General features: G+C 34.2%; 11 protein-coding genes and 2 long non-coding RNA genes across 19 annotated transcripts in view; 8 read left to right on the top strand and 5 right to left on the bottom strand.

The window, feature by feature from the left end:
• Nucleotides 1–2,309, top strand: part of LOC142627815 (PWWP domain-containing protein 1) — a 6,081-nt gene extending 3,772 nt beyond the window's left edge. The window contains exon 2 of the mRNA XM_075801712.1: nt 1–2,309. This exon is cut by the window's left edge and continues 648 nt beyond it. Coding sequence (XP_075657827.1) covers nt 1–1,847 — 1,847 coding nt within the window. The 3' untranslated portion in view covers nt 1,848–2,309.
• A 2,348-nt stretch (nt 2,310–4,657) lies between these two features.
• On the top strand, nt 4,658–6,005 carry LOC142626654 (protein SRC2 homolog). The gene has a single exon (XM_075800364.1). It carries the CDS (start codon nt 4,885–4,887, stop codon nt 5,803–5,805), a length of 921 nt encoding a protein of 306 aa, XP_075656479.1. The 5' UTR covers nt 4,658–4,884; the 3' UTR covers nt 5,806–6,005.
• Nucleotides 6,006–16,513: 10,508 nt separating this feature from the next.
• LOC142628456 (disease resistance protein RGA2-like) lies at nt 16,514–20,072 on the top strand (the record flags this gene model as incomplete). The annotated part of the gene is made up of 1 exon (XM_075802558.1): nt 16,514–20,072. A coding segment is annotated over exon 1 (3,486 nt), but the record flags the coding sequence as incomplete, so codon positions are not given.
• An 11-nt stretch (nt 20,073–20,083) lies between these two features.
• LOC142627410 (uncharacterized) lies at nt 20,084–23,629 on the top strand. Its single transcript, XR_012842838.1, has 7 exons — nt 20,084–20,145; nt 20,231–20,322; nt 21,500–21,580; nt 21,911–22,003; nt 22,119–22,178; nt 22,298–22,478; nt 23,324–23,629. It is a non-coding gene; the product is annotated as an uncharacterized LOC142627410 (long non-coding RNA).
• Nucleotides 23,630–25,133: 1,504 nt separating this feature from the next.
• Nucleotides 25,134–48,883, top strand: LOC142627625 (uncharacterized). 2 transcript variants are annotated; one of them, XR_012842897.1, is made up of 12 exons: nt 25,134–25,429; nt 25,958–26,992; nt 27,115–27,173; nt 27,294–27,418; nt 27,545–27,608; nt 27,715–27,886; nt 28,841–28,919; nt 29,332–29,397; nt 29,473–29,840; nt 36,046–36,137; nt 36,225–36,387; nt 48,761–48,883. It is a non-coding gene; the product is annotated as an uncharacterized LOC142627625 (long non-coding RNA). The 2 variants fall into 2 exon arrangements; XR_012842898.1 differs by lacking the exon at nt 48,761–48,883 and having other exon boundaries at nt 25,958–26,049; nt 36,225–36,520.
• Nucleotides 48,884–52,256: 3,373 nt separating this feature from the next.
• Nucleotides 52,257–58,089, bottom strand: LOC142627128 (putative protease Do-like 14). Of its 4 annotated transcripts, none has more exons than XM_075800927.1 (11): nt 57,895–58,089; nt 57,675–57,791; nt 57,114–57,195; nt 56,846–57,025; nt 56,628–56,755; nt 56,036–56,247; nt 55,668–55,749; nt 55,285–55,427; nt 54,210–54,330; nt 53,032–53,124; nt 52,257–52,561 (listed from the first exon to the last, which is right to left on the bottom strand). In XM_075800927.1, the coding sequence occupies exons 2-11, from the start codon at nt 57,696–57,698 to the stop codon at nt 52,445–52,447; spliced, it is 1,182 nt and encodes a 393-aa protein (XP_075657042.1). In that variant the 5' UTR covers nt 57,699–57,791; nt 57,895–58,089; the 3' UTR covers nt 52,257–52,444. The 4 variants fall into 4 exon arrangements, with proteins under 4 accessions (XP_075657042.1, XP_075657041.1, XP_075657043.1 ...); XM_075800926.1 differs by having other exon boundaries at nt 57,114–57,233; nt 57,675–57,774; XM_075800928.1 differs by having other exon boundaries at nt 57,675–57,774.
• Nucleotides 58,090–58,857: 768 nt separating this feature from the next.
• LOC142629290 (histone H2A.1) lies at nt 58,858–60,144 on the bottom strand. Its single transcript, XM_075803248.1, has 2 exons — nt 59,829–60,144; nt 58,858–59,316 (listed from the first exon to the last, which is right to left on the bottom strand). Exons 1-2 carry the CDS (start codon nt 60,033–60,035, stop codon nt 59,080–59,082), a joined length of 444 nt encoding a protein of 147 aa, XP_075659363.1. The 5' UTR covers nt 60,036–60,144; the 3' UTR covers nt 58,858–59,079.
• A 9,556-nt stretch (nt 60,145–69,700) lies between these two features.
• LOC142628455 (cyclin-dependent protein kinase inhibitor SMR3-like) lies at nt 69,701–70,093 on the top strand. Its single transcript, XM_075802557.1, has one exon. The coding sequence runs from the start codon at nt 69,701–69,703 to the stop codon at nt 70,091–70,093; it is 393 nt and encodes a 130-aa protein (XP_075658672.1).
• Nucleotides 70,094–77,408: 7,315 nt separating this feature from the next.
• LOC142629332 (luminal-binding protein 5-like) lies at nt 77,409–81,301 on the top strand. Its single transcript, XM_075803295.1, has 7 exons — nt 77,409–77,577; nt 78,209–78,479; nt 78,841–79,052; nt 79,349–80,071; nt 80,179–80,333; nt 80,432–80,514; nt 80,659–81,301. The coding sequence occupies exons 1-7, from the start codon at nt 77,529–77,531 to the stop codon at nt 81,146–81,148; spliced, it is 1,983 nt and encodes a 660-aa protein (XP_075659410.1). The 5' UTR covers nt 77,409–77,528; the 3' UTR covers nt 81,149–81,301.
• A 6,202-nt stretch (nt 81,302–87,503) lies between these two features.
• LOC142626821 (formin-like protein 11) lies at nt 87,504–90,331 on the bottom strand. The gene is made up of 4 exons (XM_075800534.1): nt 89,616–90,331; nt 89,101–89,291; nt 88,254–88,489; nt 87,504–88,163 (listed from the first exon to the last, which is right to left on the bottom strand). The coding sequence occupies exons 1-4, from the start codon at nt 90,218–90,220 to the stop codon at nt 87,504–87,506; spliced, it is 1,692 nt and encodes a 563-aa protein (XP_075656649.1). The 5' UTR covers nt 90,221–90,331.
• Nucleotides 90,332–93,770: 3,439 nt separating this feature from the next.
• LOC142626856 (ATP-dependent DNA helicase Q-like SIM) lies at nt 93,771–106,406 on the top strand. 2 transcript variants are annotated; one of them, XM_075800562.1, is made up of 17 exons: nt 93,771–93,941; nt 93,978–94,037; nt 95,583–96,166; nt 96,283–96,502; nt 96,806–96,916; nt 97,317–97,506; nt 97,789–98,089; nt 98,228–98,454; nt 99,768–99,824; nt 102,404–102,484; nt 102,782–102,845; nt 103,299–103,401; nt 103,489–103,572; nt 103,950–104,037; nt 104,434–104,547; nt 104,689–104,781; nt 105,363–106,406. In XM_075800562.1, exons 3-17 carry the CDS (start codon nt 95,599–95,601, stop codon nt 105,711–105,713), a joined length of 2,652 nt encoding a protein of 883 aa, XP_075656677.1. In that variant the 5' UTR covers nt 93,771–93,941; nt 93,978–94,037; nt 95,583–95,598; the 3' UTR covers nt 105,714–106,406. The 2 variants fall into 2 exon arrangements, with proteins under 2 accessions (XP_075656677.1, XP_075656678.1); XM_075800563.1 differs by having other exon boundaries at nt 93,772–93,941; nt 103,302–103,401.
• A 6,102-nt stretch (nt 106,407–112,508) lies between these two features.
• LOC142627172 (formin-like protein 11) lies at nt 112,509–116,763 on the bottom strand. 2 transcript variants are annotated; one of them, XM_075800974.1, is made up of 4 exons: nt 114,458–116,763; nt 114,185–114,375; nt 113,478–113,713; nt 112,509–113,382 (listed from the first exon to the last, which is right to left on the bottom strand). In XM_075800974.1, exons 1-4 carry the CDS (start codon nt 116,185–116,187, stop codon nt 112,657–112,659), a joined length of 2,883 nt encoding a protein of 960 aa, XP_075657089.1. In that variant the 5' UTR covers nt 116,188–116,763; the 3' UTR covers nt 112,509–112,656. The 2 variants fall into 2 exon arrangements, with proteins under 2 accessions (XP_075657089.1, XP_075657088.1); XM_075800973.1 differs by having other exon boundaries at nt 112,509–113,385; nt 114,458–116,759.
• A 20,430-nt stretch (nt 116,764–137,193) lies between these two features.
• LOC142628454 (protein SRC2-like) lies at nt 137,194–137,832 on the bottom strand. The gene has a single exon (XM_075802556.1). It carries the CDS (start codon nt 137,830–137,832, stop codon nt 137,194–137,196), a length of 639 nt encoding a protein of 212 aa, XP_075658671.1.
• Nucleotides 137,833–144,179: the final 6,347 nt, after the last annotated feature.

The raw sequence follows: 144,179 nt of genomic DNA, 5'->3' as shown, positions 1-144,179 counted from the left end.
ACCATGGATTGGATCAAGTTAAGGATGGTCGTAGTGTTGTAGATTCTGTATCAATTGATGCAAAGCGTTCAAGTGGCATGAGTACTGATGGCGGAGTCAAGAAGAAGGCAAAAATTATTAAAAGAACTACTGGGGACTTAAACTCTGAGAACTCTGTTATGGGGGAGAAGAAGAAGAAAAAGAGGAAAGATGCTGGTACAGAAATGAGCTCTGAACATCAACCGAAACGTTTGGCTACTGGAAAAGTGGGGACCTCAGTGGGGAAATTAGCAGGAAAATCCACCCAGATTGGTTTGGCTCTGAGGGATGATTTTCGGGCAGAACAACAGAAGAAAAATGCTGGGGGAAGTAACTCCTCATTGGAATCTGTTGGGACTCTTCCAACAGTTGGTATGGGAAATGCTGAAATCGAACTTCCACAACTACTGAGTGATCTGCAGGCCCTTGCTCTTGATCCTTTTCATGGTGTGGAAAGAAACAGCCCTGCAATTGTACGACAGTTCTTTTTGAGATTCCGGTCCCTTGTTTACCAGAAAAGCTTGGCAATGTCACCACCAACAGAGACTGAATCTGTTGAAGTTCGTCCCACGAAATATTCATCTGGTGTTGGTGCCTCTGACAATTCTACTGGTGAGCATGTTAGGGATTTTCCATCCTCAAAGCCAGTAAAATCTATAGTCAGACCTGATGATCCAACAAGAGCTGGGCGGAAACGTGGCCCTTCTGATCGTCAAGAAGAAATTGCAGCAAAGAGGGTAAAGAAGATCAATGCTTTGAAATCATTGGCTGCTGAAAAGAAGGCGGGTCAAAAAATGCCTGAAAGTCAGCGGGGAGAGGGAAGAGAATCAGTGGCACCGGCCCCACCAAAGTCTTCCAGACCAGATCCTGTGAAGAAAGTGGAACCTTCAGCTAAGACAGTTGACCCCACCATGCTGGTGATGAAGTTCCCTCCCTTTACATCCCTTCCATCTGTTGCAGAGTTGAAGGCAAGGTTTGCTCGTTTTGGGCCGATAGACCAGTCAGGTCTCCGCGTCTTTTGGAAGTCCTCCACATGCCGTGTTGTGTTCCTGCACAAGCTTGATGCTGAAGCAGCCTACAAATATGCTGTTGCAAACAATTCCTTATTTGGCAACGTGAATGTGAGGTGCCACATTCGAGAATTGGGAGGTGGTGCACCTGAAGGTGCTGAATCCAGCAAGGTCCGGGGAGATGACAATTCCAATGAGACTCCACGGGTGAAGGATCCTGCAGCAGCTGTACAAAGACCAACATCAGCACTTGTAAACCAGTCTCCTCTAAAGCCGGCAGTCCAGCTCAAATCATGCTTGAAGAAGGTGTCTGGTGACGAGTCAGGGCAGGTAACTGGTGGTGTTGGTGGTGGTAGTAGTAAAGGTACCCCTCGTGTAAAATTCATGTTGGGTGGGGAAGAAAGTAGTAGGGCAGAGCAATTGATGGTTGGTAATAGAAACAACTTCAACAACAATGCTAGTAATGCAGATGGTGGTGCACCTTCTTCTGTTGCAATGGATTTTAATAGTAAGAACTTTCAAAAGGTCATTCCTCCATCTCCATCGCCTATTCTTCCTCTTCCTCTTCCTCTTCCTCTTCCTCCTCCTCCTCCTCCTCCTCAATATGCTAAAGTCCCACATAATAATATGCATCATTCAGAAACAGCAGCAGCAGCACCCAGAAATAGTCACAATCTTATTATTAACACTCCCACTGCACCACCCAATGCAAACACAGTTGACATCTCACAACAGTTCCTTAGCCTTTTGACAAGGTGCAATGACGTTGTCACCAATGTGACGGGCTTGTTAGGCTATGTGCCTTACCACCCTCTTTGATGAAACTGGTATAAAAATATCCCATCATCATCAAAAATTGGATAACATGGATTATAGCATGAAATATGCGGGCAAAAATTTCACGTTGAGAGGGCTGCATTATTACACTCCAAAAGCTACTTACATTATTGATCGTTCATGGCCATGGGAGGGTGCAGCAATTGGTACCAAAAGAGACGTGGGGTCTTATTGAAGAGGCCAAATTCAAGAGCGTGTCTTGGGCATATAGATGATGTAATTCGAATAGTGGATACTCCAAATGTACTGATATTGATAGTGGCATCTTTGTGTTGTCTTTTTTTTTTTTTCCTTTTTTTTCATATTTATTGTTGACATATGAGGTGTGGGCCATAGAATATCTGCTCACGGCATTTCAGTTTTTTTTTTTTTATTAGCTTTGTTTTAACCTCAAATAGTGATGGAAATTTGCTCATACATTTTGCATGGCCGGCATTGGCTTAACATGGTGCAACAAAGACTTGCATCTACCTTGCGTTGGGGTTCTGCGAGCAAAGCTTTTGAACCTTTTTCTTTGTCCTTACGAGATTTTAGTGTATTTATTGGAAAAGTTATTGAGGGCATTTCGGAATTTGTTCCCAATTGTGGCTCTCAAGATATTGGGTTTTGGAAATCAAATTTGTTTTTCTAAAGAATGAATATTTTTAAGACAAATAAATGCCTACCCACATGTTGGAACTAAGCTTTTAATATAGGCTTCACGAGCCCAGTTAAACAAGCCTACTTAGAAAATCACTGACAAAGCTTGGACCCGTAGTTGATCCGCAGTGGAATTCAAAGTATGTTCCCAATTTCTAAAGTATGCCACTGTGTCTCAATCTATCAATAGCTTTCGCATGTACTCGGGAGGAATATGTGCGTCAATTAGTCGTCATTCTATACGATAAAACTCAACCGCTGAATCAGAGTGCACATTCACTCTTCGACATTCCATTCCATGAAAGTCCCTTTCCAAAAGCCACTGAAAAATCTTAACCAAAAAAAAAAGCCACTGAAAAAAAAAATGTCATTAGCGTCATGTAAGTTGAAAACCTAAATGCCTTTTTCCTATACCAACTAGCCCCACGTAACTAACGTTAGATACCACGCTGAAAGAGACGTCACATGATTTTTACCTTGACAGCCATATAAAAGAGTTTATATGAAGCAATGACTTTTTAATAGTAAATAATAGTGGATTGGTGTCTAATTAAACTATTCCGTTCTTTATTTATGATACATTCTAAAATATATTCTTAAAACTTTTATGAATGAATAATGTGATTATGTGATAGATTTAACCTAAAATTTCTAGATTTATTTTGCGCAAACCAATGAGCCCACTATCCAAATATCACTACGGGAGTAAGAGCAATGTTAAGGATATATAATTCTTCATAACTTGGTGATAAATTGGTGATAAATTTTAATTCGAGTAATATCATTTTGCACGAGTTCATTATAAACACATTATGTCAATAATTTTTGAAAAAATATTATGAAATTTATGTTACATTTTTCAAGGATTTGCTAAATTTCTACACTATAAAAAAATAAATTGATTAAAATAAGTTCATCTAAACCCAAACAAAGAACTTAAAAAATGTTTTTTTTTACCTTTAATTACTTTAAAAAGAAAAAAAAAAGGGAAAAGGAGAAGAAGAAAGGGTTTCTATATACCCACATAACTTGCACAATGCATATTGTTTTCTTTTAATGATTTTATAAATAATTATTACACTTTTTTAAAATATATAATTCAATAATTAAGATTTTTTTTAATAAAAAATACTAAGTATTTTTAACATGCACACGGGAAGAGAAGAGAATGTTTTATAAAGAAACTTATAGTGACATATATCAAAAAGTGTCTAACTCTTAGATACATAACACATACAATTATTGAGAGATAGAAGTTGAATGATGCCAACCAATTAAATTACACACAAGGCTCTTGACATGTTAAGTGGTGAAAGAAAAAGAATTTTCTTTATACTGTACAAAAATGCTAAGATTCAAAAGTAAAAATTAACATTTTTTTTTTTTTTTGAGAAAAGTAAAAGTTAACATTTTACCCTGAGATAAGAAAGTTATAAACGGTAATGTATCAGGTTAATTTTATGGTTTTACTAAAGTATATAGCTTCCAAATAAAGAAAAGGGCCAGTAACACGCCAAAAACACGTCTTCTAATATACACGGCAATAAAGATACCTCACACCCTACGGAAAGGAAACATCCCAAAAAAAAAAAAAAAATCATCTTTTCTCACCCTCTAGAAATATCAAGATTTTTCATGAACAATTTTTAACAAAAAAAAAAAAAAAAAATCTTTTAAGCATTAATCAAAAACTCAAATATCTATCGTGACTTAACTCCTAATTCCTTAATAACTCTATCTATAAGTGTCAAAATTGATCCAAACCTCTCGTCTTCCAAATACTATTAAACAATTTAATTCAAAACGCATATATTAAAAAAAGAAGAAGCAAAAGTTACACTTTTTTTTTTGAAAAATACTAGAATCACAACTCTTTATATATATTTTTACCATAATTTATTAAGTGATCCATTATGAATGATTGAAAAAAATTAATAGATTCACATAAGTCTACAACAACATCAATCACAACTCGCCACTTAACAATAGAGGCAGCAAAAACTGCTTAAATTGTTGTGGTGTTAATATTATTTTTTTCACAATTTATTTTTATATATATATATTTTTTTAAAATTTGGATTCTTATCTAGAATAGAAACAGCTGTGTCGCCACCTCCATAAATACCTCTATTCGGTTCTCACACGGTCACGATACCTCCGGAAATTTCACCTCTCTTTCCTCCCACCATCTCTCTCTGACTCTCACTATATATAGCCAATTCTCATCCAAATTCCCATACCACCAATAACTACAACAACAATTTCTTGATTTTCTTTCGTCCCAACCAAAAAGAAAAAAAAATAACACCGCCTCTTATATTTTTTTTTCTCATATCCAAATATTCTTTGTTCTTCTTTGATCCGAGAAAAACTTCAAAGAATGGAGTGCAGGCCTTTGGATATCACAGTGAATTCGGCCAAGGACTTGAAGGACGTGAATCTTTTCTCCAAGATGGACCTGTACGCCGTCGTTTCGATCCACGGCGACTACTTCAACAACAACAACAACAACAACGCCAGTCAGCAGAGAACGCACATCGACAAGGACTGCGGCCCGAACCCCAAGTGGAATTTCCCAATGAAATTCACAATAGACGTCAATGCGGCGGAGCAGAACCGCCTGGCGCTCGTCGTGAAGATCAAGGCGGAGAAGAAACTCGCCGGCGATAAAGAAGTCGGCGAAGTCCACGTGCCCATCAAAGAACTCCTCGAGAGCTACGGCGAGGAATCGAAAGACGAGAGGCACGCGAGCTACAGCGTCAGAACCCCATCTGGAAAAGCCAAAGGCGTGTTGGATTTCACGTACAAGTTTGGCGAAAAGTTCACCGCGACTCAACAGAAGGCAAAGAACGTGGACACGGACACGCCCGTTACAGCGTATCCGGTTGGATACGGTGCGGCGGGGCCTAGCGGTGGACCTGCTCCCGCGTATCCTCCGCCGGGAATGCTGGCTGCCGGCACGGTGGCGGCTGCTTATCCGTACGCGCACCAGCCGCCGCCGCCGCACGGTGGGTATCCGCCACCGCCTATGTACGGAGGGTACCCGCCTCAACCGGCTTATAACGGTGGTTACCCGCAGTATCCTCACCAACCCGCCCCGTATCCGCAAGCCGGGTACGGCGGGTACGGTGCCAAGCCGCCTAAGAAGAGTGGTGGCAGCGGTGGGAAGATGGCGTTGGGACTAGGTGCTGGATTGCTTGGTGGGTTGCTGGTTGGAGATATGATCTCTGATGTGTCTGAGATGGGCGCTTATGATTCTGGATATGATGCTGGGTTTGATGATGCTGGTGGTGATTTCTAAAATTCTTACGGTGGTTTCTTGGGGTTTGATTTTTGATGTTTTTTGGGTTCAGTTTCGTTTTAGGTAGATATGCTGGCTGTGGAATGTAAATGGCAGTATGAGGATTTGATATCGCACTAAATAAATTGCCGGATTTAAATCTGTATTTTCTTTTGGATGATTTTTTGGTTATTCTACATAGATTTTTTTTTCTTAAATCATGTGTTGGCTATTGGATTCCTGATCTGATTTGTGAAGGGGAGCATTTTTATCTAGTTCTCACCCTAAATTGTTAACAAATTCATGGAAAAATATTTTAATTTTGTTGGGTTTATGATAGTTATTTGAATTTCTCTCAAGTTTTGATGGGAAATATTGAGAGTTTTTTTTTTTTTTTTCTTCTAAAATTTAGATTTTAGTTGGATTGGTTTTGCTTTTGCACACTATTCATTCATGTTGCAAATTTTAATGGTCTTTAATTTAGTGTTTGCTATTGAATCCTTGATCTGGGAAGCATGATTATCTTGTTTCTCACCCTATAAAACGGTAAAAACTTCATGGAGGGGATATTGGATTTTGTTGGTTTTATCATTAATGTTGGGTATTTGTTTCTCTTTTCTGGGTGTGATGTCAATTGGGGGTGAGGAGTTGGGCGTTGGGAAACGAAAGGCTTTATCTCAGCACTATTCTGTTCAAATTACGTCACCTTTGCCAATTCAATTCATGTAGGCATGGCTAATTCTGAATCTTCCTTGTGTTCTGTATTCATAGTCAAGTTTTGATGTGGGAATATCATGAGTTTTTTTTTTTTTTACCAAATTCCTTGAGTTTTTTTGTCTACTTGAATTCTTGATTGCTTGGGGGTGATCGTCAACTCATTGTGTTTGGAATGTTTACTGGCATGCAAGATGGGGAAAGGAGGGGTCCTTAAAATTGGTTTTAGAATATCACTCTGGTGTGAGTTGGTGCTAACAATTAGTATTACTATTAAAGGAGTGATTTATTAGATTTTCACTATTTTGACATGAATGATAGAGAGAGGTGATACTCCTAATATTTTTTTAGAAACAAAAAAATTAAAGGTATAAACTCCTAATCCTAATAGTACTACAGTTATTATCAATTTTTTTTTTTTTTTAAGATATGATAGGATTTGAAGGATATACATATGATGGATAGTTATGGTTGCAGAATAGTTGCGGATTGGATATAATGAAATAACAAGCAGTATTTGCGGATCAGGATTGCATTTTATATTTTCTTTTTCAAATATATTCAGTTTGTTATTTTCAATTTGTATTCAAATCTAGACAGGAGTTGGGTCCTATGTTTTAGGATTAGATTGTGATGAGAATATCTCATCTTAGAATTGGCTATTTATGTACTCAAGAAAAGATCAATGAGCTAAGCACAGATAATTCCAACTCTGAATTTGCCTCTCAATTCTAGGAGGAGAATGGCCTCCCTTCCACATTACTGCACATTCAGCCCCTCACTTGCTTTAACACCAAATCCACCCCACTCATCCTAGTTTATAACAAGCATATAGAGCCATTGAACCCAGAAAGGGTTGGACAAAGTGAAAGTCCTCACTACCAATAGTGGATCTTGTTGCCTATATTCCTCAACTGAAGAGTCACCAGTCACCACCATTAGTGGATGTCGCTGCCTATTCCTCTTTTGATCATTTAGGTGTAATGATGCTTAGACAGAACTTTAAGGCTGGTGTGGAGAGCATTTATTCGATTTGGGGTTGTATTTTTATGTGTTTGGTACCCCTTGATGATTGTGTAAACTTCCAATTCGGTTCCACTCTCCACTAAATCATGAAAGATAAAAAGAAAGAAAGAGGTAAAATTATTTAGGGCTTGGTGTTTGTATTTGTCAGTGTACTTCTATCTGTGAGTCAAGTATATGAGACACTTAATTTTTTTTTTTAGTATATGAGACACATTCATATGTGAGAGAGAAATGCAACACACTTGGGGTACGGAACCAATAGAAACTTTCAAATCTAAAAAGGAATGATGTTTTAAATCCATTTCCTTTTGATGTTTATCTTTGTGTAAATATTGAAATTTAGTATGGCTACTTGTAAATTCCTTCTATTTGAAGATGGATGAGTTGCAAACATGAAGTAATGGCATGTTTTCTTAACTTCTTGATTTTTGTCTTTTGATAAATTTGATAATTACTTCTTGAATTTTGAATTTAATAATAAAAAAATAAAGGTGCCAAGATCTTCATTCTACACTTCCTAAGTTTGAGCATAATTTGGAATTAAAAATTATGCAATAATAAATAGAATCAATTAAAAAGGATAGGAATTTTTAGGAAGAAAAAGTAACTAGTGATTGTCGTGCTGAGTGATTCATAGTCGACAATTGAAAAGTACTAATATTTTACTTTTACTTTGATGGTTCACAGATGATTCTTGCACAACGGCCATGATTATTTGAGATAGATTTGGTATCATTTGCAAATTGCAACTTTTTGCATTAGACTTGGTTGACTTTAGAAAATTTTGTCTTTGAATTGCTTTTCTCTAGAGCATGCTAGCAATGAGAATCCTCTTTGAAATCTTATTCTCTAGGTAAAATATCATAGTTTGAAAGAAAATGATTGAGAATCGTTTTTTAGAGATTATTCTATTGAAATTGAATTTCAATATCACATGGATATTTATATAAGATTTTACGCATCACAGAAGAAGGATGGAAAATAGATAACTATTCATATGACTATTTCAAAGGGATCAATATATTAGAATAAAATAACGATAACTATTCATATGTTTGGCGATAAGATGATAACATTTTGATAACATTATAAAACAATAGAATGTAATCATATTTTAGTCAAATTTTTCTAAAATGTCCTTATTTATAATTTATATTTATACTTTTTTGTGAGTCAAGCTTAGCATCGTATTATATACAAAATTTAAAAAATTTTATAATTAAAAAAAAATTGTCTATTCAAAATTAATATTTTATATAAAAAATTATACCATCTTCTATGAACATTTTCTTTATACGATTTTTATAAACATAAAGTCTAAATTTACCTACATGAATATCATGATGTCATACAAAACAAATTTGAAATTAAAAAAATATATGTTTTTTTTTTGGTAGACTAGGTAGAACTAAACTACATTATTTAAAAGGGTCTTTGAAATTAAAACAATCGTTGAAACCTATTTTAAGTAAGAAAATCATATGAAATTATTGAAAATAGGAAGAAAAAATATCTGTGGAATCCAAAAAAGCACTTCTAAGAAAAACACAATCAAACAATATAATAACTATTCATTAGGAATCAAACACAATCAAGTTTTCACTATATTAAGAATTATAGTAACTCTTTTAATATATAAATATATATTTTTTATTGGGTTTTACGAACCTAACCACTTTTAATAGTGTGAATAAGCATCTTTTTTACTTCACCTTAATTTCATTGATTTTGCGCAACTCAATATCATAAAAAGGGTGATTTATCTCCTATAAAAAAAAAAAAAAAAAGGTAATTTATCTAATCTACAAGCCCATTTCTTAGCCCAATGGGCAGCTCTTTTGCATTGGACTGGGCATCCAAACTTTTTAAAAGGGATGGACCCAGCAGGCTCCTTCCGTCACGTAACTCATCTTCAACAAAGTGATACGTGTGCATGTGTTCTTTTCTCTAGGAAGAAAAGAAAAATGCATTAACTCCAACGAATAGTAATACAATTACAACATACAAATATTATTTCCCAAAACTAAGTGAAATGAATTTACGAAAAATTAGGGACGGTTTGGTTTCAAAAAGTGTTGTATTCAGTTTTTATATTTTGTAGTGTGCGTTTGAATAAGAATGAAAAATTAAAATTACTTCACTATTTAATTTATTTTTGTTACTATTTATGGACACTACTGCACTTTTTGGCACTATTTATGGGTCTTACTGTACTATTTCAACTAACTTTTACCTTTATCTACAGTTCAGCAATAATTTTTTAGTTTCAGCATAATAAGCAGTATTCAAATACACCCTTATTTTATATTCAAATCCTAAACTTGAATATAAAAATAAAAAATAAAAAAACTTATTTTTATATTTGGTAGTATTTGGTAAGTTGTTTTGAATACATATTTTGGATATAGAATACGCATTATACTCTTGTTTGGTCATTGTTTTATATTAGCATTATACCCGTGCGAGGCACAGCTTAATTAAAATTTATATGTAAATAGTTTTTATTTAATAATTTACTTTGGAAGAAGTTTAATCTTTCTAAAGAGGAAAAAGGTGTTTTGTCAGTTAACTCTCAGGATGTAGCTCTATCAAAAGTACAAGCTTAGTTCAGCCTTTTACTTAGGTTGCAAAGCAACAGGGATTTTAACAAGGAGGCTTTCAAGTCCACCATGCAACAACTGTGGAGAGGTTCTCATCGGGTAACTATCAAAAAAGTGGGGAACAATTTATTATTGGCAATCTTTGTCACAGAGGAACATATGAATGATATTTTAGACAGGAGTCCGTGGTCATCTGATAAGAGATTGATTCTGTTGAAGTGGTTCACTGGTGATATTAGCTTAGAAAATGTCACTTTTCAACGGTCTCCCTTTTGAATTCGGGTTTTCAACATCCTAATCAAAAGTATGTAACTATACTAAATCATGAAAGATAAAAAGGAAAGAGGTAATGAAATTATTTAGTGCATAGTGTGTGTATTTGTCTTCCTTTATATAACTGTACTTTATCTGTGAGTCTATTATACGAGACATTCATATGTGAGAGAGAAATGCAACATGATGTTTTAAAAAGGAACCAATAGAAACTTTCAAATTTAAAAAGGAATGATGTTTAAAATCCTTTTCCTTTTGATGTTTATCTTGAGTAAATATTGAAATTTAGCATGGCTACTTGTACAGCCCTTCTATTGGAAGATGGATGAGTTGCAAACATTAAGTGTAGCTTGTTGGCACGTTTTCAAAACTTCTTGATTTTTTTTTTTAGGGGTAAATTTGATAGTTACTTCTTGAATATTGAATTTAGTAATAAACAAATGAAGATGACGAGATTTACATTCTACACTTCTCAAGTTTGAGCATAATTTGAAAGTGAAAATTATGCGATAATACATAAAATCAATTAAAAGCGACATGAAAATTTTAGGGATAATACCTGAAATTAATTAAAAAGCACACTAAAATTTTAGGGAAAAAAGTAACGAGTAATTATTGTGTTGACTCGTGAATGACTCAAAGTCGACAATTCAAAAGTACTAATATTTTACTTTGATGATCCACAAATGATTCTTGTACAAAGGCCATGATTATTTGAGATAGGTTTGGTATCATTTGCAAATTACAATTTTTTGCACTAGAACTAGTTGATTTTAGAAAATTTTTCCTTTGAATTCCTTTTTCTCTAAAATGTGCTAGCAATGAGAATCCCCTTTGAAATCTCATTCTCTAGGTAAAATATCATAGTTTGAAAAAAAATGATTGAGAATTGTCTTTTAGAGATTATTCTACTAAAATTGAATTTCACTATCGCATGTGATGGGAATGATTTTTTGCCAACTCCAATATCGTCCATGGAGGTTGTCCCGGAGAAAACCAGGAAGGCAAGATTAGAAATCTTGTCCATACAGGAAAGTGCTCGGATGAGATTAACATGGTCATGTTTGACAAAACCACTGTCTCGTCCAAGATCCATCCACCTCGATCTGAATGAGGTCGTCCATGGAGGGGACGACCTTCCATGGAAGTAATATTCTCGACTAAAGGATCTCTGGACGAGGATCCCTAGACGACCCTTGACACTTAGGAAAATCATTGAGTATGTACAACAACTCCATAGCACACGCATAATTTCTATGGACCGTTATGTGAGAAAAATGTAACTCCTAAATAGTTGTAGAAATTATCCCTGAACCCTCACACCTCCTCAAATTCAGGGGAGGTTACAAGTTTAATAACTGCTCTCAAGACACTATATAAACGCTCATTCAGACTGGATAAATGGACGTTTTTACCATTCCCAAAAAGTTGAAACTCCAAAAATATAGAGAGAAAACTAACTTTGCCATCGGAGGGTTCTTGGCCGGCGACCCCGGTCACCTTTGATTTATTTTCTTTCTTTTTCAGACCATCAAGAGAGCAAGTAGTTCTTTCAAGTTCGAAGCATCTAGCCTACTGATTTTCTTCGCATCATCAGCATGGATAACTATATAAAATTTTACGTGTCATAGAAGAAGAATAATTGAATTAGCTTAATGTGGAATTCTTCTACAGTGAATAATTTGTTAGATAGTAGAAAAAAGTTTTCTTCCGAATTCTTAGACATCATATTAGTAATAATTAAAGTTATCGCAATTCTTTGACATTATATAAAGCTAGTTCATTTCTAGCGATAAGTTATTGCAATGACATTGTTCGTTGTAATAAATTATCCCAACAAAATTTTTAATAATAAAATTTCAAAAATAATAAGCTAAATTAAAATTAAAATCTTTGACTTTGATATATATATATTTTTGCGTTTTTACTTTTAACTTTCTTTGTTTCTAATGTAGTCTCTCCATTCAATCCTTACCGTTAATTTCATCAGAACAACATTGTTTTGGAAAATAAAATTTATTAAAATTAGCATCCAGACTTAACAGAAGTAGATAAAGTTGCTAAATTGGATACATATTAAAATTCAAGGACTAAAATAAAATAACATAGAATAAAAATTTGAATAAGAAGTTGTGATTTATAATTTAGGCAAAACACCCATATTATATAGTATTTGGAAGTTGCCAGATAGGTTTTGTATTGATCATAACTAGCGTGATAGTGATAGAGGACACATTTTTCCATCTTATAATTTATGTATCATGTTGACACTCAAACTAAAGAAGCACTTCTAAGACAAGAATATAGAATCATAACCATTATTACTAGACATAAAATTATTAGACTTTTTTTTTTTTTTGAGAGAGTTTTAATATAGATCATAACCATTATTACTAGACATAATATTATTAGACACTTTTTTTTAAAGAGTTTTAGCCTATGACGTCTACTCCTGAAAATAGCTTTTTATTATTGGACTAAGACACCAATCATAGTTTTTTATTATCAGACTAAGACACTAATCGATTTTTGGTGTAGGCAGTGATTGAATCCTAGATCTCTTATTCAATCATCAGAGATTTTCTCAATTGAACTAACTAGAACTCACATTATTAGACACTGTAACTATAATTATATGAGTATTTCAAAGGAATACAATAACCTAGAATAAAATAACTATAACTATTCATCTGTTTTGTGATAAGATGACAGCATGATGAAACAGTAGAATGCAATCATATTTTAGTTAAATTTCCAAAAATGACTATTTTATCATTTATATTTATACGTTTTTGTGAGTTTAGCTTAGCATCCTATTTCTTTCTTAAAAAAAGAAAAAGAAAAAGCCTCGCATCTTATTATATACTAGCCTCATCACACATGCTTTGCGTGTGCAAGAAGTCTCTTTTTTATTTTTTATTTTGAGTTTATTGTTTTATTGTTGTTTAAAAATAAGATAGAGATAGTTCCATAATTCTTAGGATTTTTCTCTAAGTGATTTTTTTTTAATTAGTTATTTGTACATGAGTAAGGAAAAAAAACCTAAAATTTAGGAATTAAAAAAAAAAACTCTTTCACCCCGTTTGTATTTTTAAATTTAAAATTATTTAATTAAAGATAAGCCTATTTTAGAGAGTTTAAGAATTTTAGTAAGGATATTTTAGTACACAAAATGATGAAACCCAAACAAAAAATCATGTTATTAGTAGTATAGATATAATTTAAATAATTTTATAGCTAAAACAATCCTCTAATCAAAATTAATATTTACATTATTTTATATAAAAAACATTTATACATTATACCATCTATCATGAACATTTTCTTTATACCATCTTTATGAACATAAATTCTAAAACAATCATAATAAGGAATTATTTAAAATAGGGAGAAAGAGTATATATGGAGTCCGAAAATTTCTTATGGCTTACATAGATGGAAAAGACAATCAAACAATATAATAACTATTAATTAGGAATCAAACACAATCAAGCAACAATTTTTAGTCCTATCAAAAAAAAAAAAAAAAGCAACAATTTTTAGCGTTTTATCTTTGAAATTTCTAAGGAACCATTTTAATTCAAATTTTTTTAATTGGGTTTTACGATACTTAACTACTTTTAATCATGTCCATAAGCATCTTTTTTTAGTTTACCTTAAGTTCATTGATTTTGGTTTCCTCAATATCCTAAAAAAGGATAATTGAATGGGCAATTCTTTTGCATTGGACTGGGCCGGTGCCCAATTTTTGTCTGCCTTGTATCGTAATCCAAGCTTTTTGAAAGAGAGATAGACCCAGCAGGCTCCTTCTGTCACGAAACTCATCTTCAACGAACTGATATGTGCATGTGTTATTTTCTCTAGGAAGAAAAATGCATAAACTCCAAGTCCAAGGAATAGTAGTACAATTATCAGCTGCTAGAGCATCAAACAAGTTGAAGGGCATGGAAGAGAGAGCTCTATTCGATTCTATACATATGTAGTACATACTCAAACAAAATTTACAAGATACAAATATTATTTCCCAAAACTTAATGCATGCGTGTTTAGTTTTTTATTATTGCACTTTGTCTTTTGCCTTTTGCCTCAGCTTTTTGTCAAGTGGAATCATCCCTTATAATATTTGAGGCTTTGGCCGACCTGCTCTTCCTTCGGAGCAGCTTCAAACAGTTAGTCTTCACGCGGAGTGATTATTTTATTTGTTACGCGGAATCAATCCTTATTTTATTTAGACCAGTTGAACTACTTTCAACAATACATGAGAAATAAAAATAGGTTAAAAAAATATTTGTAAAAAGATGACAGGGCATATGTAGTCCTATTGGATAGTGTAAAAAAATATTTTATAGCAAGTCCCAATTGAATTTAAACTCCGCGTGAAAGATAAAAGAATTTTTTTTTTAGAGAAAAGAAAGACTAATAAAGAACATGGTAGGTTAACTAACCATTTTTTTCTTATTATTAAATAAATAATGCTAGGAACATATAAATTGTCACAATATTGTGCCACAACTCGTCACGTAATGAGTTGTGATTGGTAAGAATGTGACGGTGAGTAATGTGGAGACACACTTTTAAAAAAAATTAAGTATGGTTAGTGTAAAAGGTGTCTAATTTCATTGACTTTTTTTAATTTTTTTTTAATTCTATAAATACAAATAAGAATAAAGACATTCTTGGCATAAGAATAAACAGTTTAATCTTGAGAAGAGAATTGGGAATCAGGGGAATTAGATGGAACATTAAAATTTAAGGGACTATTTTGCCGATGAATCAAACGGTGAGTTTATGTGTTCATCAAAAAAAGTTCATAAAAAAATGGTGAGTTTATGTTTTAGAGGCTGTTTAGTAAGAGTATTTAAATATCATTTTTTGTTTTGCAATTCATAAAATAGTGGGTTCCACACTTAAATTTATCGTTTGACTAATATTTTATAAATATAGTTTTCAAAAAACTGTATCCTATTTTCCTAATTTAAAATACGATTTTGAAAGCGGTTTAGAGGGTTTTTTCAGGTACAGAAAATGTTTTTTATGACATAATTGTAAATATATTGAAAATAGTGACCTTGCATATTTGTCCAAACTTTTTTAACTCTTAAATTTATAAGTTTATCTTTATCAAAAAAAGAATTCTCACACTTCAAATTTGAAACTTATTATTAAAAAAAATATATATATGATGAGCTCTATTCCCTTATCATTATTTACAATTTTTTTTTTTTACAGATTCTACACGTTACTTTTTGTAAATATATTTTTTCTAAATCTCAAAAATAAAAATAGTCTCCCAAACAATTATTTTTATTTTTAGTATTTTGAAAATTATTCTTAAAAATAGGAGTTAAACACATAAAAAGTAAAAATTATTATCTAAAAATTAGTTTCAAGTTAATTTTTTTTAAAATTATTTTTATACTGTTTTAAAAACAAAAACCTCCGAGCAAGCCCTAATTGTACAGAAAACTGATGTGGCATAGTACTATTAGGGGTGTAAAAAAATATTTCATACCTACTCATGATTGAATTTAAAAATAAGAAAAAAGGTTAGTTAGTCTTTTCCTCTCGAAACAAAAAATGTTCTTTATGGCCTGTTTGGATGTTTAAAAAAGGAGGGGGAGTAGAGTAGAGGGAAGGGAAGTAATTCAATTACCTTGTTTGGGAGTTTTTTAAGGAAGGAGGGGGAGGGATTTGGAGGGGTTTCAATTACTTCCAACCCCCTCATTTTTAATTCCCCCAAATTGGAGAGATTTGGAGGGAGAGTAGAACACATAAAATTATTGATAAAGTAAATTACCTAATTTACCCTTATTATATTTATAAAATTACAATATTAAAAACAAGGGGAAGGGCTAATTACTCCATTCCCCCTTACTAATTATAAAAACATCCAAACAAGGTGGAGGGTTATCATTCTCCTCTACTCTCCTCCCCACTACTCCCCTTTTCTCTACTCCCCTCTACTCTCCTCCTTCTCTAAACTCCCAAACAGACCATTAATCTTTGGGTGGAGTTAAATGGTGAAGCTTTTCTCAGCCCTAATGCATTATTGGGCAGTGGGGTCCCCTTTGATGAAAACTTTTAAACCTGTGCAACTTCAAACCTTATTCCTTCTCTCAAATTTGGCATTTCAACAACTTCAACTTGCTCTCTCTAGCTTTTTAGTTTTTACAAAGAAGACAATTAGAGATGGCTGAAGCAGTGGCTGTAGCAGTGACCGGACAAATCCTGACTGGCATTGCAAAGAAGATCGGCGAAATGTTGGGTTCTAATGCTTTCAAAGAGATTGGATCCATCTGGGCAGTCAAAGATGAGTTCCAAAAATTGAAGGGTACTCTTTCCACTATTGACGCTGTGCTTAAAGACGCAGAGAAGAAGCAGGAGCAGGACATGAACCATCAACTCAGGGACTGGCTCACAAAGCTCAGAGACGCAGTTTATGATGCGGATGACTTGCTGGCCGATTTCGTAACTGAAGATCTGCGGCGAAGGGCGATGGGGAAAATGGCAAAGAAGGTACGTACTTTCAAACTTGCTTTTAGTCTTAGACGTAAGATGGCTAAAAAAATAAAAGCGATGAGGGAGAGATTTGATGCAATAGCAAAAGATAGGAACAATTTCCAGTTGGTAGAACAACGTCCTTCAGAGACTGTGACTAGGGATAGGGACCAAACTTCCTCACTTATACATGAAGAAGAAATTTTTGGGAGAGAAAAAGATAAGGAGATCCTCGTTGATCTACTATTGTACTCTGAAGTGAAAGAGAATGTCTCGTTTCTATCCATAGTGGGAATTGGAGGGATGGGGAAGACCACACTTGCTCGGTATGTATACAATGACAGGAGAGTATTGGATTATTTTAACTTGAAGATGTGGGTGTGTGTCTCTGATAACTTTGATGTGAAAAAAATAACTAACAAGATATTTGAATCTGCCACTGGTAAGAAACCCGAAAACCTTGAAATGGATAATTTGCAAATTAAACTTTGCGAAGAACTCAACCAAAAGAAATACTTACTTGTGTTGGATGATGTGTGGAATGAGGATGAGGAAAAGTGGTCTATATTGAAAGGAATTTTGATGAGTGGCTCAAAGGGAAGTAAAGTTGTGATAACTACACGGACTAAATTGATTGCAAATATTACTAGCACAATCTCACCATACGATCTACTGGGCTTGTCAGAAAAGCAGTCTTGGTCTTTATTTAAGCAAATGGCATTTAGAAATGGCGAAGAGACGATTAAACCTAACATTGAAGAAATTGGAATGGACATTGTACGAAAATGTTGCGGAGTGCCTCTTGCTATAAAGGCGATAGGAAGAATATTATACTTTAAAGAGACAGAGAAAGAATGGTTAAATATCAAGAATAGAGTATTTACAAATGTAACTCAAGAAGAAAATAATAGTGGTATTTTACCGATTCTAAAATTGAGCTACGATTATCTCCCATCACATTTAAAGTGTTGTTTTGCTTATTGTTCATTGTTTCCTAAAGATCATGAGATTTCAAAGTCGAAATTGATAAATCTATGGATTGCACAAGGATTTATCCAGTCATCAAACGAAAAGTTACATATGGAGGATGTGGAGGATGTTGCTACTGAGTATTGTAAGGCCCTACTTTGGAGGTCCTTCTTCCAAGAAGCTAGAGAAGATAGTTTTGGGGATATAATTAGTTTTAAAATGCATGATTTAATCCATGATCTTGCACAATCAATTTCAAGAGTTGAGTGCACAAATATTGATTCAAATATAGAAGATGTCAATGAGAATGTTCGTCACCTATCAATTATATCTTACGAGATGTTTAAGAAGTATTTAAGCTCATTATTCAAAGCAAAGAAGATACGTACGCTCATATTAACAACTAAGACATTTTCAAGTTGTCAAAAATCAACTCTTGAAATACTTTTTTGTAGTTTAAGATGTTTGCGTGCATTAGACCTACATAGCTTACACATTAGGACGGTGCCAAATTCTATAGAAAAGTTAACATATTTAAAATACCTTGATCTTTCTTGGAATGACATTGAAGTTTTCCCTAGTTCTATTACTAGGTTGTTGAATTTGCAAACATTAAACCTCAGTTATTGTACAATGCTTAAAGAACTACCGGGAAACATTCAAAATTTGTTCAACCTCCGGAATCTTGAGTTAGAAGGTTGTAACAGTTTGACTCACATGCCACCTGGATTAGGGCAGTTGACTTCTCTTCAAGTGTTAAACAAGAAACTTACTTGCACTGGTTTTCCGATATTGAACAAGCTAAATAACTTGAGAGGAGAACTAAGAATTAGAATTGAGGTAGGGGTGAAAGATGCCGCCTCTAAAGCCAAGGCTGCGAATTTGAAGGACAAGCAGCATCTTAGAAAATTGGAATTAATATGGGATTCTGTGTGGGGTAACGACGTCGCAGGTGTTTGTGAAGATGAAAATTTAATGGAAGGCCTCCAGCCACACCGGAATTTAGAAATGTTGAAGGTGGAAAGCTACCAAGGTGGGAGATTTCCGAGTTGGCTTCCTTCGCTGACTGGTCTTGTGATATTAAAAATATCAGAATCGAAGTGCCAACATCTATCACCAATGTATCAACTCCCAAATCTCCGAAATCTATCATTAGAAGAAATGGATGGTCTGGAATACATATCAGACCGAGAAATCACTGAAGAGATCTCTGCTTCATCAACATTTTTCCCATCCCTAGAGTCACTCAATTTGCTGGAATGCCCTAATCTAAAGGGATGGTGGATGAGGAATACAGTGGGTGTGGCAACAACAAGTCATCAATACCAGCCGCATGTATCATTGCCTTCTTTTCCTCGTCTTTTACAGTTGCAAATTACTGATTGCAAAAACCTGACTTGCATGCCGTTGTTTCCAAATCTTGAAGAACTGCTACAACTGAGAAAATCCAGTTGCAATCCATTGCAACAAACAATGAATATGAAAGCAATCTCTTCGGTTCCCTCTGCTTCGAACTCCTCCCTTCCTCTCTCCAAATTGAAGTATCTATCTTTGTTTGGGATTGAGGATTTAGAGTTTCTGCCAGAGCAGGGGTTGCACAACCTGGCTTCTCTCGAGAAGCTACATATAGAAGGATGCAATAGACTAAAATCTCTATCTCTATCTCTATGCATGCAACATCTCACCTCCCTCAAGGAGGTTGATCTGTTCAGCGATGAAGACGTACAATCTGCTGGTGTCAGCCTTCTGCAACGCCTCAGAATTTCAAATGTTCACCTCTCACTTCCCGAAGGGATCGGTATCCTTACAGCACTTCAAAACTTTAAAATTAGGAATTGCCCCAATCTCAAATCACTTTCCGAAGGTATTGGTAACCTTACAGCACTTCAAAACCTTGAAATTGAGAATTGCCCCAATCTCATATCACTTCCCGAAGGGATCGGTAACCTTACTGCACTTCAGAAACTTGAAATTTCGTCTTTGCCCAATCTGATATCACTCCCTGAAGGGATTGGAAGTCTCACATCACTCAAAGGATTTGAAGTCAGTTTTTGCCCCAATCTGACATCACTTCCATCAGGAATGCATCGGCTCTCCTCTTTACAAGCCCTGATAATCATTGACTGTCCCCACTTGAAAGAAAGATACCATGAGGGAATTGGCGAGATGGCTCATGTCCCATATTTTCAATATGATAATTATGTTGATTATTATTTCAATCATCGTCAGTTTAAAGAATGAAATTCTTATTCAGGCAACTAATATCCTTCGGCTTCTTCGGGTAAGAACTACAACTTGTACTATTTCTTTTCTTTTTGTGCCGACTTCTTTATCTTCTTCCAATTTATTTGCAATTTAATATGCAGATTTATTCAAAGCACTGTACAAACAACTGAAAGGATGCCAAGGAAACATGGGACGGTTGCCTAAAATTGCTCACTGATGAACCCAATTCTTGGTATGTCCAAAAGCATTTGCATTTATTTCATATGTCAATTTTATTATTTTATTTTTTTGGCTATGTGAACTATGAAGTATAAGGAGTAATTAAACCCACCAGGAAGGGTGTGGATGCCACGGGTACCACTGCTCTCATATGCAAAAGCAATTGAATCATAGACATTGCTCGTACTTTTTTTTGTTTAAAAACTTTTGGGCACAGCAATTGTGCGAAAAGTCAACAACTAGGAGGTGAGTACCTTCTTTTTCTTTTGTTTTCTTCTCTCACAAAATTTGTCATTTGAGATAATGACCTCTTGCCATACCAGTAGGGGAAAAGAAGAAATTAAGGCAAATATATAGACCCAAGTAATTTCTATTGTATCTCAAAATATATGTGTGGGGGGCAAAAAGATCCTGATGGGAACGTGGGCCTTGTGGGCCGTGTTAAGGAAGACCGACTTGATCCTGGGTTTAGAAATTGTTAGTACTATGGGTCGGCCCATACGCCGAGGATCCGAAGATCCAGCCGAGGGTGACCTTATCCTCGGATAAATGTTGAAGAACTCGGGATTTCATAGTAAAGATTAGGGGATGACATGGTTAAGGCCAATGGTTAAAAGGGGTGAACCCTAGAACGTCCCAGAAGCACCGGTGTTGAAGAAATGTCAAAGATAAAGGCTGCTACCTCCACATTAAAGACCCTGCACCTACCACCCTGGCCGCATTTATGGGGAAGTGACGCCTGAACAGTGGAAGAGAAACTTCTGGTTACTATTCAAAGGCACTGAGAAAAAAAATATCTAGGCTAAGGGGGAGGTGAGGCAACACGTGTACAAAGCATTCAAAAGAGTAGTATATAAAGAGCAATTTAAGGCAGAAAGAAGGGGGGACTTTTAGAACCGAAAAAGAAAGAAAAGACTAAGAAAGGGATATAATATAAGAACAGCTCTCGGCTTATGTCCGAGGAGGCCAATTTGCAATATTCCTTATTGTTTCCAAGTATTCGAAATCCTTAGTTTGTCATTTAATCCCCACGTACTTCTAACCTGGGTTTCAAGCCCACACTCTACAAATTCATATTGTTTAAGGCTCATTGGGCCTGGGCCCGTAACTGTTCTTGGGGCCAGGTGCAATTGTGCACTTACAATATGTTTTTAAGGTGATATACCTGATTTTTTTTTTTATTGATTTAGGTGCATAAAAAGATTGGAAAGTCCCACTTGCTGATATTGGATTGATATTGTTCGGGAAGATCAACTTGTATAGCTAAACAGGTATTTAGATGCTGAAATTCATTTTTATGTATAAGCTTCTACCATGCTATTTTTTGCTCAAATTTTAAGATATTTTAACACATAAATCTCTATGCTTTCTTGAATTATAGTTGTGTAGCATGATTGGATTAAAAGCACACCTTGAAATTTTGAGCTTAGAAATGCACTAGATTTCTGATGGATTCCACTTTAACTGAAATATTAAATTTTGAATAAATTATTCTTGAATTATAAAGCAAAAAAATCAATGTTTTTCTATAAACCAGCATAAAACATAGTGTTGGAAACTTTCTAGTATTTTATTCTCCTTACTTGACACCTTCATGCCAGGTGTAAATAGGTGTGGACTACTCCAATACTACTCAATTATCCATGAGATTTGAATTAATTTTTGAAGGATCATACACTCCACTATTTCTAAAGGTTCATACATCTCCTTTAAGATTCAATCCTTTGTGTTAATCAAATACCCAACTTTCTTTTGTTTTCTTTTGTTTAAATTCAGTTAAGGTTGTCAATAATTTGATTCTATATCCAGATATGAGACAAGGTCAGAATTCTATATCAGCTAGAGTCAGTGTTTCTTCGAAAAAGGCTGGTACTACTTTTGCATCTACAAGCAAAACATTGAGTCTTAATTATCTCAATGCTTATCTTGTAATAGCTTTCGTAAAAGTCAAATTAAGAATCATTCTCTTGTTTTCTTTCTGTTGGCAGATTTAGTTAATGAAAATACAAATCCTCAATTTGCACGCAAAATGCTATGGATATTAGTTTCATCTTCTACCAATATCTTTTTGAGGATTCAGTTTTAGGCAATTGCTAGTTGCTATTTGGGATGTTCTACGCCTACCCTATGGAGCATCAGTTTTTTTGTTCATATCAGAATATTACAAGGGTAATCACTTCACTTTTTACTTCCTGTATTTTTTTTTGCTAGTGAAAACTGTAATGTGTTGCCTATGAGAGTCAATATGATGCATTACTTCTATTACTCTCTTCTACCTACACAAATAACAATATTCATAAAGCCTATGTTTGAATTTCTTAGTTACAACAGCTATTGAGAAAAAATCTTTTATCCTGGTTAAACAGGTGACTTATACTATTAGCAGGTTGTGGAGTTGATTTATGTTTTCTGTACCTTTGGATTTTTGTATATTCTATAAAAATATGGGTGCATATTAGTTTGTAAACAAAGCCATCAAAAGCATAGTTACCAATCTTGTACCTTTGATTTAAAAGTATAATTCGTTAATTCAACAACCTAGGAAGATTAAAGGGATTTTACAAATCTTATTTTTCATAGACTAAGTAGCTGTTGTCCTGCACAAATATTCCGTTAAGATGGATATCAAAAGTTGAGACATCATAAGAGCTTTGTTTAGAAAGTGGTTTTGCACTTACATTTCATGAATTTCCTTTCATCTTTGATGTAGTCTTGAATCCCTAAGGCTGCTTAACTTACCATAAAGGCACAAAGTTATAATCCAACCTTTGTTTGACATCTATAAAAAAGCATATAAATTGGAATCTTGTATGTCCTAAGTCCAGGAATTCATTTTTAGCCAAAAAAAAAAATTTAAGTTGAATGCTTAATGGTAACAAATAAAATAACAAATAGATAGCAATCAAGGAAAAAAGATATGGTTAGAAAGAAATGTGAGCCCCTAGTGCAATTCTATAGTAACCAAGTTCCTTTTTTACACTGAATTTCTTATTTTTGATATCCATTATTTATAGGAAATTTGGAGTGCCCTAGAAGAAAATATTGAAATTTATGAAGGCCCCAATCTGATAACACTTCCTAAAGAAATGAGTCGCCTCTCCTCTTTGCAAACCTGACAATCATTGACTATCCCCTCTTGAAAGAAAGATACCAGGAGAGAATGGCAAGGATTGGATTGCTCATGTCCCACATGTTCACATATTTTTGAATTAAGGATTAAATTCTTGTTCAGCAACCAATATGCTTCTGCTTCTTTGGGTAGGTACTACAATTCTACTTGTACTTTCTATGCAATAAAAATTACAACATTTTTTTCTCTTTTATGCTGACTTCTTCGTCTTCGATATTGATGTTTGTGGCCAATTTAATTTGCAGATATTTTCAAAGTACAAACAACTGAAAGGGTGCTAAGGAATCATGGGAGGATTGCCTAAAATTGCTCACATGGATGAACCCAATTCTTCAAATTTTCTGATATGAGTAATCTCAATTCTTTCTTTTCTTTGGGTCTTTCTACTGAAAGGCATTTGCATTCATATATAAGGAACTAAACCCAACAGGAAAGGGGGCATGCCACTGGTACCATTGCTCTCATATGCAAAAGCAATTGAATCATAGAAAAAGTCTCATTGTTGTACTTTATCTTGTTTAAAAACTTTTGGGCTCTGCTATTGTGCGAATGTCAACAACTAGGTGGGTTGGTACCTTCTATTTCCTTTATTTTCTTCTCTCATAAAATTTTTCCTGAAAGTGTTGTACATAAACCTATCTTTTGCTTCTTCATCCAAATAATTTCTATTGTATCTCATAAAGAAGTTGTTAAGGTAATATACTTGGCTTATTGATTTAGGTGCATAAACAAATTGAAAAGTGCTGATATTGGAGTGATATTGTTGTCAAAGATCAACTTAGATAACTGATCCAGTACCAGTATTTAGTTGCTGAAATTTATTTTTATGTATCAGCTTGTAACATGCCATGTTTTGCTCAAATTTTAAGATATTTTAACACATAAATTTCTATGCTTTCTTGAATTACTGTTGTGTTATTTGTGTAGTGTGATTGGATTAAAAGCACAGCTTGAAATTTAGAGAGTAGAAATGCCCTAGATTTCAGATAGATTCCAAATTATGCATTTAATTGCCACAAAAAGATTGGAAAGTCCCACTTGCTGATATTGGATTGATATTGTGATCAACTTGTATAGCTAAACAGGTATTTAGATGCTGAAATTCATTTTTATGTATAAGTTTCTACCATGCTATATTCTACTCAAATTTTAAGATATTTTAAACATAAAACCCTATGCTTTCTTGATTTATAGTTGTGTATCATGATTGGATTAAAAGCACAGCTTGAAATTTTGAGCTTAGAAATGCACTAGATTTCTGATGGATTCCACTTTAACTGAAATATTAAATTTTGAATAAATTATTCTTTGGAATTGGGGAAACCGAAACTGAAGTGAATTCAAGCAAAAAAATCAAAGTGTTTTTCTGTAAACCAGCATAAAATATAGTGTTGGAAACTTTCTAGTATTTTATTCTCCTTACTTGACAGCTTCATGCCAGGTGGAAATAGATGTGGACTACTCCAATACTATTCAATTATCCATGAGATTTGATTTGATTTTTGAAGTATCATACACTCCACTACTTCTAAAGGTTCATACATCTCCTTTAAGATTCAATCCTTTTGTGTTAATCAAATACCCAACTTTCTCTTGTTTTCTTTTGTTTAAATTCAATTAAGGTTCTTAATAATTTTATTCTGTATCCAGATATGAGTTGGTGTTTCTTCGAAAAAGGCTGGTACTACTTTTGCATCTACAAGCAAAACACTAAGTCTTAATTATCTCAATCCTTATCTTGTAATAGCTTTCGTAAAAGTCCGATTAAGAATCCTTATCTTGTTTTCTTTCCATTGGCAGATTTAGTTAATCAAAATACAAATCCTCAATTTGCACGCAAAATGCTACGGATGTTAGTTTCATCTTCTACCAATACCTTTTTGAGGATAGCTTCAGTTTTAGGCAATTGCTAGTTGCTACTTGGGATGTTCTACGCCTACGCCATGGGGCATCATTTTTTTTTTTTTTGTTCATTCAGAATTTTACAAGGGTAATCACTTCACTTTTTCCTTCCTATATTTTTTTTGCTAGTGAAAACTGTAAAATATGTTGCCTATGAGAGTCAATATGATGGATTACTTCTATAACTCCCTTCTACCTACGCAAATAACAATATTCATAAAGCCTATGTTTGAATTTCTTAGTTACAACAACTATTGAGAAAACAAAATTTTATCTAGGTTAAACAGGTGACTTTATAATATTAACAAGTTGTGAAGTTGATTTATATTTTCTGTACGTTTGGTTTTTTGTATATTCTATAAAAATATGTGTGCATATTAGTTTGTAAACAAAGCCATCAGGTTGATGGATTAAAAGTATAATTCGTTGATTCAACAAACTAGGAAGAATAAATGGATTATTACCAATCTTATGTTTCATAGACTGAGTAGCTATTGTCCTGCACAAATATTCCGATAAGATGGATATCAAAAGTTGAGACATCATAAGAGCTTTGTATAGAAAGTGGTTTTGCACTTACATAACATGAATTTCCTTTCATCTTTGATTTTCAAAGCACTATACAAACAACTGAAAGGGAGCAAAGGAATCATGGGAGGCTTGCCTAAAATTGCACACGTGGATGAACCCAATTCTTCAAATTTTCAGGTATGAGTTGTCCCAATTCTTTATTTTCTTTGGGTCTTTCTACTAAAAGACATTTGCATTAATATATAAGGAATTAAACCCAACAGGAAAGGGGGCATGCTACTGGTACCACTGCCCTCATATGCAAAAGCAATTGAATCATCAAAAAAGTCCCAATGTTGTACTTTTGCTTGTTTAAAAACTTTTGGGCTCTGCAATTGTGCGAATAGTCAACAACTAGGTGGGTTGGTACCTTCTTTTTCCTTTATTTTCTTCTCTCTTAAAATTTGTCCTGAAAGTGTTGTACATAAACCTATCTTTTGCTTCTTCATCCAAATAATTTCTATTGTATCTCATAAATAAGTTGTTAAGGTGATATACTTGGCTTATTGATTTAGGTGCATAAACAGATTGAAAAGTTCTGATATTGGAGTGATATGTTGTCGAAGATCAACTTAGATAACTAATCCGGTACCAGTATTTAGTTGCCGAAATTCATTTTTATGTATAAGTTTCTACCATGCCATGTTTTGCTCAAATTTTAAGATATTTTAACATAGAGATCTATATGCTTTCTTGAATTATTGTTGTGTTACTTGTGTAGTGAGATTGGATTGAAAGCACAACTTGAAATTTAGAGCTTAGAAATGCACTAGATTTCAGATAGATTCAACTTTATGCATTTTGTTACCCAAAAAAAAAATGAATGAAGTGAAATACTAAATTTTGAATGATTTATTTTTGAAATTGGAGGCCAAAACGCAAGTGATTCAGACAAATAAATATGAGTGTTTTTTCTGTAAGCCAGCATAAAACATAGCGTCAAAAACTTTCTAGTATTTTCTTCTCCTTACTTGTCAGCTTGATGCTAGTTGGAAAAGGTGGGAACTGCTCCAACAATGCTTAGTTATCCTTGAGATTGGAATTGAGTTTTGAAGGATCTTACCATCTCTTATTTTTAAAGGTTCATAATCATACATCTCCTTCAAGATTCATTCCTTTTGTGTAAATGAAATACCCAACTTTCTCTTGTTTTCTTTTGTTTAATTTCAGTTAAGGTCCGCAATTATTTGATTCTGTATGCAGATGTGAAACAAGGTTGGAATTCTAAACCAGCTAGAGTTGGTTTTCCTCAGAAAAGGCTGGTACTACTTATGCATCTACAAGCAAGAACTTGAGTCTTAATTATCTCAATACTTATCTTGTAATAGCTTTCGTAAAAGTCAGGATTAGGAATCCTTATCTTGTTTTCTTTCCATTGGCAGATTTAGTTAATAAAAATACAAATCTTTTTGAGGATAGCTTCAGTTTTAGGAAACTGCTACTTGGGATGTTCTACCACTACCTAATGGAGCATCAGGTGTTTTATTAAAATCAGAATATTACATAGGTAATCACTTCAATCTTTCCTCCTTATATTTGTTTTGCTAGTAAAAACAGTGAAACGGGTTGCCTATTTGATGCCTAAGAAAATAACAATATTCATAAAGCCTTTTGAAATTTCCTGTCTTCTCAGGGTGTGATAAGGAATTCCCCTTATCTGATGAAGGATTCACAGGCCCTAGATTATGCAAACCATGGTAATGCTGTCAAAAATCACATTTCTGTTTGTTGTCACTGAAATTTTTTTCCAAAAAAATAATGATAAGAGTGGAAGCTGATTGTCAACTTGTTTATGTGAATTAGTTCTATTCAAAACAGAAAATTGGATTTTGAAGAATTTTGTGCGGCTGCCATAAGTCTGCATCAGCTGGAAGGAATGGAGAGCAGGGAACAACATGCAAGGCATGCCTTTGAGCTGTTTGAGATGGATGTCAACTAGGCAATTATGTTTGAAGGAACTTGCCTTTGTATTCTCGTCAGTTTCAAATGGCAAATTTTGATTCAATTGTTTAGGCATGCATTCATTAACTAATAATGGTTCTACGGTTATGTATTCCTCATGGCATCTCATGATGACTTGGTTGATATAATGGTTTTTAGAAATTCTTTTGCTAGGATTTTGGGTTAGTCTGCAATTGACATACTTGGAAGTACTTTTAATTTTCCTGGCTTCAAGTAATATGAACAAAAACGAAGGATCTTTTATGATGTCACTATGTCAGTATAATACATGAATTGTGGTAACTGTGTCATACCACTAATCGCAAGATGTTAAAGTTGGCTTGTTGAACTGATTTTTTTTTTTTTGGGCAAATTTGTGTCTTTTTTTTTTAGAAAAAAATAGTCCCTATGTGAATCAAGAGTCTTCAGCTAGTTAAGCATAGTCCCAAATCTGCTACAGAAATGGTATTTTAATCAGAAATTATTTGTTAAAGTACACAACTCTCCTTTATTGTTGAAGTGTTAACTATAGTTTAAATATTACCATTCCCTTAAGTATATATTTGTTTCTATTTTTCATTTGCTTTTTAATGTCTGAAACTCTGAAGATAAATCTTTAACAATAGGTATGCATTTAAACATAAATTATTTTCAAATTATTGGTATCAGCATTCTAATTCTTAGTATCTGGTCAGTCATACACTCAAAATACAAATTGAACATAAACCCCTCCCAAAGAAGGGCTTGTCTTCTTTAAATCTATCCTGCAGTGTCACTCTTCAACAATCCCACACATTGACAAACTCCATCTGCCTATACTAATTTATGCAGAACTTCAACTTCTCAATTCTATTATATTCCCTTAATGGAAAAAAGCCTCCTCTCATCTCTGTCAACTTCCCTCCTTAAATTTCTAATCATCACTGCACATAAAGTATCTCAAAATCAAGTTGGTAAAGTGATATACTTGGTATGTTTATCGATTTAGGTACTTAAACAGATCGGAAAGTCTCACTTGCTGATATTGGAGTAAAACTGTGTTGTGAGATCATTTTAAAAGTAATCAGGTAATTCGTTGATAAATTATTATTATTTTTATTTATTTATATATATTTTTTGTATAAGTTTCTTCCATCTTTTGCTTGATTTTTATCAACTTTCTTGAATGATTGTTCTGTACCTTCATTGGATTAAGAGCACAGCTTGAAAAATAGAGTTTAGAAAAGTGCTCGATTTTAGATGGATTACACAGTATGCATATAATTATAAAAAATGGATGAATTGAAATATATACTTTTAAATAACTGGAATTGTAGATACCAAAATTATTGAGTTTTTTTTTTTTTTTTCTATAAACCGCCTTATAACTTGGCCTTGGAAACTTTTGTAGTATGTTCTTTTCCTTACTCTTTAGCGTGATGCTAGGTGGAAATAGGTTGGGACTGCTCTAATCCTTGAGATTTGAATTGATTTTTGAAGGATCATACAGTCCAGGATTTTGAAAGGTTCATAGAACTCCTTTAAGATTCAATCCTTTTCTGTTAAGTAAGCACCCAACTTTCTCTTGTTTTCTTTGTTTAACTTTGGTTAAGTTTCTCAATGATTTGATTTGGTATGCAGAAGTGAGACAAAGGTCAGAATTCTAAATCAGACAAGAGCGGTGTTTCGTCGGAAAAAACAAATCCGGTACTACTTATGCATCTACAAGGAAAAAATTGACTTAATTTCTCTCAATCCTTATATTGTAATAGTCTTCCTAAAAGTCAGATTAAGAATCCTTTTTGTTCTTTCTCCATTGGCAGATTTTATTTAATACAAGAAATATTCAATTTGCATGCAAGATGTTACGAATGTAACAAGTTTCATCATCTACCAGTACCTTTTTGAGGATATCTTCAGCTTTAGGGCAACTGGACAATAGCTACTTGGGATGTTCTACCAGTATCTTCTGGTGCATCAGTATTTCGTTCATATGAGAATATTGAAAGGTAGTAACTTCACACTTTCTCCCTAATGTTGCTTTGCTAGTGATACAGATTGCCTATGAGAATTCAGTTTAATACATTTTCTCTATAATTCTTTTATCTATGAAAAATTCTTTTATCTATGAAAATAAATAAAGCCTATATATATTTGGAATTTCTTATTCACGATAACTATTAAGAAAAATGTTTATCCAGTAGGTGTCTTATTGTATAACAGGTTGTAAAGTAAAATTATATTTTCTGTCGCTTTGGTTTTTTGTATATTCAAGAAAAATATGGATGCATATTTGTATACAAAAGCATAGGTTGTTGATTCAACATACTAGGGATAATAAATGGATTATTACCAATTTTATGTTTCATATACTGAGTGGCTGTAGTCCTGGGCAATATTTTGGTTGTTTTATTATGATGGATCTTTAAATTTAAGACATCATTAAAGCCTTGTATGGGAATTGGAAAGTGGTTTTGAACTTACATAACATGAATTTCCTTTCATCTTTGATGTGGTCTTGGAATTATTATGGTGCTTAACATACCATAAAAATCATATAAATTTGGAATTTTGTAGGTTCTGGTCCAGGAATTCATTTTAATAATAAAAAAGGTTTTTGAATTGAATGCTTGTTGGTAACAAATGAAATAACAATGGCTAGCAGTCAAGCAAGAAACAAATGGTATAAAGAAATATGAGGCATTAGTTCAATTCTATTGAAATCAAGTTCCTTTGGCTTCTACTAATGTCTTACATTGATATCTGCTATTGCTAGGATCAAGTGCCGCTAGTAGAAAAATATTGTTCCATTGAGGAAATAATTTGGCAAGGAAGAACTGCACACCAAAGCTTTCTCATAACAATATTTAGGAGAAGAAGTCATTCAGAACTTAGCAAAAGATGCGTTTTTGGCATTTCCTTATTGCTCTCAAAATTTGAAATCAGGCTCCATTGATTAACTAGAGCATCGGAGAAAAGCTTCAGTAACTTTGTATAATTAAAATCTTCGGGCCCGTTTGGTTTTGAGATAGCTCAGTTTTCATAACTCAATTTTCAAAACTCATTACTCAAACCCAAAACTCATAACTCCCTACTCAAACCTCACCTTCACTCAAAAATTGCAAAACACCTATTTGGACTCATAACTCAGTTACATATCTCTACAACTTTTCTCCAAAACCGTGGACCCCACCCACTGACACTACCCAGTGTTGCTACTGTTGCTACCCGCGTCTCATTAACAAAAAAATCTTCCTCCTTTACTTCTCCCACTGTGGCATCCTCTCACCTTTTATTACTCTAACTCTCTGTCTTTTCTATCAATTTTTTGTCTATCTCTCTTTCTCTGTCTCTCCCTCTTCACTTTATATTTGATTTTTTTTTCCACTCTTCTCTGTCTCTCCCTTCTTCAATCTTTATTTGATTTTTTTTTCTCTCTTCTCTATTTCTTTCTCAGCTGTTTTTGGTTGGTTTGAATCGGTGGTTATTGGGTTTAAAGTGGTGGGTTGTTTTAGTGGTTGCTAGGTTCAGATTGGTGATGGTGGGTTGATTGGGTTTTTGGGGTTGGGTTACGATGGAGATCAGGTTTGAAATTGGGTTTTTGGGGCTGGGTTACAGTGGAAATCAGGTTATGGATCACAGCGTGGCTTGAATCGGTTAGGGCTAGGTTACGGTGGAGATCGGGTTATGTCACGGCATGGCTTGAATCGGTTGGGGCTAGTTTTGTGTTTCGGTGGTGTGGATCGACGTTTGGTTTGATGGGTTGATTTTGGTGTTTCGGTGGTGTGGATCGGCGTTGGGTTTGATGTGGTGGTGCTGTGGTTGTTTGAAACGGTAATATCAAACAGCTCTGAACTGATGGGACAACACAAAAGCTGTAGGTCCTACAAAGTCCAAATATTTACAGCAATGCCACTGAGTTTCCTATCTCAGTTTTTGAAAACACCCATTTCTTGTTTCATGTTTCCATCACTCCTAACTCAAAATTTTTGAGTTTTGAGTGATGGAAGCACAATGTGAAAATCAAGCCAAACCAAAAAATTTGTATGGGTCCTACATGTTTTGAGAACTCAGTTATAAGTTTTGAGTAATATGATCCAAAACTACTCTAAACCAAACAGGCTCTTAATGATTCAGTTTTTGTACTCACTACTCACTAGCTCTAAAAATCAAAGTTCATATGGATGTTTGAGACTATTTATATTCACCTATCCAAATTTTGAAATGTATCTTTTAAGTAAATTATGGTGAACATTAAAATGTTAAAGTTAGTATTTTGACGTGGTTTGAATGTTGCTTTGGTCCTTGTTTCTTTCTTTTGATTTGGACGGCCCTGTAATCCCTTTGCTTATAACTTGTTTGGATAGATGGAGAGTAAAAGGGAGTAGAGGAGAGGGAGAGACCGAGAGAGAGTAATGCTATGTTTGGATGTTGGGGGAAAGAGAGGGAGTAGAGTAGAGAAATGGAGAGTAATTTAATTACCTTGTTTGGGTGTTTTTTAAGGAAGGAGGGGGAGGGGTTTGAACTACTTCTAACCCCTCCAAGATCAAGAAGTTAGTGTGGCTGAGGTTATGAAGTTTGACAACGGAATCCTATTTTGGAATGTAAGTTTCTTTAAGGGTGTGCATGCTCAGGAACTAGAGGCATTGGCCAGTTTCATGGATACCACATATAAAGCATCGGTGAGTGGGTTTGGTGTTGATAAGATGTGCTGGAAATCTGATAGAGAGAAGGGTTTCACAGTTAGGGATTATTATCTCTTAATGGGCTCTAATGACTATTGGTTTCCTTGGAAAAGCATTTGAAAGCAGAAGATTCCTTCTCGAGTAGCTTTCTTTATTTGGACTGTTGCTTTAGGAAAATGCTTAATAATTGACAATTTACGAAGAAGGAAGGTTTGGATATTGGACTGGTGCTATATGTGCAAGTGTAATGGTGAATTGGTTGATCATCTTTTTCTTCATTGTACGGTTGCTATGGATATATGGGCTATGGTGTTCGGGTTGTTTGGAGTGAGCTGGGTTATGCCGCAGTCTGTAGTGGGGCTTCTAGCATGTTAGCAAGGTAGTTTTGGCCGCCATTGAAATGGGTATATATGGCTTATGGTCCCCCATCGCTTATTGTGGTGCCTTTGGAGGGAGAGAAATAGTCGGTGCTTTGAAGATAAGGAGAGATCCATATCAGACCTCAAGCTATTTTTCTTTAGAACTTTAATGGATTGGTTGGCTACCTTACGGAACCAATCATTTTCATCCTTTCTTAATTTCTTAGATTCTTGTAATTTTTGTTCATGATTGTTTGAGCCCTTGTTCACTCCCTGTGTACTAGGGTGTTCCACCTTTTTTGAGATCAATAAACTTTTACTTATCAAAAAAAAAAAATTACAAACTATGAAAATGCTAATTATTTCATTTCTCCTTACTTAATTTTAAAAACATCCAAATAAGGTGGACGATAACCATTACCCTCTACTCTCCTCCCCTTTACTCCCTTCTACTCTCCTCTCTCTCCAAACTTCCAAACATAGCATTAATGTTTCTTTTCTACAAAATGGTGAAAAATATGAAATGGTTTTTCAGAATATCTTTAGCAGTACATCTACTATGGGCCACGTTATGACTTTCAATAGGTTTGGGGTAGAAAGACAAAGCAAACTCTTTATGGCCTGTTTGGAAGTTTAGAGAGGGAGGAGAGTAGAGGAGAATGGTTATCCTCCACCTTGTTTGGATGTTTTTGAAATTAAGGAAGAGAAGAGTAATTAGTTCTTCCTCTTGTTTGGACATTTTAAAAATTATGATGGAAATGAGAGGAAGTGATTAAATATTTTTAAATAGACAAATTTACCCCTATTTGAAAATGGATTTGCAACATTGATCTATAATTAATTTTGTTAATATAGTAAGGGTAAGTTGGGTAATTCATTTGATCAATAATTTATGTACTCTACTCTCCCTCTAAATCTCTCCAATTTTTGGGAATTAAAAATGAGAGGTTAGAAGTAGTTAAAACCCCTCCAAATCTCTCCCCCTCCTTTCTTAAAAAACTTCCAAATAAGATAATTTAATTATTTTCCCTCCCTCTACCCTACTCCCCTCTTTTCTCTAACATCCAAATAGAGCATTAATTTCACAAATTGGAAATGCTTTTGTTTATTTAGTATTCAGTCTCTAAAGCAAGGTTGTTAAAATTGGGATTGTACGAAGGATCGTGGGAGGTAGATGGGTTTGTGGATCGTAAAATCAGATTGTGGATTGTAAGATCTTACATTTGAGAAAAAAAACACATTGGTATGTTAAATAATCACATAAATTATACATTCATTCATAATTTGCATCCATTTGATGTACATCCATAAGCATCATTTAAAAAGACCAAAAACCTCAAAACTAGACACTATTGGGATGTTATTTTTCACTTAGGTCTAACTAAGTCTTCTGTCAAGTTAAAGAAAATTATAAGAAATCAGGATCGTTTGGGATCGTCAAAATCATACAATCTTAAATGGTCACAAAAATCCTTGAAAGATCCAGATCATTTTGGGCAGGTGGGATCGTAAAATCGTAGGATCTAGATCGAAATTTTGACAACCATGTTCTGAAGCCAAATGCGAAAATGAAAATGAATTGGTTGATTCCTTTAAATGCACATGTTTATCTCGTTTCTCATGTCAATGGGCTTTGGTTGGTTTCATTAAACTGTGGGCCACGTTAATGGCCTTTGGAGTGGAACCTGTGGGCCCAGCTTAAATTGCTCCCAAATGTTAATTTGGTCAACCACATAGACCAAACTCATGGGCTGTTCGCTCGAGCATTTTTTAGCCTAACAAATTTTCAAGTGCTAATCCGAAACCGTGGGGACCAAGTCTATGGGCTGACTATGTGGATCCAAATTTTTATATCTTTAATTAATATTCTTATGAGTCTTTTGGATGGGCTGCCCAAAAATATAACAGAAGCTAATTGTGATTCTTGTGAGTTGCGAACACAGCATCAACATAGTGCTTGGTTTGATATTGATGCTCTGATCATGGCCTGAAAACATGGCTTTCGAAGGCCAAAGTTTAGGTTTAAGTGACTCATATTATCTTCGTTCATAAATAGACTTAGTATTGACTTAAGAGTGTATTTGTAACAGCACAAAGTTTCTGTATCAAATTTCAATTTGCTTTTTCTTTTCTTTTTTATTGTGCTGGAACTGGTGAGTACTCGCTTTTTCTTTTATTTTCTTTTCTCTTGTAAAATTTGTCTTTCAAGATATGACTTCTTGACATACCGGGAGTTGAAAAGAAGAAATGAAGAAAAATACATAAACCCAAAAAAAAAAAAAATTATTGTATCTCAAAAACAAGTTGTTAAGGTGATACACTTGGTTTCTTCATTGATTTAGGTGCCTAAACAGATTGGAAAGTCCCACTTGCTGATATTGGGGTGACATTGTGGAAGATCAACTTGGATAACTAATCAGCATTTAGTTGCTGAAATTCATTTTTATGTATAAGGTTCTACCTTGCCATGTTTTGCTCAAATTTTAAGATATTTTAACACAGAAATCTGTATGCTTTTTTGAATTATTGTTCTGTGGAATGATTGGATTAAAAGCAGAGTTTGAAATTTAGAGCTTAGAAATGAACTAAATTTCAGATTGATTTATGCATCTAATTACAAATAAATAAATAAAATCATGATGAACTGAAATGTTAAAGTTTGAATGATTTATTCTAAAAACCCAAGTGAATTTAAACAAATAACCAGGGAAGTTTTCTGTAAACCGGCATAAAACATAGCATTAAAAATTTTCTAGTTTTTTTTTTAATCCTTACTTGTCAGCATGATGTCAGGTGGAAATAGTTGGGGACAGCTCCAACACTGCACAATTAACCTTGATATTTGAATTGAATTTTTTTTTATACAAGATAAAAATTTAACTCTAGTCTAATCTAAGTGTATATGTATGTGAAACTCCTTCCTGGAAAGTTGAACCACAGCCCTTGGCCCCTACACTCCACAAGCACTTATACTTATAGAGTGACTATCGCACCAAGAGTATGCGATAGTTGAATTGATTTTTGAAGCATCATACTCTCCACTATTTCTATAGGTTCATACATCTCCTTTAAGATTCAATCCTTTTCAGTTAATCAAAAATATCCAACTTTATCTTGTTCTCCTTGGTTAAACTCAGTTAAGGTTCTCAATTATTTGATTCTATGTGCAGATACGAGACAAGGTCATCCTTCTAAACCAGCTAGAGTTGGCGTTTCTTCATAACAAGTTGGTACTACTTATGCACCTACAGGCAAAAAAAGAGTCTGAATAATCTCAGTCCTTATTTCGTTATAGCTTTTCACAAAAGTCTGATTGAGAATCCTTATCTTGTTTTCTTTCCATTGGCAGATTTAGTTTATCGAAATACAAGTCCTCAATTTGCACCCAAGATTCTATGAATGTTAGTTTCACGAGGATAGCTTCAGTTTTAGGAAATTGCTACTTCGGATGTTCTACCACTACCTACCTAATGGAGCATCAGTTTTTTTGTTCATATCAGAATATTACAAGGGTAATTCACTTCATTTTTTCCTCCTTATGTATGTTTTGCTAGTGAAAACTGTGAAATAGGTTGCCTATGAGAGAGTCAATTTGATGCTCTTTTCTCTATTACTCTCTGCTACCTACAATAATAACAATATTCATAAACCCTATGTTTGAAATTTCTTTTTCACAAAAACCAATGAGAAGAATATTTTATCAAGGTTGAACAGGTGACTTAAATATTAACCAGTTGTAAAGTTAATTTATATTTTCTGTACCTTTGGCTTTTTGTATATTCTATAAAAATAAGGATGCATATTAGTTTGGCAACAAAGCCATCAGGTTGATGGATTAAAAGTATAAGTTGTTGATTTAACAAACTAGGAAGAATACGTGGCTTATTACCAATCTTATATTTCATAGACTGAGTAGCTGTGTTCCTGCGCAAATATTCCATTTGGATTTCCTTTCATCTGATGTTGTATTGAATTTTTTTTTTTTTTCCCTTATCTTTTTCTATAAGGTAGGGATCATTTTTAAAGAAAAACCATTTGAACTTGTCTCTAGGCAGTTGCAACTGACCCCACCTGGTATAATCAGTGGCCTGGTAATCCAGGAACATTCACCCATGACGGGCTAAACAATTTATGCTCATGCCTAGGAGCATTGTCTTGATTTCTCAGAGGCTACTTAACTTACTGTCAACGCATAAAGTTATAATCCAGCCTATGTATCTATCTATATATATATATAAAAGATAACAGGATCCATACCCAGAGGAACCAAATATAATGTTGAATGCCTATGAATCTATATATATAAGATCCTTGTCTATACAGTAATAGCTCAACGAAACACCAATGTTTGGCCAAATTAAAGTTAACATATCGTATCAACTGTTGCTATCTAATTGGTAAATTAAACAGGCAAATATAGTACAAGTTCTGCCTATTCTTTAAATTGTCATGTATTCATTGCTCTACCCATTTGATATTTTGATGTTCACATAACATGTATGAATATGGAGTTAATTGACCCCTTTTTTAAAATGTGTCATGTTTGGAAATTTCAAAATCTTAAATGATTAGGAAATCATAAATTTAATCATATAACATAGTTGAACACTCCTATTATGTGTAGGTCTAGACACTCCCTTAATAAATAGGTTCAATGATTTTCTAAGTTTTTTTTTAAAAAAAAAATGTAAACTTGTTGCTGTCGCGGAAGCCTGAAGAAAGCACACATGATGATCTCTTTGATGGACAAAAACTAAACTGTTAGTTTCCAGTAGTAAACCTCGAATCTACTAGGAATTCTTTGAATCCACAAGGTGATAAACTGGAATCCATCAAAGAAAGAAATTGACAAAACGTCTATATAATATTGATAATAATTTGATCTGCCTTTGGAGGCTACAAAACATATAAATACTGAAAAAGTAAATTTCTAGGACGATTAGGAAACGTTTGAAACCCTAATTCGCACTTATTACGAGATTAGGTGGCAAAATACCAAATTTTACCAAAAATGGTAAAATTGAGCTAAATACAAAATCTTAGAATATTGACCTTAAGAGAACCTTATTCTGACTTTTGAACAAGAAGTTATTAAGAAAACAAAAATTACTATAAACATAAAAATCACTGTTTTTTGAGGCTAAACGGAAGAATTCGCCAAAGTTAGAGGTAATTCATGGCAAGACAACTACTATTGCTCAAAAGACCGTTTCCCTTCAGCCTCTCAAATTTCATGTGATTTCGACTCCGTCGCCCAAAAGACCATTTGCCTTGCGCGACTTCAGGCGTGCTTGAGAGTCCAGAAATGCCATACGGTGTGTAGAGAGGGAAAATTCCCGACCTATCACAAGCTGACACATCATACTACCAAAGTCCACAAAATACAACCAATTACAAAGCGCCACGTACTGCTGCTAGGTTTTGCCATCGCTATTCAGAAACCAATAGAAATTTTTCAAGTGTCATTGAAATAAAGGCATGAAACTGCATCAGCAGGTGTAAGCAATGACACAAGCAGCTCCGCACGTGTAAGCAATGACACAGGCAGTCTCGCACGTGTAAGCAGTGACACAAGCACTCAGCACGTGTAAGCGATGACATAAGCGGACCAATCTGCCGTGACAAGTGTCACCAATCAGACTCCGCCACGTGTCGCTCACCTACCCCTAAACTCCTATAAATAGAAGCCTCCCTAAGACATTGAAGGGAGACAACAACGGAGGACACAGAACAGAGAGAAGGAAGAAGATATCTTGAGTTCAGAAACCCAGAAGCTCTGCCAGGATCAAACCTCAAAGCCTCCAAGAAATTCAAGAACTTCAATCTCGAATACAGACAACATTCGAAGCAAAATTATCTAAACTACTCGTCCGCATCTCAAAGTCCACCTGGAATCAAGCTCAAAAGCCTCCAGAAACCTCAACAAACCACAAATTGGTAAAGCTCTACGGATTCAAGCCTCCAAAGCCCCGAAGAACTTCCACCACAAACCTTCAAATACGAAGAACAATCGAAGAGGAATCATCCAAATCATATTCCTAAATCTCAAAGTTCAATCGGAATCAAGCTCAAAAAGCCTCCGAAAACCTTAACAAACCATAAATCAACGAAGCTCTACGAATCAAGCCTCTAAAGCACCGAAGAATTTCCACCACAAACCTTCAAACACGAAGAACACACGAAGAACACGAAGAACACACGAAGAACACGAAGAACAAAGAATTTCTAACAAGCTCATAGCCGAGATTCATTGTAATTCCGTTTCAAAGATCTTCGATCCATTCCTCACCAAATTGAAGGATATCTTATGTTCAAATCAAAATCACATTACCACAATTCCAATCAATAAATCTTTCCAAGGAGATCGAATCGAGAGGATCACTCTTTTGTAATCACGAGAATTGTACCACACATTTATCAATACAAATTCGTATTTGCGAAACTATTTTACTTGTTTGATTTATTTCGAACTAAGAAATTTAGTCGTCTACAAATTACGCACCAGGTGGGACTTCTCGCCTCTCATCTCATTCTCCTTCAAAGAAAAAAATCTTCATCATCTTGCTACCAACTTCAATGGCCTCTAGCAAGAACATTCAAGCTTCAACAATAGCTACTTCAATTAAACTTGGTACGGCTACCACCAACAGTTGCATTGGAGCAATCAATTGTAGCCAACCTAAAGCTCACAATAAGCTTCAATCTCAATCAACCAAGGAAGCCAAGGTCCAGACAATCATCTCCTTAGACCCTCTTAAAAGAAACAAGGTCATCAACAAGGACATCTCCATCTTGGAACACCTCAAGTATGGGGGCAAATCCCCTTCTTCCTCCACAAGAAGTTGGTCGCACGATTTCTCTCTCTTCAAAGGGAACCCAAAAGATGAGATTTCACGTGCTCACTTCAATTCACTTCCTTCTCCATCATCTGTGGAAGTTGTGTCAGTCATGATGACTAACACCTCTACCGTGGAAGAAAAGATGGCTGAAATGGAACAAAGGGTCGTCCTTCTCACAAAAGCACTTGAAGATAAGGACCTCCAAATTGCAACTTTAATGAACAAACTCGAAGTACAAGATCTTGGTGAATCAAGCCATGGTCATAAATTCGCATCTGCAAAGGATGATGAAGGGAAAGAAATTGAAAACACTCCCCGACAAGAACAATCCACCTCAATGGCCTCGATATCCGTCCAACAAGCTGAGGACATGATATCGTACACCATAAGAGCTAAATATGGAGGTTCTTCAACACTTTCTATAATGTATTCATTACCTTATTCTAAGCGCATTGACAATTTTAGAATGCCAAATGGGTATCAACCACCCAAGTTCTTGCAATTCGATGGCAAGGGAAACCCTAAGCAACACATTGCTCATTTTGTAGAAACACTCGTGAGAACGCGGGGACTCAAGGAGGCCTCTTTGTAAAGCGGTTGTTCGTTCACCGAAAGGAAACGCCTTTGATTGGTATACGGACTTGGAACCCGAGTCGATTGATAGTTGGGGATCGGTTGGAAAGGGAGTTCCTTAACCGGTTTTACGCACGCGCCGCACGGTAAGCATGATGGAGCTTACCAATACTAAGCGAGGAAAGATGAACCCGTTGTTGACTACATCGGTCGGTGGCGTTCTTTGAGTTTAGATTGTAAGGATAGACTATCCGAAATATCTGTAGAAATGTGCATCCAAGGCATGCATGGGGACTTCGTACATCCTACAAGGGAGTAAAACCCCGAACATTCGAAGAATTGGCAACTCGTGCGCACGACATGGAATTGAGTATTTCTTGCCATGAAAATATGAAACCTCCCATACCTGAGGAAAGCAGAAAGGAAGTAAAGATGAATGACAGGAATGCAAAAGGCAATCTCAAAGACCCAATAACTGTTAACACTACCATAGTTAAGGTTCCAAGGAGAGGAGCAAAGACAAATGAAAAACAACTTGAAGGATGGCAAAAGAACGAAGTGCGTCGTCTGACCTTTAAGGAACGTGAGCAAAAATCATATCCGTTCCCCAATGAAGATGTGCCAAACATCTTAGAACAACTATTGCAATTAAAAGTGGTTAATTTGCCAGAATGCAAGCGACCAGAAGACATAGGGAAAGTTGATGACCCTAACTACTGCAAATATCATCGCATCATTGGCCACCCAATTCAAAAATGCTTTGTCTTCAAAGAACAAATCATGAAGCTTGCCAAAGAAAACAAGATTGATCTAGACCTTGATGAAGTTGTCGGGTCAAACCATGTGACAATTGCTTGTGATGTACTTCCAACTCTCTGGCAGGGGGCAAACACCAATAAGGCTTACAAATTGATTGATCAGGAGGGTGTAAGGATCGGCCCCATCAATGGGAAGTTCCTCAAACGCTTCTATGCTTGAAATCAAGAATTGCTCCTCGGTAAGAGCTTAAACTACCCACTGCAGCACTACAAGGGTACATGATGTTTTCCCACTATCTTTGAAAGTGCACAAATAAGGAGAAATTAATCCCACTCTATGTCACCAATTGTGAGTGTGGCGTAGTGGTTGGATGTCCATGTCACCCTTGAGGCCAAGGTCTCGGGTTCGATTAGAGATGATACCCACTATTGCACAATTGGTACCCATGAAACGCCGTGGGGTGTAGGGCAAGGATTACACACGTGAGCCCTCCCTTTTTGTAAAAAAAAAAAGAAACAAAAAAAAAAAACAAAAAAAAAAAACAAAAAAAAAACAAAAGAAAAAAAAACAAAGCAAAAGAAAAAAAACAAAACAAAAGAAAAAAAATCATCAAAAACAAAACAAAAGAAAAAAAAATCATCAAAAACAAAGCAAAAGAAAAATTAAAAAAAAATTAAAAAAAAAAAAATTTTGGTTGAACTACGTAAATGACTTGATCCCTCTCCAGGGTACGTAGGCAGCTTAGTACTTTTCACTAAGTTCAGTCACATAAAAAGAAGAAGGATTGTCAGTCTAGCTTGAAGAGTTTGTCCAAAGGTCGTCAACATGCTTTCAAGAACCCTTTGATTGGCAAGGCGTCGCTTAAGATCAATCAATTGCTCACTATATGATGTTCAAAGATCATTGTGGTAGAAATTGATAGTCATAGAATTGGTGTTACGTAGCTTTCCTTGAAATAATGATAACTTGATTCTCGGTTGTGGAGTAAAATAAAATCTTCAACCTCTCGTTGCAAGGAATGGAGTACGCATGGCATTGCTCATCTTTTGTGGACATATTCCCATATCTCCGAAGTATGCTTTGCATCACTTATCTCCCGGGGGCATCTTTCTTGTACCTTGCAAGTCTAAGCTACATCATCTCTCTTCTAGGTTGTGCCACTTCACAACTCGAAATTTGAACCACATCGTCTCCCTTCCGAGTGGTGTTGTTTCACATCATGTCTCTAAAATCTAGACAACGTCACCTTCCTCCAAACATCGAAGTTGGTACTACATCATCTCTCCTCTAAAGGCATGTTTGTGCAATGTCAAAATCATGGCGGCATTCTTCTCATATCTTCAAGGTTTTGTTGAAATCTCTTTGCATCCTCAAAGTCTTGATGGGAGCTTCTTGAAACTTCAAAGCTTCGTTACAAAAGCCAATATTAGTGCAACTTCGATGCGAATGAAGTGTTGACATAGCTTCATGGCAAAAATGGATGTCGGCACGGCTTCGGTGCAGATGAACTGTTGACGTGGCTTCATGGTGAAGATGAACGTTGGCACGGCTTTGATGCGAAGAAAGTGTTGACGTTGCTTCATGGTAAAAATGGATGTCGGCATGGCTTCGATGCGAATGAAGTGTTGACATAGCTTCATGGCAAAAATGAACGTTGACATGGCTTCTGTGCAAATGGAGTGTTGACACGACTTCATGGCAAAAATGAATGTTGGCACGGCTTTGATGCAAAGGAAGTGTTGACGTTACTTCATGGCAAAAATGAATATTGGCATAGCTTCTTTGAATGAAATATTAACGTAGCTTTATGACAAAGATGAATGTTGGCATAGCTTCTGTGCAAATGAAGTGTTGACGTAGCTTCATGGCAAAAATAAATGTTGGCATGGCTTCTGTGCAAATGGAGTGTTGACACGACTGCATGACAAAAATGGATGTCGGCACGACTTCAATATAGATGAACTATTGGCCAACCTTCGATGCAAATGAAGTGTTGACGTAGCTTCATGGCAAAGATGAATGTTGGCATGGCTTTTGTGCAAATGAAGTGTTGACGTAGCTTCATAGCAAAGATGAATGTTGGCATGACTTCTGTGCAAATAAAGTGTTGACGTAGCTTCATGGCAAAGATGAATGTTGGCATAGCTTTTGTGCAAATGAAGTGTTGACGTAGCTTTATGGGCGATAGCATTATTGTCTAGCTGAATATCCTTATGGAAACGTCGTTGCAAAGACGAATATCACTAAAAGATTGTTGATGCAAGAAAAGAATGTAACAACATGAAGGCATACGTTCTTGCAACGTTGCTATCAATGAAATACAAAGTCACCAAATGAAGGCGAACACTTCTATGAGAACGTCAACGTGAAGTTTGATATCAAAACCCAAAGATCAAGGAAACTGAGCTGCAAAACAAAAACAAGCAACAACAAAAAAAGCAAAGTCAGAAGAAAATCTCATTGCATGGCTAAACAAAGGATAAAAGAAAAAAAAAAAATCTTAAAGCCGAGAAGAAGACCGAAGGCCGGTTCTTGCATCCTTGAAATAAAGCATAATGATTCCCTAAAAAAAAAAAAAAAAAAATCAGTGAAAATTTTAATAATAATAACAAATAAATAATGAATAAAAAAAAAGAAAAAAGATCTCTACACTTTTATTCAGAAGATTACACTTTGAATAAATGTATGTAAGCCCGTATGGCTTTATATAGAAAAAATTTCTGGGATAAACAGACAAAAAAAAGAGGAGGAGTCCAACAATGCTGCTTCTCTTCCAAATTTTCAAAGTTCTCTGACAAAGATGACCCAAAGAATCAACATTCAGCGGCCACCACAAAATTAGACCGAGAAAAAGAAAGCTATAAGTCCAACAAAGACCCACGACTTTCTCGTCCAAATTTGTGAAAAATTCGGAGACCTTATTTCACAAATCCGACACCACGGAGTCTTCTACAATCTTCGATCCGCCAAACCCGAAAGTTTCAGCCCGATACTCAAGCCACGCGCATCCACGCGCCTCCACAAGCCTACAAAGGGGTCGCAGCCTACACCTCCATATTTATACAAACCCAGACTTAATTTCGGGAAAGCGGCATTACCATTCGATCCGGCCCCGGATCGACAAAACCCAAAAATCTCAAGTCCAAAAAATGACGCACGCGCCGCCACTCGCCGCCGTAAAGTCCGGCAAGTCCAAGCGTCGGTTGCACGCGCGCTTCCACGCGCCCGGATAAATTCACGCTCAGCCACGCGCCGGCTTCATCTCACGCGCTCGCACGCGCCACGCGTGACACGCGCTCCTCATCGATGACGTCACGGATGACGTCATCCTCCTGGACCGGTTCGACTCGCTTAGACCCGGTTCAACCCGAAATCCCGACCCGGACCGGACCTCCTGGAAAAAAAAAAAAAAAAAAAAAAAAAAAAAAAAAAAAAAAAAAAAAATTTGACAAATTAAGACTTTGACCCAAAAAAAAAAAAAAAAAAAGTCAAAATTTTCAAAATGGACCTGTCCCACTCAATTTTTCACGTACTTTCCAATTTTGGGGCCTGTTTCTTCAACCGAAGCTCGAAAATTGCACAACAGTTCAATTTCTAAGAAAATTGACTTTTGCACAAATTTTGACCAAAAGTCAAAATTTTTAAGATTGACCTGTCTGGCTCAATTTTTCGTGTACTTTCCAATTTTGGAGTCTGTTTCTTCAACCGAGATTCGAAAATTGCACAACAAAATTCAATTTCTAAAAAATTTGACTTTTGCACAAATTTTGACCAAAAGTCAAAATTTTTAAGATCGACTCGTCTTGCTCAATTTTTCGTGTGCTTTCCAATTTTTGGTTCTATTTATTCATTTGAGAATCCAAAAATTGCTCAAATAGTGTGATTCTACTGACTATTGGCTTTGATGTAAACTCGACCGAAAAATCAAGATGTTCAAGCAAAACTTGTCCTATCAAGTTTTCGCAAAGATTTTAATTTTTGAAATCTAGGTATTTGTTTTGGACTTAGAGACTACATCCGCTTCTCCAAAGTACTAGCGGTATCCAAAATTTAAGCTCTCAAGATCATAATTTGAGATCCATCCATTTGGTCGGATTCCTCAAAATTATCCTCCGAGACTTGATCAAGGCTCCCCTTTCAAAAACGGACGAACTCTCACAAGTATGTCTCGAATGAAATTACATTGGAGTCAACGCTTCAACCTATTATTTTCGTCGGTGCCTACCGATCTCCAACCTAACGTTCCCATTCGGCGCCCACCATTCTCATCCACCGTTCCCATTCGGCGTCTACCATTCTCATCCACCGTTCCGACCGAGAAGTCTCATCCGCCATTCTTAACTACCCAGCCTACCATTCTTCATCTCTTCGCTATAAATAGAAGGGCCGGATTCTCTAAGTCCATCAAGAAAAAAAAAACACATACACCGAGTTATGAAATGAAAATTTGCTTCTTTCAAATTTTCAAATCCTCCTTCTCACAAGCTTCTCACTATGGTCTCGTCATTCTCAATACCGAGCAACCAAGATCACTTCATGATCGGTTTAAAATCAACCCCTTCATGGTTCAAGAGCAACCCTTCTCACAACATCATCATTGTTTTAGGATTCAAACAAATTTTGTTTCCTCACATAATGACCACGTTTGTTCATAGAGTTATTCATAACAAGGTCGGCATCGTTGTTCCATGCTTTCTTGGATTTGGTTCACCGGGAAATCCAAGTCCAAGACACCTCGTTCCTAAGACCGGGGCTTCCGTAGTCTCTCTTCAACCGTTTGGTCTCCCAATAGAAGCGGTGGTTCGGAACAAACAAGACTGGCCGGTTTCTAAAACCGAGGATCACAAGTTAGTTCCATCTTTCATTTGTTATGCTTTCCCAATAAAGTTGCATCAAGTGAAGATGGTAAGAAGTGTTGGGGTATCCTACAAATTGTCTCCCATCCAACGCTTGTGATGACCTCCGCAGTAACAACATCGGAAATTAGCCTTTGGCGTAGGTGAAGGGTTACCAAAGCCTCATCCCATGTTTCCGCCATCATGGGGTCCAAAGGTCATCATTCGGTACCACAAAACACACTTTACCGGAATTACTCCAACTTAAGATCAACTTGAAGAATTTCGGAAAATATACTTCGAAATTACTTCAACTTAATGTCCGTCGGTATGGTCCGGTCACACGGTGCACATTCAATGACTTGCCGTCGGACATCATTCAAGATGCAGGTCCCCACATCCGAAGGTGTACTTCCCGCAGGCATTTACGCCGAGAGTCCCCAGACATGCGGGGGTCAGGGCCATGGTGTCGTATGTCTCACCCATCCACTTTGCTTCATCACTATCTTCTTCACCATCAACATCAACAAACCCAAAACACTTTTCTGAAATTACCTCAACTTAACCAGAGTGATGCGATAACGCATGCACATTCAACCACACTCCCACATGTTCTCTCTGTAATCCGAAGTATACCCTTCAGCTATAACTTCACCAGAAATCCTTAAAAAATAAGAGGCTAACTCTAGAGCTCTGCATGCTGTATGCCAACATTCTCACCTCTTCTCCATCTTCAACACCCTGTGATCGCCACCAACAATCCAAAATACTCTTCCGAAATTACCTCAGCTTAACATCTACCGAAATGTTTCAATCTTGCAAGTACATCCAACTTCTTGCAAATAACTTTCAGCCCCACCAACCCACTCCAAGTACCATTGAATACTCTTCTGAAATTACTTTGACTTAACCTTTGCTTAAAAAGCTCGGTCACACGAGCACATTCAAATACTGGCAGACCCCTTCTCGATCTCATCAAAGCCTTTCATATGGGTGGGTCTACTCTTCTGCAATTACTTCATCCTGGTAAAAGCTCCACCACCATCGGCTATTTCACTAGAAGAGTCAAGCATAAAAATCCATTTTTTTCAAGACTCATTCGCTCACCACACTCCAAAACTGTGTGCACGAATGAGTCTCGAGGGGGCATTTGTAGAGAGGGAAAATTCCCGACCTATCACAAGCTGACACATCATACTACCAAAGTCCACAAAATACAACCAATTACAAAGCGCCACGTACTGCTGCTAGGTTTTGCCATCGCTATTCAGAAACCAATAGAAATTTTTCAAGTGTCATTGAAATAAAGGCATGAAACTGCATCAGCAGGTGTAAGCAATGACACAAGCAGCTCCGCACGTGTAAGCAATGACACAGGCAGTCTCGCACGTGTAAGCAGTGACACAAGCACTCAGCACGTGTAAGCGATGACATAAGCGGACCAATCAAGCTGTGACAAGTGTCACCAATCAGACTCCGCCACGTGTCGCTCACCTACCCCTAAACTCCTATAAATAGAAGCCTCCCTAAGACATTGAAGGGAGACAACAACGGAGGACACAGAACAGAGAGAAGGAAGAAGATATCTTGAGTTCAGAAACCCAGAAGCTCTGCCAGGATCAAACCTCAAAGCCTCCAAGAAATTCAAGAACTTCAATCTCGAATACAGACAACATTCGAAGCAAAATTATCTAAACTACTCGTCCAGATCTCAAAGTCCACTGGAATCAAGCTCAAAAGCCTCCAGAAACCTCAACAAACCACAAATTGGTGAAGCTCTACGGATTCAAGCCTCCAAAGCCCCGAAGAACTTCCACCACAAACCTTCAAATACGAAGAACAATCGAAGAGGAATCATCCAAATCATATTCCTAAATCTCAAAGTTCACTAGAATCAAGCTCAAAAGCCTCCAGAAACCTCAACAAACCATAAATCAACGAAGCTCTACGGAATCAAGCCTCTAAAGCACCGAAGAATTTCCACCACAAACCTTCAAACACGAAGAACACACGAAGAACACGAAGAACACACGAAGAACACGAAGAACAAAGAATTTCTAACAAGCTCATAGCCAGAGATTCATTGTAATTCCGTTTCAAAGATCTTCGATCCATTCCTCAGCCAAATTGAAGGATATCTTATGTTCAAATCAAAATCACATTACCACAATTCCAATCAATAAATCTTTCAAGGAGATCGAATCAGAGGATCACTCTTTTGTAATCACAGAGAATTGTACCACACATTTATCAATACAAATTCGTATTTGTGCAACTATTTTACTTGTTTGATTTATTTCGAACTAAGAAATTTAGTCGTCTACACGGTGGTCTGTTCTACATCACTTGTAAAGTTGAGAATCTTTCTAGCTTAATACCAAAAACTTAAGCTAAACTTAAATAGTAAATTTAATCAATATTCTAACATTACTGGTTGATTACACCGTCAAAATCTCTACTAGATTTGCAAAGATAGCTTCCAAAAAAAAAAAAATCCTTTCTCCATTTATCTCGAGTTACTGTTGGTGGGATCTAACAAACCTTTATTTTTCTCAGCCATATTGACTAAAAAACAGATGGGACTGCTTATTTTAAGGTAACGTGAAAGCTGTGATTAGAAACAGACTGAAATCGATTGTGTAACTCAACGTCCCAAAAGGTAATTATGAAAATAAACTAATAAAATTAGGGCTGCATTACTGTTTATTACACATATAAACTACATGTTAAATTGGAAGATGACAAGGCACACTATAGTCTATGTATACACTCATTTTCTTATGCGTATTTTGGCATTTAAAAGTGATTTTAATTTTTAATTTTTTGATATAAAATAGAAATTCTACTTTAGTCTAATCTAAGTCTAAATGCGTGTAAAGTTCCCTCCTGAAGACCTGAACCCCCAGCCCTTACCCCTCACACTCCATAAGCACTTATCCTTGTGGGGTGGCCATCAGTAGGGTTGTTCAGGATCTGATCGACACCGCTGCAACCGGCCTGCACCAAACCGTTCCGATAGCTACAAAGCTCCACCGTAGGTGTCCAACACGGTGGTCGGAGGAGAGTTGGGCATACCGACGACGGCCGGTGCAGCGATCGGCCGCTATTTTACACTCCAACGAGAAACCGCACTGCACCAATTGTATATATATGCTATAATTTAAACATCTGTATGATATATTGTATATTTAAAATTATATGTTTCAGTGGAAAGAAGGCAAGACTCAAGAGAGTGGGTACTGTGGGTTTGACGTTTGAGAGACGCAAGGAAGAAGAAGATACGGTGTTTGAGAGGTCTGAAGTTGTTTATGTTAAGAATTTTAGGGTTGTAAAATTTTATTTTATATAATCTGATACCAAAACGACGCTGTTTTGAACTTGACATTAATTTTAATATCAGTTCCAAAACTACATCGTTTTGGTATCAACTTTAAAAATAAAAAATCAAATCAAATCAAAACAACAGCATTAAATTCTAAACCCTAGATTTAGATAGCAACCTCTCTCATTCTCTCATCAACTGCCCACTCTCCCTCTCCCATAAACATCTCCTCATCGCCTCTCTGTCTCTCTCTCTCCTCACTTCTCTGCCTCCACTGCTTGTTGCTTGCCGCCACCATATTTTGCCGCTTGATGCCACAATTCTTAGAGTTTCACTCTTTCCTCTCTCCTTTTTGCTATTCTCAAGAAGTTTTGAAGATTTTGAATTTTGATGCTCCTCCTTATAATGCTTTCTTTGAGGTATGTTTATGTATTTTATTTTCAATGGTTTCGTTTTATCTTTTATGGATTCGGTTTTTTTTTTTTATAAATGGTTTTTTTTTTTTTTTGTGATTTGAAATGGGATATTTTTGACACAAAGATTGTGAATTTGTTTGTATTTTTGTGTTTTCTTTTGTTTCTTTTTCATTTTATGGAATAATTGGGTTTTTGAATGATTATGATGGGGTTTGGGTTGTTAACTGTGATGTGTTTTATTCCTAAAAAAAATGGAGAAATTAACCAAACTAATTGCACCGAACTGATATGGTGCACCACACCTTGTATAGACCGGTGCCATACTCTTCATAGGTGAGGTGCGGTCCAACATGTGAAAAAACGTCACCCTATAGGTGTGGTGCAAAAACCCCTCTAATAACCAGCCACACCGCGCCTTGTACAGGCCTAACCATCGGGAAAGTATGAGGTTCTACCAAGTGATGCATTGTATGACATTTTTTTCATTTAGACTTTCACCTCATCTAAATTTAGCATTTATATCAAACTATTAAGTAATGAAAAATGCATTTATTTCAATGTATTAATAAAATTTAAAGAATTTGTATACATCTATAACTATTTTTTTTAGAAACTATATATATTTACAGAATGGATCGAAGTTAACCGAATGGACCAAAGTAAACCGAAATGGACTGAATTGGACCATAATTGACCGAAATGCTACACTAATATGGCTTAACAGGAGGATAGCAACAATAAACAGTACACTTCAGCGTTAGAGGTTATATAGATTAGTGGATCTAGCAAGGTGTGACAAAAAACTCCACCAATTCAATGAAGAATTCATGGGCCCTAGAGAATTCCAACATGGTAATGCTATAAAAAAAAAAATTTAAAAAAATCATATTTGTTTGTTGTAACTAATTGCCTTTTTTGAAAATGTTACTTCGTGAGAAAATATAATGATAAGAGTGGCAGCTGATTGTGTACTTATGTTTGTTTCATATTAGTTTTATTCAATACCAAAAAAAATGGACTCTGAAGAATTTGGTGCAGCGGCCAAGAGTGAGCATCAGCTGGAAGCCTGGAAGCAATGGAGAGCAGAGCAGGGAAAAACATCAATGCATGCATATGAACTGTTTGAGAAGAATGGCAAACAGCGGATCATGTTTGAAGGAACTTGCCATTGTATTCTCATCAGCTTACCTCCTCCTGGCATCTCATGATTACTTGGTTGCTATATTGATATTGGGAAATTTGTTTTTCCAGGATTTTGATTAGTTTCCAGTTAAAATACTTGAAGTGCCTTTAGTTTTCCTGGCTTCAAGAGATATGAACAAAAACGAAGAATCTCTTTTGATGTCAGCATGTGATGCAATTTCAGATAATGCCATTGGCAAAGAATTTGAAAGACTTGCACTGAAGAATGGGAATTTCGGGTTGATATTGTAAATACCATATTTTTATAATACATGAATTGTGATAATTGCGTCATATCCACTAATGGCAATTTACTACAGTTGGGTTATTGAACTGATTTTTTATTTTTGGCAAATTTGTGTCATTTTTAAATTAATACAGTGCCGGCTAGCTAAGCAGTCCCAAATCTTCCACATAAATGGTACGTTAATTAAGAATAAGAGAAGAAAATTGGTCGGGTCAGGTCGGGTTTATTCTTCGAAAACCTAAGATCTGATGAGTGTGCACATATGCGCATGCGCATTTGCAATTAGATTAAGTGTGCACATATGTACACGTTGGTGCAAGTGCTAAGTTCACTAAAGGAAAATACAAGAAAGAACAAGTCTAACCCAGGGGGTTGGCTGAGTTGGTAGAGCTCTCAGCCTCAGGGTGCTTGTACTGGGCTCGACTGGGTGTGCTCCCCAGTTCGAGTCTTGCTACCTGCACTTTGAAACGAATTTCCTGGGCCAGTGCTTTACCCCTTCGCAGGGCTCTCCCGGCACGAACAGTGATTAGTCTCTGGTTGAAAGCCTTGAGGATACACTGTGGGCAACCAAAAAAAAAAGAAAGAACAAGTCTTACTCCGAGCACAAAGCTCCCACATTTGCAGGGTCTGAGAGAAGTGATTGATAAAGAATGTATTTACCACTAGCATAAATTTTAGACAAATTTGAGAGGAAGAAATGGAATGGAAATTAATAAAAAGAATAATTTTATAATATTCTTCTCTTCCCTTGTTTGCGAGTTATAATGAAGAAAATGAAAAGTTCACTCCTAAAGAGAAGGAATGGAATGAATATGAAGAAACACTCATCCTTCTCTATTTCCTTAAAATTTCAAATTTTCATTACCCCTGAATTTGGAGGAATTTGAGATTAATAGAATTAGATTTAATGAATATTTTACTAAAACTCTCAAAATACCCTTATATATTCAATCATTTAATTTAAAATAGAAATCTAATATTGTCATAAAATAATTCCATTCATTTCCCTCTATGTTACTCCCAAATAAGATTATTTACATTCCAGTCATTTTCATTCCTTTATTTTAAAACATCCAAACAATGTCACTTAATTTCACTCTATTCATTTCTCTTACTTAAATATATTCTGCTCCATTCCTTTCCCTTCCTTTTTTATCATTCCATTTCTTTCCTTTATGAACTCATAAACGAAGCCTAAAGAAATAAGCTAAAAAGAGAACGAAAACTAGAAACCTAAAGATTAAAAAAATATTATAAGTAATAAGTTCTAAAAATAGAAACCTAAAGATTAAATTATGAAACTCTCCTGCTAATGTACATTTGTTTTCTCCATAATTACTGGTAAATCAAAAGATCTAACCAATGTATATGTCTTGAATAGGAGAGTTGTTGCCTGTCACATATCTGATTTGGATTCCTCTGGAATTACGGTCAAAGTGACCAAATTATCCTTCGCTCTTTTCACAGCCACTTTCATGGGTACTCCAACTCTGTCCCCCATTATTTCAATAATCTGCCACAATTCAAAAATCATAGAGACCATCAGAATCACTTTCATAAAAATAGTAAGCAACAAACTCAATTAGGCAAAAGCATGAGTTTTCTGAACCCAAACTCAATTAAATTGGAAACTTTTGCACACCACACGTATCAAGTTATATTCTCCCTTCCTTTTTTTAAAAGGTAAGTTATATTCTATTTTGATATCCTTTAGTTTCTCATCACAGACTTAAAATATTCTGACAATCAACACATTCAGTCATAAATCCATTATATATGAGGCCCTCAGGACCAGAATTCCTGCCAGCAGTCACTAAATTGTGGTTTAATCAAAGGAAAATGCATAACAATTTAAGATTAAGTTTATTTCTCCATTAATCCTGAACTGCTCAGATTCCAGCCATTAAATATTTTAGTGTTTTTTACTTCTCATTGCAAAATGCATAATTTCCACCTACTGACATCAATTAAGGTCCCAAATACCTCCTTGATGCTTTCAACAGGTTTCCCATCAAATTCAATCACGACATCGCCAGGACGAAATCCAGCACGATCAGCAGGGGATCCAGGAGTCACCTAGTAAAACAATCAGAAAACCATCAGAAATGAGAAGATGCCTTTTGTCTTGATTTTTATCAACAACGTCATATCATCAGGAAATCCTTAGGATACTACAAATTCTATTTCTCAGCATGGAATTAGTGCATATTCCTTCCTTTTTTCTTTTTTTCTTTTTTTTGATAAGTAATAAAGATTTATTGATATCAAAAAAAGAGACACCAAGTACACATTCCTTCCATTTGTTAATATGGCAGAAGGGAACAAAATTCCTAAATGATATAAAATCAACTCACCCGTCAAGGCACACTATTACAGATTTAATTTTAAATGGAAACATCAAAAATATATATTGCCCAACACTGCTTTAGTGGGAAGCCACCCACTCCACCAGATAAACCCAACCCAAATCCTAACCTGGATCTGATTGACATTAACTAAAATCACTGTTAAAATATCAGTTCATGCTAACAAATGACAAAACCACAGCAAAATAAATATGTGGCTCCTTTTGAGCCTCTAGTATTTTGATTAGAGTAGGGTTCACTAGAAAGCACAGCATACTACACTCAAAAGTCAGGCCCATCCAGGCCCTAAATCTAACCTAAGCCTCGGTCAAAACAAAGCAAAGTCAATAAAAATATTTGGTCACAGACCCAATACCATTTTTCCCATCCTAGTGTGACAGACAAAGTTAATATCTATGAAAGAGGGGGTGGGGGGAGGGGAAGCAGTTCACTATATCCATCCCAGTTTCTACAAACCAGTGATTGTAAACCCTACATGTAGCCAGCAAAAATCCATTGAGATAAGAATCTGAAGAGTAATTTTGCAAATAAGTAAAGAAATTAATAAAACATGCATCACCCAAAAAGAACAAATTATTGTGATCTTAGATATATTTTCAGGTATAACATATAATCCTTCATAACATGGCCAAGTACATTATAATACGAAAGGGTATCTCATAGGACCAACCTCTCATAGCATATGAGACCCACAAATGTTGCGAGAGGGAGGTTTCATGAAACCGTCACATACGATACTTTTTTCATTTTGTTTTACAAAATAAGATTGGGGGAGGAAACAATTAGAGGACATACCATAGGTACAAGAACGCCCTTATTGACATTTGGAAATGTGTTATCTCTTTCTTTAAGCTGTGCAATGATCATCTCATTAAGATCAACCATTTTCAGTCCAAGCCAAGGTCGAACCACCCTTCTGCACAAGATTACCATCTATTACATGTGCTCATACAGTTGTGATGCTTTCAAATGAATCCTTTTTTTTTTTGGGACAAGTAGATGCTTTCAAATGAATCTTAAAAAGTCTTTTGGGATAATACAAGAAACCTAGAATAAAATCCTTCCTTTTGTGCACCCATACATTTTGAAACCACAATTTTTTTATTTACCTAAAACCCAAAAAAAAGTATTTTGAAACCATAACCTCCCCTTCCACTCATTTTTGTGAGGAAGTGTCATTTCAGCTAGTGCTCTTTGGCAAAGTAGGTGAATAAACAACATGAGAAGAAGCCTAGAACAAAACCTTAAAGGGGGTTTAAGCCTACCAATATGTAGCTCATAGGACAATGCTCTAATAACCACAAAGAGAGAGAGAGAGAGAGAGAGAGAGAGAGAGAGAGATTGTCATGCATAGAAATTTCATCAATAACTCTTGTGACAGAAGCATCTATGAAATTTGAAGCACAAGTAGCTGCTATTGATTGGGGGAAGAATCAGAGTTGTGTGTTGTTTACGCATCAATTGGGAGCTACAGGTATGTACTGAGTATTTCAATGCAACTTAATCCACACTTTTTCTTCTTCTTTTTTTCCTTCAGAAATTTACCCACACACAAAGGAAACGCAAACCCCCAACCCCACCCATACCAAACTTAAGGGAGGGGAAGGTGCCACTGATCCATGGGACATTGGAAAAACTTAATCCAAATGTAAAAATTGGAAATATCTTGACACACAATAAGAAAATGAAGGGTTTGATAAAATGTGGACAATATTTCATCAAACAAACTTTTGCAAGCGCACTCACTCAAGATTTAAAATCTGACAATAAATGAATTATTCCACATGAACACTATACAAACTAAATTTCCAATTAAGTACTGATTTTATGCTTAAAATAAGTAGTCCCATGCAAAAATATAACAACATACCCACTTTTCTTGAAATGCTGTATAATTTTAGAGACCGAATCAACTGGTACAGCAAAACTCAGTCCATCAGCAGCAAGCACTTTCATAATATTTACACCAATAATTTCTCCATCAACATTGACAAGGGGGCCCCCAGAATTTCCCTATGCCATATTAAGTAGAAAAAAACAATGTTAAGTACGTAAGAAAGCCTCCAAGAATATATATATTAGAATTTTTGGCCCCAGAGAAGAAGGGAAGATTCAAACTAGCGATATTCATTTTATTAGGCAAGATCCCTAACTGATAGTGCATCCCCTTAGGGTCATAAATAAAACAACTTCAACCATCACAACTTTAAACCGTCTAAAGACACATGTACGTGCGCGCACACACAGTCTTACCACATTAATTGCACAATCCGTCTGTAAATACTCTCTCCGTATTCCACCCAGGCCCAAGTCACTGCTTTTACGGTCAACACAACTACATCCAGAGGGAACAATATGAGAGAAGGTATTAAGAATCAGTAATTAATAGTTTCATTAATCTAAGCCCCAGCATGAGATCTATCATATCATACCAAAATGAAGTACACGACACATGAGGTCACTTGAGTGCTGACAACACATACTACCATAAATCCGTAAATGGTCCAAGAATTTTTGACAGGTAGACTCTCTTTTAAAACCATGTAATCCACACACACACACATATATAATGGAGAAAAATATATAGAAATTTTGTAATGTTTGAAATTTATTCTGAATACCTTACAATACCAGCTGTGATGGTATTCTGAAGAGAAAGTGGACATCCCATAGCAACAACCCAGTCCCCAGGACGAAGCTTACTGGAAGAGCCAAGTGTTGCAGTCGGAAGCGGGGTTTTTGAATGTATCTTTACAATTGCAATATCAGAATGTAAATCAGCATTTACTACTGTACCTTCAAATGTCCGACCATCTTGCAAAGTCACATCAACCTGCAACAATTGTTCAGACATCAATATGAGGTGTATACCTCAGTACTAAAACTATTCAATGATATCTTAAAATTCTAAACAACTTAAATAAACAGAGAAATGATGAGTCCAATATATAAAGAAACTGATAAAGCAACAGCACGCATCGAACTGAAAGTTCAAAACTTAACCTTTTTCCTACTTATGTTGTGCACAACATTCAGGGATAACATAGGCAAAGACAAACAATCAATGCATGCACTCTCCACACATCTACTTGTCCATCAGATTTCAACTCTCAACCATTTGCATTGCTGAATGCTGGACCAAAACTACTAGAGAATATCATTATTACAAGTTATTAAGGGAGACAAGATATACAAAGCGCCAAAGACACTGACCTTTCCTTTGACTGAACCCCTCATGCCTTGAAAATCAACCACAACATGAGCACATGTTAAAATTGTACCATCCTGATCAATTATAGTTCCTGACCCTATACTCTTTCCATTAGTGATGCCATAGAAACCTATCAAACACAAAGATCACAAACAACTGTTAGATCCTATTTTTAAATTAATTAACTAAATCTCAAACATATACAACCCAAAATAAATACCCTGTGGAACCGAAAGATTGACTACAGCAGGACCAACCCTAGCAGCAGCATTTGCAATTGTATCTCTCCCCAAACAATTGCAACATGGTTTGGGGTCACCTTCAACCACCCCAGAATTGTCTTTCTTTATATCCGATGATGGAGCCGAACCAACTCTAGAAGAAAATAATGGAAGCATTCCTACAATTTCAAGCTCGAATTGAACCCAAAAACATATACATACATAAATAGGACACAATCTATTGCCAAATAAAATTTAAGGACAAACCAGGTTGCCATTGATCCGATGAAAGTAACAAAGGGCAGGGAAATATGTATTGCATAATTCGCCATGGTAGCGATAGTGATTCCTGCAGAGCCGCAGGAACCTTCACTGCTACATTTGCTCCTAAAATTTATCATAACAAAAGCATGTAAGATTTTTTTTTTTTTTTTTAATAAAGAACCAATTGAAATTGTTGTGGTCTTTGATTTCAGAACATACTAACTAAAACCCAATTCTCAGTTCTGTATTTCAAGAAAGAGCCACAAAGAAAGAATCAAAATTTAAACTTTAGCTACATTTCTTCCTAAAATTTATCATAACAAAAGCATATAAGATTTTTTATTTATAAAGAACCAATTGGAATTGTTGTGGTCTGTTTGATTTAAGAACATACTAAATAAAACCCAATTCTCAGTTTTCTATTTTAAGAAAGACCCACAAAGAAAGAATCAAATTTTAAAATTTAAAATTTCTCAATTATACCAAAAAAAAAAAAAAACAAACATACAAAAGCAAAGAAGTGGTAAAAGAATCAAAACCCAGAAAAGAAAATTAGAAGCTTACTGGAATTTGAGTTGCTATTGGCATACAAAAGACCCGACCCGGCAGAAGCGATTGCTATGATGCGAAGGAGAGAGTTTCTATTGGAAACTGAGAGCTTTCTCTGCCACAAAATTGTTTCTGAAAAAATTAGATAAAAAATAAATGAAAATTGGGACTGTGAGAATATTAATGAAATGTGGTTCGGAAAGAAAAATGAGAAGATGAAACAGAAGAAGGGTACCAGAAAATTGGACATAGCTTCGATGAAAGTAGAAGACAACAAAAGAAAGAGCAGTTCTGTTTGATTCAAAACCCTAGTTAAAACCAGCGTTCACTTTGTTTTTTTTTTTTTTTTTTATCAGAGTAAAACTAGGGAGAGCCTATGGATCGGTAGGTCATGTAGGATTTAATTGAATTACAATAATGAAGAGTATTCTCCTAAACAATCCAATAATTTTTCTTATATTCAATTTTTAAGACCGAACCAATTTTTCTTATTCTATTTATTTTTTATAGTTTTTTTTTTAATTTTTCCCTTCATATGTTACCTTTTTTTATTTAAAGAATTATACATTATTATAAAAACACAATTATTTTTACAATTATCTTACATAAATTATCATTTTTTTTCATTATTCACAATTAAACACATCAAATAGTTGTGGAAATAAATATGAAATTAATTATAATCCTAAAATTTTTTCATTACATAATTAAAAATAAAAAAATCTTTACATTTAAAACAAAGATTAGAGTTTAATTCTTATAATTTGATAATTGGAAAAAATAAAGTTAAAATTTAAATATCTTAAGCATCAACAAAATAAACACAAAGCCCTTTACAAACAAAACATAAAGTAAACACCTTGTGCTTTGGATTCAAGTCAACTTATATTTTATACACAAAAAATCAAACAACAAAATTTCTCATAACCCTATTTCAACTACTAATCTAACTTGTTGTAATACACTAATACATAATAAAAATAAATAAACAATGTGAACAATGAGCCCTTAGAATGATATTAATACTCTAACTATCTAAAAAAATTATATAAATAGATAAAGCAAATTTTTTTTTTTAATTTTTTGGGTGTTACTTATATTTTAAGTACAAGCATGATAGCGTTGGAAACACTGAAACCAATTTTAGTCTTTTCATCATCTCATGACTTCAACATTAAACAACCTCAAAACAAATCACTTGGATCTAGAACAGAGAAAATTTTTCCATTAAGTACTTCAAAATATACCCAACTACAAAATATTCACCAAATAACTACAAAATGAAAAAAACCCACAACTACTAGGAGAAACCTAAACCAACAAAAACAAAAGGATCTCAAAGATTGAGATCATTATACATCAACGAAAGCAAGCAACTAAAATTTCTATTTCATTATGTGGGAAATTTTCACGAGTCTCTCTAGGCCTTTTTGGGTGACTTGGCTGCCTTTGGGGTCTTCTCGCCAGCTTCAGAAGAAACGGTCTTCTTTGGCAGCAGAACTGGGTTGATGTTAGGAAGAACACCACCGCTTGCAATGGTCACGCCCTGGAGAAGCTTTCCGAGCTCCTCGTCGTTCCTCACGGCGAGCAGCACGTGCCGCGGGTTGATCCTGGTCTTCTTGTTGTCACGTGCCGCGTTTCCTGCCAACTCCAGCACCTGCGTTTCAATCCAAAAAATCAAAATCATTAGAGAGAGAGAGAGAGAGAGAGAGAGTAAGAGCTGTTTGGATGCCGAGAAAATGTAGTACAAGAAAGGAATTTGAATTTTGAATCTAAGAATTTTGCTTTTGTTTATGAAACAGAGAAACCCTGTGACCTAAAATTTTACTTTCCACACATTTGCCTCAATTTTCTCGGTGTCCAAACAAGTTTCAACACAAGAAATCAAACCATACTTTGTAGAGAAAACATGAAAAACAATAAAATTATCATTTCCGTTTCCATTTTAATTTTCCCTAACTTTCTCACCAACCAAACACCAAAAAAGCCAAAACGTCTACCAAAATGTGTTTGCCAGAGAGTGAGAAACAGTTTCAATAAACAGAAATATACATTTTCCTTAAATTTTTTCCATCAGTTTCTGACCTACCAAACACGAAATCACAAAGAACAAATTCAAAACGAACAGAGAGAGAGAGTGAGAGAGATTTTCGGATCTGAGAGCGATACCTCAGCGGCGAGATATTCAAGAACAGCGGCGAGGTAAACCGGAGCCCCGACACCGGTTCTCTGAGCATAACGACCCTTTTTCAAAAACCGACCGATCCGACCCACCGGGAACTGGAGCCCCGCCTTAGTCGACTTCGACACCGCCTTCTTCCTATCTCCGCCTCTCCTTCCTCCCGCTCCCTTCGTCGTCGTTTTCGCTGACTCCATTTCTTTTTCAATTCGAAATTTTCAAAACAAAACGATTCGTTTTGGAGGGAAACTGAAAAATCAAAGAGCGAAACAACTATTTGGAACGCTTCGTTTTGAAACTAATTTTGGCCTGAGTTTATGAGGTTTGGGGTTATTTATAGTGGGTAGGGTTGTGCCACGCTGGCAATCCGAGTGACTTTGGTTTTGTCCAATGAGATTGTTTTTAATTTATAAAGTGACTGATGGGTAGTGGGGATCGGACGGTTAATATGTGTGACACGCTGGCGATCCGTGGCTTTTTTGTTTTGGCCAATGGGATGGTTTAGTTTGTTTCTCTTTGGGTGCGCTGATGGGTGTCTGGATTGACTAAATGGTCCTTTGAGATTTTTCAAAATGACGGATGGGTCTGCATAGATCTGTCGGCTGAGAAATTTTGGGTTGGAATGTATATGATCTGACCGCTGATTATTGACATGCTGGCGATCCGCATGTAAGGCTGTATTCCTGGGATATAAGATGCTGATCCAACGGCTGGAAATATAGCAAACGGGATTGCTTTTTAAGTAATTTGGAATTTAAAATTAAGATAAGGTTAGGCCAAGCTTAGCCAATGTTTGGCCGAGCATTAAGCCAAAATAAAATTAATTTAAGTTGCTATTGCAGGAGTTAAAACAAATTAATCATCATTAATATACATATATTATGGAAAGAATGATATTTAACTTGTTCACACTTAAATAAAGTGCATGGTTCAATTGGAATAATTGTAAAAAAACAACATTACATGTTACCACATAATCTCATGAATATGCACAATATAGTTATTAAAAATAACCACAAGCAAATATATTTGTACGAAGCATTATTAAGTGGAAGAGGGTAGTTTGAGTCTTGATTCTACAAGGCTCTTAAGAAAATGTAATACTTCATATCAAATTCTAGTGCAATTAGAACTCTGGGCAATCGTCAATCGGCAAAAATTGGAGTGTAATTTACATTCTTAATTCAAAATCCATTTTAATATATTGTATAGATGTTTGTGTGCAATCATAGGGTTGAAAGAAAAATACATATAAAGGGACTTACGGAAATATACTATAGCCTATTTAGTGCTAATGCATAACAATAATTTTTTTAGAAGAAAATTCAAATCATATCAAAAAGAGAAAATCAGCAATAGTCGGCCAGAAGTACATCAGTTAGGTGTAGAGAAACATCATTTATTCACAGAGATAAACTACTAACATGTTTTGCATACCTAGCTAGGTTATATGCTACAAAATTAACTTGTCTATAGGCATGAGAAAAAGAATTATGATTAAAAGTAACTATAAGCAAGCAAACATCGATAATCAAGAGCCCAAAAAAGGTGAAGGAATCATCATTACTTTCTAAAGTTGTCATGACCACCTTCGAATCTCCCTTAAGAATGATGGAAGATAGGCCAATATCTTGAGCAAAGGCTAAGGCTTGAACAGCAACTATAGCTTTTACATCGACCACCAAAGGGGGAGGGGGACCTTTTTTGATGAAGAAGTAATGGTCAAACCCAAATTGTTTCGGATAATAATGAAGGGAATGTGATGGTTGTTTATGTATGTTTTAGAAACTGGGTTGCTAATCAGAACACATTGGTAGGTGGATAAGTACCTCTGCAAGAATACACAGTCCAAATAGCATACACAATTGACTAGAAGTAAATCAGTCAGGTGTAGAGAAACATCTTTCATTCACACAGATAAACTACTGACATGTTTTGCATACCTAGCTAGGTTATGTGCTACAGAATTAACTTGTCTACAAGCATGAGAAAAAGAATAATGATTAAAGGTAATTATAAACAAGCGAGCATTGATAATCAAGAAGCCAAAAGAGGCGAAGGAGTCATTATTACTTTCTAGAGCTGTCATGACAACTTCGGATCTCCCCTAAGAATGATGGAAGATAGGCCAATATATTGAGCAAAGGCTAAGGCTTGAACAGCAGCCATAGCTTCTACATTGGCCACCAAAGGGGGGGAGGGAGACCTTTTTTGATAAAGAAGCGATGCTTAAACCTAAATTGTTTCAAATAATGATGTAGGGAATTGTTAGGATGTGTGCCCTTAAATCCTATTATATGATGCTATATATGATATTATGTACGATTTAATGTTGTGATTAATAAAGTTGTTTTATTATTATCTAAAAATAATGGTAACACGAATATTGGGACATTATCATATAATCCACGAGATACATAGTATGTGATTTATGTGAAAAGTCACAAAAAATATAAATTACAAGTTCTTTGTAAACTCAAAATTTTAATTCGTAGTCAGTAATGAAATTGGGCATTTCATCTATGAAGACTATGATATATCAACTAAGACGATTTGTCTTGATCATGGAAATTGAGATTTCTAGCTGATATGTCTTAAGAGTTAAGACATATTGAACTGGATCGCTGTGAGATTTATTATTCTCCTAACGACTGTCAAGTGAATAATTAATCTCACAACTTTTATTTACATGAACTCTTAATCCTGAGAGAATAATGGGCTTGATTATGAAATGTAGGTTATTTTGATATATCAGGAGTGAGATCTAAAGTAACGATCAAAATCTCAGTATATTGGGCAGCTACATTTAGTGTTGATAGAATATATATTATCAAGATAAAATTCATAATCTCTTAACAGAGATATAAAATATTCCCTTGAAATAAGTTTAATGGGTTTGGTTATTTAGAGTGTTAGGTCCAACCACTTTAATTGGATTTCATAAATATATGATGATTAACTTAAAGGATTAAACTAGGTACTCAAGGAATTAAGATGTAGTAATCTTCAAAGTAGCAGTCTACTTTCATAACTTTGTATTATTACGAATATTTTATGAAGAGATTGCATATACAATAAAGTTTTGGGATATAATTTATAAATAAGGCCTAAAGTGCAACTATATTTATATAGTAGTATTAAATATAGTTAATGGTAACTTTGGACTTGTCAAGAATTGACAGAAAAGCCCAAAGTCCATTCGAGCAAGTGTTTTATTGGTCCATTTTGGTCCCACTCCAAGCCACATGCTTAAGCCCAATTGAAAAAGCCCAAAAGGCTAGCCCAATTAGATAATCAGTTAGATATAAAGGGAGAAACATACAGAATTATGGAAGAGAGACATCATTATAAAATAGTGTGTATGTGTGAGAGCAATCTACTCTCTAATACTCCATTGGAAACTGATTAAGAGACTACACTTTTTAGGCGTTAGTAGAATTGGAGTGAAAATTAAAAGTATTCCCAAGATCTTCTAATCTTTGTTTTTTAAATTCAACGCTTCAAGGTACGCTCTCTTATTCTTAAATCCTAAAATTTACATGATGCATGTTATCAATTGCGAATGAAGTAGATCCGTTAATTTTCGGTTACATATGTTTTGTATGAGATACAAACCATGTTTTCCAATAGGAATGTGATGGGCTGTTTATGTATGGTTTAGAAAAAATGAAATGACTGAATTGCTAATTAGAACACATTGATAGGTAGATAAGTACCTCTGCAAAAACACATGGTTCCAAATAGCATACAAACTACAAAGGCTAGCAATTTATTCAATTACCAAAATCGATTTACAAAGACCTTACATTCTGCTACTTATACTTTGACATTGACAACTTAAGAAATCTTCTAACTAACTAACTAACTAACTAATTAGTTACAAGATGATTAGGATATAGACATATAGTTAATTAAAATGCCATACATCAGATAACCACTCCAATCCTTGCCTCGCTTGAATCATTGAAGATAGTACCATCTAAGTCCACTTTTGAAGACCAAGGGAGGTGGGGATTTCCAGCAATAGTCGGAGGCTTTGAATGTGTGATCATTGGAGTTTCTTTTATAGTGGCGTTGCTAGGAATATTATAAATTTTACTACATAGTCTTTGTAAACTAATGTATCAACTTTTAAAAATAATAAGAAAAAAGTAATTAAGAAATTTATTTATTATGTTATTGATGTGATACTAATCACATTCATTGTTATATTATATTTTAAGATTTTAATAATAAACCTGGTAGTAGTTTTAATATTTTCATTTTATAAATATACGAAGTTATGAACCAGCTATTAATAAAAAAATGTGTTCCTCAAAAAAAAAGCTATTAATAAAATTTTAAATTGCAATAGGAAATAGGAATTATCGGATAAGCATAATATTTTACAAAGCTAACCTGATCAAAGGTGGTTAGGATAAGTCAGAATTCAACATTATTTCTCTTACATTTATCATTTATGTCTAACCCATTAACAATGTATATATATATATATACACACACATCAGCATTGTGCATGATGACATTCACTCTTTAATTCTTTCTCAAAAAAAAAAAAAAAATCACTCCTTAATTGGACCATATATTATGCATCAACTGGACTATGAAATTCTAATGGACCTTGGCCATATCAGAGTCAGACCCTTGGTCGTTGGGGTCTGCTTGACATATCCTTCACATCAACTTCATCAGGGAAATAACCAATAATCTTCCTTTGCATTCTCCTTAAATTACTAGCAGACTCCATTGCTTCATCCAAGACAGCTCGAGCATCTGCCAACGACACCTCAAGCTCGTTATTAATAAAGTAATAAGAGCACATTTGGCTTAGAATCCTGTCATGTCTTTCTTGAAGCCTCAGCACTCTCTCTTCAGCATGTTCCAATGCCTCACTAATCATTCTTAGCTTCTCTAATATGATTTGCTGCTTGTGCCGTTTCTTCAAGTTTGGCATACAGAGGAAATAAGAGAAAGATAAGCCGACTATGGCTAAAACAACGCGGCGATAATCCATGAATTTTTGTCTTCTGAAGGAGATATGAAAATAGGCGAAAGGATGAAGAAAGGTGTCATAAAATTCTTTGCTTTGGTTGTGGGATTATACTAGCGACTTTTGAGTTTTCTGTTCCTTTCTCTCTGTTGGAGAACCAATTGGTTGCTTTTTGATTAGTCTTCGTTTTCCTTCACACCAAACTACTAGAACACTTACCGATTCTCGGATTGTAAAGTTGGATATTTTCATGCCTCGTTGAAAAGAATTCTTTTTGTTAGGGGTGTGCAACCAACCCGCCAACCCGTTAAAACCGACCCAATCCAACCCAACCCGCCAGGTTGGGTCGGTTTTTAGACCTTGGTGGATTGGGTTGGGTTACAAAATTTTTTTTAATAGCGGGTTAAGTTTGGTTTGGGTCATAAAATTTTAAACTCGCCAAACCCAACCCGACCCACCCATATATTTAATATATATATATATATATATTTAAAATATATTATATAATTAATAAAATTTTCAAAATAATCAGTTCTTCCTATCCTATATAAAAGTTAATTAGTTCATACAAACCTAGTAAATTACTATTGTTGTTTAGTCATTAGTGTTGTTTGCCTTTAAGGAGTTACATTGATACTAATCTTTGGGTTTTTTTAATATATTTATATTTATTTTTTTTCTACTCAATTTAATAATAATAATAATAATAATTTGTCCAAATCATGAGTTCAACTCGACCCACGTGAGTTGGGTTGAGTTGGGTTGGACTTATGTGATGGGTTGAGTTGGGTTGAATTTTTTTTGACCCACCATGGTGGGTTAAGTAAAAAAATCTCTTCAACCCAATCAATGCACATTCCTACTTTTTGTAGTTCTTTTGTTTAGTAAGGTATTCAATGGCAAACTCCCCCTCACAAGCAATGTTTGTTGACTTGAAATTATTTGCTTAGTTTCATCGGTAGGCCTACGGACACAATCATTTCCATACCCAATTTCATAAGTAGCTAATTTGTGCAATTGTGAGCAGGCAAAATAAAATGGTGAGTTGCACAAGACAAAAAATGTCAACCACTCACAATCACACGAATCAACAAATTATGAAATTAAGTGTATGTTTGGGTAGAAATTATCTACCCACGTCTGCGTTCCTTTTGTGATTCCACGCCTTTTTTTTTTCCTTCTTCCTGGACGCGCACCGTGCATTGTTCATTGGCCATGAATAATGAATTTAGGTCAATGAATAGTAATTTTAGGCGTGAACAGTATTTTTTACAAATTAAAAAATTATTTTGCTATAGTGTTTTTCAGTTTTCAATTTCAGTTTTCAATTGTATCCAAACGGACCCTAAATGCGTTATTGATTGTAACTATACAATTATTATAATTTCAATCATTCTGTTTGGACATTTTGCAGTGTGCTGGCTGCTGAGTTGTCCCTTGCCACGCATCTTTACGTCAAATGGCATATAATACCTATAAAAATGCTAGAGCCACAACATTTACCACAACTTGCTCACAAGACAAGTCGTGAGTGATAGAGTAAATGTGGTAGATCCATAAAATTGTGGTAAAAGTTGTGGTTCTAGTATCACTCATAATAACCCGTTTCTCTTGATAGTTGGAGGCATTAAATGCTGATGGGTGATACAAGGGTCCAATAAGAATTCTTGGGAAAGCCATATGTGAATCATTGAGATCCTTAACTTGAGGGCTAGACTGAAACAAGAATACGGGCTCTGAATCGCGTTCTTTGCTTGAAGCTTGTATTGATATTTTGTTGTTTGAAGCCAACTTTCCAATCCAGATCATGCAATGAGACCTGAGTTTGTACCCTCACTTTGGGGCTAGGGTCAAACCATGGTTCCTCTAGCCAACTAAATTCAGCAAAAACCCTCAAACCGAAATCTGGATTTCCCTAATTTAGTAACTCTTTAGTTTGGAAGGTCACATTGGTCCGATTGAACAACTCCTACCCCTCCACTTATGTTATGATTTGTAGGATTAAAAGCAGCATCCACCTTTTGTTTAGATTTCCTTAGCCATGACTATTATGGTTTCGTGACCGACTCTTGGGCAAGGCTACTCGGGCCATTAATTAGGGCCCCCAATAGAAAATGAAGTCCAAATATTTTTAATTGATAATTATTTTCAAAAAATAAGAAAAATGTGAGATTTTTCACTTCAAAAAGGCCCAAAAATTGTGGGATAATAAAATTGAGTACATGTAATTTTCATTAATGATCAGTTTCCAATACCAACTTGAGATTTTAATTTTTTTATGTCTCTTTTAGTTTCTCCCACTCAGTAGATTATCAATATTATCCCCCAATTTATCACATGAATACAGACAAAACTCTCTCTCTCTCTCTCTCTCTCAACACCAATATCAATTACGGAAGTTTGTTTCAACTTTTCTTCACCATGTATAACTCTATTTACCTTAAATTATAACTTATTTTACAATTTTGTTAATAGTCTAGTAACTCAACTGTCATTTTTTGATATTTCTAATGATTACGTTTATGGTTTAAATTTTTAAATACTCTCACCTCCAACCACTAAATTAGTGAAAAACTCTTCTTCTTTTTTATAAAAAAGTAGATGTTAGGACTTAAGAAAAATTTTTTTAAAAAGAAAATATGTTAGGAAAACTTAAATTGAAAAAAAAAGGCAATTAGTAATTTTGCATATCAAAAAATTATAATATAAAATTAATAAATGAAAATTATTTCAATAAAAAAAAAGCCCACTTAAATTTCCTGTCCTAGGCCTGAAATTATCTCACGCCGGCCCTGAATGGTTCTAAGCACCTTCCTCACACAACTACTAATTTTATTGCTTCATCATTTTAGTAGCGACTCAAAATCTTTACGTACATGCATCAACCCAATGGCAGAGACTTTACTATCATTTAGATATTTTAGTTTAACAACTATATCAACACATAATTAACTTTCATAAAAGTCAAGAAGGTGCCAGCTCTAAAACGTTACTGATTTCAGTGATTTGTTTAGTCTATTTATTGTTCATAAATCTAAATAAATAGCTTTTATATATTACAGATTTACAGGTAATTAATTTCATTACATTTACAGGTAATTTCATTACATTTACACCCCAGTAAGCAACAGTGACCCACAGGATATGTGTCAGTCTGTAGCTAAATTAATTAGCTTTTCAACAATTATATTTTTGGATGCATAGAATAGAAGGGAAAAAATTATTCTATCCTATATTTCAAAAGAAAAAAAAAATCCTTTTTATTCAACCAAAAATTATTTTCCGTCGACTTGGATATATGTTTATTTATTAGGAAGAATCAGATTTGAAACTAAAAACTAAAAAGTCTTTTCCGAACTCAAATCCTCTAAAGATTATTTTAACATGACAAAATGTTAGTCCCAATCCCAAATACATTCATATATATATTTGAAAGGCCCAAAGCCCCAAACCTTTTCGTTTATCTTACCATGAGTTGGTTCAGATAGGAGGATTGGAGGAATCATTTATTTATATGTTGTGTTGTGTATTTGTGTTAACCTAAAATTGAATATTTTATTTTTTTTTAAAATACCTAAAATTGAATATTTAAAATACTATTTAACAAAATTTAATCATTAGTAGGAACTTTTACTCTGAATTGACCAATATTTTAATAGAGAAATAGAGAGACACTTACTTTTATTATAGAAAACCAATTTTAATGTAAAGAAAATTAATAATAAAATCATTTTAGTAATTTAAAACTTAAATACATAATTGCGCTGGATTGGGTTACTCAAATCCTATCCAAACAATAGCAAAAATATTCACAATAAGTTCACTACATTCTCAAATTAACTTATCAATAAAAAAAATTTAAATTGTATATAAATTCTAGTGGGACAATGTGTGAGGTGATAACTGATAAACTAATTTAAAAATGTTATGAACTTTTGTTGTATTATTAACTTTATTGTTTTAGATTCTACAATTATTTGTCATAGGAAAATTAATATCATAGGCATATCTTTCTGACTCAAGCAAGTAACACAAAGATTAACAACCAACATAAAATAATTGTAATTAAATAAGTGGTAAAAATGTAAAATACTAATCACCGTTCACTCTACAGTCGACAATGTCAATATGACAAAATTTCCAAATCAGATAATTAAAAAAGAGTAAAAATTGCTTTTTAACACCAATACGCCAAAGTTAGTAACAAATTAAAGCTCAGCCAAATCTCTCAGCTGCAAGGCTGCTTCCTCCTCATTTAGTTGTTACCTAAAAAAGCCAAATCTTTTGCTACAAAAACAATAATACTAATAATAATAAGCCAAATCCCACCAGCCTTAGCCCAGCTCATCTCCCAATTAAACATGGAAATACCACCCTTTTCCAAACCAAAAAAGAAAAGACAATGAACACTACATTTTTCATAATTATTGACATATTTTATAATTGATGCATAATAAAAATGATATTCATAGTACATTTAAGTGAAAGTGATGATATTACTCCAATTAATCAAAGCAAATCACATGAATGAATAGAAAAAATATTTTATTTCTAACATTACTTAAAAAATTAAAAATATCCCCCAAAGTGCCATGGCTCAACCCTGTTATAACTTAAATAATAGTGGTACAAATTTTACATATAAATCTTACAAATTTTTATGTTAAGATTTGTAGTAAATTTTACTTTAGATAATATATAAGACTCCAAGGTCACTTTCCTATAAGAACCACTAATGACCTCTCTCTCTCTTATCTTCCAAAGCACTCCATCCCAACTTGGGAATCCCAAGTCCTTTTCTCCGTAAATAAAACTCCACACCTCTCGACTCATTACCAACCCTTCACAAAACAAAACCACAACCTCTCCACCATGTCCACCGATCTCGACTTCTTACACGACTCGTCGAAAACCCGGCTACTCACGGTCCAGACTCGAACTTCACCAACACCCCAAGCCTCCAATAACATTGGTGGCAACAACAACATCGGAGTTGTGGCACAAAAGATTAACGAGGATGACAATTATAACGTAGAATACTACTGTCGGACTCCAACATCCAAGGAACACAGAATTCCCTCGATCCTAGACTGTCCCCCGGCGCCACGTAAACCAAAAAGGGCATCCTCATGCAAAAGAAAACTCTCCGAGGTGCAGTTTTTCGAAATCGTGAACTATGATGAGGTCGATGCGTTTTTCAGATCGAGCTTCGACAAGTTAGCTGTTCTTACCTCAGTCAAGAGGAACTGTTGCCCATGTAAATGAATCGGCTGTGCCAAGGTTGAAAATATTACACGACTATCTGTGTTTTTTTTTTTTGAATAATCTTTTCTATATATATGATTTGTAATGCTGGGTATATATGGATATGGTTGACATGATCATATATATCCATCCCACTGCTACTGCATGAGATTGGATTCAGGGTCCTAATGGGTGTCTGAAATTTCTGACAATTTGGGATCTGAACCTTGATTAATAATTAATTAGGTCAATATGAATTTTATGGATTTTAATTTAGTTATGTGATTTTTTAGTGTTCGCATGTTGAGCAAGATTTGTGTTACTTTTGATTGATTTTTTTTTTTTTTTTTTAAATTGGGTTTTGGGGGAGAGACTAAAGAGGATAAAAAGGTTAGTATATTGCAAGGATAATTATGCTGATCGAAGGAGTTCGATTTGGTAGATGTAGATTTGTTGTTATTATTTTCTAAGTTGGAAGATTTTTTTTTTAAGGCACTTAAGGTAGAAGATAATGAACCTTGATTATGCATTAGTATTTTGCTGGTTGTTGGCTAAGATGGTTGATCTGTACTGTGTTTGACATATTTATGTTGAGTAATTGACTTGATTTTGTGAGAGAGAGAGAGAGAGAAGGGTGTATGTAATTATGTATTGATTCGTGCACCACAACTAGTATTCAATTGGATATTCAATTAATTAAAATTCAAAACTGAAAGAACTTCTTAATCATACCTCATCTATGTGTCAAATCTGTAGTCATAAATTCATAATTAGAATTTCACTAACCCACCGGTGTTCAAGTGCCACCGTTTCATTTGTCAAACAACCAAATAGACTTTTGGGGCCTTTGGCACACATTAATCGTAGTTTGTTAATGGAACACACCTTGCCTTCAAAATGAATAACCATACACATTGCCTGTAAATAAACTCTTAAAACTACAATCTTGTTCATGAATTTGAGTTAGGGATGATTACATTTTATCCTGTCAAGAATATTTAAAGTATTCCTAATGGTAAGGCACCTCTTTGTAATTAAAATGGTCAAATATCGATATACTTCTGTGTGTATTCTTGTGAGCTCATCATGTCATGACTCATGAGTGGATGAGACTCTTAATTGGACCAATGTTGGAACTAATCAATTGGTAATGGGCGTGTATAGCACTATGGCTACCTCTTTCTAAATAATGTTGGTCAAATTATTAGTTAACCATGGAATGCCACCTCTCATTGAGTAGAGTAAAAAAAAAGGGTCATCCTTCCGTGACTTTGAGTCTTTGACTAGTTATGTGTCTTGAAACTCATTTAAAGAACTATTTCTAATAGTAATAACATTTCCCAACCAGCTCGATCGGGCTAGATCCACATTATTGCCTCCATAAGAACTTGAATTGTTCACCATTAGGATGGTTAAAAACTGATAACATGTGTCATGACGTACGACATATTCTAAAATTAAACTTAGTTTTTTGTTTCTCTTGATAAGTAACAAGACACAACATTTTGTACAATTAAATAATTATTAATATGATTTGTTATGGTTGGTGCATGATAAAAATAATATTAGTGGTGGATTTAAATGAAAGTAACAATATTGCTCTAATCACAATAGACTATATCAAGTATCAAGTTATGTGTTGAAAATGCTATGTTCCTATTTTTTTTTTCTAAGCTTTAGTCTGGATCCCAATTAAATTGGGGCCGTCTCTATGGATCCTCATCAACTAATCAGGGTTAACCGATATATTCTTATCCCAAATCATATTTAAAATCATGTTCTTGTTGCTTTTTTTTCTTTTTTGGTTGAATTGTTGCTTTCCTTTTTAACATATCACTCTTTACCACTACTTATCATTTTTTTTATGAGTACTTCTTATCCATATAATTTTAGGCCTCTCTCTACCTTGAATTACTTTTGGGACCGAAATTTCTATTATGGACGAAATGACACTCTATCTTAGGCCAGTTGCATACACTTACGGACATTTTTTCTTTTATTATTACTCATCTAGCTCTGTAAATTGTGGTCATTGAAAGGTACATTTTTTTCTCAAATCTTTGTGGTGAGATTTGTGAGAAGTATTTTACGTGAACCCAAAAGAAAATGAATTTCAAAACTTTTATGTTCATAGTCATAGGTGTAGGGGCAGGATGGTCAAAAACACGCATTTGGGCCATGGGCCTGATATTGGTGGTGCAAACCTGTCTGAGCAGAGCCTGTGAGGCCCACAAGTCAGTTCTTGCTGGAAAGATTGTTGATGTAGTCCAAGGAGACGCATCTCTTCGGCTGAGTCCAGTAAAAATTGTGTGACACGTCATAAGGTTTGGGGAGAGAATTCTAAAAAGTTTGACGGGTAAAGATATGTCCCACGCAGTTATAGAGAGGAAGAACATATGAAAATATCTTGAGGAAAGCTGCTACCACCGCATTAAAGGCTCTATACCTACCACTCTGGCCGCATTAATGGGGAAACGACCTTTAGGGCAAGAGTGATCAGCCTTACAACAATTGTTTGAGGATTTCAAAAAAGATGTGGATGGGACAAGTATCCAAATTGGCGATTTGTGCTATACGTGGAAGATAAAGAGAAGAAGAAGAAGGATATAAAAAGGAGGAGGAAGGCATTAGAGAGGAGGAGGTTTTTTTTCTTTTCTGAATTATAGTATATTGTGAAAAAGAAGGAAAAGCAATACAAGTCACTCTCGGCATACGTCCAATGAGAGTTTCTGTTATTTTTATCCTGTGATTGTGCTGATAGTGGCAATCTAGTCTGCCTATCTGTTGTCTAATACCCATAAAACCTAAGTTTCAAGCCCACGCTCTACAAATTTGATTGTATAAAACTCTTTGGGCCTGAGCCCATCACGCATTTGGGCCCGGGTATAAATTGTGCACTTACAATAAGTATCCTCTTTGCTGTTGTTTTTCTCATCTACTCAATTGTGGTGGCAAAGACACCCAACAAACACCAACAAACGTTAGTATATTGTCACCATTTTTTTTCTTTATAAAATAATTCACCTTATCTTTGTAACAAATATTAGAGGTGTTTCATTTTCCTTCCTTTATTTTTTAGCTAAAATTCAATTTTGTTCGTGAATTATACTTCAATTGTAAAATGAGTCCTTAAAATTAATTAGTTTTTTCAAATTTAATTAGTATCTTGCTTTGTTAAAATAAGTTAATTTGGGTTTTTCGTTTAAAACTACTAGCTTGTAACCCTATGCATATGCATGGAAATACTTAAAAATATACAATAAAATACATAATATAATTTCTATATATATAATTTAAATACTATTGATAGTTATTTTTATATTTTGTTAACTCTTTAAAAAAATTTGTAAGGATATTATTAGGTATAAAATGTAAATTGTCTATGTTTTTTTTCTTTATTTTTTATTGTGAAGCACTTTTTTATTGTTATTTTTTACGATTCATTTATTCTAAACTCTTTGATTTTTGTACTTAATAACTCACTTTGCTGAATATTTATGATGTGGTCCCACATTTGATTCTAAAATTAAGAAATAAAATTCTTTAAGAATAAATAATTTAGGACGCATGGTGCAAAATTAGAACTATAATTTGAATTTTTAATTTGAGTTTCTCTTAGCTTCACCTATTATTTTTATTATTATTAGCATATAAAGCAGCTTGATGTGCATTGATAATAACTTAATTTTGCATATTTATATCATTGTTAGAAAGCATTATCATACTTATTTTGAGGTAATTCATGCATTTTATATTTGGTTTTGGAATAATGGTGAATAATTAATTCTGTGTTTAATTGAATCTTATTGCGTGAATTTGTGTTTTGTAGGAGAATGAAATTAAATAAGTGGATTTGTGCAAAGAATAATGCTAATGGACTTTATTTTTACAAGGGCCATGATGAAGTGAAAGAAGGCCAACCCAATTAAATTTAAGTCCAATTAGAGTAAGGAATCAAAGGAAATTTGCACCAAATCCAAGTCCAATTCAGATTGGGATTCCAGTCTGCACATCAGTTAGTATTTTTGGCATAACTTTCGGCTCAGATGTCCAATCGAGATCAAAAGTCCGAATTTTGACTTTAAATGGGCCAAAATCGTCGATTAATTGAAGCCTAAAAATCTGAGATTTTCTCCAAACTGGAATTCAACTTGTAATAGGATTCCTTGACCTATTTAAAAGCTCTTTAGGGCAAAATTCAGGGAGCCGAGTGCTAGGGCTAGGGCTGAACATAGAGAGAGCAGCTACTTCTTTGGTTTTCTTCCATGACAGTTAGTTTTATTTTATTTGTCTAGTTTAATATTTAGTATTTTATTCTTGTGTTTTATTTTAATTACTACGAGTAGCTAAATTTATGATTAGGGTTGAAGATGAAACCTTGTTAAGGATTATCAATAATATTTATCTGATTTGATTTTTCCCACAATAGTTGTTCTTTAACAGCAGTTAAAACAAATTGTTTTGGTAAATTATGATACCCTAATTTGAGGTTTATCAAAATGATACTCCCTTCAAAAGTTTCATGAATTGGGCCTCCTCATTGAGTTATTATTATTATTATTATTATTATTATTATTATTATTATTATTATTATTAGATAATAATGTTGAAGAGATGATTTAAATCGGGTGTCTATTGGAAATACTAGTTACGAGGTGCCAATTGAGTTACACAAATCTTGACCTTCCCCTTAAGGTTTGAATAAATGCAACAATTTAGATTTAATTTATTGATAAAATATACATTTAAAAAAAATTATTAATTCATACACAAGGTCAAGAGAGATATGTTAATCATCCACAAACCTCAAGTTATAATAGTGTCATTTCATTCATAATTTAGATAGGATTCTTTTTGTAAAAAAATAGTACAAACAACATCCTTAAATAGTGCAGTGTTATGTTCCCAACAACGTTGGACTTTTGGGCCTAGACCCTCAATTTATTTGTACTCTAGGTTGGGCTTATCTCATAATAGAAGGTCCAAGAAATGATTGCTGAAGACACTGATGGAGTTATACTGGTATTTTGCCACTCAACTTCCTTTGTTACAGCTCTGCCATGAAGACTACCACACAGCTAAGCTCTCTCTCTTTAGAATCCGAACATGATTTTCTTCCCCTTACTTCTCTCGTTTTTTCTCTCCCCAATTTTCCCCCATCCCCTATTCCTTCCTCTGCCCCCCTATTTATATACTTCTCTCAATGGGGTTGTTATGATGGAAAGATATTCGACATGTTAGTGGGTCTCTCTGTATCATAACACTAATCAAAAGGGATTCACTTCTGGCTATTGACATGACCTCTTAGTAACTCATGCCTAACGGCGGTTATTGCTTGACGAATGGATTCCCCTAAGGCATTACCTCTTGTTCACGACATGTCTTGGGGTACTTAATTATATGCTCGGCCAGCTCTGCTCAGTTCGGCTAAGTGGGCTGAGACTATTCAATGAGTGGGCCTACAGTTCGAGAGAGGCCTATTGTTCTCGGTCTGTACAAATGGGATGTTTATATTGGAAGAATGTTCATATTGGGTAGAAGACAAAGAGTTGTAATAGAAATTTTTTTTTGAGTACTTTTTAAAAGAAAATTTCTACTAGGATGTTCATATTGTGTAGAAGATAGAGAGTTGTAACATAAATTTTTTATGAGTACTTTTTAAAAAAAATTTCTACTAGGCCTTTCTCTACCTTCAATGGCTTTTACGACTATTTATCCATAATTTAGATAAGAAATGACATGTTCATATTGTCTTTTATTTATTTTATAAAGTAAGTAAAAATACAAACATCATCCTTTAAATTTGATCAATTATCATTTTAATCTTGTAAAAATAAAAATTACACATTTTAAGTTTAATTAATTGAGATTTTGGTCTTATAAATTTACATTTATTAATTCATATATAGGTCAAAAGAGATATGTTAATCATTCATAAACCTCAAGTTATAGGAGTGTGATTTTATCCATAACTTAGATAAGATTCTTTAAAAATAAACAATACAAACAACATCCTTCCTTAATAGGATGTTCATATTGGGAAGAAGATAGAGAGTCGTAACATAAATTTTTTATAAGTACTATTTTTTTTTTTTAAAAGTTTATATTAGGCCTCTCTCCACCTTCAATAGCTTTTCAAACTACTTATCCATAATTTAAGAAATGACATGTTTAAATTGCTTTTTTTTTTAAGTAAGTAAAAATACAAACAAAATCCTTTAAATTTGATCCATTATCATTTTAATCTTGTAAAAATGCAAATCGCACATTTTAAATTTAATTAATTGAGATTTTAGCACTGTTTTAAAAACCGGACCGGACCGGCCAGTCCGACCGGTTCAACTGGGAAAACCGGTGCAGTCTGGTCCGGTTAAATACCTCAAAACCGGTCAACAACCGGTCAAAAACCAGGAAAAACCGGAAATTTTGAAAAAAACGGTTTGATTCTCGGTTCGGTTTTTAAAACCATGGATTTTAGTCTTGTAAGTTTACATTTATTATAACCTATATAATACCAATTTTTTGAATGAAATGATAGAAAGACTAATGAAGAAGCAAATATGAATCTACATGACCAAAATGGCAAAAATGAAGTGTATACACTCCATAGACCAAAATGACAATAGAACAAACATAGAAGATATAATTTAGGAAAAAGTTTCTCTCCAAACTAGTTTGGAGAAAAACCTTTAAAACTTATCAAATATTTTTATATTGAGTTTGGAATTTGAAAATCTAACCGTTGGATTGCATGTTCTTATTATATTATTCATGCTTACAAAATTTCAAGAAAATAAAAAATCAATTACTATGTCATCAAACAAATGTTAAAATTTCAAGTTTTTGTAATCTAAAATTGTGTATAAAAAATAAGTTCATTGATCAAATAGTAAATAAAATCCAATTTGAACGAAATTTGATATGCATGTTAAGAACATAAGGAACATGAAATTCAACGGTTAGATTTTCAAAATTCACACCTAAAAAAAAGATATATGATAAGTTTAAAGGGTTTCTCTCCAAACTTTGTTCTATAATTTATATATATTTTTATACAAAAATGCTTTCATCTTTCTAGACTAGTTCAGCTTCTTCACACAAGCATCAAGAACTTTCGAGAGATCACAAGAGAATCCAACATGCCATCCTACGTGTCACCATCCTATTCGACCTCGTACGTGTAATACAGCAAGTTCGACAACTAACGCTGACGTGTCGCGATTCTATTCGCGGGAATACTCTAGCAAAACTATCACCGCCAACACCAGCCCAAACCATTATAAAGTACTCCTCCTCTCTTTCCCTCCACTTCATAGTTCAGAGAAAGAAAAAAAAAAAAAATCGGATACGCCCGAAAAAACCCCGAAACGTTTCAGATTCATATAGTAACTCAAAAAGCGAAGCGAAATCGTTAGAAGAGAGCAGAACGAAGTAAAGTAACAATCAACATTCGACAATGAGGGTGCAGAACAAAACGGTGGCGTTTTTGCTTCTCTTTGTTTCAGGTAACATTTGTTGTTTAATGTTTAATTTTCTGTTTGGTTTGGTTTGAAAAATGTTTCTAAATTCACTTGAAACAAAAAAGAGTTATTAGGAAGTACTAAGACTAAGATGATGTTTCCGTAAAACTGTTGTCTAAGAAACAGAGCATCCTAAAACAAAGCTAAATTTTGTTTCTTGTTTGATTTGAATGAGAATTGACAACTGGGTTGGTTAATTTTTGAGTTTTTAATTCTTGGGAAAAAAAAATAACTCAAAAAATTTAATGGGCTTTGCTTTTTTTTTTCTTTCTTTTTGGATTACTTTTTTTCTGGGAAATTTAACAGGGGACCAGAAAGTTTGTGGGGTTTTGGGTATTTTGGGTGTTATGATTTATTGATTTAGCAGAAAAGTTTCGAAATTGTGTGTGTGTGTTTTTTTTTTGTTCTTAAGATTACTTCATAGATTTCTCTGACTCTGAGTTGGTTCCTCAGACTAGGAAATGCATTATGTTAATGAATTTTACAATAAAATGACTTTCAATTTCTCTTTTTGATGAATTGGCTTCTCTGAAAACTCACTGAAAGCACTTGAATTTGTTGCTGTGAATTGGGGTTTTGCTGAAACTAATTAAACTTTTTGGGTTTGTTTTGGAAGAATTCTTGTTAGGAATAGCAGTGGCAGCAGATGATGCCTCTCCGAAGCTCGGGACTGTGATTGGTATTGATCTCGGAACAACCTACTCTTGTGTGGGTGTGTACAAGAACGGTCATGTAGAGATTATAGCCAATGATCAAGGGAACAGAATCACACCCTCCTGGGTCGCATTCACTGATACTGAGCGTTTAATAGGCGAGGCCGCGAAGAATCAAGCGGCTCTCAATGCCGAACGTACCATTTTCGATGTTAAGCGGCTTATTGGAAGGAAGTAAGTGAACTCATTTCAACATTTTGGATTGATATTGAATGTGGTTTTGTTGAGAACAATGATGAAGTAGGAAAAATGGATCACTTGCTCTAATACTATGACAAATGATTGATTAATAATAAATTGTGAATTTAATCAAGCAATTATTTAGATGGTTGTAGTTTTTGGTTTTGTTGAGAAGAATGATAGTAAGTGAATTGGACCACTTGCTTTGATATTATGATATATTATCCCATTTTCAAAAGTTTTAACTCACACTAAAGAGTGAATCTAATGATTTAAGATTTAGATTGATATGCTTGGGTTTTGTGTTTTGGAGAGGTAAATTGAATGGCTTGTTTTGATTTGGTTTTGTTTGTAGGTTTGATGATCCGGAGGTTCAGAGGGATATTAAGTTTTTTCCTTATAAGATTGTGAACAAGGATGGGAAGCCTTATATTCAGGTGAAGGTGAAAGGTGAGACAAAGGTGTTTAGCCCTGAGGAAATCAGTGCTATGATATTAGGGAAAATGAAAGAAACAGCTGAGGCTTATTTGGGGAAGAAAATCAAAGACGCTGTTGTCACTGTTCCAGGTATATATATAGTTTCTTAAAAACTTTGTTTTTAAATCGTTTGTGATGTATATAAATAGTACAATATCAAATTGGCATACAGAACAACAGAACAAGGACATGTTCTGTACACTTGGATTAGTGCATGTTGAATTTTTAAGATATTATTTATAGGAAAAGCTGCAAAACATTACAGCATAACCAATGTAAAAAGGACAGATTTTTGTTTGATATTTATAAGAGTTGTGAACTTGTGATTGCTACGTCTATATCTATGTTTCATGGTCTAATGGTTTTATATCTGTTGCTTGTTGTAGCCTATTTCAATGATGCACAGAGGCAAGCCACAAAGGATGCAGGCATCATTGCCGGGTTGAATGTGGCTCGGATAATCAATGAACCTACTGCTGCTGCTATTGCCTATGGTCTGGACAAGAAAGGGGGAGAGATGAACATTTTGGTTTATGATCTTGGTGGTGGTACTTTTGATGTTAGCATCTTGACCATTGACAATGGTGTGTTTGAGGTTCTTGCTACTAGTGGAGACACCCACTTGGGAGGAGAGGATTTTGACCACAGAGTGATGGATTACTTCATCAAGTTGATTAAAAAGAAGTACAACAAAGATATCAGCAAGGATAACAAGGCTCTTGGTAAGCTTCGCAGGGAATGTGAGAGAGCAAAGAGAGCATTGAGTAGCCAACACCAAGTCCGAGTTGAGATTGAGTCTCTTGTCGATGGCATTGACTTCTCAGAGCCTTTAACAAGGGCAAGGTTTGAGGAGTTGAACATGGACTTGTTTAAGAAGACAATGGGGCCTGTGAAGAAGGCTGTGGAAGATGCAGGAGTGAAGAAAACAGATATAAATGAGATTGTCCTAGTTGGAGGAAGCACCCGAATTCCCAAGGTACAACAGCTGTTGAAAGACTTTTTTGAGGGCAAGGAGCCAAACAAGGGTGTGAATCCTGATGAGGCTGTTGCCTATGGTGCAGCAGTTCAAGGTGGAATCCTCAGTGGTGAAGGCGGGGAAGAAACCGGAGGTATGGTTTAGTTTTAAATTTTAATGTTAATTTGTTGTTTGATATTCATAGATGTGACATATTGGTGACAAACTTATATGAGATTTTCCCTCTTTGGTTTTTTGTAGGCATTCTTTTGCTTGATGTTGCTCCTTTGAGTCTGGGCATTGAAACAGCTGGTGGAGTGATGACAAAATTGATCCCGAGGAATACTGTTATCCCAACTAAGAAGTCTCAAATCTTCACCACTTTCCAAGACCAGCAAACCACAGTGTCCATCAAGGTATGACATGAATACATGCAAGAATGAAGAAACCTTACTCTAAAATAGGCATCCTGTATATGGTGTTGTTAGACTAATATGACTTTGAAAATTTTCAGGTCTTCGAAGGTGAAAGAAGCTTGACAAAGGATTGTCATGAACTCGGGAGGTTTGATCTATCTGGCATTCCACCTGCTCCAAGGTAATCTAAAACAGAAATGGACTGTTATAATTTTCTATTGTCACTAGCTTTAAGGAAACATAAGATTACTGCATTGCAATGATTTTTATATCCTATATAACTATAGCTTGTGGTTTCTGACCAATGTTCTGATTCTCATTGCAGGGGAGTCCCCCAAATTGAGGTTACCTTTGAGGTTGATGCCAATGGTATCGTACATGTGAAAGCAGAAGACAAGGCAGCTAAGAAGTCAGAATCCATCACCATCACTAATGACAAGGGGCGTCTGAGCCAGGATGAAATCGATAGGATGGTGAAGGAAGCTGAGGAGTTTGCAGAAGAGGATAAGAAGGTGAAGGAGAAAATTGATGCCAGGAACAAGTTGGAGACTTACATCTACAACATGAGGAGCACCATTGGTGACAAGGACAAGTTGGCAGATAAGATTGATTCGGACGATAAGGAAAAGATTGAAAGCGCATTGAAAGAAGCTCTTGAATGGTTGGATGATAACCAGAACGCAGAGAAGGAAGATTTTGATGAGAAATTGAAGGAGGTTGAAGAAGTATGCAATCCAGTTATAAAACAAGTTTATGAAAAGAGTGGTGGAAGCTCGGCGGGAGCTGAGGATGAAGAACCAAACGATGAGTTGTAGAATGCTTGGAGCATAGGCTTCAAATTTGTAGAGTTTTTATTTTTATTTTTTTCTGACCTGCAAAGTTTGTGAGTAGTTGGCCAAAATGCTCATTACTGGTTGCTATTCCTTTTTGAGTTCAAAAATTTCAAGAATATATACATAATTTTCTAGTAATCTGAATTTTCTTTATTACATAATTAATTTATTTCAATTGTGAGGTGGTGCACATAGTGATGTCATATGCTGATGATGTTTGTGATTATGAGATAAGAAAGCATGACACACCTGACCATAGATCAAATTCTACAGATTTTATGGTGCAATATTCATAGATTTCAGCTCGTAGAAAGGCGAATGGTATTCTAAGAATTGCTTTGAAAAACTTCTCTACAGACTGCAGTTCATTAATGTCTCCATCATAGCTACAGAGCTTAGCCTCTTCTTCCTTAGCAGGTTCCATCATCAACAATGCCTCCAATTGTTGCAAACCCAAACCATTACCTGCTTCCCACCATTTGATAAAATTATAATCAGGTGTTGGCATGAATATGTCTGCATTTTCAATGTTGAACACAAACACAAACACAAGCACACCTACACTCATATTTTAGCCCCAAAACATTAAAAAAAAAAAAAAAATCACATAGTCTAGTCACTATTTTTCATTGGGTCGACAGTTTCACATTTATTTTAATTGGTCCCATGATATTTATCTCTTGATAATTCTGTTTAATTGTTCTGACATTTTATTGAGCGTGTCCAAAGAACTCGAATTTTGTTGTCATTGGATGAACTCCACCCCCTTGTGAGAGAGAAGAAACATGCACCGGTAATATGGTGAATTTTTTCGTGGGATTAGAGTGACAAATGTCTTCTGGAAGCAAGGGTGTCAGTGCAGTAGTTATTCTCCTCCGGATATGTTGCTGACAAGAGATAAATATGTTGTGGAAAAAGGAGAAGAAAGTCTTGCAAGATTGACAGTTGTGATCATAAGGCCATAGATACAACAAACCTATTATAGGGAAAGTAAGAAAGTTCACAATAGTAGCTTTGTTGAAAAGTCCACAATAGTGGCTTCTGAGTTTTTTTTTTTTTTTTTTTTTAACATATATATATATATATATATATATATATATATATATATATATATCTATCTTTAGTCGTCCCACCATGACATGCACCGGTAACATGTAATAACTTCTCCACTCCCACACCCTATACATGCTGTCGTCACCTCACACAAGGGAGAGGCCTCATTTTCTCATAAATTCCCATCATTCATTCCTAAAATCCTCTCTAGTACTCCCTTATTTCCCCAGAGTCACATTTCACATGTGAGTTGCGACATGACCGTAGGTACATACCCAAAGTCTCTTCAGCCAGTTAGGCACTAAGGCCTATGTCCGAACCCTTGAAGCCACAAACACATTCAACTAAGCCCAGCTTCAAACTTCAAACTTCAAACAAAACCAAACTCCAGCTTCACCTAATCCGATAATCAAATAAGACCCATTCCAATCTTAAAAACTTAAACCCCACATTGAAACAAAACAAAATTTCTTATTGAAATTTATAGGGCCCAACCCGGAACACTAATACTACTTCATAAATTCAAGCCCAAATTTTCGAGTCCAAAGAACAAAACCACCGACCACCCATATTTAAACTAAGGGTCTCTTTAGATACCGCTTATTTTGCTAAAAGTAAAAATTTATTACTGAAAGTACTGTAAATAAAAGTAAAAACTAGTTGAAATAGTACAATGGAGCCCATGAATAGTAGCAAAAATAAACTGAATAGTAAAATAATTTATAATTTTCATTGCTTCCTAAATGTACACTAAATTACGAAAACACCCCTGGCCCATGCAAAAATTACAAAATTGCCCAAACCTTCCTAAAATGAAAAATCACACATTGGTAGCCCATATTTCTTTAAATTATACATAGGCCCCCAAAATTTCCTAAAAATATACTTTGACCCCAAAATCTTTCTAAATTACAATTTGACCCAAAACTTATCAATTAAATTTTGACATTTAAACTTTTTCCAAAATTTCTTTTCATCCCCAAACCTCTCAAAAATTGCACAAAGCCCCGAGATCACAAAAATGCCATTTCAACGCCAATTATCATCAAAATAAATAAACGAAGTGTCTTCAAGAACTATGCCTTTTCTTTGATGGCAAGGATCCAAACAAGGGTGTAAACCAGCAAACTATAGTGTCCATCAAGGTATAACATAAAAATCCATGTAAGAATGAAGAAACCTTACTCTCTATTATAAACATGCTGCATGTAGTGTTTTGTAATTTGTGTAGCTTTAAGCTCTGTTTGGTTGGAGTGAAAATAAGAGGGATAGAAAATGAAGAAAAGAAAATAGAGGAGAAAATTATGTTTTTTCTTGTTTGGTGCAAGAGAGAAAAACACAAAGGAATGAGAGAAAGCACAAAGGAATGAGAGAAAACATTGGAAAAAAATTCACTCGGGCCCACAAATTTTTATTCTCTCGATTTGGGAGGAAAACTGGTAAGAAAAGAGAGAAATGGAGCTTAGCTTTTGAATATTTACCTCCTCCAAGTTGATGTCTTATATGTGGGTTTTTATCCTTTTAAAATATATATATATATATATATATATATATATATTTTGGGAACTTGCGTGCTGTTGAGTCAGGTCCTTGACACCTTGTCTTTTCTTCCTTCTTTTTTTGTTTGTTTGTTTTGTTTTTGTTTTTTTTTTTTTTTGTGTTCGTACTGCACCCTTTCTTTTTTTCAATTGTTTTGGGTTTTTTTTTTTTGGGTAAAAAATGTTTTAGATTCTTGAACTTCTTATCCTCTTTTTATTTTATTTTTAATGAAGAAATTATTCATACATATTTTTAATAAAAATATAATGTATTATTTTTGTTTTATCTAAGTTGGATATAGTAGTAAATTTATACAAATTTTATTTTCTATTCTCTCACTTTTCTTCTCAACTAAACAAAAGAGCTTTATATCCCTCTACTTTGCTATCCTCCCAACCAAACACATATGAGGGAAAACTAATATTTTCTATTATTTCACTTTTCTATCCTCTTTTCATATTAGGGTGTGTTTGTTTGGAGGTAAAATAGAGTAGATGGAAATTTTTGAAGAGAAAATGAGAACAAAAACTTTTTTGAAGCATGTTTAGTTGGGTGGAGGGCCTAAGTGTTTTCTCCTGAGTCCACCGAATGTTTTCTCCCTAAAATAGAGTGAAAATTGAGTGGAGATACATTTTTTCTTGACTGAAAAAAATGTCTATGTGCATGTGCACATGGACTTCATCTATTTGCCTTTATTTATTTTTCTTTCTGGGCATTGACGTCGTCTTTTTTTTTTTCTTTTGATTTTCTAGGCCTGGGGTGTGCCTTTTTTTTCCCCATTTTTGGGCAATAACATTTTTTTTTTCTATTCTTTTTTTTTTCTTTTGATTCACTAGGGCTTGAGCGTGATAGTTGTTTTTTTTTTTTTTTTTTTTTTTTATAACTAGACGTGATTATTTTTTTTTTGGGAAATGGTTTTTATTTTTTTAATAAATTTGGATGATTGCTCTTTTTGTAATTGTTTGTCACTTTTTTATTTTAATTAGACATCATTCTTTCATAAGAGTATATGAGTAAATTTATTTAGACTCATTTTTTTCACCTCTTCACTTTTTCACTCCTAACCAAACAAAAAGGAGAGAAATTATAAAAATAATAATAATTTATCTCATTTCTGTTTGGTTGTGAGTGAAAAAGTGAAGGAATAGAAAAAATGAGTTTGTATAAATTTACTTATATACTCTTATTAAAAAATAATGCACAATTAAAATAAAAGAGTGACAAGCAATTAAAAAAAAAGCAATTACCCAAATTTATAAGAAAATAAAAATCATGTCCAAATAAAAACCATGTCTAGTTAAACAAAAAAAAAAATCCATGCTACAGCTCCAGGAAATCAAAAGAAAAAAAGACAAAAGAAAAAGAAGAAGAAGAAGAAGAAGAAGAAGAGAGAGGGGCGACGTCCTCATAAAGTTATAAAAAAAAAAAAAAAAAAGGGGCGGGGCTGGTGGGAACGCCAAGTAAAGCAAAAGCTATTCAAAACAAAAAAACAAAGCAGCAACGTTAAGCCAAAGGCTTAAAAAAAAAAAAAAAAAAAACCAATGTTAATCTCGTGCCCAACTTGGCCATGGAGATTTTTGTCATTTAGCTATCATATTTCCTTTCTCTAAATTTTGGAGAGAAAATTTGTAGTGGACGCAGAAAAAAACATTTTAGTCCCACCATTATTTTTCCCTCTCCCCCTTCTATCCAAACACCTTTCAAAAAGTCTCCATCCTCAAATTTTTTTTTTTCATCCTCCTTAAAATCCACACTAACAAACACATGTAACGTTTACTGCATTGCAAATTTGCAACGATTTTATATCCTATTTGCAATGATTTTATATCCTATATAACTATAGCCCATACCGCATAGCTTGTGGTTTCGGACCAATATTCTGATTCTTATCTTACATGTGTAAGTAGAAGACGAGGCAGCTAAGTAGTTAGAATCCATTACCATCACTAATGACAAGGGATGTCCGTGCGAGGAAGAACTTGAGAGGATGGTGAAGGAGGCCAAGCAGTTTGCAGAAGAGGATGAGAAGGCGAAGGAGAGAATTGATGCCAGGAACAAGAAGTTGGAGACTTACACCTACAACATGAGGACTGAGGAGCACCATTGGTGACAAGGACAAGTTGGCAGATAAGGTTGATTTGGATGATAAGGAGAAGATTGAAAGCACATTGAAAGAAGCTCTTGAATGGTTGGACAATAATCAGAATGCAGAGAAGGAAAATTTTGATGAGATATTGAACGAGGTTGAAGAAGTATGCATTCCAGTTATAAAAACAAGTTTATGAAAAGAGTGGTGGAAGCTCAGCTGAATTGCTGAGGTTGAAGAACCAAATGATGAGTTGTAGAATGCTAGGAGCTTAGGGTTCAAACTTCAAACTGCTTAAAAAAAAAGTTTTTTACCTTCAAAGTTTGTTACTAGTTAGCCATAATGCTTACTGGTTATTATTCCTTTTGAGTTTAAATATTTCAAGAATATATACAAAAAAAAAAAATTAGTAATTTGAATGATCTTTGTTACATAATTAATTAATTTTAATTCTAATGTGGTTTACATAGTGATTGCCACTGCCTTGAGCCCATATGCTGATGATGATTGTGATTATGATACATGAGCATGGCATGTGTATATATATATAAATATATATATATAGTATGAACCTTGGCTATCTTTACATTGAAATCATCAATAGCCTTGTGGTTTAATGGTATTGTTCGATTATCTATGGAGGGGAATCAATCAAGAGTCTCGAGGCTTAGTTGCATGATTCAAGTCTCCCTTCCCCCACTTGTTGTAAGTGTGGGAAAAAATCTATGGGGGAGATTAGCAAACTAAAAAGAACCTGGAAAAAAAGATCAAGATTAGTACTTAGGCGTATAAGGAAAAATAGTGCAGTATTCATATATTGAAGTATTTTTTTAAAGCTTTCATAGTGAAGTCAAAAACAATTTTAGTCTATCATATGAGGATGCTTATGAGTCCATTCCAAATAGAAGTAAATATGTTGTAAGTTGTAACAGAATTTCAAGCTTTCTAAAAGAACTTCAGAATGTTTACATAGGGGAGAAGGTTGAAAGTGAAGCCTGAAAGGTTGGAAATTGGCTTTTGATACAACTAACCTTGTGTAATTTTTGCCTAGAGAAAGAAATTTCTGCAGTAGGTAAGGTGCTAATTTTGATAAGAGTGTTTGCTGTGAAAATATGGTAGATCAGTACACAAAGTGGCAAAAATTGTCTACTAAAAATAAGCATTGTGCAGTGCCGTATACATAGATTGTTTGGTTGAATCTACTTGGACATTTTTTTATACAGATATGTCCTTGACAAGTCACGGATCCTGTATGGAAACAAAATAAATTTGTTTTGGTAAGAATTAAATACTAGAATAGTAGGATTTGTCTAGTTGACATTACTGATTAGGATAATGACTGTTACAGTCTGGTTTTGCTTTCCAAGCAGTAACATTCGTTAATTTCTAATTTGGATCTGCATTTAGCTGATTGAATATGCTGTTATTTGTTATTACATATCCCCGAATAAGATTTCAGTCTACTCTACTCAACTCAACCCAACAACCCTGGATCAATCTTTTAGAGTACGCAGGCAATTCAATCTACATGGTTTAAAGCTCCACATGAATAAATAAATAAATAAACTTACAAAATGATTGGTGATAAGCTGTATCTTTTAAACACACCAAGCAATTTAGCCTACCAGAATGGTGCAGAGAATTTGGACAGTGTAAAGCTTAAGAGCTTCTAAGCTCTTTGCAAACATGATCTAACATGCCCAGAAATTCTCTCACAATGACAAATATCTGAAGTGGGTTGTCTTCGTGTTTGCTCACATCTCCATGAAAGTACTTTGCAATTTCCTTGACATGTGTTAGGACCCTATCTTCTTCTCCCTGCAAGTCTTTCAAAATTTTCTCTGCATAATCTATGAAGGATCTCATTGAGTTGACAAAGTTTCCATTTTGTTCATCCATACACAAGTCCTTTTGTACTAGATGTTGCAGTGTGGCCAATCCATCTGATAGTGTTGAGACAGAGCTTGCAAGAACATTCAAGTCAATCGTAGCTGTCTCTTTCACATTGGAGAGTTCTGTACTCAGACCAGAAACACGATCAAGACCCATTCTTCTGTAATCTTCTTCACTCTGTTCAACCCCCATAATACTATCTGAAACTCTAATTCCCTCAGACAGGAGTATTTCTTGAACAACAAAGTGGAGTAAGGTAGTTTTCCCATCAGTGGCTTTCACATGAGCAAGTTTAAGGAGGGTATCAAGCTTAAATGCTCTAGCACCTCCTCTGCTAGTTCCAACATTCATACGATTGCCTGTTTTGAGCACGGCTTCAAGTAGCTTTAAGAAAAGCCTGCTTGATCTGAGTTCCTTGCAGGCCTCCTATTAACAACATAAATCAGAGTCAGAGTGATCATTGTATTAGAAATGTTGGTTTTGATCAAAACTGATATGTTTATGATTGATGGTTACCTCTAGCATTGAAAAAGATTTCCTGAACTGAACCACTTCATCTTCAAAAGTTTCTCTGTAAAGCATGGCTTCAACTCGAAGAAAGGCAAATGGTATTTCAAGAATTTCTTTGAAAAACTTCTCTACAGACTCCAGTTCATTAATGTCTCCTTCATAGCTAGAGAGCTTAGCCTCTTCGTCTTTGGTAGGTACCATCTTCACCAATGCCTCCAGTTGTTGCAAACCCAAACCTTTCCCTGCTTCCCACCGTTTGATAAAAATTATAATCAGGTGATGGCATGAGAATGTCTGCACTTGTACTTGATATAACACCATGAATTGTTTGTTGGAGATATATTCTCTCTCCTCCAAAGTTATGGAACGATCATTTCCATTTGGAAAGGATCCATTTCATGGTTTAGATTAAACATTACAAATTTAAGGTCTAACCATGTCTACACACAGTTATACAAGAAATAAAATCCTAATCTTGAAATGGCCTCGCTCCATATGCTGGAAAACCTTAACTTTTGGAGGGGATCCTGTTCTAAAAGTTATAAGAACCTTTTTAGTAATTTGTAATCTATAATCCATTTGCTGGAAGTACAGGACTACAGGAGCCATCATTCTTCATTAGTGTCTTGACCAAAAATCTTTAAAAAACTGACACTGAAACTTGAAAGTCCAATTCTAACATAAGTGAATTGCTTAGAATTCACATCGCAAAATAATTTTTGGGGCATTTATAATAACTGTGTTTTAGTTCACATTTATTGTTACTCCATGCTCCTCACAACTTCATCCTCACAATGTGGAAAAATAGGCACTCGATCACAATTGCTTATGATTTAAAGCTTAGAAGTTATACCTTGTATTAGTGCTTTACATACTTCCTCAGCAGTCACATTCAAGGCTTTTGACAGTATACTTATGTTTTGTAGTCTCTTTGGCTCAAGGATATGCTTGCTTGGAGGAGGAATCTTGTTCTTTGCTTCATCACTCTTCATTGAGTTTTTTAAATTGTCTCCAAAAAGTGATTCAATCATTTCCTCATCTAACCTGTTTTGTGATTCATAATATGTTCAATTATATAGAAACAGTTTTTTAAATTGTCTCCAAAAAGTGAATCAATCATTTCCTCGTCCAACCTGTTTCGTGATTCATAATATGTTCAATTACACAGAAAGAGAAGAAGTATATTATAGCCAAAGAAAGTACAAAAAATTCTAAAGCTACCACCAATTTTAATTTGATTTGCTCTTCAACAACATAAAATAAACAGTAAATTATTTTAAATTATTTAATTTTTTGTTATTGGTGACTAATGTAGTAAAAATTTTAGTATCCTAACATGGTTAAAAACGTAATGCTAAAGCAACTTACTTAAATGAATGTGGCAGCATATCCCAAACCATAGGTTGGTCAGGGGCAGCTTTTACCTTGTCCCAGTGGAATGGCTTCAATTTTGGTAATGGAGCTGCATATTTGCCCAATGTAGTAGATTGAGGAGGTCGAGATGGTGGAGGAGGTGGGCCTTTGGCAGAGTTGTTTTTTCCTTTTGACAAAGGAGGTGGACATGGTGGTGGTGGAATAGAAGATGGAGCTTTTGATGATTTTGGAGGGGTCTGAGATGAAGAAGGAAAAAATGTCACATATGGGGGTGGAGGAGGAAGGGGTGGGCCTTTAGTAGAGTTATTTTTTCCTTTTAAACAAGGTGGACATGGTGGTGGTGGTGGTGGAATACAAGATGGAGTGTTTGATGATTTTGGAAAGGTTTGAGATGAAGAAGGAAAATATGTCACACATGGGGGTGGAGGTGGAGGAGGTGGGGGCTTGAAACTTTTCTGACAGTCTGAAGAAGATTCAAATGTTTGTTTCTCCTGTTTGTTATTGCATGGAGTTTGGGGACATTGGGTTAGTGATGAATCTTGGGTTGAGCTAATATCTGGGGTAGCTAGAGGCATTGGTAAACCTGTAGATTTGGCCATAGAAGGTTTAACATGTGACTATTGCGGAGAGAAAATGTCTTATGCCTCACTAAGACCACCAGCTGAAGCATTGGAAGGCCTGACATCTGATGAATTTGAAGTTGTAGGTTTGGGTGGTTGTTGAGGCTGAACTGCTTTTTAAGCAATTAGTTGTGCTTGGTCAGTGGTCTGTTTTTGTTGCTTGCTTAACCAGCTTGTTGTAGTTAATGGTTTCATTAATGATATCTTTTCATTCATCCAAAAATCAATAAAAGTCAATTGTGATGTGGTGCATCTTGTGATTGCTACTGTCATGAGCCCATATGCTGATGATGAGATGATGAGATGTGAAAAGGTTTATATAACCATAAATCAAATTTAAAGCTAGAGCTGAATGCTGCATTTTTGTTGATACCATGTATATAGATTCCGACCTATCCTATAAACTCCATGCCCCCATATCCCTCCCATTACATATTACCTACAAAATAGATTTTAATAGTATGAACCTTGGCCATCACTATGGGCTAATTGTTAAGAGTCTTGTGATTTATTGGTATTTTTTTGGGGCTGAATTGTGGTCAGGGGCGGAGCTATAGCAAGGCTTGGCCCCCCCAAAATTTTAAAAAATTATTTTATATTATGTATAAGTATTTAAAACTTTAAATATTTAGCTACAAAAATAAAAGTTAGCCCCCCAAAATGTTTGAGTTAGTCAAATGATGCTCTTAAAAATCAATAGAATTTGTCAATTGGTCTAGTAGTTATAGAAACAAGGTAGTTTTTGTTTTCTCTAATTAATTTTTTGTACATGTTTAAAATCAAACTAGACAGTTTTTGTACACTCATTGATATTTAAAAGATAATAAGTTCTCCTAAAAAATTATCTTGCAAATATACATATGTGAAAGTTGTTAATTTTATATACAATGTATTTATAAATTATGACCTACTCTAATATTAAAATATTAATGTTTATATTTGTGTATGTGCGTTTACGCATGTGTGTGATGGTTTATTCTGACTTGAGACTAATATATTAATACCAAAATTTGACCCCCCAAACAAAAAATCCTAGCTACTCCCCTGATTGTTAGCCTGATGCCTGATACTTCCATTGAGGAAAATTTGGGTTCAGATCTCCCTATTCCCATTTGTTATATGGAACAAAAGAAAAGGAAAAAAGACGAAGTGAGAATTCATTGAGGAGAGCAACAAAATGTGCATGAATGAGTAGCAATACTCTGATTGTTATGCAACCTCATAAAAGAAAAGTGTCCAAATGATCTTTCCACACCTAGTCTTACAAAGTTCTTCTCCCCCGTTTTTTGGTTCCAATCAATTGTTAGAAAGTATTTTGGGTGCTTGTGGCACATTCGGAACTAATCATCCAATTGACAAAAACAAGACAACATATTTGGTACTGCAATGGCTATAAAAACTGGCTTGCTCATTTTAATTTTCTTCCAAGATTTAAACCTGCCTTTGTGAAGCTTTTTCTGATAAGTCTAACAGTCTCTTGGTTTAATGTCATAGGATAAGCCTTTTCTCTAGCTCAATCAAGTTTGATTCCCAACTTTTCCTTAAAAAAAGAAAGAAGGTTTGATTCCCAACTTTCTTCCATGACGAAACTGCTAATTTGATAATATATATATATATATATATATATATATATATGTATGTATGCATGTATGTATATATTGTTGCACTCCTGTTGAGCCATATCAGCGTCGAATTTTGGTTTATTTCGATCAAATTCCGTTCAATTAGGTCAATTTCGGTCCAATTTGGTCCATTTAGGTCCATTCAGTTCATTTGGTCCACTTTGGTCACACTCTTTCTAATTCGGTTTATTTAGATCTATTTTAGTCCTATTTGGTCTCATTCGGTTCTGTTCGGTTCATTTGATTCTTATCTCATATTTAATTTTTTCACCCTAGCATGCAGTTTTGGTGTTGGCGAGTGAGTGTATTCCCTTATCTCCCCTTTCCATATATATACATATGTGTGTGTGTGTGTTTCTAAATAAAAATAAATAAATTTCACCCTAAGTCAAAGACTTGGCTTTTGTTTTAAACCTAAGTTAAAGACTTGGCTGTTGTTTTATTTTTGTGAGATGCTATGCCATACACTCATACTTCATTACAACATATTTTTCTGTGCAATCTTGCTATCTAATTGTTAGCCTCTCCATTAAAAAAAAAAATTGTCTCTCTCTCTCTCTCTCTCTCTCCATTCAATTATTTTAGTGATTGATTTTTCTAAATAATCTTTGGCTTTGAGATTTTTTTTTTTTGGTACTGAAAAAGCAAGGTATTACTCGAGAAGAATTTGGTTGGTAAGTGATTTTATTTTATTCTACCAATAAAGTAGAGTTACTCTCCCCTTATATCCCTTATATAATTATTGAATGTAAAATACATTATATTTCCTTGAAAATAAATAAAAACTTACAAATTTTAAAATACTTTCAAATCATAAATATTAATAGCTTAGTTTTGAAAATCTAATATATTGTATAAACTATATTTTGTTAGAAAATAATCACATCATTTTAAGAAGGGTTTGAGACTAACACATATAAGTCTCATTTACTACTTCATTTTTTCACTTTATAGAAAAAAAAGATATTACGTTCACGACATTTTCACAACAAATCATAGGTGATTGATTGTTATTAGTTTTAATTTGAACCTAACACTGAAATTACTTTTATACCTCACTAATAACAACCCGTAACAACCTGTCGCATAAAATTTATTGTGAAAATATTGTGGACATAACATTTCTCTAAAATAAAATCTTTAAATTTGTTCATGCGTTTGCAACTAGTTCCATTAATGCTCGAGCACTTATCATTAACCTATATATACAAACACAAAAGGAAGAAGAATAATTTGTGACAAAAAGTTTTTATTAGGTTGGGTTAGTAAACTTTTGTTTAGACCTTACAAGCCATGATATTGATATGATTAACCTGATAGCAAAAAAAAAAAAAAAGACAAAAAAAAGGGATAAAGTTTAGTTACAAAATTGGTTGTAGCCTAAAATTACAACTTTACTCAATATCTTTTCATTAGAGGTGAATTTTGACAAATTCATCATTAGATTACATATTTTTTTAGAAAATTAAAGATTAATAGTTATGTCATCAATAAATTGTTTAAATTGTAAGTTTTGTAATTTAAAATTATATATAAAACATAAAAATTAGATATCATATAGTTAATAATATCTAATTAACACAAAATTTGATTTGTGTATTAAGAGTGTAAAGAACATGCAATTCAACGATTAGATTTTTAAAATATGTATTAATGTGTATATTATTAAGTAAAGTTGTAACTTTAAGTTATAATCAATTTTATAGTTAAACTTTATAAAAAAAAAAAAAAAAAGAAAAGTAATTTGCAATGTCAGAGTGGACCTTTTTATTTTTGGGCCATAAACTTTAATAGGCCTTATCCTTGGCCCTTAAAAAAATATGGACCCGAAATTCTGAGATCCTACCTGGCTTCCAAGTCCCACCCTTCGACGTCGTTTTGTTTTTTAAAACGAAAATGAGTGAAAATGAAAACTGTACAAAAACCCTTCTCTTTTTGCCAAGTAGTAGAAATAAAAATCCCAAATTCTGGCGGGAATTTGATTTGGCGGAAATTGTTCATAATTTGACATTTTTACTCAAGCTCGTAGTCGTAGCTTCCCATTATCTTTCAATTTTGTAAACCCTAAGAGAGAGAGAGAGAGAGAGAGAGAGAGAGAGAGAGAGAGAGAGAGAAAGCTCAAATTCTCTAATTATCAGCTCTGTATTTTTAGGGTTTCATTTCTTCATCGATAGGTCAGAAATCTCTCCCTCTCTCTGTTGCTCATAATTGTGCGTGTTTTTGAGTTTTTATGATTTACACTTTAATTTAGATTTTATTTATTTATATTTTATTTTTGGGGTGTAATGGCATTGTTTGGTTTTATTTTATATTGATCTCTATTTTCATATACTTGAAAAGTAAAATGCTTTAGTAATTAGAATAGGAATGGACGAATTTTTTCTTTTTAATTTTTTTTTTAATATTTTGTCTCTTATTTGTTTGTGTTATGGCATTGCTTGGTTGCTGAGAAAATGAAGGAAAAAATTAAAGAGAAACTAGAATGCAAAAAAGAAAGAAAGTTAATGGCATTGTTTTGGGAAATTATGAATTTTAGTTGAGGAATGGAAGTTAGTTGTTAGTGTTGTTGTTTTTTTCTGGGTGATACAGTGTTGATTGGTTGTTGAGAAAATGAAGGAAGAGAGAATGAAAAATGTTCGTGGTGTTTGACTTTGGGAAATTGGGTACTCAAGTTGATTTTTTTTTTTTCATGTTGTTGGACTGTTGTTTTGCTTGATTGTATATTTGTGATATTTGTGTTCAAAAAGGGTTAGCTGAATATCTGTTTGTTTGCTAAGAAAATTGACGAAAAGAGCAGGATATAAATGTTGGTAATCTTATATGTTTGCTTGTTTTATGGCGTGGAAGTAATTTTGCCATTTTTTGGTTAGTTTTTTCTTTTATGTTGTCCTGAATAAATTTCTATATTTATCTCTCAGCAATTTGATGAATGGAATTTAGAATGGCTGACTTATTGGAATGAGAATGGGTGATTTTTCCTTGTTATGATTGTCTGGTAGTTGAGAAAATGAAGGAAAGAAAAGGGTGGAGTGTAATGAAATTTTTTATAACCTTAGACTTTTCACCATCAGAGAGTTTAAGAAATTGTGTACTTGGTTGTTTTCATGTAGCAGTTTCTATTTTGTTTGATCAATTTTTTATGATTTGCTGAGTTAACTGTTTAAAAGGGTTTTTCTGACTTTCTGTTTGGTTGCTAAGTAAATTGTGGTAAAGAACAAAATATAAATCTTGGAATGTCACATCTAAGGTTGTTTTTCTGTTTTAATGCCTTAAAAATAAAATGAACACAAAAGACTTGGTTTAGCAAAGAGACAATTATGCTGTATTACAATCCTTTGGTTTTATGCCTTAAATCTTTAGCCTTTGGGTTTTCTTTTATTCTAGTTCTTCCACCCCCCCCCCCCCTCTGAATGGGAGTTATTTCTTGGGTTTTCAACTCTGATTGCGGCTCTACCTCTTATAGAGTTAGGTTTATACTTTACAGGCATATATGAGTAGGTCTAAATATCCTATTTTGTCACTGACTTGAAATTGGTGTTGGGTTATACTTGCTATGAAGCTAGTAGAAAATAAAATGTTGTCATTGTGTAGTGTATGTATACAAAGTACAAGTTTGGGTAGCTTTTTGATTTTCTTGATAAGTAGTACTTGAGCTATCTTTAATATTCCCTCAATCAATCCTCTTATTGATGTTAATTTCCCTTTTTTCTTTTCCCTAGAGAACATTTTCATACCATGGATGGAAATGGCCTATCCTCTGATGAAGTCATTGCAAAACTGATTGAGATGGGATTTCAGAATTCTTCTGTCTTGGAAGCTGTAAAAGCAGTGGGTCCATCATTTGATGATGCTCTGGAGTATCTCTCAAATTATTCTCATAGAAAAAGTCGGGGTGCATCTAGTAGTTCTAGATGTTCCACAAGCAATGAAAAAAATCTAGGTAAAAGAACCTTGTCCTCCTTACCTTCTTCAGGTCAACTACGACAGTCGAGCATACTGGACCATTTCCAATCCACAGCTAGACCTAAAAAACGCAGGACTGGTTTCCTACCTGATGCATTGGTTCCTGTGGAAGAACATAAGGAAGATCTTTCTGGCATGCATTGTAACCTTGAAACTATGTCGGAATTATTTCCAGTTGACTGCCCTTGGGAGTTAGACATTGCATCAGATTGGGAGAAGAAAGTTGTCAGTCTCTTGCAAAAGCATTTCCGGTATTCATCCTTGAAGAATTTCCAGAAGGAAGCCTTGGCTGCTTGGTTAGCTCACCAAGATTGTCTTGTCCTTGCCGCAACAGGGTCTGGTAACGTTTTTATTTATTTTATTTTATTTTATTAAAAATATATTGCTGTCTGTACACTGTACCCATTATATAGTTTTGTTGGGCTCTAATTAGTTGGACATGATAACTTTCTACAGGGAAGTCATTGTGTTTCCAGATTCCAGCGTTATTAACAGGGAAAGTTGTAGTGGTGATTTCACCCTTGATTAGTTTGATGCATGATCAATGCTTAAAGCTAGCAAAACACGGGGTCTCTGCTTGCTTTCTTGGTTCTGGGCAACCTGACAGTACTGTGGAACAGAAAGCAATGAGAGGCATGTATAGCATTGTATATGTTTGTCCAGAGACAGTTTTAAGGTAGATGACATGCCATGTGACTTGTGTTTTAAAGAGTAACATGTTTTTAATTTCTTAGAAGTCAAACTCAAACTCAACTAAGTGTTGGTACCAAATAAATTGGGGCTGGCTCTATGGATCCTCATCAACTATTTAGGCCAATATACTAGTCTGCCAGATCATATTCAAAATTATATTCTCTATTGCTTTCCTCTTTAACATATCATTCTTTATATATATATGTGTGTGCGTATATACATATGTATGTATGGAGGTATTTATGTTTTTTGTTTCAAGTAGAATAAAGAAACCATATGTCTGTAGATTGATAAAACCACTTCAGAGGCTTGCAGAAGGTCGTGGAATTGCTTTGTTTGCTATTGATGAAGTCCATTGTGTTTCCAAGTGGGGTCATGATTTTCGGCCTGATTACAGGTTTGTGCTTCCCATTCTGGATGACTGTACATCTATATTTCACAGCAGTGGTTTGATTTTATTGCTTCACTACTAATGAATATATATTATCAATAGCCAATGGCTTAGCCATGCATTTGGTTCAAATGAAATTCAGGAGAGACTAATCATAGTTAATCCAACCTGGGAAACCCTGCTTGCAATGTTTTCAATAAGACAATGAGAAGAAGTCCTGTATCTATTTAGTTTCAGACTGTTTCTCTTTTTAGTTTATAATTCACTTTGAGCCTTTAATATCCAGCTTGAATCTGCTGTGCCTTTGAAGTTTTAATGTCCACTCTCTGAGGTTCTTCAACCTAGTTCTTGTACTAGACGATTAGAGTTGTTGCAATTGTTTGACTTATGCATTTAAATGTTTCAGGCGACTATCTGTGTTGCGGGAGAATTTCAGTGCTTGCAATTTAAAATTCTTAAAATATGACATACCACTGATGGCCTTGACTGCTACTGCCACAATTCGGGTTCGGGAAGATATTCTTAAATCGCTGTGCATGTCAAAGGAAACAAAAATTGTTATTACTTCATTTTTCAGGCCAAATCTTCGGTTTTCGGTGAGATTTTTATATTATTCTTTTATGTTCCATTTTCAGTATGTTATTGGAGATATATCTTTTCCAGATTGGTCCTTTGTACGCAATTTTTATTAGGATTTTACTATGCTAGAGGATGTTTTCAAGGGTTTCCTAATGGACTCTTTTTGAATAATTATTAGATTGACCTCATAATTTCTTCATAACTTCCACATCATCTTCTTCTTTTTATTTTTTTATTTTTTACTTTATCCTTATTTGTCACTGAAGAAATATCAATAATTCACTTGCTTCCATTTACAGGTAAAACATAGTAGAACATCTTCACCATCTTCCTATGCAAAGGATTTCAGTGAATTGATAGACATATATGTCAGAAAGAGAAAGACTGGTGAGAAGAAACAGACTATCATCTCAGAAGAATTAGATGATACATCTTATGGCTCTGATAGTTATGAAATTGAGGATTCCTATACTGGTGGAGATGTTGATGAAGTAGATTCAATGGAGGAAAATGGTTTGACTGCTTCAAAGGGAAAAGAGATGTCAGTTGAATATTTGGAAAATGATGTTGACGTATTTCAGAGTGTGGATGATTGGGATGGTACAAACCTTTGAATTTTGTCTTCCATTCTTATGCTTTGTTCTTTGGTCATTTATTAATGTTCTCTCAACAAATTTTCAAGATTATGGCTAATTGATGATTTTTTGTTCAATAGCTCAATCACTTTTATTCTTGCAGTTGCCTTTGGTGAATTCAATGGACAATCTTCTTGGGAGGAAGGGGATATGAGAGGGTTATCTGAGACAATTGATCCACCAAGTAAACCAGAAGAAAGATTAAGACTTCTGCATGAGCCCTTAGAACAAGGTCCAACCATCATATATGTTCCTACTAGAAAAGAAACATTGAGAATCGCAAAATTTCTTTCTGGTTTTGGTGTGAAGGCAGCTGCTTATAACGCATCGGTATTTTTTGACAATTACTAGAAGTTTATTTATATGCATTGTATTTTAGAGTTTATTCTCAACTTACTAGCAAGTGTGGTCACTTAACCAACCTCTTAGCCCAACAGGAATTCGTTTGACATTATCATGTGTTTCCCATATTTCTGAACCAGGGTTTTCTTAAAAAAATTCAAAATTAAGGTTTATCTAGGGTTGCCATTACAATATACTGCAGAAACTTGACTAATTGTCGAATCCACAAGGGTGATGAAATGCCAATTGAAAGGGAAATCAGGTGGCTATCTGCATTACAACATTCTTGTTTTTAATGTACTTTCATAACCCTGCTTGTGATGCAGTTCATTTTAAAAGCTAGCTGTTACTACTTGTCACTGTCCAGCAAGTACAATCATTAGTTTCCTATGTTCAGCACTAGTGCTTATGTTGTATGATAAGTAGATCCTTTTACTTGTAATAGCCTTTATCACTTGTAACAGAAAGTTAGTTAGTAGTTGATAGGTTGTTAGTGATAAATGCAATAGCCTATCAGTTAGTTAGAGATGTTTGTTAGGCTTTGGTCAATCAAATGGCAGCTGCATGGTAGGTTCTTGTAACTAACTTCCTAACCAATCAAAAGCTTGCTTATGTAACTATAAATAAGCAAGGCTGCCCTCATTGTAATTAGTTGAAATTGAATCCTAGAAATCTCTACTTGTGAGGCATTATTCCAATAGTGTGTCCCTTGAAGAGCTAGTTCGTTCTTTCTTTGCTCTAAGCAACTTAGCTTTCTAAAACAGTCCTCCTTTTCACCAATTTCCTCCATCGGCTTGCTAATGGTAGTATTTTGAAACTTTTTGACCTAGTTGTCCTACTGAGCTTCTCATTAATTTTTACATATCATATCAATTGTGTAAAATTCTCACCAGTAGCATGTAGATTACTTTCTCCTATAAAAATTTTGGAAAATTTAATTTATTCCCTTGAATTTTAATTCAATTATGAAATTTTTACTAGATTTAATTTTTGTCAATTTGGTCCCTTGCTTTTAGTCTGGTCCATCTGTCCATATCTGTAAGCAAATGGAGCCATTTAACATTTTTTTTTATAAATTAATTTTAAAATAATACACATCACATAACAAGATATAGTAAATGGCGCATCTCATGAATGCTTTTATTTAAATAATTAATAAAGGAAGAATCTTTAAATGTCTTTGTTTGCTAACAGATTTGGATGGAAGGGCCAAATTGACTCATTGTGAGGGACTAAATTGAATTCTTGCCTAAAATTTTATACATCTGGTATTGAACTAATATGGTCTTATTGCCTCACAGTTGCCAAAATCACATTTAAGGCAGGTTCACAAGGAATTTCATGAAAATACTTTAGAGGTAAGGATTTTAGCTTTTCATGGAAGATGCTGAAAATGCATAAGGCTTTTTTTGTTTGTGAGTGCTCGTGCATATGCATAGACACTCTGATACATAACTAGATTTGTATATACTGTGTTTGATTTTAGGCCATTGGGTTGTTTTAATGCATGTACTAGATAGATGTATATATGTCATGTTATTTATCAAAAACTGGATAGATGTAAATATGTTAATCATCAAAAAAAAGATAGATGTATATATGTCATATGTAGTTTATGAGTGTATTTTCTGAGTTAAAAGGCACTTTTTTTTATCCATCTTTTACCTATTAAGAGTCAAGTTGCTGTCCAAATCAGAAACTAGATATTAGTGGACTGGAAATATAACTTTTAGGCCTTTACTTGATCTAAGTGGAATTACTGATTTTCTTTAGTTAACTGAAAGAGGTTAATTAGATGAGATTCAAACTTTAGTTTGGATTAATAATTTTATTGTTCTAGTTTTATCTTTTCTCACCTTTAGAGGAATAGCATGTGTTTCCACAATCAGTAGAGTTTTCTGCAAGGAGTACTTAGTTACTCCTATTTGAGTGTAAACAGTGTCTTTGTTATAAAAATTTCACTTATATTAATCTAGAGGCTTAAATATGCTTTTAGTCTTCAACTTTTTGGAGTGTTCATTTCAGTACTCAACAAATTTCGTGTTTCATTTTAGTCCTTGATCTTTTAACAGTGTCTCATTCTTGTCCTTACTGTCACCTACCTGACAAATCAATCCCTTCCCATTAAACCCCATCCAGCTCTTTTTGATGTCTATTGCATATTTAAACACTTTAGTTACTACTATACAATGCAAACTAAGAAAGCCACTTTCTGTATGGTTTTGAGAATGTGAGAAATAAAGAAGAAATTTGCTGAACTCAAAACAAAAATCATCTCATTCCATTTCCACTAAAATGAGCCTAACTTACAATTATATATATATATATATATATATATATATATACATATATATATATATTTCTGAGTCATTCAAATTTCTTGATTACAAGATCCAAACTTCGCATTTCTCTTACCTAGGTTTTCTCTCCGCCTAAACAGACCATAACTTTATTTTCCTTTTCCCACATTTTCTCAGCTACCAAACTATGTAATAAAAAACAAAAAAAAAGAAGAAAGAAAAAGAAATGGTATTATTAGAGTATGACCCTGAGGCGGTTTTACAAAAAAAAATGACCTTGAGGCGGTGTTAAGGAGAGAGAATTTCGATGGCAGAGTAATCAGCTCTTTCAGCATTGGCAGAGGAAACAAGAGAGTTGATATTGTCACTTGCAGTTAAGGAATTGTATGAGGGCGAGGCCTTTGTGGTCATATGATAAACCTTAGAAGTGGAGGGCTGTGGCTATGATGAAGAAGAGTGAGCTGTGACAGATTTGAATATGAGCTGAGTTGTAGAGATAGAGGGTATAAGAGAAACAAGTGAGGGGATTGAGTTTGGAAAGAGAGAGAATGAGATCCAAAGAGAGAGTGTGTGTGATCTGTCAGGTTGCCAAGAAAGTGAAGGAAAAGAAATAAAGTGGGGACGGTTTTTTGAATCATTTTATTCTTCTCTTTCCCCCTTCAAAATTGAGGAATCGAGATTTTTTTCCCATTAAGACGCTGATGTTTTTTTAGTGCAACTAAATATATTTTTATTATAACAAGTGACACATAAGCATTCCATTAGCTTTGTCAGCAATTTCCTTCAGTTAGGTGACAGTAAGGGCGTGAATGAAACACTAATTTGTTGAGTACTAAAATGAAAACTTCCCAAAAGTTGAGGACCAGCAGCATATTTAAGCCTACTTTAATTTAAAACCACCTATGGTGTGTATTTCTGTACTTCCTGATCGTGAGGCTGCTTATATTTTATTGAAGTTTGGTGAACTAAAATAATTGATCTAGAAGAGCAGTCTATTTGATTCCATTATTTTGGTTCCAAATATACATTACTGTTGAGAATTTCAGCTAGCTATTTTTCTTGAATTCCAGTTGATGTTTATACTGTACCCTATATTATTTCTTTTCCAACTTGAAATCCTAACCCTTCTCTCCGTGAATGCTACTAAAATGGCTGTTTTAATTGTTTCAGGCTTGTTATTTGTTATTGTTTAGCCTTTGCCTGCCTTAATCATGTTTTGCATCAGTTATAATGTGCAATCATTCTTTTCTACAGTGTAATCCATTTCATTAGCTTTTTATAAAAGGAAATTTATGGGTTTCTCCTTTCTATGTCCTACCAGACTTGTCCATTTTAAATATTTCCTTTTCTTGTCATTAATGCAATGTTTAAGTTTTTTTTTTTTATTTAAAAATTTTTATTTTTAAAATTAACTTGAATACTGAATAAAATTCATCTAGAGAGGTTGGTCTATGGTCTTATGACATTCGCATTCCATACTGTTTCATGTAAACTAATCTTTGATCCCTATTCTTGCTATATAAATCAACAGAACACAATCTCTTTATTATTTCATTCCTCCAGTTTATTTGATGAGAATAATATGGAGATAGAAATTTTCATTTTGTACTCAACTTTTTTTTTCCTCCTACCTGCAGGTAGTTGTTGCAACAATTGCTTTTGGAATGGGGATTGACAAGTCGAATGTCCGAAGAATCATCCATTATGGTTGGCCACAGGTGATTTTTTTATTTTTATTTTTTAAAGTTTGATCTTGCTGCCAGTGCCATATTTACTGGGTTTCATGATCTCTAGGCCTTCCTGCTATGAGATATTCCCAGTGCAGAAGCATATTTATTTATAATGACCATGCATAAACTGTTGCATATTTCCTCAATATCAATTAGTGAACTTTTCTTTGTTGAAATTTGCAAGTCTGTTGTGCCTGCCAAAATTATTAATTTTTTTCCTGGTTATAAAAATTTTCAGTATTTGTAGTGTGATTCTGTGAGCTTTAACCATTGATTTGCTTACAGAGTTTGGAGGCATACTATCAAGAAGCAGGTCGAGCTGGCAGGGATGGGAAATTAGCAGATTGCAGTAAGCTTTTTTATATTTTTATTTTTTTAATAAGTAATAAATTATGCTTTTGAAGTGTATGTTGTTGCCTAATTCAAATCAAAATTCCTAGTCAGCGACTCAGCACCATGAGCTATAGCTCAAATAAAATGACACCTCCTTCCCTTAAAAAAACCAGGTGGTGGAAAGGTCATGAGTTCAAAATTTGCAACATGCATGTGCAGCTTACCAAAAAAAAATGTTCGCAATTTTTTTTTTACTTGCATACAATGAATGCTTTCTATGCTTAACACCGGAATTTTGAAACTCCTTTTTCACCATATCTTGCCTTTTGGGAAATTGTTTGTATTGTGAAGTCTAGATAATTGAATGGTGTGTTGTAAACTGTTGAACAAAGCAAAATCAAAATGCGTTTTGGAACTGTCATTATGAATTCTAAGAGTTTCTGCAAAATCTGTTTATGTTTTTTCCAAGCAGCTCTATATGCAAACCTAACACGTGTTCCGTCACTCTTGCCAAGTAAAAGAAGTGAAGATCAGACAAAACAAGCATATAAGATGCTATCTGATTGCTTCAGGTTAATGTTAAATAGATTTCCTTAAAGCCATGTTTGCCTTTTACTTTTAGGAACATTTTATTACAAATTATTTTGATATACTTGCAGATATGGGATGAATACTTCATGCTGTCGGGCTAAGATACTTGTGGAGTACTTCGGAGAGGATTTTAGTTATGATGCATGTCTCTTGTATGTGATAATTACTTTCATTTCTATTTTTCATCTCAAAAAAAAAAAAAAAAAATCATCTGCCATAATCATTTTTTTTTTGGAGTAGCAATTTTATAGAGGTTAACTCAATGAGAGGTGTTATGTCCACAACATTTTCACAACAAATTATAGGTGGTTAGTTGTTATTTGTTTTAATTTGAACTAACAATTGAAATTACTTTTCTACCTCACCAATAACAATCTGTATCGACTTGCCACATAGGATTTTTTGTGAAAATGTTGTGAAAATATTGTGAGCATAGCATTTCTCTAACTCAATAGTTATTATCCAACTAGCTAGTCTGCTACATTGTCGTGGTTAGTAATCTCTATCTAATGTTGTTCTACATTTTCAGGTGTGATCTGTGCACCGATGGAGTTCCTCAAATGCAGAATTTGAAAGAGGAGGCAGATCTTTTAGTACGGGTTATTGCTACTAATTGTGTAAGTATCATGTATTATTATTTCAGTTGTGTTGATATCTCTTATAAAAAAAATAAAAAAAAGTTGTATGAAGATCTAATCTTCCATTATTCTTTAGGTATCAGTCTGCATTTTAGCTGCTAGACATTACTATTTTTGACTATCTGATGATGGACGGGGGTTTTTGATCATTCTTGGTATTTTTTGAACACATTTTTCTTCAATTGGATTTATATTTCATTAAACTAAAATATTTCATATAACTAAATGCATGAGTCCATCTTAAGAAGTGACTGCCAACTTGTCAAGAATATTACATTGGAGTATCAAAATTTTAAGTAGTCAATGGACATATCATATACTCATGGAGCTGACCGTTATTATTATTCCTAAAATAAGATGTATGTTGAATATCAGGGGAGCACTTTCATGGATGACTCGTATGATGATACTACATGCACTGACATTAAGCAATGGAGATCTATGGAAATGTTGAATCTCAGAGCGTATGTCAGTAAAATAAGGGAGCTGGTGATTCTCTCTCTCTCTCTCTCTCACACACACACACACATATATACACAGCTTCTTGGCTTCTTGATATGGTGTTTACTATTTAACACGTTTTTCAATTCTTTGCCATTTGATTGTTTTTTATGTATTGACTACGTGTAGTATCAAAAATTTGTGACAACTGATCTGCTATGGTGGCGAGGTCTTGCACGAATTCTGGAAGGTAAAGGGTACATCCAAGAGGCAGATGACAAGGTATATAGTATATACAATCAGAAAATAACGTTTGCTGCAAATTTTAGTCGATTCATATCATGGGAGTGGCAAACACCTTGGGAGGTTTTATCCTCAGGGAATTACTTGGACAATTCAGTTACCCTGGCTTAAGGATTTGGCTGAAATTTTCACCAGCTGCTGGTCCAATAGTCACCAGCATTTCACTGGAAGAAAAAAGAACAAGTCTGGTCTTCTAATGTTATATGGGTATTAAACATTTGGTCATCTGTGTCATGCAACAACATAAATTCTTAGAGGGTTTTTTTTAAAAAAAAAAAAAAAAAAAACCAAAATTAGTAGTTGATCATAAAAGTCTGTCCCTCACAAATTCCAACTAGGGATAGCAACAGTTGAGTACTTGTTTTACTATGTTTTCGGGGAAAATATGTGCTCACCTGCCTAAAACTGTAGAGCAACGTTAATAACAAGTTCATTTATGCTTGCATGTCTGAATGCATCCCATGCATGTGGTATTGTGTTTGTGTGCCCATGTTTCTTTATGTGTGCATGTATGTTGCAAGCCCTTCATTTAGTTAATTTTTACAGTACTGTTCGTGCAGATTCATGTTCAGATAAAATTCCCAGAGCCAACAAAATTAGGACTGGAGTTTCTGAGATCTAAAGGGGATGAAACTTTCGATGTTTATCCTGAAGCAGATATGCTGCTCTCAATGAACAAGTGCACATCTTATTCAACTTTCACAGAATGGGGAAAGGGCTGGGCAGATCCTGAGATTCGTCGTCAGCGCTTAGAAAGGATGCGACAAAAGCCAGATGGGTCTCGTGGTAAACAGAAGCAGCGAAAGTCCCGGGCGTCAAGAAAGTCACGGAGTAGAAAATCAAGTAAAAACAACTCAGATTTGAGAACTGTCAGAGGTAGAATAGAAGCAAAACTCTCAAAATACAAATGACAAATCAAGGTCATTGAATTAATGAAAGTGCATATGTATTCAATATGTGATTTGGTTGTTTTGATCATTCAATATCAAAGATTGAAAGTTAAAAGAGAAGAATATATATATATATACACACACACACTATAGAAGAGAGTTTTGTATATGGGTCTTGTAGTAGTGTAGTGCATACCAAGATTGTAATCAATTACAGAACCTGATTCATTTGTAGTGTTTAGGGACAGGAGGTGAAATCAGGGTGGGTTTAATACCATGGTTTATATATCCAAAAAAATAGAGAAAAAAATTGTGCAAAGAAAACAATTATACTACAAAAGATTTGTTGCACATGGTGCTCTTTGAAATCATTACCACGACATGGGAGGCTCTCAGCGACAAGTTGGGTCGAGAAGTGTATAATGTTGGTGCTGGTCTGTTGTGTTTGCTGATCGAGAAAACAAGAGACTAGTAGGTAAGGTTGAGAGGCAAGACGTTCGAGTTATTGGAAAGAAAAGATGTGCAACCGAAGAGGACATGGGTAGAAGAAACCGTGCCAAAAGGGTCACCTAAGGCTAAGGTTGGCTTGGCTAGTATATGATGTTTTTGTTGGTACAAAAGAAACAATTTCTTGGTCTCTTGCTATGTAGAAGATTTGTTATTTCTCGTTTTCTTGGCATCTATATGTATAGAATATTGATAGGACTTTCTTTACTTTTGGTTTTGAGGTTGGCTAGGGTTTGATAAAAAGGAAATAAACATGGAAAAAGAGATCAGGATTGGTAGTTATTGGGTGAATCAGATTGGAAGTACAAATTTGTCTTATTTTTCTTTGTAATAATTCATTGCAATATATTTTACCGGGGTTTTTATTTTATTTATTTATATGGCACTAGTTGTAGACTTGTGCGATGAACGAAAAAATTTAATGATTTATTTGTTTTAAGTGAAAAATGAAAATAGTAGATGAGACTTAATTATTAGTTTCAAACCTTTCTTAAAATAATGTGATTATTTTTCAACAAACTATAGTTGACAATTGATACAATATATTAAAATTTCTAAATTGAGCTATCCATATTTATTATTTGAAAGTGTTTTAAATTGTGTAAGTTTTTTTTTTCTTCAAGAAACATAATGCATTTTATATTCAATTATTATATAAGGTGAGATATTTTGTAAATAATATAATGAGTGGTTAAAATTTATTTATAGTGCTTTTTACAAATAGTTCATCCTCTATACGATATAACTAAATCCATTACTTATATTAGATATAGATTGGTTCATATTGGGCCTTGTTAAAGTTTTTCAATTTTTTATTCTTGAACTGCATAATCATTCATAATTATATGAATAGAAAAAATAGTGTCATTATTAATGTATAGTGAAGAATTTCTAAATGGCCTTCATAGCCAAGTAAAAAAAGTTTAGTGTATCATATTAGGATGTTTACATAGCAGAGAAAGGTTGATTAAATAGAAGAGAAGGTTGTAATTGAAATCCTGAAAAGTTTGAAAATTGGCTTGTGGTTTAATAAGAAAGCAACTTTTTTTGAAAGCCTGGGGTTGGAAGTTTGTCAAAGTTTATGATCCCTGCCTATAGAAAATGCTGAAAAAGACGGAGGGTGCTAATTTTGATAAGTGTGCTTGTTGTGAGCATATGGTGGATCAGTACTCAAAGTGGCAATAACTATCAAATTAAAATAAGCATTGTGCAGTGCCATATGCATAGATTTATTTGATTTTCTTATTAGACATTCTTTTTAAACTGACGTGCTTGACAAGTCACTGTTCCTAATATGGAACCAAAATAAATTTGTCTTGGGTAAGAATTAATTAATTGATTAAGCACTACGATTTGTCTTGTTGAGATTAGAGACTAGGATAATGGCTGTTACAGTCTCGTTTTCTCTTTCCTAGCAGCAATTTTTGTGAAAAAAAGATTAAGAATGGAAGTACAAATTGGTCTTATTTTGCGTTGTAGTAATTCATTGAAGTATGTTTTACAATTGAAGTATATTTTGCGTTGTTTTTTTTTTTCCTCACGTTCTGAAGGTGTTTTTGTGTTTACAATTTTTTTATTGCATTGGTACTTATTGGGCCATGCCATGAACTTTATTAATTTCTTGAACGGCAAAATTGTTCTTAAAAACCTTTTTATGAAGGTATAGTAATTGTATAAAATGGAAAATAGTGTCATTTTTGAAATTTGAATAGTGAAGAATTTTTAATTAGCTTTCATAGCAAAGTGAAAAAAAAAGTGTATAATGATATATGCTTACGAAACATTTCCTTTCCCAATAGAAGTAAATATGTTGTAACAGAATTTCAAACATGATACTGTTTACATAGGAGAAGGAGGTTTGTGAAACCTGAAAGGTTGGAAATAGGTTTGCAAAGTTTAGCGCTAGAAACATTTGGGTACTTGTTTTACCGTGTTTTTGAGGGGAAAGTAGGTGCTCACATGACTATTACTGTTTAGGAAAAATGGACACTTTATTTAAGGTGCTGTATTCATATTGTATTCGTATTGTACTTGTATCATACTGGTGTTGCATCAGTCATTTTTTGTTATAATTTTTCAAAAATTGTTCGTATAATATCGTACCCGTACTGTGTCCATGTCCGTGCTTCCTAAAATACTGTAAAGGAATGTTTAAAGCAAAGTTATGTATGTTTGTGTGTCTGAATGCACCCATGGTATTGTCAATTGTGTTTGTGTGCCCATATTTCTATGTTTATGCATGTATGTTGCTAGCCCTTTAACTAATTAAATTTTAATGAACTGATCGTGCAAATTCATGTTCATATAAAATTCCCTGAGCCAACAAAACTAGGTCTGAAGTTTCTAAAATCTAAAGGAGAGGAACCTTATCCTGAAGTAGAAATATATGCTGCTCGCAATGAACAAGTGCCAATCTTATTCAAGTTCCACATTTATGGCGTTTGTTCTTGATGATAGTTCTTTATCATCAGACCAAGACACCAATTAGTTTTTAGTGTAGGTGGGATTGAATCCCAGATCTCTTATTCAACCATCAGAAACTTTACCAGTTGAGCTAATTATTCATGAGTATATTTTGCCCTACTCCGTCTTGTCTTGTCTAATTTAATTTCATGAGTTTTTTTTGGCCTATTCTATGTCTTGCCTTATCCGGAATGTGTGTGTATATATATATATATATATTTTAATTATTTTTATACTCTCATGTTTAAAATTTAATTATGTTATCATCCATTAAAATATTTGCTTTCTCTAACTTTCACTTCTAATCATAATTCTCTTTCAGCTCATTATTAGTGCATTGAAGTCATCTCAATAATAAAATACATCCAATCCACTTTGCTGTTAAACTACCTACAAGTGGTTTTCCCTTAGCAGGGTACGCTACTTATTGCATCTCTATTTATTTTTAATTTATAATAGTATCTCATAGCCATCCTTATTAATAAGTTTATTAGTGCAAAAATTTTCATAACTATTTTTTAGAATTATTGTAGTCATAATTTCTTTTTTAAAATTGACACTTTACCATTACAATAAATTATAAAAATTGAAAAAAATTGTACCTACATTAGTTATTATTCCGACGTGTACTATTGTAAGTTACTAACTTACATACGTAACTAGATATTGTATAAACTGCATCATGAATGAAAACATAAGGTGTACATACTAGGGGCTAGCTCAACAAATGTTGGGGCAGGTGACAATTAATTTAAAGTGGAAACTTTATTAGTTTCTTCCAATGTTTTAATTGTGGTACTCGCTAAACTCTTTTTTACAAAATTTAGCCCCATATCTATTGGTTTCATTGTATTACTATCATCATGATCATGCCAAAATCATAAAGTATTAAACATATTATTGATATGTTAAATAGAATTCATGCAAAATATGGCTACATTCTTACGATATTTTTCATATGCATAGGGTATTTAAATTTTTTTTTTTTAATGTAAATTCTAAATATCATAGTTTTGTTGAATACCTCATTTAGGTTTAAATAGATTTGTTTCAAACTTGCTTAAATTTGTTGTTTGCAATAATAGACCCAATCGAGGCATCTCAACACATGGTAAAGTTGGGTATCAACTTGAATGAGGTATTCAAATTTGAGATGCGTTGAACTGGTTTGGGAAAACCAGAGAAACCAAAGGTGGAATCGAACTAATTTTTGGTCCTTTAAGGTGGGTTTGGATAGAGAGTTTTGCGTCCACGATTTGGTTTTTCACGTTTCAGACTTTTTTTTTTTTTTTTCTCCTGCGCACAGGTTTCAACCAGGGGGACAAGAGGTACTGTTCACCACAGTGCGGTTACTGTTCACGCAATGTGGAACATTGTTCATGCACTGTTTCAGCCACTTTTTTATTAAAAATGGGACCCGCGGCACTATTCACATATTTAAAAATTATTTTGTTACAGTGTTTTCAGTTTTCAGCTGTATCCAAACGGACCCTTAATCATTTGAGGTTTTGAAACCATGATCTCAACACAATTTTGAGCATAAGACTACAGTTTCGTAGGATCTTCTCTTATTTTTAAATATTTATCGAATAATATTTATGTTTTGATATATTTTTAGAATTTATCATTTTTATATATATATATATATTTTAATACGTTATTGGACTATTTTCATATGTTTATATAAAATGTATTTAAAAATTTTTAATTCTAAAAATAAATCAAAACAATTAGTATTAGAATAAATATGATGTTTGAAATGATAACTATCTCTCTTGGCAATGTTAAATTTCAGATATTAAATAATGGATTTTAGTAATAAATTTGTCTAGAAAACTATTAATTTTAACTTAAATTTTGATAGTTTTGGAAAATTGAAAATTTTTACATCCTTCAACAATCTTAAACATAATAACATATTAATAAGATATGCACAACAATTGAAAAGAGTATAATATATTTAAAAAAAATAATGTTTACAGTATTTATTAAGCCTCGGAAATACATAATAAACCGAGTAAGCCTCGGAAATAATAACATAGTTAACCGAGTATTTACAAAAAAAATTAAAATAAAAAAAAAGTTAACCGAGTATTTACAAAAAAAAATAAAAAAAATATAGTTAACCGAGTATGCCTCGGAAACACATAATTAACCGACTTACCTATGTAGTACATAAATTAATCTTTCCAAACATTAATCACAGATCCACAGACTAGAGTTACCGCAAAACTCTATTTTTCTTCTTTGTTTTTCTCTTTCCTACGTTGTTGTTCTTTGCCTGAATCAAACTCTGAAACCAAACCATCTTTGTTTTCTCTTTCCTACGTTTGTTGTTCCTGTTCTTTGCCTGAATATCAGACGCTGAAACCAAACAATGACTGATATGTTGTTAGACATGGCCAAAGAGAAGTGGCTCAAAGGAAACCACAAGGAGGCGTATGAGCTAGCGACTGCGGCAAACAAAGTCGACCCTTACTTTTACAACGTGGACAAGCACTACGCTGTTTACAGAGCTTACTATGTGGCTGAGACGAAGAAGAACAAGTTGGGACACAGTGATCTCTATCGAATTCTTGGCCTAAAACCTGACCCATCTCTCAGCATAGAAGCTATCACGTCCAAGTACTGCAAGTTGGTCAAGTTGGTGCACCCTGATGTGGTCTGTTCCCCGGCTGCACATGGTGCTCTTCGAATCATTACCATCGCATGGGAGGCTCTCAGCGACGAGTCGACTCGAAAAGCATATGATGTTGGTGCTGGTCTGTTGGTTTTGCCCAGAAAACAACAAGGGACTAATAAGGTTGAGAAGCAAGACGTTCAAGTTAATGGGAAAAAAAGATGTGCACCCGAGGAGGACATGAGTAGAAGAAACCGTGCCAATTCATAAAAGGGTCACCTAAGGTTGGCTTGGCTTGATGCACAAGAAACGATTTCTTGGGTTCTTGCTGTGTAAAAGATTTGATTTTTTTTTTCTTGTTTTCTTGGTATGAATATGTATAGATCATACAATTTGATTAGATTGAAAGTACAAATTAGTCTAATTTGACTCTATAGTAATTCGTCGCAATATATTGACTTCTTTTTAATATAAATTGTTGCAAATTGGAAAAGGGTGATTTGAACCTAGATTGTGGAGAATAGTTAATGTCATTGAGTTGAGAGGGTTTTGAGTTTACAATTTTTGATTACATTGGTCCTGATTGGGCTATTTTATAAAATTTTGAATATTCTTTATTTTTTATTTTTAATGAGTTATTACCATGTGAAAAGGAGAAATTTATATAGTAAAGAATTTTTGGATGGCATTCATGGCAAAGTCAAATTTTTTTTTTTTAATGAATTTAGTAATTACATATGTTCTTGTTACAGAGTTCAATTTCTTGATTTTTTACATAGGGGAGTAGGTTGAAAGTGAAAAGTGAAACCTAAAAGGTTGGAAATTGGTTTGTCGAAGTTTATAATCATTGCATGGAGAAAATTCTGTATATATAAGGTGCTAATTTTGATAAGAAAGGTTGTTGTGGAAAATATGGTGTATTAGACTATCACTGCTTAAAGGGGCAAAAAGCCAAAAAACTACCTAATAAAAACAAGCATTGTGCAGTAACATAAAGATTGTTCGATTGAATCATCTCAGACATTCTCTTAAACATATATATGCTTGACAAGCCACTGCCCCTAGTATAAGTACAAAATAAATTTGTTCAGGGTAGAAATTAATGACTGTTACTGTCTGGTTTTGTCTTTCCTAGCAGCAACGTGTGAATTCTAATTTGGATCAGCATTTAGGTGTTTGAATATACAATTATTTGTCATTACATTTCCTCAAATAACAATTCAGTCTATTCTACTCAATTCAACCCAACAGTCCCTTAAAATCAACCATTGCAAACAATTCAATCTACATATTTCAAAGCCCTATATATAAAAAAAAATGTTACAACCTGATTGGTAATGGGCTGTATCTCTTGAACACACCAAGCAATTTAGCCTACCGGAATGGTGCCAGAGGATTGGGACTACGTGGGGCTTTTGAGCTTCTAAGCTCTTTGCAAACATGGTCTAACATCCCCAGAAAATCTCTCACAATGACAAATATTCGAAGTGGGTTGGCTTCGTCTTTGCTCACGTCTCCATGAAAGTACTCAGTAATTTCTTTGACATGTGTAAGGACCATATTTTCATCTCCCTGCAACTCTTTCAGATTTTTCTCTGCATAATTTATGAAGGATCTCATTGAGTTGACAAAGTTCCCATTTTGTTCATCCCTACACAAGTCTTTATGCACTAGATGTTGCAGTTTAGCCATTCCATCTGATAGGTTTGATACAGAGCTTGCAATAACATCCAAGTCAATTGCAGCTGTCTTTTTCACATTGTAGAGTTCAGTACTTAGACCAGAAACAAGATCTAGGCCCATTCTTCTGTAATCTTCTTCCTTCTCTTCAGCAGTTTTACTTTTATTTTTCTGGCTGATCCTCCCCATAATGCTATCTGAAACTCTAATTCCCTCTGACCGGATCATTTCTTGAACGACAAAGTGTAGTAAGGTAGTTTTCCCATCAGTTCCTTTCACATCAGCAAGTTTAAGGAGGGCATCAAGCTTAAATGCTCTAGCACCTCCTCTGATTGTTCCAACATTCATACGGTTGCCTGTTTTGAGCACGGCTTCAAGTAGCTTTAAGAAAAGCCTGCTTGATCTAAGTTCTTTGCATGCCTCCTAGTAACAAATATAAATAAGATTAAGAGTGATCATTGTATTGAAATCATTGGTTTTAATGAAAAGTGATGTGGTTGTGATTTGATGATTACCTCCAGCATTGAAAAAGAGTTCCTCAAGTGAACCACCTCATCTTCAAAAGTTTCTCTGTAGAGCATGGCTTCAACTCGTAGAAAGGAGAATGGTATCCTAAGAATTAGTTTGAGAACCTTCTCAGCAGACCCCAGTTCATTAATGTCTCCTTTATAGCTACAGAGCTTAGCCTCTTCTTCCTTGGTAGGTACCATCTTCACTAATGCCTCCAGTTGTTGCAAAGACAAGCCATTCCCTGCTTTCCACCATTGGTCAAAATTTTTAATCAGGTGATGGCATGTGTATATCTGCACTTTAAATTGTTTAAACGCCATGATTTGTATGTTGGAGATAGATTCTCTCTCCCCAGAACTTAGTTTCGAGAAACTTTTTAGTAATTTGCAATTTATAATCCATTTGCTGGAACTACTGGACTACAAGAGCCATCATTCTTCAAAAATTCCCATTGGTCATGCAACAAATAGAAAAAAATAACTGTAGTGCAATGCCAAAATTTCTTGATCAACAATCTTACAAAATGACATTCAAACTTGAAAGTCCAATTCTAACATAGGTGCTAGAATTCACCTAGCAAATTAATTTAGGCATTTATTAAATTAGTGCGTTTTAAGTTCACATTTATTGTTACTCCATGCTCCTGACCACTGCATTCTGAAAAGTAGTACTTGATCACAATTATTTATTGTTTAGAGCTTAGAAGTTTTACCTTGAATTAGTGCTTTACATACTTCCTCAGCAGACATATTCAAGGCTTTTGACAATATAGTTATGTTCTGTAGTCTCTTTGGATCAAGGACATGCTTGCTTGGAGAAGGAGTCTTGCTCTTTGCTTCGTCACTCTTCATTGAATTTTGTAGATTGTATCCAAAAAGTGATTCAATCATTTCCTCGTCAAACCTGTTTTATTATTCATAATATGTTCAATGTAATACAGAAACAGATGAAGTAAATTGTAAACAAAGAAAATAAACCAACTTACTCAAATGAACTTGACCGCAGCTTATCCCACACCATAGAACGATTAGGAGCAGCTCTAACCTTGTCCCAGTGGAGTGGCTTCAATTTTGGTAATGGGGTTCCATCTTTGCCCAATGGAGTAAATTGAGGCAGTAGAGATGGTGGAGGAGGTGGGCCTTTGGCAGAGATATTCTTTCCTTTCAGAAAAGGAGGTGGACAAGGTGGTGGTGGAATACAAGGTGGAGTTTGTGATGGTTTTGGGGAGTTTTGAGGTGAAGATGGCAAGTCTCTTTGTGGAGTTAAGTTTGATCCTGATGAAGAAGCTGAATTTCTTGGAGATGATATATTTGGCAATGTGAAAGAACATGAAGCTTTAGATGCAATTCTAGTTGAAGAAGGAAACACTGTCACACATGGGGGTGGAGGGGGTGGAGGTGGAGGAGGTGGTGGTGGTGATGGGGACTTTAAAATTTTCTGACAGTCTGAAGAACATTCAAATGTTTGTTTTTCCTGTTTATTATTGCTTGGAGATTGTGAATTTTGTGTTGGTGAAGTTGATTCTCGGGTTGAGTCAAGATCTGGGGTAGCTAGAGGCATTGGTAAATCTGTAGAGTTAGCCAAGGAAGGCTTAATATGTGACTCTTCTTTGGGGAAAATTTCTGATGTCTCACCAAGACAACCAACCGAAGCATTGGAATGCCTGACAGTTGAAGAAAGTGATTCTCCAAAAGAATGGAAAGATTCATCATCAGAGGAATGACATTCCATGGGAATAATTTTATCACCAGATGAAGAGTTACCACAATCTGATTCATATTTGATTGACTCATTATCCTCATGAACAGCTGTAATTTCCCTTGTGGAAAAACTACTAGCATTATCCGATTCTATCCTTAAAAGTTCTTGCTTTGATTCTTCCCTCTCAAGCAATGTAAATTTTGGGGTGCTATGATTTGATGATGTGTTTACAGTTTCACAAGTTTGCTTGAGATAACAAGTCTGTTGCTCTAAATCAGTACCTAATGAATTAAGGTAAAAGAGATCAAGGCCAGTATTTTGGCTCACCTTGCTTGCTGAATTTTGAGTACTCACATTCTTTAATTTACTTCTGGTGCCTCCTTTTTTGCTGTAGACTGACACAGTTCTTGAGGGCTTCTTTCTATCTTTTCTGCGTTTCTTGCAGACCCAGATGAGTCCAAGAGCACAAACTAAGAAAGCAGCTCCTGCAGACACAATGGTTGCAATAAGAATTGTTCTTACTCTGCCTCTATCTCCATCCTGTTTCTTGTGGTGTGTTGGGATTGAACTTGACCTGTGTGATGGAGGATGAGGATGAGGATGAGGATGGGCATGGGAATGCAGCATTGGAACATGAACAGGAACTGGAGCTGGAGCTGGAGCTTCTTCAGGTTCAATGGATGGTGATGGAGAGGGTGATGGGGACAAGTATTCAGAACCACTATGTGATGGACTTCTTTTGTGGAAGCTCTTCAGCCCAAGTAAAGCTCTAAACTTTTCCACTATTAAAGCACCCTTTTCTTCATTCTCATCTTCTCCTGAAACTTTCTGGATGTTGTTTTCAATCCTATCACCATTGTCCTCTCTGAGGTACAGCTGTTGTAAGCCATGAGCATTTAAGTCTCCTGCTGCATTTAACACAGAACCAGCAACAAAAATGTGGGTGTAATGTAATGATAGAAGCATGAATATGATGACGAAGATCATGCGGAGAATCTCAGAATCATAACCCATGTTCTTGTTACAAAATCATCAAAGGCATCCAATGAAACTTTCTGCTTATAAATCTGCCTCTCCTTTTTGTTTCATTCTTTTTCTCCTTTATTTTGAGTGGTGTCGGTAATGTGCAATGAAGATCAAGTCAGAAAGCCTTTAATGCTACTCCAAGGAACCCCTGAGCCTAGCAGTTGTTGTACTGGGCCTTCTTTACTTCTCGATTCATGTACACATCTCTTCTTATCTCCATAAATTCTTCTGCAAAACACTGTTAATATGCATCATACCTTGTCTTCTGGAAACCTTTCTTTTTCATAATTTTGACTCAATCTTTTTGTCTTATTACCTTTTTTGCGTTTTATTAGAGAAAAGCTGAGCATGTTTTCTGCTCTTCAGTAGCTTATCATTTTCTTCAGTTGTATTGATTGCATTTTAGAGTTCAAAGGCTTTTAATATTTGATACTTTAGAGGTCATGGATTCTAGAGTTGAAAAAAGCTTTTAAGAAGCTAAAAGTCATCAAATCAAAACAATGCAAAAAGGCCCTAGGTGGGTCCAATGTTGTTGCACTTGCCTAACTATTTAGAGGGTGATAGTCTAAGTTTTCTCCAACCCCCATATTTAAAAGGGGGAAGAAAAAACAAATGGTCCATCACTTTCTGTTGGTGATCTTCCATCAAGAAACTAAAAGAAACACATCAATGAAAAATCAAGATCTTCATTGTCGAATTATGGGAGGCTAAGACTGCTAGTCTCTTTCTCACACTATTAATGGTTCCACTTATAAGTTCATATATGTTGCTGTTTTTTGGTTCACTAAGTGGTATCTATGGTTTGGTGGGACTAAAATTGATTTCATTACCTTATGTAAGGCATTAGGCTCTGTGTTGTCTCTCACCTAACCATAAAAAGAGAGGTATGAGTCATACCTACAAGGCTACAACATACACTGCCTGTATACATGGGCAATTTGGCTTGGCCTAGAGGTAACTTGGAATTGAAACAAACACTATGTGGTGACTGATGAGGGACCACATTGGATATTTTTCTACATCGGGGACTGGACCCAAATCCTGCACCATTAGTATGAAACCAAAAAAATACCTCAACTCAGCTAGATAAAGAGGCTCACTAATTTGCTCAAAAAAAGAAAAAAGAAAAAGAAAAAGAGGTTCACTAATTTATAAATCTTCCAAGAAAAAGAGCAGAAAGTGCTGCTTCAATCTTACTTTCTAGCTTGTTTATTTTAAAGATTAATTGAGATGCGCAACTAGTCAACTACATGGGTTAATTTCTTTTTTTAATTAGCTTATTTTTACATTTGTTGATGTATAATTTTTTCAAACCCAATTAAAAAAATATATACAACCATATTTTTGTCAAATTTCAAGAAACAAGCAAATAAACTTTCAGTACAAAGCTAATCCAAATGCATGCTAAAGCACATAAATATTCATTCAAGAGAATCAAGAGCGCCTTGAGGCTTGAGATAAACAAATATTAATCCAAATATTAAATTTATTCAATCACTTAGCAGAGCCCAATCTGGCTACTAAACTAACTTTACTAGGCTAGTTAGTACATAGCAACCTTATTAATGAATTGGAAATTGTTGGGGCTCGAGACAAATATTATGGACCCTATGTGTTTTTTACTCTATTCTTAGTGTCCCATGAGTGATTGTCCTTGGAATGGCCTTGGATCAGGCAGTTTCTGTCATGTAGTTGTAGAAGTCTATATATTCCATAGAATCGTTTTGGATTACATGCACGACTGGTTTTTCTCATTTTTCACATTCATGAATGATTGTACTAAGAGTAGTGGCTCTTTCTCTCAAGCCAAACAAGATATACGCTATAATTTCATGTTTTGTCAGTTCCACTATGCCACATGACATGTCAGAAATTTTTTTTTTTTGAGGCCCATAATCAATTTTTGTCGGGCGGTTAATTAATAAGTGCCTTTAAAGATCAAAACCAGAAGTTATGGTGACTTTTAAACAACAAAAATTTGCATCAATATTGAAAAAAGAGTATCTTTGGGTATTAAAAATGTTTTTATATTCTGTACTTACATTCAGCAAAAAAAACACATAACTAGACGTTCATGTGAGTTGCTTAGTTGGTCAAGAATGAAAATAGGAAAAGGGCTAAAAGTGAGAAATACCCAGATGTGTTTGCATTTTCACAGTTTTCAGGTTTGTCTTTCTGTGGATAGAGCCATATGGGAGGTTGAAATTTCAGGAGGATGGTGGAGCCATTGAAATGGATTGGCCTTAGCCCTTAGGTTTGCAATCTTGATGGATTTTGAGATGTTTAGCATCAAATCTATGTGGGCAGTGGGTCACAAACTCAGAGCAAGATATTATATTCTTTTTTATTTTCTTATTTTTTACTCAGAAAGAAAAAAGCTTAAAAGGGACCCCTAACAAAAAAAATTAAAGTTTATTTGTCCTTTACTCCTTTTTTATCATTACTATTTTTTCATGTTCTACTAAAAAACTTACAATTTACTAGACCCTAAACCTAAACCCTACTAAAGCTGTTGGCCGTGTGTCAGTGTCACAAGCTTAGAGCAAAGATATTATGTTCTTCATACTTTTTTTTGGTTACATTGTTTAATAAGTGTCTGTTTGCTTTTGATTCTCAAAAAAAAAAAAAAGTGTCTGTTTGCTTTTAAATTGGTCAATTGACTGTGAAAGCTTACAATTTACATCCTCAAATAATACAAAAACATCAATGTGCTATTTTCAGTAATATTTATTATAATTAACTCACCTAAAAAGGCGTTGTGTCAAACTGAGTATTGTAAAAAAAAGCAGACATTATTTTTAGACAGATTAACGACTAAAATGTGATGGTCCATAACGAAGGGGTATATTGATATTGTTTTCCATCATCTTAATGGTGTAAAATCTACTTCTTAAAAAAAAAATTTCGGGTGTAAAATGCATTTTAATTTTTGGACAGGTTTATCTTATTTAATGGTCACGGTGGATTGTAATTTCAAAGGCCCACTATAAATCGTGTTACATTTGGGAGGCAAATGTACGTGGGTTGTGAAGGCCACATGTGCTCTGATGCAAGCCCAAGTCCATGGATCTTGCATCTATTATTGCTAGCCCAGGTTCTTTTGTTGTCGAAAAGTTGATAGACTTGGCCCAATCTAATCTGGCCCATTGTTGTCGAAAAGTTGATAGACTTGGCCCAATCTAATCTGGCCCATTAAATATTCTCTCTCTCTCTCTCTCTCTCTCTCTCTCTCATGAATGACGGACTCATTGAAGGAATAAGTAAATTCGCATTGATCTTTGATTCAAATTGTATGTCGCTAAATGACATTTGATGATTTTTGTGACAAAAGAATTTAGTGTCTGTTTGGCACTACTTATTTTTGCCAACTTATTTTACTATTTAACTTATTTATACTACTATTAATGGATTCCATTATACTTTTTAGTACTATTTATGAGTCCTACTGTATTATTTCAATTAATTTTTACCTTTATCTACAGTACTTTCAGCAAAAAATTTTCAGTTTCAACAAAATAAGCGAATTCCAAACAGATCTTAATCTCAGAGTTTTGTATTTACTTTAGTGCTCGTTTGGTTCAGCCTTTTGAGCCTAAGCGTGTTATTGAACCCAAAATTGAAAATCTCCAAACCATTTATCATACAAATCACATTAGAATATAATTACATCATTAAATATTGATCACCGAGAATTTATAAATTTACAGATGTGAAGGACATGCATCTTTCTCTTTCCTTTGTTTTCTTTTTGAAAAGGATGCCATTTACTTTAAAGATGTCTTCAATGCATCTATTAGTACAAATTTGTAGGATGTTATCTTGGAAAATATTATTCTCACAATTCTTATATACATCTTCTCTATATGTCTCTCATCATTCATATTTAGTTGATTTTGAAATTAAAATTACTAGATGTAATACCGATTACATAGATGCATGGGAGGCATACATTGAATGGGTGAATGTAAAAAGTATATCTGCAAATAATAAAATTTTTTTTCATAAAAAAAAAATAAAAATAAATAGAGAATGAGAGTATGCGTGTCCACTCAACCTCTTGAAGGCCATAATGCATAGCTTGAAAAGGCCCGCTGTTCTTTGGAGAACAAAGGGTTTCTTTTTTTTTTTTTTTTGTTGATATAGTAGAACAAAATTAACAATAGGTCAAAGCGTTAAAATTAGAATGGTATATGGCATTGAACTTGTAATTTTTCTGGCTTATGATTAGATGCTGAACAAATGTAAGAGCCAACTCCTTTAAAAATAATAATAATTAAAAAAAGAGGATTATTTTTTTTTTTTGAGAAGAAAAAGAGGATTATTTATCCCTTCATAATCATACCTCAAGAAACTATTTGAAATTTTAAACAAGGAAAATGCAGATATGATACATAATTTCCTCATCTTATTTCTGTTGTACTTGTATGATAATACAATTTTTTTTTATAAAAGAAGCCAAAACCATTTATTTATATATATATTTTTAAATCACTAGCATTGTAAAAGCAAACAACAGAAATGACTACATCAAATGGGCACTAGATAAATGTTTGTTGGATTCACAACTGGCTTTAGTAGCTATGGGATTGCCATAACAATTCTGACTCACCGATTCTTTGAACTTAGTGAGTAAAATATTATTATAGTAACGCTGAGATAAGAAAGTCACTTTAATTCTCATTCCTATCGTATATTTTCGTTCTATTTTTTTTCTTAAAATGATAAAAGAGCATTAGGAGGAGTTCCGTGACTTCCGTCCTTGTCTTTGGTTGCAGCACTTGGTCCAAAATGTGGCCTATGTCTGCTGGCTCGCTGAATGCCCAAGACAATATAAGTAGTATATATTTTCATGACTCAGGACATATTATGTTGAAGCAATTATCTTAAAGCAAACCAAAAGTTAAAATAGTTATTTATTTGCTACTCCACTGTATAAAACTCAAGTTCTCAAATTGTTGAGGCTGCGACTTCTTAGTTTTAAAAGATAAGAATTTTTTTTTGACAACTGAAAGTAAAGAATTATCAGTTTTATAACTTTTTGTTTCGGTCCTTGTAATAAAAGATTGATTGTAGGTACTTTGTGAGAAAAGACGGAAAATTTGAATGCTTTCCTTTAGATTCTTTTCAAATATATCATTTATTTGACCCTATTCCAAAGAAGTGGCAACTACAAACCAACACGTTTCCTAGGTCAGGTACCTACCTATTTTTTTAATTAATGTGGTAAAATTAGACATAGAACCCCCAATCCTGAAGTAAACATATGCAATTAGTTAGAGTTTTTTGGTGCACCCGTTGAAACTACAAGTCGGGTTTAGTGCAAGATTGGTTGACTTGCACGTACTGTGAGTTTACCTTTTATTTAATGGTTGGTATCTCATGTGTCAGGTGTATGAGACTAATCTTTCATAAGTAGGTAAACTCTATACGTATAGAGCTCACCTACCTGTAAGAGACACGTCTCATACATATGGTGCATTAGAGATTTTTCCTTTATTCAAATTGATTTTTTATTGCTTGTTTTGATTTTTTAACTCTGTAAATATTCTTCTAAAAAAAAAACTGTGTAAATATGCTTCGCACTCTTACTTGCTTTTTTTTTTCTTATCTTTTTTGTGAGTTCTATTATTCTCACATGCACTCATGGTCATGGGTTCTACTTCTCTATTAACTAGGTCGAGTCTTAACAGCATAAACGTGCACTCTCACAACATTTTTTTTAAGATGTGTTTGAATATTACTTGTTTTGTTGAAAACTGTAAACATTGTAGCAAAATAATTTTTAAATGTGTGAATAGTACTGTAGGATCCAGTTTTAAAGTTTTTTTAAATAAATTATTTGTGGGTCTCATGAACAGTGCACGAGACCCACTTGTGGTGCTCTTCTAAAAAAAGAAAAGAGCCAAAATGTAGATGCTTCAGTTTTTATCAGTATCCAAACGGTACTTAATGGATCAAAATTGGTTCTTCCCACCTCCACACGTTTTAAGACTTCTTCAACCGTTTGAAAAAAGAAGGGGGCAAGCTGACTCAAGTCTTCTTTGGACTTCAACCTTGTGCATAACTCACTGGTAAGATAGCTACTCTTCTTTGATTCTTACAAGCTGACTCAAGTGTTGCATATAAAATCAATTTTCTTTTTATGCTCATGAATAAACGGCAAAACAGTATATTCAATCATGGTTTTAAACAGTTTCAAGCACGAACTTAATAATATTCAACGTCAGTCATTGAGGCACACGAGCTTGATCACCAAAGAGGAAACGAAAGTTCCATGGTTTGGTTGCTGGTCAAGATACGATTTCTGGAGAGGTAAGGGTTCAAAATTGTTATTATACTGTAAATTCTTACTATTTTTCGAGAATATTATTACTTTTTGGCTCTAGCCCTAACATAACTAGTTTTGATACCACATGTAAAATTCAACAAAAACGTTCAAGTAATTGGAACACAAACAATTATTAGAAAAATAACATTTTATTTACACACTTTCCACGCTTTCAAGACTACTCTTGCTAGTTAAAAACCTTACACTACCTTAATATATTAGACTGAGCACTAGTTCAATAAAAACAAGAAGTTCCATGGAACCCCAAATCTTTAATTTGATAACAAGAAATTTGATTAGTTAAGCTAATTCAATGAAAAAAAGAGTTTTCCAAACTATTGATTTCTATTATATCTAATAGTGAGTAAAATATTGTTGCTACATCAGTAAAATATAGTTTTTGGAAACAATAAATGTCAAAGTATGAGAATTACTTAGTTGTAATACCTGGTGAAATTATCGTTTTACATGGAAGAAAAAAAAAATCAAAATTTTAATGTTTATTAGCATCATTTGAAATTAAATCAAAGTTATTTTTTGTGTGTAATTAGTTTGTATTGAAAATTGATAATATTTTTTATAATGCCGTACAGCTAGTTATATGACTATACTATAGGCCAATACACAATCAACCTTAAAATTGATGGAAAAATTCCAAGAAAAGAAAAAGAAAAGAATGGTCATAAGGTCATTATAACAAAATTCATTATTTTTCTCGTTTAGACATTGTTGAATATCATAAATTAACCACAAATGGTATCTGAAACCTTAATTAGCTGCATAATAACAAAGTCTACAACAAGTTTTGAAGGGTAATATTCAAGAAATTCTCAGATCTGTGAGATGCAAAAAATATAGAATAAATATGCGCTAAAGAAAACAATCACATAAGACAATATTAATATGGTTTGGTAATATGCCTACCTCCAAAGAGTTGCAAAAATTTTACTATTCTCAGAGAAAAATACAAGATATGACAGTACAGTTCTCTCTCTAAAAAACAACATACCTAAACCCTAATCTCCAAAACAAAATTTTTTTTTTTCTATTTTGCACATAGGATTCAAAAAATCTCTTATTAAAGACCATAACAATATTACTTTAGGTCAGTTCATAATCTGAATAAAGACACAAGTGGATAACAAGTTACAACATAATTGTTTTCAGCTCCAGTCCGGTTATATACTTACCCAGATGTAGCTGTGGTTTCTTTAGGTCCTTTTCACTAAAAAAGACAAAAAAACTTTCACTTAATTAATTAGCTATCTTAATCAATATTCTTATCCGTATCAACATCAATCTTGACTTTATAGGTAAAGGTTTTGTGGCCTTTTTGATAGCAAATTACGAACTAATCTTCCACGAGGGTTTCTTATCCTTACGCTATGCAAAAATAGATGCTACAAATAAAACAAGGTTACTTTTTCACGCGGAATACAAAATAAAACGACACAAACCTCCTTTTTTTGTTGTTGTTGTTGTTGTTGTTGTTGTTGTTATTTTTAATAACGACATAAAACTCTCAATCAAGGTGATGGTATGAACAGTATTCATGCCCAAAGAATGTAGCTGGAGCTCGATGGTTCCATCTAGGGCTGTAAATGAACCAAGCCCGATCGAATAACTCAGGCTCGACTTGATAAAAACTGAAAAGCTTGTTCATGTTTGTTTGTTTATAAATAAGCCAAGTTTGAGCTTTAGTTTTAAGCTCGTTTGATAAACAAGCCGAGCTCAAGCAAAAAAGTTTGTTCATGAACAAACTCGTGAGGTATTAGGCTTGATACACAATAATTCAAGCATAAACTCATTTATAAGTTTATATATGTTAGCTAAATATACTCATTACTCATATTTTAATAATGACGTGGCTAACATGAGACCACTACTTATATTACCTTAATTTTTTCCTTTCCTTTAAACTGATCAAGAACCACTTTAGACTATAGTTACATTTAAAAATAAATAAATAATTAAGTAGGCCATATATGATCATTCCCTATCAATCATCTAAAGTAAAGTTATGAAACACGTTAGTATTTTCTCATTTATAATAGTTACAAACAGATATTTTTCTATTATTTCACTATCTAACGTGAATGTAAAAATTATATTTTGAATAATTGCTGAAGTTGTAGACAAAAACTGATGAATGAATAAATTTAATTATGTAAATTATTAATTTGAATAATAGCTAATCATAAGTAAGACTAGATGTATGATAAAATGAGTATGACTATTTTATTTTTTCTTAATTTTAGAGATTTAAGCATTTAATAATGTAATTTTTTTAGATCTTAGGCTCAAAAACTTGATCTGAGCTTGATATTAAGCTTGCGTTTAGCTTGACTAATTAAACAAGCCAAGCCAAGCTCAAGTTTTTTAGTTTTCCCATGAGCTTAAGCTCAAACACTATTTTTAGGCTTGTCACAAGCTCAAGCCAAGTTTAAGTTTTTTATTTTTCTTGACGAGCCAAGCTTGAACATGCATTACTTGACAAAGTTCGGCTTGTTTATAGCCCTAGTTCCACCTTAAAAAAAAAAACTAAAACAATGAAAACCATCACCCCACATAATTTTTGAAGTGAAGCTTGGTGTTGAGGTTTAGGAACTTCCATATTTGAAACCTCCCTCATGTGCCAAAAGGAAAGGGGTTTCACAAACTGTGTGCAAAAACATTGAAGAGCAAATTAATGCATATCCCCCAAGGTACCTTCAAATGTGCCAATAGCCAAAGCTAAAATAGAGTCCAACCAAAAGAACAAAGTGCAAAATATCCAAGCTAGTTATCTTCAAATGTGCCAATAAGCATAATATTTATCAGAAGTACGATCCATATTGATCAACTCCAAGTAGTGATGGAACTTGAACTCAGGTGATTACCTTTATAAGCAAGTTGAATTAAGAAATCTTCTTCCAATATTTATCTGACTTCTCTTTAGCTTTGTCATTTAGTCCAACTTTTATTGAATTAAGAAATCTATAACTTCGCATTAGCACATATCCAAGTTGTTCATTCCATCAATTTTTTTTAATCTCAAAATTTTACATTAAAGACTATACAAGTCCTAATTGCCAAAATTTTTATAGAGAACTCACTTATCTTTCTTTAGAATGATTATATTCATGAACCACATAGAAATAAATCTTCAAAGAGAACAAATCCAAATGCCTAAGTAGCAAACTTTGGTTTTGAAATAAGTTTGTTGCGTGAACAAACCTCTAAAAGCACCCCCACACAAGATTGATTATAACAACTATTACGGGTGTGAGAAAGTTCTAATAAACAAGCAGCAGGAATATAAAAAATTAAAAAAAACTAAAAACTAAAAAAGGACCACACCAAATTAAAAAAAAAAAAAAAACTAAACACACAGAGAAGAGAAGAAAACCAAGGCTTTCGAGGTCTAATAATAACCTATAAGCATAAGTGGCCGATGATAAATTCATTATATCACAAATAGACTACAAAGTGTTTATATACTCACTAATAACAAATCTCTCTAATTATCTCTTCAAAGTCTCTCCCTAAGGGAGGACTCTTTGACTAAAACCACAAAACCTTTCTATTTATAAGACTTTGAAATTCATTCCTTATCAAACAATGATTCTTCACTTCTTTGACAAGGAATAAAATTTCTTCCATATCAATAAAAAAACAAAAAAAATTTAGTATGAATCAAATTTTAACAAATCTCCAACTTGACTTGTATTTCACTAAGTAATCTGTTTTCTTATGATAGGGGTTTCACCTAATAATCCAAATTTTAAATTCAAAGCGTCACAAATTGAGTCAAACTCTAGTACAACTCAACCGAATTAAAATGAAATTTCAAAGTGCCTAAATAAGATGAATTATACTTAGTGAGCAAAACGATAGTATATAGATAAAAGACTAATACAACATTAATATCATTGATAGATTAAAGAAAGAGTCATGTAGCAACAAAAGCTGCAAACACATAACAATTAACACCATAACACTACATTAAACTTATAATACTCTGAAACTCGATTACTACTCATTAGAAGACATTCTAAGAATGACTACTACCTTTAAATCCCTATACTTCCTTGACCACCCAACGTCACTCTTCATATTCATACTTGTTTTTAGTATCACCATCTGGGTCAGCACCTATGAAGCACCGACGTGGCAAAATGGGTGCCGCACCCGCGTTCGACATGGCTTGATGCGGGGTGCGGAGGGTGACGCCGCTGCCCGTGCGTCGGTGCCGCGTCCAGTTTTTTTTCCCCAACTCGAACTGATTCGGCGCCAACTCGGGCTGATTCAGGCCGAATCGGTCTGTATCAGTCAGTACTGGCGCCGATTTAGGCCCAAATTCAAAAAAAAAAAAAAGGTGCAAAATGCACTGTTTGATACCTGTCACTCTTGTCTCACGTCTCAGCTCAGCTCCTCTCACTCTCGTCACACCTCTAGCTCCATGCCTCCACTGTTTTGTGCTTTGTATTGTTCTGTTTTTTTTTTGGGAGAAAAGACTTTGTTCTGTACTTCTATTTCTTAAAGCCTCTATCCTATTTCTTAAAAGATTTTATTTTGTTTTTTTTGCTCCTGACCAAACACGTGAGCCACACACTGTGCCACATCTTTCCCTTTTATATATATATATATAAATGGGAAGCTACACCTATTTTAATATTTGCCACATATATCATTTATTTTGTTTTTGAGCTGACCAAATACGTAAGCCACTAAGCCACATCTTTTTTTTATTATTTATTTCTTTATGGGAAGCGTCATCTATTTTAATATCTCTATCAATAATTCAAGTGTCAAAAACTTCTGTGTACTTATTACTATCTATTTTTATTATTATTATTATTATTATTATTATTATTATTATTATTATTATTATATAAAAGAGCATGCTTAGTAATATATAAAATATATAAATAAAAATATTTTTAATAATTTTTTAATCGCCGCACCTCGCCGCTCCCACTCTCGCACCCATACCTGCACCCGAATCTGGAAACGCACCTGTGCTTCATAGGTCAGCACTCAGCATCAGAAGTGTAAGTGCTGTATAAACCGGCCAGTACCATAACTCATCCCAGGCGTTGGCAAAGTTGTTGTGCTTACTCTTCACCTTTGGCGCTGCATTCTTTATGTTAACGTGTAATAGGCTGGAGGCTTTAGGCCCACATTTTTTACTTATATAACACACATATTTGCACTACACACTTACTTGTACTACGCACTCTGCCTTCTATATAAAGGCACTCATGTATATTTTATTATTTGAGAAATACAATAATATTCATTCAATATTTCTAACATAGTATCAGAGCCAATGCTCTAATCCTCTGGTGTGTAAGTAGTATTGTCTTTTTGGGTGTCATCCATTGCAACCATCACTATCAGAATCACCACTGCCTCCCCCATGACTACAGTATATCAAATGACATTGCCTTGCCACCACCACTGCTTTTGCTTCTTTGATCAGACCACAAGTTTACCCATTAGAAAGGACACTCTCTGATTTGCTATTCACGAGGTGAGCTAGTATTCGTCTGCTCAATGATCGGCTCACTGTGTTGCTGTTCTGTGCATTCTTCGATGCTTAAAGGGCACTTTTTTCCATGGCTTCTTCTACGTTGTTCAGTCTCCTCTTGTTTTCCGTGCATTCTTTGATGCTGATTGGGCAGGAGATCCCACTGATCACAGGTCCACCATTAGTTATAGCTTTTTTCTTGGTTCTTCTTTGATTTCTTGGTGAAACAAGAAACAAACCCTTGTGGCCCACTCCAGTACTGAAGCAGAATATCATGCCCTAGCTAACACCACATCTGAGCTCTTTTGGCTACGATAACTTCTTAAGGACTTAAGTGGGTCCACATCCTCTACTATTCATCTTTATTGTGACAACTAGAGTGCCATTCATATTGTTCATAATGATGTCTTCCATGAATAGACAAAACAAATCGAGATCGATTGTCATTTTATCCGTTATCATCTTGTCTATGGTGCTCTCAAGCTATTCTAGGTCTTCTCTAAAGATCAACTTGCAAAATATCTTCATCAAGTCACATCCTAAGGGACACCTTCATGCTTTCGTTGATAACCTTAAGTTGGTCTCATACCCATCTTGAGTTTAAGGGGCGCTATTAACGTGTAATAGATTGTAAGCTTTAGGCCTATCTTATTTATTTGTATAACATACATACTTGTAATACACACTTTGCCTCCTATATAAATGCATTCATGTATATTTTATTATTTACGAATACAATAATATTCATGCAGTATTTCTAACACTTTATATTCATAGGTGGAAGGACAAGAGGTGGGGTGCTCGAGAGTCTTTTTGAACTTATAAGCAAAAGCTAGTGTTCCTTCGGCAATCCCATCCAAGTTCAACACACTTACACTCGTCTTTTACCTTCTATTGCATCACCAAAACCTTCCAGTAGTTCCTTGATGGGAACACGAACTTTGCCGATATCTTTGTCCCTTGCACAGTGAGTTTTCCGACACGACTTGAGCTTAACAACCAGAGCATGGCGGTCCTCTTGGGTTTTGGGCGATTTTGATGTTGAACTTAACGAGAAAGTTCCAAGTTGGGTTTGAACCGCCTTCTGAGTTGACCAATGTTTTTTCCTCCATTGTTGTGGTCGCAAATGAAAACGACCGCGTAAGATTTCATTTTTGTGATATGATTTACGTACTTCAATTCCTCTGCAGATTGAATTAGAAGCTCTAAAGGCCTGTAATTCATTAGGTATTGGTTTTCGAGAGATGGGTTTGGGTGAGTGAATGTGTCTGCAGGTTTGCTGTTATGTTAGGCTTGGCGAAGTAAGGTGCCTTATCTAGCATCACTCATCATCTACTTATAAGTGCATGCAGACTGAGATAAAGTTGGAAGATTTGAGCCCTCGAGTAAGGTAGGTTGACTATAAGGTAGGTTGACTTATTCAAGAAGACTTTAATAGGACAAGCCTAATGTAAATATCAGTGCACAAATAGATAACATATAATGTGTTTTATAAATTAAAATTGTGACTAAAAGTCATGATTTCAGTTTAAATGTGTATAATACACAATGAGATTATTATTATGGGCACAATTAATTTGTTGAAGTGTTATAGTTCTACTCAACTCTTATTAAGTATCATATGAATCTATATGAAATCTCCTATCATCAAGCCACTCCCCACGGTGGTGCAGTTTTGGTCCCTTTTGAGTCCTCTTCACTAGGAAAAAAATAAATAAAAATGTTCACTTCACTTAATCATCAACTGGACTTTTAGTAAAGTTTTTGAGGCCTTTTTGATAGCAAATGCTGATGAACCAATCTTCCACGAAGGTCTCTTATCCTTAAGCTATGAACAAAGAAGAAGCCATTGAAATTCACTGCAATATAGACGCTACATAAACCTTATAATCAAGGTAACTTTTCCACGCGGAATACAAAATCAAGCTGATGGTATTAAAGTATTCTTACCCGTAGAATGTAGTTGGAACCTAATGGTTCCCTCCTAAAAAGACCTTTAAAACAATAAAAATTAAAAACCATCACCATACATTCTATCTAAAATGAAACCATATGTTGGGTTCTAGGAACTTTCATAATTAAACCCCCCATTGTAAAACAGAGTGAAAGAGAGAGAAAAGGACTTGAAGAAAATGAAATTGCTATTTAGAATGAATGAGAAGTAGTTACAAATAATTATCAATTACTGTTTATATACACAGAAAACAGGGGCTAACATTTTTCCTTCTAAAATAACTAATTAACTAATTTCTAATACAACAAATCACATTTTTACACTTGGCATCTTGTTTCTCTGACACATGGACTCCCTTTGTTTCTTTCTTGCTAGTTTCTTCTTTACTTTGCTCATCCCACTGTGCTTTCCTTCTTCAATTTTAACACTCCCCCTCAAGTCCTGAACGGGAAGATCATGGACTTGAAGTAGAGCTTTAGTTTGCAATTGCTTTGGCATGAAAATATCTTTTAAACCCAAATTCTGTGTTAATCTTGTGAAATAATTCAAGCCTAAAGCTTTAGTGAACACATCAACTACTTGTGCATTTGTATTCACATGAAAGGTCTTATTCATGCCTTCCAAAATTTTGTCTTTAACCAGATGACAATCCACTTCAATATGTTTGGTCCTCTCATAGAAGACCGGATTAGCAGCTATGTATAAGGTTGCCTAATTAAGATGTTCAATCTTCAAATCCTTAAGTAATTGAAGCACCCAAGTAATCTCACATGCTACACTAGCCATTGCCCTATATTCAGTTTCTGCTGAGGATCTTGAGAAAACTCCTTGTTTCTTTGATCTCCATGCTTTTAAAGACTCTCCTAAATAGATTGCATAGCCTATCAGTGACCTCCTTGTATTAGGGCATCCAACCCAGTCTGCATCATAGAAGGATTTAATATGCAAATTAAAATTGCTTGAGAAGAAGAATCCCCTTCCTGGTGATCCTTTGATGTACTGAAGGATTTTGTGAGCTGCAAGCAAATGAGGTTCACTTGACTTTGAAACAAACTGGCTTAACCTATGCACAACATAGGCAATGTCAGGTCGTGTCAAGGTTAAGTATAGTGAAAGTTCAAAATAGCCTGTAAAATACTATGAACGTTTAGACCCCCAATTAACAAATTACCAATTCAAGCTTAATATCAAACAAAGTATGTGTGGAAAATGAACATAAGCTTATAAGAGAATTGATAAACAATCTAGACCAAATAAAATCACATCCACAGCAGAAATTAAATGGCAAAGATTAAGAGGAGAGATGCAAACACAAGGACAACACAACGATGTGTTATTGAAGAGGAAACCGAAGCCCTTAGCGTAAAACCTCTCCGCTGCCCTCCAAGCAGTCAATAATCCACTAAAGAATGTAGTTGGGATACATGGATAACAGAAGACCCTCCAAGCCTAATCTACCCAGTGTACCTAAGCCCTCCAAGCTCTTACTCCAACGAGGTTGCACCGAACTTATTTCTTCTTTAGCTTACTGGATTCCGCTATAGCCCATAGCATCAACCAATATGAAATTGGTCTTTTCTTAACTGCTTCCCAAAGCACCAAACATATTTCTCACAGATATGGGTATGGTGAGAAAAATGTTTTGGTAATGTATCTCTCAAGGATGTAACAATGGAGAGGAAGAGAGTAGAAGAATTTGAAGAGTCTTTATATGAAGATTGTGGATGAGGCAGTCTTGGTTTTCTCTAGGGTTTCTCTCTCAAAATTCTCTCTAGAAGCTCTCATCGTTTCATGTGTATAAGGGGTATTTATACTAGAGTGAGAATGGAATGCAAAGAGTTAGGATTTTCTAAACAGAGTTGGCTGGAGACTTGGCCTCGCGGCTTGACTGAGTCGCGAGTTCAAACCGCGAGCAAACAGAATGGTCAGACTGGACTTTTGTCCTGTAGTGCTCCAGTTGGCATGATTGTTCGTCTTCTTTACATGCTTCACTCGTGTGCATCATCTGGCGGCTTACAAGCTGCGAGCCACCTGCGAGTTCTTACTTCACCGCACAATCTTGAGCATTTCTTCACACTTTCTCACACACTACCCTTACATGAATCCCACCTAAATACAGGGTTTCTAAGTGCTGAATTACAAGAAAATTGGCATGGAATAAAGCCAACAAAATGGTTGATAAATTTCAACCTTACATATAGTAATCTCCCAATTAACCTTCTGTACTGGCCAGGGTCTGCCAGTAGCTTTCCTTCATATTTTGAAAGCGTTAGGTTCTGCTCCATAGGAAATCTAACTGGTTTTGATCCAAGGAAACCAGTATCTTTCAAAATTTCAAGGGCATACTTCCTTTGAGTCAAGCTTATACCTGCATCAATCCTTGCTACTTCAAGGCTTAAAAAGTACCTTATGGAACCAAGATCTTTCAATCCAAAGCTGTTATCAAGCAACTTCTTCAAACTATCAACACAAGCAGAATTGTTTCCAATGAGCAATATATCATCAACATAGACCAAAAGAATAAAGTGCATATAACCCCTAGCTACCTTCAAATGCACGAATAGGGCATAAAATGTACAAGAAGTTGCTCAACACACAATGCTTTTTGATCAAGTCCAAGTAGAGTTGGAACTTGATCCCAATGATTACCTTTTGAAACATATTGGTAGACTGGTAGTTGTAATTTTCTGAAAAAAAAATCTTTCTCTCATCAACAAAGTATTTTTGATCATTCACCAAATATAAATAGATGGTGCCATAAGCTTGTTTATTGATCTTCTCCCAATCTTTATCTAACATCTCATTATGTTTGTCATCCAAACCAAATCACCAAAGTTTTACGCGGTTTAATAATACACTATGTTCATAGGTAGCAAAATCTCTCTATTGTTCTCTCAAATCTTTCTATTTATAAGATTTCAATATCTATTTCTTGTCAGAGCATTAGCATTTTATGCCAAAAAAGTTCTATTCTACAACCTCAAAACCTACTTTATCTATTATACCCAAGGTTGTCAAAATCGGGATCCTACGTAGGATTGTTGAAGGTAGGTGGGATTATAGATCGTAAAATCAGATCGTGAATCGTAAGATTTTACATATTTTTAGATTTAAAGCAAAAAATAAATTGATAATGATTTTGTATGTTGAATAATCACGTAAATTATAAATTCAACCATAAAAAAACTAAGATTTCCATCAAATAATGTGTGGGGAGTAAAAAGACCCTGATGGGAATATGGGCCGTTGGGCCATGCTAAGGAAGGCCGACCTGCTCTTGGGTTTAGAACTTGTCAGTACTGCGGGTCGGCCCATACGCCGAGGATCCGAGGATCCAGCCGAGGGTGAATTTCCCTTCGGATGGACACCGGAGAACCTGGGACTTCATGGTAAAGGTTAGGGAATGACACGGTCAAGACTATTGGTTAAAGGGGGTGAACCCTTGAATGTCCTAGAAGCACTGATGTTAGAGAAATACCAAGGATAAAGGCTGCCACCTCCACATTAAAGACCCTGCACCTACCACCCTGGCCGCATTAATGGGGAAGTGACACCTGAACAGTGGAAGGGAAACTTCTGGTTACTATTCAAAGGCACTGAGAAAGGAAATATCTAGGCTAAGGGGGAGTTGGGGCAACACGTGTACAAAGTATCACAAAGAGGAGTATTTAAGAAAAAATCTAGAACCGGAAAGGGGGACTCACTTTTTTGTAATCTAAAAAAGACAAAGAAAACAAAGAGAAAGAGATAATATAAGAACAGCCCTCGGCTTACGTCCGAGCAGGTTGATTTGTAATATTTCTTGTTGTTTCCAAGTGTTTGCAATATTTGGCTTGTCATTTAGAATGTGTTTGGATTCAAGGCTGCGTTTTGCGTTTTGCGTTTCAAGTTTTTTTTTTTTTTTTTTTTTTTTTTTTTTTTTTCAAGCCGCAGATGTTGACCAGTCGTCCGTGAACAGTGCATCCGTGCACTGTTCACGGACCCACAAATTTCACTTTTCAGCCACTTTTTCATTAAAAATGGGTCCCGCGGTACTATTCACACATTTTAAAATTATTTTGCTACAGTGTTTTCAGTTTTCAGTTTTCAGTTTTCAGCAATAAGTTCTATCCAAACGGACCCTTAATCCACGAACACTTCTAACCTGGGTTTCAAGCCCACTCTCTACAAATTTATATTGTTTAAGGCTCATTGGGCCTGAGCCCATAACTGTTCTTGGGGTCAGGTGCAATTGTGCACTTACATGATGTAATTTGCATGTCATACATCACTAAGTCTATATTAACGAAGCAAATATATTTAAGTTTTGACCCAATGTATCTAAAAAGTTCAATAAATGTTTAATTAGCAACCAAATACCAAAATATTTATCAAAACATATAGAAAATATTTTCCAAGTTCTAAGTTCCAAGTTTGAAATCTAAAATAAGTTAGCAAATAGAAACTAGTTAGCTACAATATGAAATCCGAAAGTAAGATGAATATTAAGGTGAAGTGAACATTTATATTCTCATTCTTATAACCACCGTCCTAAGTTCCTAATCATCATCCATTTCATTATCTATGTAGACTTTATATATTTGTATACTAGAACTACAAAATACAATTTCATACCCAACTATTCAAGTTATACCACTCAGCAACAATTAAAGAGCATGCTCAAAAAATTCAATCAATCAATATACAAATACAAGCATAATTGATAAAATTATGGATAAAGTTTAGTTACAAAATTGGTTGTAGCCTTAAGTTATAAACTTATTTAATATCTTTTTATTGGAGGTGAATTTTGACAAATTTACTATTGGATTACATTTTCTTTTAAAATCCTCCATATTTACAAAATTTTAAGAAAATTAAATATCAATAGATACGTCATCAATAAATTTTTTAAATTACAAGTTTTTGTAATTTAAAATTATGCACAAAATATAAGCTTATAAATCATATAGTAAATAATATCCGATTGACACAAAATTTAGCATGTGTATTAAGAGCATAAAGAACATGCAATTCAACGGTTAAATTTTCAAAATATGTTGTAATATTTATTTTATTGAGTGAGTTTGTAGCCTTAAGCTACAACCAATTTTGTGGCTAAATTTTGTCCTAAAATTATATATAAAAAAATAGTTTAGTAATATTATAATACAAATTAGTATATTGATGAAACAAATTTAACAACATTATAACTTAAAAGGCAGTAAAGTCAATATCAAATTCTTCATTTAGAAATTATGAAGTGTTCATTCATTTTGATTATAAGTGACTAGAAACTAGAAAATATTTGCTTAGGTTAACATAATTTTATAAAAATAAAATAAAAAGTCATATCATCACAACATAAAAAAATAAAAACCCTTAAATTTTCATTAAAACAAAAAATTTATCCCATAAAAAAAAATACCAAAATTTTTTGTTTTTGGTAAGATCCCATATGATCCTAAACGTTTTGGTGATATAAGATCGTAAAATTGTGAGATCTTACGATCTAGATCACAATTTTGATAACCATAATTATACCATCTCGTTTAATAACTCATCTCGTTTAATAACTCACCTAGTATCCCAATTTCTATTTTTATATCCAACTCATTAACCTAATATAATCTATCCCATCAAATAATATAGTGAATTCCCTTTTCTCTTTTATCTATTTTTTATTCTCTCCTTTTCACTCTGCTACTGCCAGAGAGCCTTTCTCTCATCTCCGTGCTCCCAAGTCCCAGCAACCATTTTTCTAAATAAAATAAAATAAATAATTAAAAAAAAAAAAATTCCCAGCAACCAAACCCACCCATACCACAAGCCCAGCAACCAAATCTATCCATACCAAGATCAACCAAATCTATCCATACCAAAATCAACAAGCATCCAATCCCAAAATAAACACAGCAAAATCCCAACAAACGCATACTAAAATCACCTAAAACCAAAAATAATTACAACAAATCCACATTAGATGACCCAAAACCATCGAACCCATCACGACACCGACATCGCACCACCACATCAAACCCAACGCCGTCAACCACCGCCGATCCATACCACTGAAACACAAAACCAACCAAAAACCCAAGCCAAAATACCCAATCTCCACACCGATTCAACCAAACCACCACACCCACTCCTGCAGCAACCCACAACCACCGAGAAAGAACCGAGTTAAACCCACCGAAACCGCGAGAAACCCACCTATCTAAACCCAGCCACAGAGCAAAACCCAGCCAATGATTCAAGCCCCAGCCCCGAAACCACCGAATCAAGCCACCGATTCAAGCCCCAGCCTCGAAACCACCGATTCAAGCCACCAATTCTATGCCCAGTACCACCGAATCCACCGAGAGAGTGAGAAGAGAGAACTGAATCCACCAAGAGAGAGAAGAAAATAACAGAGAAGACAGAGTGAGAAGAGATAACTGAATTCACCGAGACAGAAAAAGAAAGAGAGAAGAGAGACATAGACAAGAGAGAGAGTGAGGAGATATTTTAAATAAAATAATATCATTGTTTTTTTACATCCAGGATGCAAATATTTATAAAATCCCATACCCGGATGGAGCCTTGTTTTTAAGGTTTTGATGGTAAAATAGCACCTGGAGTGTTTACAGTCAAAATGCTAGTACTCCCGAATAATGCCTGAATAATGACGAATGAGGGGGTGTTGTTATAAAATCTAAATTCATATTTTTATATTTTAAACAATTTTACATACATTTTTACTTACATAAATTTTAAAAAATTATAAAAATTTCGTCTCAAATTACTCTACCAAACACTCTTTGATCACTTACTTATTTGACAATTAATAGATATATATATATATATATATTTTTTTTCTGTTGATGTTTAAGCATCAAATTAAAAAATGAGTCAAATCTCCAAACTTAATTCAAATTCTATCAAATGATCTTATTAATTTGATAATGAGTTTCACCTAATCCAAAACGGAAGAGTGCCAAAATAACTGATAACGCTACATTACAGTACTGCAACTCGATTACTAATCCCCAGAAGACATTTTTAGAATGACTAATACAACACTACAATGAACAGCACAAACCACCAAAGAAGACAGACTAATTAACCCACTTTCCAATACATAGCTTTTGAGGTGTGCATGGGCTTGCATTATCACCTAGATATCATATAACCCTTTAGATTCCTATAATTTCCTTGACCTGTTGATCACACCCAGTTTCAAGAATTTTCATCTTCATAATCATCATCAGGCTGTTCATTATCATCATCAGGCTGGAAAAACGCCATGCCCACCGCACCCATTAGCCCTGAGCCTAACCCTTCCCCCAATCCCTCAACAAGTGGACCTGTGAAGCCATTAGCACCTCTTTTAGGCCTCCGCTTCACATTCGGATCAGTAGGTGGGTGATCCACAGTCCTCCCGAACTTATAAGAAAAAGCTAGTGCTCCTTGTGCCTCACCATCTGAGGTCACAACGTTTTTACTCATATGTTTTTCATCTTCTGCTGCATCATCATCATCACCAAAGCATTGCAGCAGTTCTGAGATGAGCACGCGGACTTCACCAATATCTTTGTCCCTTAAACCGTGAGTCTTCCGACGTGACTTGAGCTTAACAACCAAATCAAGATGGTTCTCCTGAGCTATAGCAAGGTTGATGGTGAACTTAACGTTGAAGTTCCATGTAGGGTTTGAACCACCTTCTGAGTCAACCGATGTTTTTCTCTCAGAGGAATGGAGGATATTGTTGTGGTCGCGAATGAAAACTACGGCATAAGGTTTCATTTTTTTGAAATGATTTACGTACTTCAATCCCTGAGCGGACTGAATTACAAGCTCTAAAGGCCTGTAACTCATGTTGTGTGTACTTTAATTGGAGAGACGAGTATGGATGTGAGTGAATGTATATGCTGGTTTGCTTTTATGTTAAGCTTGGCAATGTAAGGTGGCTTATCTAGCATCACTCATAATCTACTTATAAGTGCACGAAGGTTGGAATATTCCTGGTAAGGTATCACAATTCATAAGTGATCTATTTTAATGTGAACAAGTCAAAGAAGACTTTTAGAATTAATATAATATTTTTGTAGATGACAGACTTATTCAGGAAGACTTTAAAAATTATTCACTTTAAAAATTAAAATCTTTGCCGACTTAGTCAATAAGACTTTATAATTTGGGAAAGTTGTAGGAATATTATTTTTGAAAAATTTTTATAGGAAAAGAAAAAAATTAATATTTAAAATTTTTTTCTATATTTTATAAAAATTGTTTTAAATTTTTTTAAAAATAATTTATTAACGTATGTCATATCACCCTATGCTAACCCAATCTTAATAATTAATATTATTGTAGATGGCTTGGTTGAGATTTGAGGAGGTGTGCGATTGTAGAATTTATTATTATTATTATTATTATTTTTCATTTTTAAGGAAGCCATAATAAATGTTGAAAACTATATGTTTTAAATTAAAAACATTTTTTCACAATATATTTTGTAATTGTCAAGTATTATTCTAATTGAAAATACTGAGAAATTTCTATCATTTTAGTAAAAAAAAAGAAAATACAGAGAAATGGATGAATGTTCCATCACCTTCTCATTATGAGTTTCCTAGAAAGTGAAAGAGAAGCGCACCAAGTGGGAGTTAAGAGACTGAGTCTATTTCCTCCACACGTTTCATGGCTATTCGTTGACAGGTTCACATGGATGGTGGGACTAAATGGCTATTCGTTGACTGGTTCACATTGATGGTGGGACTAAACTGGACTTCATGACCTTTCTATGTCCTCGCTTAGTATGTTTTTGTTAGATTTTAAAAGTTTAGAATCGCTTAGTATGTTTTTGTTAGATTTTAAAAGTTTAGAACAATCGGTAAATTGTGAACACAAATTTGTTTAGATATAGATTTTAGAGTCTATAGGATTTATTAGACAAATCTCAAGGTGTTGCAAGTCAGAATACAAGAAAAAGAAAGTTGCAAGTTCAGGAATTTAGACCGATCGAGATGCGAATTCTGCAGATTTAATTTTGGTCCACTACTCATTAAGTCTATTAAGTGATTAGGGTTTTAGATCTATTTCACATATATAGTACTTAAAAGAAACCCTAAAACGCGTTTTGTGAGGACTTTAGAGGTGCTCTTGTGAGATCTAAAATGTATTGTACCTTATCCTTTCAAAGTCACTATCAGAAATCATTCTCATACTATTAGAATCGGTAGATCTGAAGTTGCTGCAACAAGATCATATATAGCTTATGATTTAAACCTTCAAGGGTGGTCTTGGAGTCACAAAATGAAGAGTTTGTATTGAAAAACCTTTAAGTGAGACCTCAAAGTCACAAATAGGGAGTTTGTGTTCAGCAAATTTAAAATCAAATAGTTCGTGGAGTCGGAGCTGCACGTGGTCGTGTTAGTGAGTTCTACATGAGGTAGCTTTAAATTTAGGGTTTAAATTTATTATAATCTTTCATTCTATCATAGTGAATTTGTTTACCTTGAAGATAGTTAGGTTAAATTCCTCTAAGATTTTTACCTTGAAATGATTAGTTTCATTAGTTTTCCTAAATAATTATATTATTGTTTTCTGTACATTTCCGCACTAAAGTAATACGTTTACATGTGTTTAACCTAGATCTCATAATTAACCTAAATAAACACTTAGCTAATTTATTAGGCTAAACTTATATAGTTTTAAGGGTCTAAACAAACAAACAGTTTTTGATATCAACCATGTAGATCAAAAAGTAAAAAAAAAAAATTGTTATCAAAAGAGGAACAAAATCTTGACCAATGAGAAACGAAAGTTCCATGGATTTGATTACCGGATGCTGACTGGAGGTACAATTTTTTGTGAGATAAAGGTTCACAAATTTTATATACTCTAAATTCCTCTATTTTAAGAATTTTGATTTTTGTGGCTATAGCCCTAACATAATCTGTTCTGATACCACGTGTAAGATTAAAAAAAAAACGTTCTTGTTACTATAGAACACAACTAATTATAAGAAAAATAGCATTTTATTTATATACCTCTTGAGTCTTGACACCATGAAAATATCTTTATATTTGCACGCGCACGTTCAGCATAGGCAAGTCTTCCTCTCTTAGCTCCTACTTTCAAGATGACCCTTGACAAGTTTTAGTTACGATTTTATCCAACATTAGGAGTTTATAGTTATCATCAATCCATCATAGATCAAGTTTAAAAGTTAATATTTTACACTCTACCTCAACATAAGACCAGACAATTAAAAGTCTAATAAAAACAATATTTTACCAATGCCCAATAATTAAAATGGACTAGATTTGTTACATTGTTACATATTTTAAAAATCTAACCGTTACATTGCATGCTCTTTACACTCTTAATAAATATTTCAAGTTTTGTGCTAATAAGATATTATTTACTATATGATTAATAAACTTATTTTTTATGCATAATATTAAAATACATAACCTTGCAATTTAAACAATTAATTGGTGACATATATATTGATTTTTAATTTTCTAAAAATTTTGCAAGCATGAAGGATATTAAAAGAAATTATAATTCAATGGTGAATTTATCAAAATTCACATTTAATAAAAATATATTGAGTGAAGGTATGGCCTTAAGTTACAACCAAGTTTGTAACTAAAATCTTGTCCAATTAATATAACATATTCATGAGCTCTCAAGTATTGCGTGCGTGTGTAAATATATATATATATATATATATATATATATATATATATATATATAAATTCTTAATTTTCTAATATTAGGGTTAGTTATAATTAGGGATAGAGAAAATTCAATTAGATTCTATAATTGAAGTTCAATTTTGCGTCATGTGTTCTAAATTATTCATTTTAAAACAGAGTTTAATTCTTAATTTTGAAGTCAAATATGATTGATAGTCTTTAATTTTCAAATATGTTTCTCGATTGATCGAAAAAGTTCAATTTTTAGGCCAAAACTCTCTGCCTATTTCGATTCCTGTTTGACTCCTAGTCAATCAGCCGAAATTTGTTTGTCTGTCATTTTGATTGCTGCTCAATTCCTCTCAACTGATTGAAATTTGAAAATTTCAAATTATTAAAGGTTTTTACAGATCAATTTTGTCCTTGTCCTTGTCCTTTTCCTCTTCTTTCTCTTTTATTGCTCTCGATTCCTCATCTTAGAATTTTTTTTTTGTCATTATTCGAGTCAAAAGCTTCAAGGTTTTCTTCTATACTCTGGTTATGACTCTTTTGCCCTATCTTTTTGATCTTTTTACAAACATATCATGCATAATCATTAAAAAATTTGGAATTTTCAAACTTTGTAGATCTTGTGGTTTTTTATGATTTTGGATGTCTTTTTTTGAAACAATCAATGAGTTTTTGTGTGTGCATGATATATACATGATTCCACAGATTTAGTTTGAAAATTTCATAGATTTTGAAAATTTTCGAAATTATGGTCATGTGTTCTTGAGGAAATTGGGGATTTTTGTTCAATTGGGTAAAATTGGCTAAAATTGACCAGTTTTTGATTAATTGATTGTTTTAACATGTTTTATACCTGTTGTGATGTTCAATTACTCAATTTGTGTGTTTAAAAATAATTAGGATTTATGTTCTTCAAAAATTTGAGGATTTTTCATAAAACTTGATTTTTAGGATCAAATTTTCAAAACTGTGAGAAAATTGAACTTGTTAATGCATTAGTTCATGCATGACTTGTGTCTATGCGTCATGCATCATATAGATTTTGAAGATTGCATATATAAACTGTGTTTAAATTCTCTCTAATGCAGTCTGACCTTGTTTTTTTGTTTTTTTTTTCATTGAAAATTGACAATTTGACATAAATAGTTCCTAGCTCTTATTTGAACTTACACAATTTACCCTTGAAGTTATATTCTGTTTGCATAAGCAATCTTTTTGCTTATATTTTCTGTTAAGTGTTACATAAGATTGATACACGTGTTTAGTTCGTCTAATAAAATAATGTCACGTTATGTTTCATTATGCTGTATTATTTTCATTATTCTACATGGTATTATTTTATTGGATGAATTAAATATATATAAAAGATTGTAGAGACCTTAAATATCAGTCCTAAACTCTAATGAGTATACAAAAGTTGTCTCCTGCCTAGGTAGCAAACTTTGGTTTTGATATAAGTTTGTTGCACGGAAAATTCTCTAGAAGCATTGATTATAAAAACTTTATGGGTGAACTAAATATCTAACAAAAAATAATAAAAGACTAATACAACACATAAGATAATTGACGGATTAAAAAAGACTCATCTAAGGTTTGCATTATCACCTAGATATCATATAACCCTTTAGATTCCTATAATTCCTTGACCTGTTGATCACACCCAGTTTCAAGAATATTCATCTTCATTATCATCATCAGGCTGTTCAGCATCAGGCATGTCAGCATCATGGAAAAACGCCATGCCCAACACACCCATTAGCCCCGAGCTTAACCCTTCTCCCAACCCCTCAATAAATGGACGTGCGAAGCCATTAACAGCTCTTTTAGGCATCTGCTTCACATTCGGATCAGTAGGTGAGTGCTCCACAGTCCTCCCGAACTTATAAGAAAAAGCTAGTGCGCCTTGTGCCTCACCATCTGAGGTCACAATGCTTTTACTCATATGTTTTTCATTTTCTGCAGCGTCATGATCATCACCAAAGCCTTCCAGCAGTTCCGAAATGAGAACACGGACTTCACCGATATCTTTGTCCCTTAAACCGTGAGTTTTCCGACGCTACTTGAGCTTAACAACCAGATCAAGACAGTTCTCCTTAGCGGCTTAGCTACGGCAAGGTTGATGGTGAACTTAACGTTGAAGTTCCATGTAGGGTTTGAACCACCTTCCGAGTCAACCGATGTTTTTCTCTCGGAGGAATGGAGGATATTGTTGTGGTCGCAAATGAAAACGACGTCATAAGGTTTCATTTTTTTGACATGATTTACGTACTTCAATCCCTAAGCGGACTGAATTACAAGCTCCAAAGGCCTGTAACTCATATTGGATGGACTTTGGAGAGACGATCGAGTATGGATGTGAGTGAATGTGTATTCTATTATGTTAGGCTTGGCAATGTAAGGTGGCTTATGTAGCATCACTCTTCATCTACTTATAGAAGCGCACGGAAACACAGATAACGTTGGAAGATTCCTGGTTTCACAAGTGAGCTTCTCATAGATGCATGTAAGGGTATATAGGTTGACTTCAAGATAGGTTGACTTATTCAAGAATACTTTAATCATTTTGATGATGATCGTTAATGTGAACCATTCAAGAAGACTTTAATAATTAAATCTTTGTAGATGGCATGGTTGAGACTTGTGGAGGAGGGTGTGCGACGGAAGAATTTAACTTAATTTATTATTATTTTTTCATTTTTAAGGAAGCCATAATTAATGTTTAAAACCATATGTTTTAAATTACTAACATATTTTCACAATATATTTTGTAATTGTCGAGTATTACTCTAACTAATAAACAGAGAAATGGATGAATATATATGTTCCATCACTTTCTATTGTGATCATCCTAGAAAATGAAAGAGATAGGCATCAAGTGGGAGGTAAGCGATTGAGTCTATTTCCTACACACGTTTCATGCCTATTTGTTGACTGGTTGACATTAATACTGGGACTAAACTGGACTTCATGACCTTTATATGGCATGGCATTAGGGCCTACGTTATCCCTCACGTAACCAAAAAAAGAAAAAAAGATTATACATGGGCAATGGACATTAACTTAAAATTGAAACAAACTCCTTATCAAAAAAAATAAAAAATAAAAAATAAAAAATTGAAACAAACTCTATGTCATTGGACCATTGAGGATCATATAATGTCAAAAATCTTATTTAGTTTCTTACATATTACATACACTAATAAAGTCATGATACAAATTCAAAGATTCTGTTTAGTCATGCATCCGAGATAAATTTATCAAAGTTATGAATTATTCTAAACAGATAGTATGGATAATATTTAGACCTCAATTATCAATCACCAACTCAAAAACAATAATAACAAAAGGAATAAAAGGTAGTAAAGTAGAAAACCAATGAAGAAACTATACAAAAGAAAAACCACTATGTTGGATCCAACCCCGTAAAAAAATCATTAGAAATAAGAGTTACAAAAATCTACTTACAAAACCTTTGAAATTAAAATCTCTATTATAAATTGTAATACT

The sequence above is a fragment of the Castanea sativa genome, chromosome 3, assembly GCF_040712315.1.
Source record: "Castanea sativa cultivar Marrone di Chiusa Pesio chromosome 3, ASM4071231v1".
NCBI lineage: Eukaryota > Viridiplantae > Streptophyta > Magnoliopsida > Fagales > Fagaceae > Castanea > Castanea sativa.
Note: the sequence above shows the minus strand (reverse complement) of the source record. Positions and strands in the feature narration are given on the sequence as shown.

Coding starts and splice junctions, on each gene's coding strand:
- LOC142627128 (XM_075800926.1), bottom strand. Junction 56,756..56,845: donor CAATCTTTCGGTTCCACAGG/GTATTTATTTTG, acceptor TGTGTTTGATAG/GTTTCTATGGCATCACTAAT. Junction 52,562..53,031: donor CTGTTGAAAGCATCAAGGAG/GTATTTGGGACC, acceptor GAATTGTGGCAG/ATTATTGAAATAATGGGGGA.
- LOC142629332 (XM_075803295.1), top strand. CDS start 77,529: ATGAGGGTGCAGAACAAAACGGTGGCGTTTTTGCTTCTCTTTGTTTCA. Junction 77,578..78,208: donor TTTGCTTCTCTTTGTTTCAG/GTAACATTTGTT, acceptor TTGTTTTGGAAG/AATTCTTGTTAGGAATAGCA. Junction 78,480..78,840: donor AAGCGGCTTATTGGAAGGAA/GTAAGTGAACTC, acceptor TTTTGTTTGTAG/GTTTGATGATCCGGAGGTTC.
- LOC142629290 (XM_075803248.1), bottom strand. CDS start 60,035: ATGGAGTCAGCGAAAACGACGACGAAGGGAGCGGGAGGAAGGAGAGGC. Junction 59,317..59,828: donor TTGAATATCTCGCCGCTGAG/GTATCGCTCTCA, acceptor ATTGAAACGCAG/GTGCTGGAGTTGGCAGGAAA.
- LOC142626821 (XM_075800534.1), bottom strand. CDS start 90,220: ATGGCCAAATCTACAGGTTTACCAATGCCTCTAGCTACCCCAGATATT. Junction 89,292..89,615: donor ATGCTGCCACATTCATTTAA/GTAAGTTGCTTT, acceptor ATCACAAAACAG/GTTAGATGAGGAAATGATTG. Junction 88,490..89,100: donor ATGTAAAGCACTAATACAAG/GTATAACTTCTA, acceptor GGTGGGAAGCAG/GGAAAGGTTTGGGTTTGCAA.
- LOC142628455 (XM_075802557.1), top strand. CDS start 69,701: ATGTCCACCGATCTCGACTTCTTACACGACTCGTCGAAAACCCGGCTA.
- LOC142626856 (XM_075800562.1), top strand. CDS start 95,599: ATGGATGGAAATGGCCTATCCTCTGATGAAGTCATTGCAAAACTGATT. Junction 97,507..97,788: donor GGCCAAATCTTCGGTTTTCG/GTGAGATTTTTA, acceptor TTCCATTTACAG/GTAAAACATAGTAGAACATC. Junction 102,485..102,781: donor TCCATTATGGTTGGCCACAG/GTGATTTTTTTA, acceptor ATTTGCTTACAG/AGTTTGGAGGCATACTATCA.
- LOC142627172 (XM_075800973.1), bottom strand. CDS start 116,187: ATGGGTTATGATTCTGAGATTCTCCGCATGATCTTCGTCATCATATTC. Junction 114,376..114,457: donor CTGCGGTCAAGTTCATTTGA/GTAAGTTGGTTT, acceptor ATAATAAAACAG/GTTTGACGAGGAAATGATTG. Junction 113,714..114,184: donor ATGTAAAGCACTAATTCAAG/GTAAAACTTCTA, acceptor GGTGGAAAGCAG/GGAATGGCTTGTCTTTGCAA.
- LOC142626654 (XM_075800364.1), top strand. CDS start 4,885: ATGGAGTGCAGGCCTTTGGATATCACAGTGAATTCGGCCAAGGACTTG.
- LOC142628454 (XM_075802556.1), bottom strand. CDS start 137,832: ATGAGTTACAGGCCTTTAGAGCTTGTAATTCAGTCCGCTCAGGGATTG.